Source organism: Salmo trutta, chromosome 23 (genome assembly GCF_901001165.1).
Source record: "Salmo trutta chromosome 23, fSalTru1.1, whole genome shotgun sequence".
Lineage (NCBI taxonomy): Eukaryota > Metazoa > Chordata > Actinopteri > Salmoniformes > Salmonidae > Salmo > Salmo trutta.
In genome coordinates, this window is record NC_042979.1 from 39794279 (window position 1) to 39936881 (window position 142603).

Here is a 142603-nt window from a genome sequence, read left to right on the forward strand (position 1 = left end):
TCTGAAATTTTGGCCAGATTTTTTTTTTACATCCCTTTTTAGTGAACATTTCTCCTTTGCCAAGATAATCCATCCACCTGACAGCTGAGGCATGTCAAGAAACTGATTAACTTTTTAGTACTCGGAAATTCAGATGAATGACGTGCCCAAATTAAACTATCTGCTACTCGGGCCCAGAAGGTAGGATATGCATATTATTAGTAGATTTGGATAGAAAACATTCTGAAGTTTCTAAAACTGTTTCAATGATGTCTGTGAGTATAACAGAACTCATATGGCAGGCAAGAACCTGAGAAAAAAATCCAACCAGGAAGTGGTTTGTAGTTTTTCCAACTGATTGCCTTTCCAAACTACAGTGTCTGTGGGGTCATTTTTGCACTTCCTAAGGCTTCCACTAGATGTCAGCAGTCTTTAGAACCTTGTTTCTTGCTTCTACTGTTACTGGGGAGAGAATAAGAGCTGTCTCAAGCCTGGGACCAGTGAGTTGTTTACTGCGTGGGCACGCAAGTGCGCAGTTCCTTCTTTTTCCTCTGTAATGAATACACTATTGTCCGGTTGGAATATTATCAAAGATTTATGTTAAAAAGACCCTAAGGATTGATTGTAAACATCGTTTGACATGTTTCTACGAACAGTAATGGAACTATTTGACTTTTCGTCTCGGGTTTTGCACTCACGCATTATGCCTTTGGATTAGTGATCTGAACGCGCGAACAAAACGGAGGTATTTGGACATAAATATGGAGTTTATCGAACAAAACAAACATTTCTTGTGGGAGTCCTGGGAGTGCATTCCGACAAAAATCAGCAAAGGTAAGTGAAGATTTATAATACTATTTCTGAGTTTAGTTGACTCCAGAACTTGGCGGGTAACTGTATAGCTTGCTTTGATGGCTGAGCTCTGTACTCAGAATATTGAACAATGTGCTTTCGCCGTAAAGCTATTTTGAAATATGACACAGCGGTTGCATTAAGGAGAAGTGTATCTATAACTCTTTCAATAACTGTTGTGAATTTTATCAACGTTTATGATGAGTATTTTTGTAAATTGATGTGCTCATTCACCGGAAGTTTTGGGAGGCAAAACATTTCTGAACATCACGCGCCAATGTAAAATGGGGTTTATGGATATAAATATGAACTTTATCGAACAAAACATACATGTATTGTGTAACATTGAGACCTGGGAGTGTCATCTGATGAAGATCATCAAAGGTTAGTGATTAATTTTAGCTGTATTTCTGTTTTTTGTGACGCCTCTCCTTGCTTGGAAAATGGCTATGGTTTTTCTTGTTTAGGCGCTGTCCTAACGTAATCTGTTATGCTTTCGCCGTAAAGCCTTTTTGAAATCGGACAATGTGGTTGGATTAACGAGAAGATTCTTTAAAATGGGATATAATAGTTGTATGTTTGAGAAATTTGAATTATGAGATTTTTGTTGTTTTGAATTTGCCGCCCTGCTATTTCACTGGCTGTTGGCAGTGTGTCCCGCGGGTGGGATGCTAGCGTCCCACATGTCCCAGAGAGGTTAAACCGCATGCTCATTACATAGTGCTTGTGCTGGAGATAACAAAAGGCTACTCTAAAATGTGCAGTTTTGTCACACAACACAATGCTACAGTTTTCACAAGTTTTGAGGGAGCGTGCTATTGGCATGCTGACTGCAGGAATATCCACCAAAGCTGTTGCCAGAGAATTGAATGTTAATTTCTCTACCATAAGCTGCCTCCAACTTTGTTTTGGAGAATTTGGCAGTACGTCCAACCGGCCTCACAACCACAGACCATGTGTAACCACGCCAGCCCAGGACCTCCACATCCGGCTTCTTCACCTGCGGGATCGTCTGATACCAGCCACCTGGACAGCTGATGAAACTGAGTGTTTCAGGCTGTAATAAAGCCCTTTTGTGGGGAAAAACTTATTCTGATTGGCTGGGCCTGGCTCCCCAGTGCCCACCCCTGGCTGCACCCCTGCCCAGTCATGTGAAAGCCATAGATTAGGGGCTAATGAATTCATCTCAATTGACTGATTTCCTTATGAACTGTAACACAGTAAAATGTGATATTGTTGCATGTTGTGTTTATTTTTGTTCACTATATAGATATATCTCTTGGCATTAATGCACCTGACTCCCTTTATTTTTTTTACACACTGATGTTCAGTGGCATCACTCACTGTCTTTTGGTGCTTGTGTAACCGATGTGAAATGGCTAGTTAGTTAGCGGTGGTGCGCGCTAATAGCGTTTCAATCAGTGACGTCACTCGCTCTGAGACTTGAAGTAGGGTTTCCCCTTGCTTGTTTAATTTAAATTGGGAATTTGGAATCAACTTGGGAATCCAGGATAATTTTTAAATTCTGACCTCAACAACAACCTTGCATCAGTTCTACTTTTATAATTATTACATTTACAATTAATGCATTTATAATTATTTACAGTACTTGTCAAGTTTGGACACCTACTCATTCCAGGGTTTTTCTTTTATGACTATTTTCTACATTGTAGAATAAAGGTGAAGACATCAAATCTATGAAATAACACATGGAATCATGTAGTAACCAAAAAAATTGTTAAACAAAGAAATATATTTTATATGGCTGCATAAGGATGACGCTAGCTGAAGTGTCTGTTTATTAAAAGTAATTAAACCTACGCTCCGGTTTGCCATTATACAAGGAACAAACAACATGGTGTCAGATTGGTAGTCGCTATGACGAGACAGAAAAGAAAGGAGTCACTGACGTGAGTAGTCGATGCTAGCTAGCAAGAGCGATGCCAAAAGCCACAGCAGAGAGAGCGAGGCTGCATTGGAATTTGTTGACGAGCAAGTTATTGAGCAAACTACTGAAGTAAGAAATCGAAACTACCTGTTCCCCACGTATCCATGACTGGAAACAGGCTTAGTTCTCCTACTCCTGTGCAGTTAATAGGCAATCTAGCCGACAATTGGAAACGTTTCAAGCAGAGATTCAATATCTACCTCGCAGCCAGTGGAGCAGGGGGAGATTTGAAAGCTTCCATTTTTCTGCGTGCTATTGGAGAGGATGCATTGGACATTTTACAGTAGCTTTCAGCTAGACGAGGCAAACTTGACATTGACTGAGCTCATGGCTACATTTGAAAATCTGAAAGACGAACTAATGAAAAAAAGGACAGTGTGGCATGCTTTATAATGGACTCATGTAGCAATTGCTGCGTGAGCAAAATGTAACTTTGGATAAAGCAGTTAATGTGTTGAGCAGCTGAAACCATCAGAGCACAAGCTAAAGAGCTGCGCATGGATGAGACATCAGCGAATGCAATAAAAAGAGAGGTGCACCACACACAACGCCTTACAAAACAAAAACAAGCAAAAGAGAAATCAAAAAACTAACGTGGAAAATGTGGAGTTATCCACAAGCCAAAAAATTGCTCTGCATATGGAAAATCATGTAACAACTGGGGAAAAAATATACTGCTCTAAACAATAAAGGGAACACTTAAACAACACATCCTAGATCTGAATGAAAGAAATAATCTTATTAAATACTTTTTTCTTTACATAGTTGAATGTGCTGACAACAAAATCACACAAAAATAATCAATGGAAATCCAATTTATCAACCCATGGAGGTCTGGATTTGGAGTCACACTCAAAATTAAAGTGGAAAACCACACTACAGGCTGATCCAACTTTGATGTAATGTCCTTAAAACAAGTCAAAATGAGGCTCAGTAGTGTGTGTGGCCTCCACGTGCCTGTATGACCTCCCTACAACGCCTGGGCATGCTCCTGATGAGGTGGCGGATGGTCTCCTGAGGGATCTCCTCCCAGACCTGGACTAAAGCATCCGCCAACTCCTGGACAGTCTGTGGTGCAACGTGGCGTTGGTGGATGGAGCGAGACATGATGTCCCAGATGTGCTCAATTGGATTCAGGTCTGGGGAACGGGCGGGCCAGTCCATAGCATCAATGCCTTCCTCTTGCAGGAACTGCTGACACACTCCAGCCACATGAGGTCTAGCATTGTCTTGCATTAGTAGGAACCCAGGGCCAACCGCACCAGCATATGGTCTCACAAGGGGTCTGAGGATCTCATCTCGGTACCTAATGGCAGTCAGGCTACCTCTGGCGAGCACATGGAGGGCTGTGCGGCCCCCAAAAAATGCCACACCATGACTGACCCACCGCCAAACCGGTTATGCTGGAGGATATTGCAGGCAGCAGAACGTTCTCCACGGCGTCTCCAGAGTCTGTCACGTCTGTCACATGTGCTCAGTGTGAACCTGCTTTCATCTGTGAAGAGCACAGGGCGCCAGTGGCAAATTTGCCAATCTTGGTGTTCTCTGGCAAATGCCAAACGTCCTGCACGGTGTTGGGCTGTAAGCACAAACCCCACCTGTGGACGTCGGGCCCTCATACCACCCTCATGGAGTCTGTTTCTGACCGTTTGAGCAGACACATGCACATTTGTGGCCTGCTGGAGGTCATTTTGCAGGGCTCTGGCAGTGCTTCTCCTGCTCCTCCTTGCACAAAGGTGGAGGTAGCGGTCCTGCTGCTGGGTTGTTGCCCTCCTACGGCCTCCTCCACGTCTCCTGATGTACTGGCCTGTCTCCTGGTAGCGTCTTCATGCTCTGGACACTACGCTGACAGACACAGCAAACCTTCTTGCCACAGCTCGCATTGATGTGCCATCCTGGATGAGCTGCACTACCTGAGCCACTTGTGTGGGTTGTAAACTCCGTCTCATGCTACCACTAGAGTGAAAGCACCGCCAGCATTCAAAAGTGACCAAAACATCAGCCAGGAAGCATAGGAACTGAGAAGTGGTCTGTGGTCCCCACCTGCAGAACCACTCCTTTATTGGGGGTGTCTTGCTAATTGCCTATAATTTCCACCTGTTGTCTATTCCATTTGCAAAACAGCATGTGAAATTTATTGTCAATCAGTGTTGCTTCCTAAGTGGACAGTTTGATTTCACAGAAGTGTGATTGACTTGGAGTTACATTGTGTTGTTTAAGTGTTCCCTTTATTTTTTTGAGCAGTGTATATAATTTCTCAAAATGCTGCAAAGCTGAGGCTACAAAGGAATAGGTTCTGAATAATTATTTGTTGATTCTGTGGAAATATGGAATGCGGTAAAAGGTGAATGGGATTGTGCCATTGACTGTGAATGAAACTATAATACCATTGACTGTGAATTAAACTATAATACTGTCATAACTCTCCTGTGAAGATCTGAAGGATCAGGTTACAGTGGGTCCGTTCTACAGCGCCCTCTCTCCCGCATAGGTGGAGGGCGCCGCTTTATGGCGGTCATAAAATACTCTGCTTCTTGGCTCTGTAGTATTTGAGATTGGAATGTGACTGTGGAACACAGTGAGACACTTGGACATCAAAAGGTTGAATAATTGAACAGTATTTCTGTATTCCAAGCAGTTGGGATGGTCCGTGGACACTTAAGGAACAGTCATGTCAAGTTTGTTTCATTTGATGACCTCACGAAGGACAGGAGACACACTGTTTCTTTGTTTATATACACTTCTCAATTATGGAGTTTGAATGTTGTATAAAATAAATGATTAAGCATAAGAATACTTTTGGAGAGAGAACAATGTGATCTTAGTCTTCTAAATGAGAATGTTTTTTCATAGTAACTTATGATCACTCAGTGGCCACGCCCCTGTGAGCACAGACATTACACGGCATCATGGAACGCCCCCTTTTCTACTCCTGTATAAAACCACCCGTGACAAAATTTAGATTAGACCAGAAAACATGGCAGCTGTCGCTACATGTTGAAATGGTTGGCAACTCTACCAAAAATACAAGACCAGAGAACACAGAGGTCATCCCCACGCTGAAATGGTTAAGAAATCTACAAACTAAAGACCAATTATTCAGGCTGCAGCTGTTTAAGTACTTTAGTCTGGTAAACGCAACCGGTCGAATGACCGAATAGTACGTCTGACATTCATTACAACAGACACTATCCAGAGCCCGCTGAGAGAACTACAACCACAAAAGACTTTGGGACTTCTGGGGAATGCAACCAGAGATTCTATCCAGCAGATGGACCGGTGACTACAGAGAGAGACAACAAAGGCATACACTCATAAATATGTCAATTGTAATTTATTTTCGAATGTTCAAAGTATTAACATTTCCATTAGTAGTCAACTGTATGTATCTGAGTTTCCCGCCCTTGAACTGTCCCCACCCCTTTCCTTTGTCTACCAAGCCGTCATATCGGTTTCGTCCACTAGGGACTTTTCATTTGTATCATGTTAGTAACCAATGTATGACCTATTGTGTGTGTTTATTTTATTTATTTATTTATTTTATTTAACCTTTTTTTTTTAACCAGGTAGGCAAGTTGAGAACAAGTTCTCATTTACAATTGCGATCTGGCCAAGATAAAGCAAAGCAGTTCGACAACATACAAAAACACAGAGTTACACATGGAGTAAAACAACATACAATCAATGATACAGTAGACAAAAATAAGACTATATACAATGTGAGCAAATGATGTGAGATAAGGGAGGTAAAGGCAAAAAAGGCCATGGTGGCAAAGTAAATAAAGTATAGCAAGTAAAACACTGGAATGGTAGAATTATAATTTGAAGAAAGTTCAAAGTTCAAATATAAATAATATGGTGCAAAGGAGCAAAATAATAAATTAAATAAATAAATACAGTAGGGGAAGAGGTAGTAGTTTGGGCTAAATTATAGATGGGCTATGTACAGGTGCAGTGATCTGGGAGCTGCTCTGATAGCTGGTGCTTAAAGCTAGTGAGGGAGATATGTGTTTCCAGTTTCAGAGATTTTTGTAGTTCGTTCCAGTCATTGGCAGCAGAGAACTGGAAGGAGAGACGACCAAAGGAGGAGTTGGCTTTAGGGGTGACCAGAGAGATATATCTGCTGGAGCGCGTGCTACAGGTGGGTGCTGCTATGGTGACCAGTGAGCAGAGATAAGGGGGGACTTTACCTAGCAGGGTCTTGTAGATGACCTGGAGCCAATGTGTTTGGCGACGATTATGAAGCGAAGGCCAGCCAACGAGAGCGTACAGGTCGCAGTGGTGGGTAGTATATGGGGCTTTGGTGACAAAACGGATGGCACTGTGATAGACTGCATCCAGCTTGTTGAGTAGGGTATTGGAGGCTATTTTGTAAATGACATCGCCGAAGTCGAGGATTGGTAGGATGGTCAGTTTTACGAGGGTATGTTTGGCAGCATGAGTGAAGGATGCTTTGTTGTGAAATAGGAAGCCAATTCTAGATTTAACTTTGGATTGGAGATGATTGATGTGAGTCTGGAAGGAGAGTTAACAGTCTAACCAGACACCTAGGTATTTGTAGTTGTCCACAAATTCTAAGTCAGAACCGTCCAGAGAAGTGATGCTGGGCAGGCAGGCAGGTGCAGGCAGCGATCGGTTGAAGAGCATGCATTTAGTTTTACTTGTATTTAGGAGCAGTTGGAGACCACGGAAGGAGAGTTGTATGGCATTGAAGCTCGTCTGGAGGGTTGTTAACACAGTGTCCAAAGAAGGGCCAGAAGTATACAGAATGTATATTTGTAATATATAATATATGTATATATGTAATATATATTTATGTAATTCTGTGATTGATTAGTTGGTTAGTAAATAAATAAGACAATTTTTATATCGCTGGTTCATGATTTATGATGCTCGGGTTTGTGCAGCTATCCAAGGGTTTGCGACATTCAGGAATGAGACTGATGAGGTAATAATACATTAATAGAAGACGTAATCGATAAGATAATAAAATATCTGAAGAGTTATATTCGGGAAATTGCAACTCTATAAACAGCATTTTCCCGTGGTGCCCCGACTTCCTAGTTGATTACTATTCCGTGATTCGTTTAATCACAGAGTAATTACACATAGTGAATTGATTTGATAATATTACAGTCTTCACATTTAATGACAGCAAATGCTATGACAATACCATTGACTGTGAATGAAACTATAATACCATTCAAGCACGATACTGGAGCTCAGGTAAACCTGTTGTCGCTGGATGACTACAAAACACTGAAAGTGAAGAGCAAAACACACCCTGTGCAAATCAAGGTTACTGGTTATACTGGGGAGAATGTCCCAGTCAAAGGAAGCAGCATAGTAACTTTACAGCACAAAGGAAAACAGTTCAAAGCACAGCTGCTGATCGTGCAAAAGAGGGTGCAGCCTATCCTTGGAATCAGTGCATATGAAAAGCTCAATATGGTGAAATGAGTTTATGTAGTTCCATCACAGACTGAAAATGACCAAGAATCACTACTGACTGGGTACGAGGATGTGTTTGAGTGTCTCCGATGTTTACCTGGAGAAGACAAAATATGTACAGATGACAAAATTACTCCAGTTGTGCATGCGTGCAGAAAAGTTCCATTTATACTGAGGAAAAAGCTCAAGCAGGTTTCAGATTTCTTCGTCTACCATATGGGATTCTCTCAGGGCTAGAGGTCTAAAACAAGACAATCCTCATGATCTTTGAGCATATTTCAGGAGTAGAGACCACGATGGACAACATCATTGTCTGGGGGTTCACAAAAGAACACGATGCAAGAGTGAGAGAAGTGCTGGACCTGACACGGAAAGTCAACCTGAAACTAAACAAAGAAAAATGCAAGTTTGGTGTTAAAACACTGACCTTCGTGGGAGACGTATTTTCAGAGGATGGAGTCAAACCAGACCCGAGGAAAACATCAGCCATCAACAACACAGAGCACCCGAAGAACAAGGAAGACGTGAGACGCTTCATGGGCATGATCACGTACCTTGCAAAGCACAGTCCACTCCACTCAGATGTCTTCTGGAACAGAAGACATCTGAGTGGTTCCATGAGCAGGAAAACTGCTCCAAAAATCTGAAGACAATCACAGAAGAGCCTGCGCTCAGGTTCTATGATCCAGAGAAAAGAACAAGGATTTCTGCAGATGCGTCACAGTTTGGCCTGGGAGCAGTTCTTCTGCAACAGCATGACGACACATGGCAACCTGTCGCTTATGTGTCCAGAGCCTTGACAGGCGCAGAAACAAGGTATGCACAAATAGAGAAAGAACTACTGGCGAGCACATACGCGTGTGAAAGGTTACACTCAATACGTCTATGGACAAGCCTTCGAAGTAGAAACTGACCACAAACCATTGGTGTCTATCATGTCTAAGCCACTGCATGATTGTCCAATGAGAATCCAGAAAATGTTGATCAGACTGCAAAATTATGATGTGAAGATGATCTACACCCTGGGAAAGTTCATGTTCACCACTGACACTCTTTCTCGAGCAGTCGACAAAAAAGAGAGCGCCGACACACAGAAACACTGAGATTCAGGCCTACGTCAACATGATCGTAGCATCACTTCCCGTGTCTTCTGAGAGAATGGAGCAGATCAAAAGAGAGACCTCAGCTGACCAAACAATGACAGAGTTGAAAGAAACAATACTGATAGGATGGCCTGCACAGATATCAAATTTGGAGGGGACAATTACATTACATTTTCTCAAGAGCAATTCCTGAGGGGGACACCAAAAGTAGTGCTGTAACACATAGCCTACGTTGTAATATGGTAAATGTATATTGAGGAACCAACGAAATAAGGTGTTTGCCATACTCCTAACTACCGCTACCCAAAACTACACAACTAATCACAACAGCAATACCATTGCCTTTAACAAATCTTAGTTCAGTCACCAGTTTAAGTTGAGAGTGGGGGTATCCATGGCATTTTCCAATTATGTTCCTATTTTACAAGTACAAAAAATTGAGAACCTTTCATAATGTTGCCAAACAAAGACTCAACAAACTTACCTGAGACTCCCTGTCTCTGCCAGTCTGTCCCTGCATATCTGTCCCCAACTCTGCTGTCTGTGTGCCATCTGTTGCCTGCTCTGCCTAATGACATCATTGTGAAACATTCCATTAGCATTTCACTTCTTTCTTATGAACATTTTATCAACTAGTCTGAGATATTAGGCTACTAGGGTTCTTACTTTGCGTTTTGGTGTACTGAAAAATACTCTGATGTCCGTCTTTTTTCTGCCATTTTTCTACCTGGCTGGCTGGCTGGCTACACACACACACAGTATGTAGGTTGTTTACAGTAGGAGATGGGCTTCTATCATCTTATCTTCTATCATTCTATATGGTCTTCGATCTAAAAGGTAGCTAGCAAATGTGAAACGGATTGCAGTGACAAGAGTTGACAGCTGTATGAGTTCACCATTTACACAACATATGCTGCAACCTTTTGTAATTTTAATCGTTTGTTTCATATTGGCTGGCTTCTAACAATAGCTGAATTTGCAAAGCTAGCGAGCACCAATTCAGTGGTGTTTGCTATAATCTTTGCTACCCGGGTTAAATAAAGGTGAAATAAAATATATAAATAAACGTTCCCTTGCGACAATTTAGCTTTTGCAACGAGACCATTTGTCACGTCCTGGCCAGTATAGGGTTAATTAGTATTGTAGTTTGGTCAGGACGTGACAGAGGGTATTTGTTTTATGTGGTTCGGGGTGGTGTGTTTTTTTTAAAGGCATTTGGTTGAAGTATTCCGGGGTTTTTGGGTACTGTTTGGTGTTCTGGTATTCTATGTCTAGTCTAGTATGTCTGTTTCTATGTCTGGTTAATTGGGGTTGGGACTCTCAGTTGAAGGCAGGTGTTGTCTATCTGCCTTTGATTGAGAGTCCCATATATGAGGGTGTGTTTGTGTTTGATGTTGTGGGTGATTGTTCTGTGTTCAGCCCTAGGCTTTGCCAGACTGTTTGTTGGTTGTTCGTGCATTCTCGTGGTTTGTTATTTTGTATTCATTTTGGAAAGTTAATAAATCTCAAAATGAGCATACACGTACCTGCTGCATTTTGGTCCTCATTCACCGACGACAACCGTGACACCATTAAATATATTTAAAACAATGGTAGAAGAGAGTGTAGTTCTGTTCAGTTTATCGCTAACCTTATCACAGGGACTTTGAAGCACTAACTTACATGCATGCTGATCTTGGAATAAATTGACGATAGCAAAGATTCCATCTTTGACGACGCCACATAAATGGAATAGGTACTAGCTAGCATAATAGTTAATATTTGCGCGCTAGCTCTGCATATTCAGCTAGTGTGTGTGCGCAATTGACTGGATTAACCTCACGTCAGTTACGTGCATTGAGTGCCTTTCAGACAGTAGATACGACCTCTACGTTACCTAGCAAGCTAAGGAACTGGCAGTGGATCAAACCATTGTGAGGCAAAGGGTGGGGGGGTTGCAATCTTTTGAAACTTAAAAACGCGCTATTAAGTGTCTATAATCAGCACAATTGCTTTCATTGCGTATTATTAATATTATTTAAATTACATAGTTATGTTTTAGTGATATATTGGGGGGGACAAATCATATTTTTCCCAGGATGGGGGGGTCGTGTCCCCCCCGGGATTTCCGCCCCTGAGCTAGCTAAAGCATTTACTGAAATTGCATACAATTTTGTAAGCTTGCTTTGCTGATACTTGCCATGCAATGCAGCTGAAGGGATATCGGAGAGAGATGTTGGCTAGGCTTATCCTGCAGCTCAGGCGTTTTGAGGAGCGTGTCATCAGTCCAGTGCAACCTGTGCCGGCTCCACGCACCAGGCCTCCAGAGCGCCTCCCCAGCCCGGTACATCCTGTGCCGGCTCCCCGCACTCATCCACCAGTGTGTGTGTACAGTCCGGAGTCTCCAGCGACGGTCTACAGCCCAGAACCTCCAGCAACGGTTCACAATCCAGAGCTTCCAGCGACGGTTCACAGTCCAGAGCTTCCAGCGACAGTTCACAGTCCAGAGCCTCCAGTGACGGTCCACGGCCCAGAGCTTCCAGTGACGGTCCACGACCCGGAGCTTCCAGTGATGGTCCACGGCCCGGAGCTTCCTGCGCCGGTGCCATGGCCGGAGCCTTCCTCTGCGCCGGTGCCCAGTCCAGGCACGGCGTCCAGTCCCGCTCCATGGCCGGAGCCTTCCTCTGAGCCGGTGCTCAGTCCGGGCACGGCGTCCAGTCCCGCTCCATGGCCGGAGCCTTCCTCTGCGCCGGTGCTCAGTCCGGGCACGGCGTCCAGTCCCGCTCCATGGCCGGAGCCTTCCTCTGCGCCGGTGCTCAGTCCGGGCACGGCGTCCAGTCCCGCTCCATGGCCGGAACCTTCCTCTGCGCCGGTGCTCAGTCCGGGGACGGCGTCCAGTCCCGCTCCATGGCCGGAGCCTTCCTCTGCGCCGGTGCTCAGTCCGGGCACGGCGTCCAGTCCCGCTCCATGGCCGGAGCCTTCCTCTGCGCCGGTGCTCAGTCCGGGCACTGCGTCCAGTCCCGCTCCATGGCCGGAGCCTTCCTCTGCGCCGGTGCTCAGTCCGGGCACGGCGTCATACTTAGTGTCCTTTTCCCCACCTGCTATGTGGGATATTGTTTTGGTATGAGTGCCTATGTGTGCTACGTATTTCACGATCGTTATATCTTTGTTGTTTTGGAAGTTTTACTATCAATAAAATGTGGAACTCTACTCACACTGTGCCTTGGTCCAATTATTTATACGACGGTCGTGGCTAGTTGGTACTGGATTAACCTTTTTAAAGACGATGGTTCATGGCAAAGGATGGAAGCGGAATGTCAGAGGTCAGTGCAAAAGAGGTGGTGGATTTATTACCCAAAAAGTTTTTTTTTTCATAATTACGATTAAATGTAACATGAAGAATCCTGGCAGTGGTGGAAACAGTACTCAATTGTCATACTTGAGTAAAAGTAAAGATACTTTAATAGAAAATTACTCAAGTAAAAGTGAAAGTCCAGTAAAATATTACTTGAATAAAAGTCAAAGTATTTTGTTTTGTGTATCAACAGTAAATGTAATTGCTTAAATATACTTAAGTATTTGTGTTGATTTGGCACTCGAGCATCAATACATTACCCATCCCCCAACACTGTCAACCAAGAGTCAAGACTAAACCAATTCACCTTGGTGGTGTGCAGGCTGGTTTTATATTATTCTTAACGATTTCACACAAACCAGAAAAAAAGGCAACATGTCTGTGAAATGGCAGGTAGCCTAGTGGTTAGAGTGTTGGACTAGTAACTGAAAGGTCATGAGATCAAATCCCCAAGCTAACAAGATAAAAATCTGTTGTTCTGCCGCTGAACAAGGCACTGTTCCTAGGCTGTCATTGAAAATAAAAATGTGTTCTTAACTGACTTGCCTAGTTAAAAAAATAACTATATATTCACAGTATTATGAATTGTGGTAGCATTTAGTAGTGTGACTGATTTGACTAATTGCATTAGAACTGTACAAAGTTAGGTGTGCAATTTGATAGATTCCCCTGCTCCCCCTACCTCGGGCTTCCAGTGGGGAGACCCGAGGTCAACCCGCCCCCTCTCCATCTCGTACTTCTGAGTGGGAGACCTTCCCAGGCAGTAGCCTGCCTAGCTCACAAACTAGAGTCAGGGCGCCCACTCCGACAAGGTTAATTTACCCACAGTCCCACACAGTGACATGATATCATTGAGGTGACGTGCAAATGTCACCAATTCCAAATTTTTTGGTGCGGGCACCCGTTCAGGCCCCGGCAAGATGCCGCCCATAGCAGCTGCCCATGTCGTCCATACCTAAATCCGCTACTGAGATGGGGCGAAGGTAGTGGAATAGTGTTGAAGTTTTAATAGTGTAGGGCAATTTAAGGGTGGCAGGTAACCTTGAGGTTAGAGCATTAGGCCAGTGACTGAAAGGTTGTGGTTTGAATTCCAGGGACGGACAAGTTGAGAGAAAAAAAAAATCTGTCTCTGTGCCCTTGAGCAATCCACAACCACAATTGCTCCAGGGGCGATGGGCAATGATGACCCTGGTCGTGATCCCACTCCCTGCAGGTGTCTCATTGGGATTTGGGATATGCAAGGAACACATTTTCATTACACACTTGTGTGTTGTTAGGATAATGGGCATAATGCCAACCCAGAGATGGTGCTAGTGGGGCACCTATCTAGGATATATAAACAGGTGCATTATGAGTGTCTGATTGAAAGGAGATGATCGTGGACTTCAGGAAACAGCAGAGGGAGCAGCCCCCTATCCACATCGACGGGACAGTAGTGGAGAAGGTGGAAAGTTTTAGTTCCTCGGCGTACACATCACGGACAAACTGAAATGATCCACCCACACAGACAGCGTGGTGAAGAAGACACAGCAGCGCCTCTTCAACCTCAGGAGGCTGAAGAAATTCGGCTTGTCACCAAAAACACTCACAAACTTTTACAGATGCACAATCGAGAGCATCCTGTCGGGCTGTATCACCGCCTGGTACGGCAACTGCTCCGCCCACAACCGTAAGGCTCTCCAGAGGGTAGTGAGGTCTGCACAACGCATCACCGGGGGCAAACTACCTGCCCTCCAGGACACCTACAGCACCCAATGTCACAGGAAGGCCAAAAAGATCATCAAGGACAACAACCACCCGAGCCACTGCCTGTTCAGCCCGCTATCATCCAGAAGGCGAGGTCAGTACAGGTGCATCAAAGCGGGGACCGAGAGACTGAAAAACAGCTTCTATCTCAAGGCCATCAGACTGTTAAACAGCCATCACTAACATTGAGTGGCTGCTGCCAACATACGGACTCATCTCTAGACACTTTAATAAGGAAAAATTGATGTAATAAATGTATCACTAGCCACTTTAAACAATGCCACTTTATATAATATTTACATACCCTACATTACTCATCTCATATGTATATACTGTACTCTATACCATCTACTGCATCTTGCTTATGCCGTTCGGCCATCGCTCATTCATATATATTTATGTACATATTCTTATTCATTCCTTTACACTTGTGTGTATAAGGTAGTTGTTGTGAAATTGTTAGGTGAGATTACTTGTTAGATATTACTGCATGGTCGGAACTAGAAGCACAAGCATTTCCCTACACTCTGATTAACATCTGCTAACCATGTGTATGTGACAAATAAAATTTTATTTGATTGGGACGTCATGACCTGTAACATGTTATACCTGAGTAAAGGATTATATTTGAACTTTACCAAACTCTCCGACCTGAGTTATTCACATACACATAAAAACAGGACAAATACAAAGCACCCTCCAAATTATTATAATTTTTGTATTCCCTTTTCCCTATCCCTTTTCTGTCACAAAGTGAAATGAATTCACACTCCAGGACAGTAGGCGGACACAGCCCACACAGTTGGTGGCGGCATGCAGCTCTAACATACTATATGTTTAGAGAACGCCAAAATACCGAAGAAGAAGAACGCATGTTTTCCGGTCTTGTCTAGAATGGAAACAGTTTGTTAATTTAACGTCACATTTTTATGTGCATTTTAGCTAATCCTAACCTAATTCTCCTTATCTGCTGTGTACGTTCTAACATGCTACGTAAAGTCAATTTGGACAAAAGCTGTATCCTTCTAGACAAAACCCTTCCTTCCTGCCTTTGGGACAACAACTCTGTTAGGGCGGAGACATGACCATATCTGACTAGCTTCACATTGCTGGCAGAATGCTAGGTAGCTACAGTATATAGTTAGCTTGGTTATTATTCTATGTGAATGAGTCTGAGGGCAAAATGGCTACATCTTACAATATGTTTCAGTCAGAAACAACATCGATTATGGCCGTTGTCGTCGAGACGGCAATTACAGAAATTTGTCAATTTTTGCGCGTCGTGCCAAACTCGTACAATCCGGAAAGAGAGGTGAGTACGGAGTTGCACAGGCTAACGTTAGTTACCAGTAAATGTTGGTGCAACTTTAGCTAACGTTAGCTGCGATACGTTGTCTAGTAGGTAGATATCCCTTACATCTCTAATGCAATTGGCAAAGTAAGCTAGCCACGTTAGCTTCATGCAATTTGCTTATCAAGCTAGCTAACGTAGCAAGTTAACTACTTACTGCTAGTCCTCAGCTAAGCTTGTTGGCGAACGTTAGCTAGCTTGCTTACTTATTGGTTTCACATCTTTGCTGTAGCACGTATGGCAAACTGGCTACTTAGGTAACGTGTTTTCCCCCCTATTCTTTACACAGCTTTGCACAATTATGCATCTGGTGACGGGAGAGGCTATTCGTAAAATCTACCAACTATTCCTAGTGGCTTCCTCGAGTTTACAAAATGAGAACGTGAAACTGAAGACCAAGGTCGCGCAGATGACCCAGTTGTTTGAAAACAATACACAGCCTGGTAAAAATATGCTTATTTTAACGCTCATGTAAAAATGTATATTGCATTAGGGTTGGGCGATGTCAACCTTTGTCTTATCGTGATGAAGTACCCATAAAACATGAATCACGACAAAATATATTTTGTAGACAACCTATTCCTCTGTTGGAACTGTGGCACGTAAAACGTGTGTGCGCGCGATAATGCAAGTGACAGCCGAGGAGGAGCCTCGCTGGTTGTGCATATTGTCAAGTGTTGTAAAATGCAATTTATGCTTGATCCGAAATGTGGTCGGAGGCGCCCTGGATGGTGGGACGTAATTTCGCAACCCCCGGGGGCACGCAGCGGCCAAATTGAGCTCTGTACCGCATCGCTGGGCGCCTGTAATGTTTTGTAAATTCGGAGGGCTCTATATAGCTCCGGTTGACAGTAGGTGAGGGCGGGAGGTCCTGTATAAACACACTCACTTCCTTGACAACTTCCTTCACAACAGCTCTGCGCTGGGGAAGAGCAAGAAGTATGAATGCCCTGGCTTCTGCAGAGGCCATATCACTGTAAATGCTGCACATCAATACAGATAACGGATTGACCATATAGCGCCTTTTAAATCACCAAGGGGGAAAGGTGGATACCTAGTCAATTGAACAACTGAAATGTCTTCCACATTTAACACAACCCCTCTGAATCAGAGCCCTGCTGCAACTCTGCTGTCCCCAGAACTGGATAATCATTCAATGATTCACATGATTCACATTTTTGCACAATCTTCCTCTTATTAGGCCTAGGCTTCTATACTCCTGTTATCATTGAAAAGGGCCTACACAATTTATTTCAGAAGCTTTGCTCAGCTGTAAGTTCTCATTCAATTTTTCCATTTTGATATTGTTTGCTCAATTTCACTTGTTGCCTCTAATATTTGTCATTCAAAATAAAGCTGTGATAAAGAGTCGCATATAGACAGACTTTCAGTTCTCGTTTGAAAACGGATACTTTAGGACATAACATAATTGTTTATTTGGAAAATACTCTGCATAGCTTTTGATAGGTTATTTTAATTAGTAGGATTTGGCATTTGGTTCCCAAAGGCAAGGAGGGGGATGCATGTGCTTCTTTTAAAGTAGACTAAGCTTTGGTCAACTGTAAGGTTTGTTCAAACTATTGTAAGATGTATCTATTTTCCTATTGTTTGTTCTACCGCTCTCATTATTACCTTAGGCCTATCATGTTTTTGGGTTATTCAAAAACAGAGCCTAGAAGACCGTCAGATAAATTCATGGTTTGATCATGAAGTAGTGTAGTGAGAGAAACTGAAGTCGTATTCATATCATATGGACAGAAAATATACAATTTGGCTTTAAAAACAATTAGACACGAGTGTCCGCTATAAAATAGATAAAAATGTAATCGGATTGGGCTACATGGCCCAGATCATCGAGATAGAAAAAAATATTTTTTGCTGCACCGTTAGCTCTGCTTTGATTAAATCTTAGCTATGTCTACATTCTGTAAATTGTTTATAACATAGTTATTGAAATATGTTATGCAGTCTATAGCAAAATAATAGGCTACTTGGCATGGTCCTGCTGTGGGCAACCCGGTCAGCTCATTACTGCGTGGTGCCAGTCAAGTTGAAATAGGCTATACATCATCTGTCATATCACAATGTCGTCGCCATCGACGATGGCTGTCAATCATCTTCGATATCTGATACGATTTTAATATCGCCCAACCCTAATTGCCATATATTGGTAGACTTATTTGACTAACTAAATTAGACAAGTGTCCTATTCAGCTGGTTTATTTGTACATCAAGATGCCTCATGCTACACAAACAGGAGATCTATAGGCTAATATGTATGTTACTCATATTCCTTTCATCTTTAGGTCCAGCAAATTTTTGCAGTAAACTCACAGAGACATCTTCATTGGAGAATGACTCCTCTCTGGGAGACACAGATGGACTGAATACAGACCCCTCCCCAAGAGACACTGAATCCAACGTTGAGCATATGAGAGCTGCTCTGCCAGGGGACAATGGGAGAGACAGCCATGAAAGACAGAAAAACATCAATACTACTAAAAGGACACGATCCAAAGAAACCAAACGCTTCAAGTGTGATATTTGTGAGAAGACCTTCAGCCAGAACAAACGGCTAATACAACACAAGCTAACTCACACAAGACCCTTCAAGTGTGATGTTTGTGAAAAGACCTTCAGCAGGGAAGGGTCACTGGAATCTCACACGCTAACTCACACAAAACCCTTCAAGTGTGATGATTGTGACAAGACCTTCAGCCGGAATCGCTTGCTGGTACGTCACAAGCTAATTCACACAGGAGAGAGGCCATTCGCTTGTGGTCAATGTGGCAAAACATTCACAATGTCTAAGCAGCTCGAACATCACATGTTGCATCACAGAGAAAAAACGTTCAGTTGCAAAATCTGTGGAAATACATTCTTTACCAAAAAAGATCTGAAACGACATCAGCTTGTTCATGCAGTGGAGAGACCGTTCAAGTGCCTGACTTGTGGAAAGGGTTTTACAAAAAGGAAACTGCTTATCGAGCACGAGAGAATCCACACCGGTGAAAAACCATACAGCTGTTCTGTATGTGGAAAGAGTTACACACAGAGTGGTGGCCTGAGTTATCATATGCGAACACATACAGGTGAACGTCCGCATTCATGCTCAGAGTGTGGTAAGCGCTTTATAACTAAATCCAGCCTTGAAAAGCACAAGGTAATCCATACAGGGCAGAAGCCATTTACATGCGAGACATGTGGAGCTGCTTTCGGCCATAAAGGAAACCTTGTGAGACACCAAGTGCTTCACACAGGGGAGAGACCATACAAATGTAAAGTGTGTGGGAAAAGCTACCTTCAGTCCACCCTCTTAAAAGCTCACATGCATCGTCATGGGGCAACCAAACCATTTATGTGTGACCTATGTGGAAAGACTTTTACGTACAATTTTCTAATGAGACGACACCATCTAAAATGGCACACAGCTGAAGGAGAGAAGCAGAAAGAACGAGAGATAAAAGAGAGAACGAGAGAGCGAACCACCAAGAGACCGGGAACCTCAACAAAGCCATTCAGTTGCGACGTGTGTTTGAATGGCTTCAGCTCCATGCTAACTCTGAAAAACCACCAACGAATTCACACGGGACAAAAGCAATACTCTTGTTCCATTTGTGGAAAGACCTTTGCCTATAAACATACTTTTGACTATCACATGAGACTTCACAGTGGAGTGAAGCCCTACGCTTGTAAATACTGTGAAAAGAAATTTGTTCTTAGGCAAGCTCTAGAAGGACATGAGCGAATCCATACAGGTGAAAAGCCCTTCAAATGCAGTTATTGTGACAAGACATTTGCAGTCAACACCAATCTCAAAAGGCATGAGCGAGTCCACACGGGAGAGAAGCCATTCAAATGTGACGTCTGCGGGAGAGGTTTCGGCCAAGCCAACAACGTCAAAGCCCACATGCAGGTCCACACCGGAGTTAGGCCTTATTATTGCAAGAGATGTGGAAAGGGCTTTTCTGACATAAGACACTACAAAAACCATAGCTGTAATGGTGTGGCAGTGCCACACGATCAGTCGAACAAATCTTCTGACCGCACTTTCAGAAGTAGAAAAGGAGAAATGCGGTAGAGACAGGAGTGCTTGCCTTAATGCTGCTGTGATGTAGACTCAGTGATATAATCTCTATCATTCACAGTGGGGCAACTTCCTGCTTTCAGACATCAGGAACAACAGGGGATGTATTCAGCAGGGTGAAAAGTTCTGGGGTGAGTTTCTGGATTGCCTCAGCTGTCATATTACATTTCACAACCCAGGCACAAGTAAATTTGCTCCTCACAACCCAGAGCCCTTATTTTCTCATCCTAGTTTGCTCTTACTTTGAGGCCTGCTCACATTGGGGAGAGCCTATTTGACTTGTGTTTCATTTCTGTTCAGCTAAACTACAAAGCTTATCTTTTATTTTTGGGGTTTACAGAATCTTTAGGAATTAAGGTTAGCTGTTTAGGAATTGAGGTGTGTGCCTGCGGTAATGCTTGGAGATCCAGGGTTTATGTTAATGAGCCCATTATTTCTGACAGTTTGCTGAATTGTCTGTTTAATATAATTTTTTCCTATTGTGTAAAGATCATTAAAACACATACAAATATCATAACTTTGCAGTTTGTCTATCAGACAGGACAGCTTGGTGACACCTATTCAGGTGATGGTGCAGTAGAGGCGGATGGAAGGAGCTTTAGGAGAACGGGCTCATTGCAATGGCTGGAATGAAATAAATTGAACAGAGTCAAGAGGTTTCCATATGTTTGTTTGACAGCTGTCCATTTATTCCATTCCAGCCAGGTTTGTACTTTCTTCACTGTCAGTGGCACCACCAGTCTTGTAATAAGTAGTATTTTGTGTTTAGTGAAGTTAAATTGGTCAGCCAGACACGACATTGCCAAAAGTTTATGTGGACACCTGCTTGTCAAACATCTCATTCCAGAATCATGGCCATTAATATGGAGTTGATGTTGGGCAATTAGGCCTGGCTTGCAGTCGGCGTTCCAATTCATCCAAAAGGTGTTCGATGGGGTTGAGGTCAAGGCTCTGTGCAGGTCAGTCAAGTTCTTCCACACCAATCTTGACAAACCATTTCTGTATGGACCTCACTTTGTACACAGGGGCATTGTCTTGCTGAAACAGGAAGGTGCCTTCCCTGAATTGTTGTCAAAGTTGGAAGCACAGAATCATCTGGAATGTCATTGTATGCTGTAGCGTTAAGAATTCCCTTCACTGGAACGAAGAGGCCTAGCCCGAACCATGAAAAACAGCCCCAGACCATTATTCCTCCTCCACCGAACTTTACAGTTGGCACTATTGCATTCTGGCAGGTAGCGTTCTCCTGGCATCCGCCAAAGCCAAATTCGTCTGTCGGACTGCCAGATGGTGAAGCGTGATTCATCACTCCAGAGAACGCGTTTCCACTGCTCCAGAGTCCAATGGCGGTGAGCTTTACACCAACTCCAGCTCACACTTGGCTTTGCGCATGGTGATCTTTGGCTTGTGTCCGACTGCTCGGCCATGGAAACCCATTTCATGAAGCTCCCAACCAAACAGTTATTTTGTTGACGTTGCTTCCAGAGGCAGTTTGGAACTCTGTATTGAGTGTTGCAATCGAGGACACGATTTTTATGCTCTTAAGCACTCAGCGGTTCCATTCTGTGAGTTTGTGTGCCTACCACTTCACGGCTGAGCTGTTGTTGCTCCGTTATTGAGCCGTTGTCTCCACCTCACAATAACAGCACTTACAGTTGACCCTTGTTGGAACAGTGGCTTCCTATGACGGGGGCACATTGAGTCACTGAGCTCTTTCGTAAGGACAATGTTTGTTTATGGAGATTGCATGGCTGTGTGCTCTTTTTAATTTGATTTGTATACACCTGTCAGTAACAGCTGTGGCTGAAATAGTCGACTCCACTAATTTGAAGGGTTGTCCACATACTTTAGGCAATGTAGTGTTCTTACCAACTTGGGAATCCAGGGGAAATTGTAAAAAAATTAAAATTGTCAGGTGCCACATGATAGAATTGTCAGGACAAACCAGTTAACATTGGATTTATCATGTGTTAATAGATATTTGGCTGAAGTGTAAAAATATATAGTGAGCAGAACTAAGCCTTCCAATGATCAGCTGTTGATCCTATCATAGCGGGTGGAAAGCACACTTTTTTTCTCTTCATAATTAGACTTGCTGCTTTTCCGTCCTTCTAGTTAAGGTGGCAGTATTGTATCCTGTGAATCCACAATCATAAGGGTAAATTAGAGACGGAAGCGATTCATTTCCCCCCGGTTCAATTAGGTTGTTTTCACTTATTAGCAGCACAGTGGATAATTCTGAATTCAAGTTAAGCAACTTTATAAATAAAACAATACTTTTCGGTTTAGTTGAACATCTTGTTCATGTCAGTATGCGATCACTTTATTGAAATCCTCCATTAATCTTCTTTGTGGGTTGATGCCTTACAGGTGGGTGCCTTCTCCCTTGTTGGTTCAAATGTTTTCAATGAAATTCAATTAACTAAGACCATACCCAGCTGTATTGGTGTCTATGGGAGACCCACCCATTGTGACCTCTTTCCAGTACAAGACGTCCTTAAATCATGCACAGATGCGTGCGACTCTTGGCTGCAGTAAGACATCTGTAACCTAGATTTACGTTAATACTTCTAAACATAATGTTTTGGGTTCTCATACTTAGTGATGTTTTTGTTGCTTGACCAGTCTAAGATTATATTTGGTTGTGATCTTTGCTAAATAACTACTTTGGATGCAGCAGTTCATTACACTCGTTGACAGTCTGTTGCAAAAGCTAACCAAATAACCATTTTACTGGTTGAAGTTCTTATAATACAGTTGCTTTGCCATAGTGACAAACATTATATTAAGCTTTCATACGAGCCTTAAAATTAGAATCCAAAAGTAGTGTGAAATGCACTCATAAGCAACATGTAAATAGAGGCTTTTTTTGCTTGCGTTCTGTAAGAACTTCTTCGTGTTCTGCCACCAACTTGCGGGAAAGCGCGTCCTTAATAGCACCCGGTTAAGGCCTGTGTTGAACTGTGGTCAGTTTTCAAACTGAGGCGCAACATCCCGGGAACGCTTGCGAAAAGACCAGGCCGGGGTTTGAGTAGTCAATGACATAAGTGAAACGTTCTTAATTAGAAGTTCATTTTCTCAATCTAAAGATCCAGCCTAAATTCAAGCAAATGTCATAAGTAGTTGAACATGTTTTTTTTTTAAATCCAATCTCCTGAAAGTGACAAACTGACACGTTTTTGTCGAAAACAACTTTATATCAAAGGAGTGCATTTGATTTGAGAGCTTGCATATGCGCAGTTCAGCACGAGACGACGGATAATATTAAGTGTTTCTGAGCATGAGTTTTAGCTAGCCATGACATCGCCTACAGGTGTGATCGGGGATTTCTGTTGGAGACAAATTGCTTCAATCGTCATACTGTTCTTTCTTTGATATTGTCATTTATCCACGGTCCTTGCCATACGTCCCAAGGATTCCGAATAGCACTAGCCATTTATTCACCATCTGAGTGAAGTTTAATATTTTGACAAAGGTGAAAGAGATTGACCCGGAACAACATAGCTAAGTAGCCGGAAAGAGGTTTACAGAAATAGTAGTTTGCAAAAAGAGGGATGTATCCAGCTAGATTGGACCTGACTAGCTAACGTTGTAAAAGTATTAATCTACGTTTAGGTAAGAAGTATCTCTATGCAAGGTCTTTGGTGCGTGTACTGCTTAGCATTACCTAACCTTTAATTTACAATCTTCGGAAATAAGCAGGTTCCCTCATTCCAGCTAGCTAACGTAATGCAGCTAGCCAGTAAAGCTAACTAACGTTTTTGTTTTCTTCAACTGATAAACGAGTTTTTGACATTTGCTAAGTTGACTTTTCTGACTACGTGTTCTATTGTAAGAGTTTTTGTTTTGTAGAATGACAGTCCAAGAATAAGTTTTTCGTGTCCGCATTGGCTAGCTAGCTTGTGAGCTAGCTAGCATAATACCTCCCACCGATACGGGTTCTACGGGAAATGGTACGTTTTGCTAGCTTTTGTATTGTACTATTTACCAACTAGCAAGGTATATATCACTTAAGTTAGTTTCAGTGGTAAGGTACTTAGCCAAGTTGCTAGCTTTGTACACTAACGTTACTAGCTAGCTTTGCAGATACCTAGTTTACATTCCTTGAATTCTTACCGTTGCCCGTTTAAAGTAATAGCTAACTGGCTAGATAACTTTACTTAGAACATTAGCTTTTCTACTCAATACAACAACAACAAGCAGTCTTGTATCTAACGTTAGCTGAGAACTCATTTCGCCGTAAACATTAATCAAACTAGGCTTAAGTAAATGATTTGGAAGTAGACGTTTACTGGTAGTGTTTTCCAAACTGGCAAAGGTAATTTTAAGTAGATAATGTTATGTAGTTAATTAGCATTACTCCACCCTGAAACCGCAGGTCGACGTTCTCATGTGCCCATGGAGAAGGCGGTCTTTGAGGGGTGGCTGGAGTCAGTCTCCGCCTCTTTCCTCTCGCTTAGTGACCAGCAGCGCAACCAGTCCCTGGACCAGCTCATCTCGCTGAGTAATGCTGTCCAGCTCCGGCACCTGTCCAATGGGCTGGAGGCGCTCCTTAAGAGGGACTTCCTGCGCCTGTTGCCCCTGGAGCTCACTTTCTACCTGTTGCGGTGGCTGGACCCGCAGACCCTGCTTACCTGCTGCCTGGTGTGCAAGCAGTGGAACAAGGTCAGGCTCTGTCATGATGGTTGGCTCTCTGGTGTGTAAGCAGTAGATAGAACCAAGTTCGGAATTCATGTTATATTCTTTTCACACCATCGTGCTGTCTAGCCCAATATTGGACTAAAGGAGCCTAACGTTACTCCTTAGTCCAAGGACTTTACATGTTCAGTTTAATGAATGAATTGGCTCTTGAAGCTAGAACAGCCAAATACTTAATCAAATGTGAATCTGTTCTCAATTGCGGTATGGTTCTAGATATATAAATCCCTCTACATTCATTCATATCATTAAATAATTTCACAAATGCAAAATACACACTTACTCTAAACTGTTTTCATGCAGTTGCATCCAACAGTATTTTTAATTGAAAACACGTTTGTGGCATCTTTCTTCCATTTACTCTCCTGTGTTCGGAGACGCAGATAGCTAATTAGCACAGGTAGTCCATTGTCTTCAGTCTGTTTTCTGTAAACAAGCGCAGTAACATGGAAATATTAGTCTGTGTGGGAACCCTAACCCTACAAAGGTGTTTCAATTGAACCTTTTGGTTCTTTGAAAATGTTTTCTCAATGATATTAAAGATAAGGTCTTTATTTTTCCAAAACCGTACTACAAGCAAAAATATGTTCATGTTCAGACCAAGTGCCACGCTCTTCACAAAACTTCCCCCTACAGAAGACTCCTTCGTCCGTTGACTTTTATGTGTAATGGAACAGAGTGATCAAGGGCTGTGTGCTGAACCGTACTGTGCTGGCTTGGTTGTTTTCTGTTCACTTTCACCTTTCCAGCATGGTTCTAGCAGCTCTTGGTGGGTGTATAATAGAAGCAGGACCAGTGGTTAATTTGTAAATCGGGAGATGCTGGAACAAAAAGTGAACACGAGCGGTGGGTGACCTGGGGAGTTCTGAGGTGCCGGAACACAATTTTATTGTAAATATCATGATGGCATTTGCGTAGTGACAGAGCAGTACAGTGGAGGCACTTAAATAAGTTGAACACATGCGGAACATTTTTAGTAGCCTAGGGTCCTTGAAAAATGTGGCCTTTCATAAATGCAAAAAAACAACATTGTACAAGTATTTTCAGCCCGGGCCTAAGATTCTAAGAGTTGATCCGGATTGGGCCGGCATGAGTTTATGGTTTGGGCAACATGGTAACCAGTTTGAGACCAACGCGTGGCTGTGTGAGAATTGCACCAGTATCTCTCACATAACTAGAATTAGCTAAACGTTCTATGATCTCTCCACCTCTGTTGATAGTTGAGCCTGCAACTCATCTCTCCAACGTTGCACCTCATTTATTTCCTTATAGAAGCGCGAAGGGTTCTGAAGGAAGTGCAGCACCCCTGATAAATTGAAATACATTTGCTAAAATTGTAGAATTACTGCTGTCTGTTAATGAAATAATTCCGAATAGCCTACTACACCATTGGAAAGCCATTAGCTTTCCAACCGGTGTTTTCCCTACATTTTATTTGAAATATTGCGAAAGGCCTGTTTTGTCTGCATGATGTTTTTTCACCGACAGATTTGCCACGCGTTCCCGACTCAAGGCTATTCCTTGTTATTGGGCTACACCAAGGTTTTAAAAAATAAATAAGCTATTGATCCTCTGTGGCTAAATTATAGGCATTCTAATGGTGTAATAGGCTATTCTGAGGGAATTCATTAACAGACAGCAGTAATTCTATAATTTTGGCAAATGTATTTAAATTTATCAGCAGTGCTGCACTTCCTTCAGAACCCTTCGCACAGCTATGCTTCTATGAGGAAATAAAGGATAAAGTGCAACGCTGGAGAGATGAGTTGCAGGCTCATCTCTATCAGAGCAGAGAGAGCGATCATAGAAAGTTAATCTAATTCTAGTTACGTGAGATACTGGTGCGCTTCTCACACAGCCACGGCCTAGTGTTGGTCTCAAACAGGTTACAATGTCGCGCAAACCATAAACCCGGTACGGCCCAACCTGAACTCGTAGAATATTAGGCCCGGGCTGAAAATCTACTTTACTTTTTTTGTGGGGGCAGGAGAATTAACAAAGAGGCAACTCGAATGAACTTTGGTTGCTTTTATTATGATTTTTACATTGAAAAAGTGAATAATTTTTTTCATGCAGAGGTACAGGATCTGGCCAAATAGGTTCCGGAACAAAACAGTCCAACACGGAGAGGTGCCTGATTCTGTTCCGACAGGATCCGTCTCAAATTAAGCACTGAACGGGACCATACCAGTATCGCCCTTCTCATTAGTATCGTGGCAAGGAAACAAGACATGAAGCAGATATAACTTCTTTAGGAAAACTGCCCTAAGGTTGGATGCACATCATGTTGTCATCCAGATTCACATTTATTTTACAAGCTATAGCACACACTATTTGTCATACAGCAGGTTTTTAAACAACAGTTTGGTCTGCTTCGTGTGAACATTTTTCCCATTGAAAAAGTATTGTGATACTGGTTTCGTCACAGCCCTAATGCCTAACCAGACCAGTGGTTTCATTACCACACCATTGTTTATGAAAGGGGTATTTTGTTGCAAGCAATTGAGTAAGGCCAGGGTCTCCCACACGTGACACTGATATTTTTACCCCGTTACTGAGGTTCACTTTGATATTGGCTCTTCACATTTTGTACCTTTTCCCCCTAAGATTTGCCTCTGTTATATTTGGCTTTCTTTGTCCTCTGTGGTTTCGGTTGAACTGTGACATCCTTTCAGGTGATCAGCGCGTGCACAGAGGTGTGGCAGGGCGTGTGTCGGGACCTGGGCTGGCGCATCGACGACTCCATCCAGGATGCGTCCCACTGGAAGGGTGTCTACCTCAAAGCCAAGCTGCGCATGATGCAGCTGAAGAACCAGGAGGCGTTTGAGACGTCGTCGCTCATCGGGCACAGTGCGCGCGTCTACGCCCTCTACTACAAGGATGGCCTTCTCTGCACAGGTAGGTTATAGGCTTATGGTCATTTTGGGGTGTAGTTTTCTTCTGCCATAATGTTGATGAGACAGGCCTCTTAATTTTGTCCTCTTTGGCTTCTTGGGTTGAATTGAAGGTTTTGGTGTAAGCAGCTGAGTGCTAAGTGTTGTTTTTTTTGTGCAAAATGGAATATAACAATCGCTAGTTTGCTAGTGATCTTTTGTAGTCTGATAAAATTATGTTGCTGTTACACTCTGTGTGTAATTCCTTATTGTAAAATTCACCAATTATTTTGAAGGCTCTGATGACCTTTCTGCCAAACTGTGGGACGTACGCACCGGGCAGTGCATCTACGGCATTCAGACGCACACCTGTGCCACGGTGAAGTTTGATGAGCAGAAGCTGGTGACTGGTTCCTTTGACAACACCATCGCCTGTTGGGAGTGGAGCACGGGGGCCAAGATCCAGCAGTTCCGTGGGCACACGGGTGCAGGTCAGGGGACCCCTGGGTCGTCTCGAACCTTCCCATTTGCTGACTTGAGGTGTTTTGCAGATCATGCGTACTGTGTCCAATTCCTGACATGAAGGGATATTCCATAATAGTGGCGTAATGAACAAGCTTTGGGTTTTTACAAAATGTGTCCATATGAACCAACTTGTGAAGAAATATTTAATTCTGAAGTTTTCTGATAAAAGTTATGTTTTGTGGGTGTTGTAGTATTGCAGTCTTTCTCCCATACTCTTATATTGTGCCTGGTGGTTCCTAGAGACAGCTGACGTCTGCTGATCTGTGGGGTTTTGATTGACAGGCAAATATAAACAGATTTTATGCATGAGCTGCCACTCCAAGTAGCCTCTGTTGCAGAGAAATTGTCAGTCTATTTTCAGTATTCTAGCATCAAATGTCTCTTCACCTATCAATCCTTATATTTCTTATGTTACATGGAGAAAATAACTTCTAAGTGTACGAATTATGTGTTGCATAGCCCTTTGGATTGGTGTAGTAACGCCAGGTCTCTCCTTGGCTCGTTCAGTGTTTAGTGTGGACTACAATGATGATCTGGACACACTGGTGAGCGGCTCGGCCGACTTCTCTGTGAAGGTGTGGGCGCTGTCGGCAGGCGCTTGCCTCAACACCCTGACGGGACACACCGAGTGGGTCACCAAGGTAAACCCTACCAATATGTCCCGAATTACATTCAGGATCGCTACTTGGCTGCAGATGGTTTTGAATCAGAAAATTATATCTGCATGTTTGTGGGGGATCCGTTGAGGTCCTGGGGCAGAATAGTGCAGAATTGCAAATCTTGATCACATAATAAGTAGCAATTTTTGGATGCAAGGTGATTTGTTGATCACTGATTGGGAACGTTGTGCGTAATCCTGATTGCAATCTCAAACATGCACATTGTCTTGTGCAAATATCCGCAAAATGGATGAAAGGAGAAGTTTGCACAGTGTTGCATTCCTGAGCAAAGCCCTGTCTAGCACACACTGCTTTTTCTGCTGGTAAATTGTCTAAAAACGGCAAGCTGCCCAGTGTTCAATAGGAATACTAGATGAAGGATCCATACTAAGCTGCCCAGTGTTCAATAGGAATACTAGATGAAGGATCCATACTAAGCTGCCCAGTGTTCAATAGGAATACTAGATGAAGGATCCATACTAAGCTGCCCAGTGTTCAATAGGAATACTAGATGAAGGCTCCATACTAAGCTGCCCAGTGTTCAATAGGAAAACTAAACACAGCAACAACAACAAACTTCCTCTCACTGTCAACTGTTTATTTTCAGCAAACTTGTGTAAATATTTCTATGAACATAAGATTCAACAACTGATTAAGTACTGCAGTGCATTTCCTCCTCATGGACTGCACCAGATTTGCCAGTTCTTGCTGTGAGATGTTACCCCACTCTTCCACCAAGGCACCTGCAAGTTCCCTGACATTTCTGGGGGGAATATCCCTCACCCTCCGATCCAACAGGTCCCAGACGTGCTCAATGGGATTGAGATCTGGGCTCTCGCTGGCCATGGCAGAACACTAACATTCCTGTCTTGCAGGAAATCACGCACAGAACGAGTAGTATGGCATGGCTGGTGGCATTGTCATGCTGGAGGGTCATGTCAGGATGAGCATCACATGAGGGAGGAGGATGTCTTCCCTGTAAAGCACAACGTTGAGATTGTCTGCAATGACAACAAGCTCAGTACGATGATGCTGTGACACACCGCCCCAGACCATGACTGACCCTCCACCTCCAAATCGATCCCCCTCCAGAGTACAGGGCTTGGTGTAACGCTCATACCTTCTACGATCACCGCGAAACCGACTATCACCCCATGTGAGACAAAACCGCGACTCGTCAGTGAAGATCACTTTGACAGTCCTGTCTGGTCCAGCGACGATGGGTTTGTGCCCATCGGCGACGTTGTTGCCGGTGATGTCTGGTGAGGACCTGTCTTACAACAGACCTACAAGCCGTCAGTCCAGCCTCTCTCAGCCTATTGTGGACAGTCTGAGCACTGATGGAGGGATTGTGCGTTCCTGGTGTAACTCTGGCAGTTGTTGTTGCTATCCTGTACCTGTCCCGCAGGTGTGATGTTCGGATGAACCGATCCTGTGCGAGTGTTATTACACGTGGTCTGCTACTGTGAGGACGATCAGCTGTCCATCCTGTCTCCCTGTAGAGCTGTCTTAGGCGTCTCACAGTACGGACATTGCGATGTATTGCCATGGCCACATCTGCAGTCCCCATGCCTCCTTGCAGCATGCCTGAGGCACGTTCACGCAGATGAGCAGGGACCCTGGGCATCTTTCTTTTGGTGTTTTTCAAAGTCAGTAGAAAGCAGGGGACTTTTTTTTTTTGCTGAGTTTAGATGGAGCCAAACTTGAGTCTTAAGACTCAAACCTTTTCCCCTGTGTAGGTGATTCTCCAGAAGAGTGAAGTAGAGTCCATGGTCCACTGTCCTGGCGACTACATCCTGTTGAGTGCTGATAAATTTGAAATAAAGGTAATGTGGTTCATTAATTTCTGCTTCTTTGTATCCAACGCCTCGTCAACTTTCACGCAACGATTGACGCTGTGCTCTGTCTTGTCACTGTAATACTTAAGATGCCCACACAGTGTCCCCCCTCAGCTCCATTTGACCACAGCACTGCGTTATGTCTGCAGACTTGTGTGTGTATATATTTATTCATTTCTATGTATTTCACAGGTTTGGCCTATAGGCAGGGAAATCAACTGCAAGTGCTTGAAGACCCTGTCCGTGTCAGAGGACCGCGGTGTGTGTCTGCAGCCTCGCCTGCAGTTTGATGGCCGCTACATTGTCTGTAGCTCGGATCTGGGGGTCTATCAGTGGGACTTTGCCAGCTTCGATATCCTCAGGTAAAAACTGTCCAGGCCTTGTTTCCTGATTAAACAGAACTTAGCGCTTCATCTTCTATGCTCAGACAGGCCAGGTATGATCGGAAACGCTTACGTGGTCGGCTATTTTTACTGTCTCAAATAGCCAACCAATCAGCCTGTTACCAACCCTTAGTAAACTTATGGAAAAAATGGTGTTTGACCAGATACAAGGCTATTTTACAGTAAATAAATTGATGACAGACTATGAGCACGATTATAGGCAAGGACATTAAACAAGCACAGCACTTAAACAAATGATTGGCTGAAAGAAATTGATGATAAAAAGATTGCGGGGGGGGCTGTTTTGTTAGACTTCAGTGTGGCTTTTGACATTGTTGTTCATAGTCTGCTGCTGGCTTTACACCCCCTGCTATATTGTGGATAAAGAGTTACCTGTCTAACAGAACACAGAGGGTGTTCTTTAATGGAAGCCTCTCCAACATAATCCAGATAGAATCAGGAATTCCCCAGGGCAGCAGTCTAGGCCCCTTACTTTTTTCAATCTACTAACGACATGCCGCTGGCTCTGAGTAAAGCCTGTGTCTATGTATGCAGATGACTCAACACTATGTAAGCTACTACAGCGACTGAAATGACCAACACTTAAAGAGATTCAGTTTCAGAAGGGGTGGCAAGGAATACATTGGTCCTAAATATTTCCAAAACTTAAGGTTTAGTGTATGATTTGTTCCAAATACAATGCTTTAAGTAAATCTTTTAATAAATAATGTGGAAATTGTGCAAGTTGATGTTGCTAAAACTGCTTGGAGTAACCCTGGATTGTAAACTGTCATGGTCAAAACAACATATTGATACAACAGTAGCTAAGATGGGGAGAAGTCTGTCCATAATAAAGCGCTGCTCTACCTTAACTATCAACAAAGCAGGTCCTACAGGCCCTAGTTTGTCACACCTGGACTACTGTTTTCGTACTGTGGTCAGGTGTCACAAAGAGGGACTTAAGAAAATTACAATTGGCTCAGAACCGGGCAGCATGGCTGGCCCTGAAATGTACATGGAGGGCTAACATTAATGACATGCATGTCAATCCCTCATGGCTCAAAGTGGAAGAGATTAACGTCATCACTACTTGTTTTTGTCAGTGTTAACAAGCGGAATGCACCGAGCTCTGTTTTAAACTATTTACACACAGCTCAAACACCCATACCTACCCCACAAGACATTCACAATCCCCAAGTCCAGAACAGATCATGGGAGGTGCAAAGTACCACATTGAGCCATGACTAAATGGAACTCTATTCCACATCAAGCAACTGATGCAAGTAGTAAAATTATATATATATATATATATATATTTTTTTTTTAAGAGGTAAAAATACACCTTATGGAACAGCGGGGACTGTAAAGACACACAAAGGTACATGTGCACACAAGCGCTAGCACATGCACTCTACACACACACACACGCACGTATGGTGGTATTATACATTTTGTAGTGTGTGTAGTTATTCAAATGTAGCAATTATTCTGGTGGTAAAAAAGGCCTCTAAGGGTTTGACATAATGATTTTGATTCCCTCTTGTTTAAATGCCATTCATGGAGCAGTAGATACATTTTACCCTTTAAATATGACCAATAGATGTCAATCTTTACATGATGAGAAGCTGACGGCCTCAGCAGGTCTGTGCAAGTCGCCACTAACCAGGAACAAGTTTTATTAAGACAAAGAACTAGAGACCGCTGCAATCAGAATAAGTATATCAATGACAATATCCGTGGTTGCAAACAAAATGACTTATGTGGGCGTTCATACATAGAATGTAACGGAACTTTACCTGCCAACAATAGAATGTAACCGAACTTTACCTGCCAACAATCAGTTACTCCTTGTGTTTCTTTCCAGGGTCATCAAAACGCAGGAACCTACCAACCTCTCCCTGCTCAGCTTTGGTGAGGTGTTCTCGCTCCTCTTTGACACCGACTTCCTGTATGTCATGGATCTGAGGACAGAAAAAATAACTGGCCGCTGGCCCCTGCCCGCCTACAGGAAGTCCAAACGAGGCTCCAGCTTCCTGCCGGGAGTCACCTCCTGGCTCAATGGGCTGGATGGGAGAAATGACTCTGGCCTCGTGTTCGCCACCAGCATGCCCGACCATAGCATTCACTTGGTTCTGTGGAAGGAAAACACCACTAGAGGTGAAACCTACGATGGCTAGGTGTTCAACTGCCATGTAAACGGGGTGCTCCGACTTGAAACCCATAGCCAAGTTAGATAATGCATGGACCGAAGTCTTAATGTTTTTCTACCTTTTCTTTCTCGACACATGCTCTCATAATCAAACATCATGCCACGTGCTTTCAGAAAGACTATTGGAGATGGTTTCACCAACTGAAACGCTGCTATGAATACAAGGGTATGAAAGGCCCAGTTCAGAGGGCAAAGGCAGCGGTTGGTGTTAGTTCCAACCCTGCCATGGGTTCTCTCTTGAAGGAAATACGACGACGGGGAGGGTGGCTGAATGAAGACAGAACTCTCGAAAAACTGCGTGGTCATGTCCGGCTCTACAGCTGTAGATATTTCCCCTGTATTACTATGTATTGGGACCTTTACACTTTGGACAGGGTTCTTCAAGCAGCTCAGAGACGGGGAGTTGCCTTAACACAGTACTACTTTACAATGAAATGCATTATGACTGTGTCCTAGGTTTTTCATAGACTGTGACCAACTATCCCCATGAGAGTTCCATGTTGACATTTTCAAAGTGGTTTAGTGCATTTTGTACAATGTGAAGCGTTTGTTGGATATTCAGTGTAACTCCATTGTTTGATAATGCTTTTCTTAGTGGTGCTTGTTTTAAAAGTCAACTTGAGAAATTTAGTCGTGCCTTTTTCGTTTGATTTAAATATCCATCTGTGTGATAAGAATTCCATTACCCAGGCACACTGCAATAACATGACTGCGTTGTACATTTTATCTTTCATACTATAACAAACTGTATACAATGTATTTCTAATACCACTATTTACCCTACATGATTCACTTGAATATATTTTGTGAATTACAGTATTGAAGTATAGACCAAGTTCAGTTCCAGGTTATTTTTCTAAAAGGCTTTGAGGTTGGAAGTTTTCACAATGTAGTGATTTCAAAGTGGACAATTCCACTTTGTTACAGCCTGAATTTTAAATGGATTCAATTGATATTTTGTCACCGGCCTACATAATTTCACTTTTACATTATGGGGTATTTTATGTTTACACCACGAAGACCAGGGACCTAGTGGTAGACGTGTTATAAAAAAAAAAATTGACATTGAATTTCTCTAAGAGCATGGTGTAGTTATTAATGACACTTTAGATGGTGTCTCAATACACCCAGTTACTACAAAGATACAGGCGTCCTTCCTGACTCAGTTGCTGGAGAGGAAGGAAACCGCTCAGTGATTTCACCATGAGGCCAATGGTGACTTTTAAAATAGTTACACAGTTGATTGGCTGTGATAGAACACTGAGGATGGATCACCAACATTGTAGTTACTACACCATACTAACCTAATTAACAGAAGGGAAAATAAGGAAGCCTGTACAGAATAAAAATACTCTAAAAACATGCAACATGTTTGCAACAAGGCATTAAATGAATACTGCAAAAAGAATTGGTAAGCAATTCACTTTTTCTCCCAAATATGAAGTTATGTTTGGGACAAATCCAATATCATACATTACTGAGAAGCACCATCCATATTTTCAAGCATAATGATGGCCGCATCATATTATGGGTATGGTTGAAATTGTTAAGGACTGGGGAGTTTCTCAGGATAAAAAATTAACTGAATAGAGCTAAGCACAGGCAAAATCCTAAGGGAAAACTTATTCAGTCTGCTTTCCATCAGATACTGGGAGATTAATTCACCTTTCAGCAACACAATAACCTAAGGCCAAATAGACACTTGAGTTGCTTACCGAGAAGACGCTGAATGTTCCTGAGTGGCCGAGATACAGTTTTGACAAATCTACTTGGAATTCTATGGGAAGACAAGAAAATATTTGTTTAGCAATGATCAACAACCAATTTGACAGAGCTTGAATAATTTTGAATAGAATAATGGGTAAATGTTGCATATTCCAGGTGTGGAAAGCTCTTAGAGACTTACCCAGAAAGACTTACAGCTGTATTCACTGCCAAAGGTGCTTCTACAAAGTATTGACTCAGGGGTGTGAATACTTATTTAAATGAGATTTCAGGATATCATTTTCATTAAATTTGCAAACAATTCAAAAAACATGTTCATGTTTTCACATTATAGGGTACTGTGTGTAGATATATATTTAATCAATTTTGAATTCTGGCTGTAACAGGAAAATATGGAATAAGTCAAGGGGTATGAATACTTTCTGAAAGCACTGCATGTCTTATTGTGACATTAGGTTCAGCAGTGTACTTGGAACTGAGTCACTCATTTCAGAGTTAATCCCAATCCATGCAGTTTTTAAATGCAAAAAAAGAAACGTCCTCTCACTGTGAACTGCATTTATTTTAGCAAAGTTAACGTGTAAATATTTGTATGAACATAACATTCAAAAACGGAGACACAAAATGAACAAGTTCCACAGAAATGTGACTAACAGAAATGGAATAATGTGTCTCTGAACAAAGGGGGGTCAAAATCAAAAGTAACAGTCAGTATCTGGTGTGGCCACCAGCTGCATTAAGTACTGCAGTGCATCTCCTCCTCATGGACTGCACCAGATTTGCCAGTTCTTGCTGTGAGATGTTACCCCACTCTTCCACCAAGGCCCCTGCAAGTTCCCGGACATTTCTGGGGGGGAATGGCCCTAGCCCTCACCCTCCGATCCAACAGGTCCCAGATGTGCTCAATGGGACTGAGATCCGGGCTCTTCGCTTGCCATGGCAGAACACTAACATTCCTGTCTTGCAGGAAATCACGCACAGAACGAGCAGTATGGCTGGTGGCATTGTCATGCTGGAGGGTCATGTCAGGATGAGCCTGCAGGAAGGGTACTACATGAGGGAGGAGAATGTCTTCCCTGTAACGCACAGCGTTGAGATTGCCTGCAATGACAAGCTCAGTCTGATGATGCTGTGACACACCGCCCCAGACCATGACGGACCCTCTGCCTCCAAATCGATCCCGCTCCAGAGTACAGGCCTCGGTGTAACGCTCATTCCTTTGACGATAAACGTGATTCCGACCATCACCCCTGGTGAGACAAAACCGCGACTCGTCAGGGAAGAGCACTTTTTGCCAGTCCTGTGGTCCAGCGACGGTGGGTTTGTGCCCATCGGCAACAGTCTGAGCACTGATGGAGGGATTGTGCGTTCTTGGTATAACTCGGGCAGTTTGTTGCCATCCTGTACCTGTCCCACAGGTGGGATGTGGGATGTTCGGATGTACCGTCTGTAAGCTGTTAGTGTCTTAATGAACATGCACCTGTGGAACGGTCGTTAATTGTTTATGTATCATTGAACAAGCACGGGAAACAGCGTTTCAACCCTTTACAATGAAGATCTGTGAAGTTATTTGGATTTTTACGAATCATCTTTGAAAGACAGGGTCCTGAAAAAGGGACGTTTCTTTTTTTGCTGAGTTTATTTACATATGTGATTTTCTCTAAAGATCACATTTGTTGCTCTGAGTTGAATTTTGCCCAAAGATTGTGTTTCCATACTCTGAAAGAGACTTCAAAGTATCAGGACAGTCTTCCCAGTTTCCATGACGTGACAGGACAGCAGCTCATGAGAGGAAAGATGGCATAGATTTTTCACCATGGCTGTTTCTGCCATTTCATGCTTTGTCTGACCTTGTTTTTTCATTTTCTTGCCCTCCCTCAAATCTCAGGGAGGGACCTAGGATCTTCTCCTCCAATACACTTTGAGAGGTAGGGCAAAGAGTGGAGGAAACAAGGACAGAGGGAGCAAGTATTGAAAGCTAGTAACATTTTCAGACATGGCTAATCCTTCCCTTCTCCCAAGGATTCCCACACTGAAGTTCTGTACCAACGGGTAGCTCTCCTGCCATTCTGTTGATGCCTTACTAAGGAGATGGTAAATTGTCTTGTAAACCTAGACATTTTTTGTGGATAAATCTGTTTCTGAAATAATATATTTCATTGAGTTTGGTTCAAACTATCGTAAGCACTGTACATGCATCGCCTCACTAAACTGTAGTCACACATCCATCCACAATCATGTTCCTTCACAAGCATACATCAATCAGCTTAATTCAGGTCTGTTGGTTGTATAACACTATTGCAGTCTTTAAAACAAATGAAAGTAGCTAACCTTAATGATAGTTACTTTTTTCTTCCCTAAGTGTTTAATGGATAGTTCAGCAAAGTTATATATTTGTTTCCTTACCTTGAAAGTTGTCTATGGACAAGGAGAGACTGCAATCCACAGTTCTTAAATTCCCAAATGGATTGTGTTGCATCTATCCCCAAATATTGGTTAGCTGTCAGCTTGGCTAATCGTACACTGTTGTCTGATTGGTTAAACGGACTAAGATTTGACATGTTGAATATTGGAAACTGAATAAGCCAACATGAGACGTTCTAAAACGAGACCGTTCAGACTGCGTTCATGGTAAACGCTGCATACTGCATGTCGGCTCAATCTGAAATTACCTTTAGATTTTAAACACGGAAGATCTGAGATACGGATTGAATCCAGCCCTTAGTTCTAAAACTCGATAAAACTGTCTCGTCTTTTCTCAGCTGTTAGATCTGCTTATAAAAGTTTACATCTTAGATATTTTTGAAAAACTGAAAGTGCAGATTCTGTCATATGTAAAGCACGCTAAAGCCTCATTTATACCTGGGGCTAACATGCATCCTTTGTCCTGATCTTATCCACATTCTGATTGTAGCCGTTGCATTTACACATGGTAGTAAAATGTCTCTATCCCTCCACTGTGTCCGCATTATGACAAGATATCCTGGTCCCTCCCTGTATGTACATTTTTTATTTAACTAGGCAAGTCAGTTAAGAAACAAATTCTTATTTACAATGACGGCCTACCCCCTAAATTATTTGACATATTTTTTTTAAGACACATATTGATGCCGTAAGTCAATGGTGTCACCGGTCAACGATTTTAGAGGGCAGGATAATGACGGTTTAAATGGTTTCACTGTCCAGATCTGTCACTTGTAACATATCCAGCCACAATGAGGTAGTCAGGAAGATTTGATCATGATCAGATCATGTGTCTTTTAATCATCTACAGCTGTCTAGAAATGTGGCACAATCAGAATGTGGACAAGATCAGGACAAAGACACATGTTAGTATAAACAGGGCTTAATAAGAGAAGATTCCATAGAACTTCATAAGTTCTTTCTGACATGAGGGTAAGGCGCTAGGAAATGGGGGTAGGTTTAAACAATTACTGCAGCGTTTCCAGTGTAGTCAACGTGATTTGTTTCTTGTACTTAAAAACAACTGCATTGGATCTTTATCTCAATATCAAATAATTTCTGGCTAACAATTAAGTACTTTAATGTGATTGTTTTAAATTAAAATGGTAAAAAATGATCAAATAGCTTCTTAGCAAAGATGCATTTTACTTGGACTGTTTGAGGGGAAAACTGAAAACTTGCTGTTATTGGCAGAGGTTTGGAACTCTTTCTTATTTGTCTAACTAATTTACCGGTGATATCACCAGGCAGGCCAAAACTCCATCCAACCAAAACAGGCTGAAATTTGGGGAAAATGCAGTGTACAAAACATTAGGAATACTACCTCTTTCAATGACAGACTGACCAGGTGAAAGCTATGATCCCTTGATGTCAGTTGGCCGCCTGGCCAAACTGAGCAATCAGGGGATAAGGGCCTTTGTTAGGATGGTGACCAAGAACCGGATGATCACTTTGACAGAGCTCCAGAGTTCCTCTGTGGAGATGGGAGAACCTTCCAGAAGGACAACCATCTCTGCAGCACTCCACCTGTTAAATCCACTTCAATCGGTGTAGATGAAGGGGAGGAGACAGGTTAAAGGATGAGTTTTAAGCCTTGAGACAATTGAGACATGGATTGTATACAGTGCATTCAGTATTCATACCACTTCCCTTTTTCCACATTAAGTTACAGCCTTATTCTAAAATTGATAAAATTATTTTTTCCGCCTCATCATTCTACACACAATACCCCATAATGACAAAGCGGAAAACAAGTTAATTTTTTTGTGTGCAAATTTATTAAAAATAAAAACAAATACATTATTTACTTAAGTATTCAGACCCTTTGATATGAGATTCGAAATTGAGCTCAGGTGCATCCTGTTTCCATTGATCATCCTTAAGATGTTTCTACAACTTGATTGCTTTGCTTTGCTTTATATTGGACAGGTCGCAGTTGTATATGAGAACTTGTTCTCAACTAGCCTACCTGATTAAATAAAGTTGAAATTGAAGTTCACCTGTGGTAAATTCAATTGATTGGACATGATTTGGAAAGGCAGACACCTGTCTATATAAGGTCCCACAGTTGACAGTGCATGTCAGAGCAAAAACCAAGCCATGAGGTCGAAGAAATTGTCCGTAGAGCACAGAGACAGGATTGGGTCGAGGCACAGATCTGGGGAAGGGTACCAAAAAATGTATGCAGCATTGAAGGTCCCCAAGAACACAGAGGCCTCCATCATTCTTAAAATGGAACAAGGTTGGAACCACCAAGCCTCTTCCTAGAGCTGTCCGCCTGGCCAAACTGAGCAATCAGGGGATAAGGGCCTTTGTTAGGATGGTGACCAAGAACCGGATGATCACTTTGACAGAGCTCCAGAGTTCCTCTGTGGAGATGGGAGAACCTTCCAGAAGGACAACCATCTCTGCAGCACTCCACCAGCTCTGCAGCACTCCACCAATCAGTGGTAGTGATCAGACAGAAGCCAAAACCCACCTAAAGGACTCTCAGAACATCAAACCCGATTCTCAGTTTGGATGAAACCAAGATTGAACTCTTTGGCTTGAATGCTAAGTGTCACGTCTGGAGGAAACCTGGCACCATCCCTAAGTCGAAGCATGGTGGTGGCAGCATCATGCTGTGTGGATGTTTTTCAGCAGCAGGGACTGGGAGACTAGTCAGGATTGAGGGAAAGATGAATGGAGCAAAGTACAGAGATCCTTGATGAAAACCTGCTCCAGATTGCTCTGAACCTCAGACTGGGGCGAAGGTTCACCTTCCAAAAGCACAACAACCTTAAGCATGTCTCTGAATGTCCTTGAGTGTCCCAGCCAGAGCCCGAAGTTGAACCCAATCAAACATCTCTGGAGAAACCTGAAAATAGCTGTGCAGCAATGCTCCCCAGCCAACCTGACAGAGCTTGAGGATCTGCAGAGCAGAATGGGTGCGAAGCTTGTAGCGTCATACCCAAGAAGACTCAAGGGTGTAATTGCTGCCAAAGGTTCTTCAACAAAGTACTGAGTAAAGGGTCTGAATACTTACGTAAATGTAATCCGTTTTTTTTCTAAAATACATTTACAAAAATGTGTTTTTGCATTATCATTATGGGGTATTGTGCGTAGATTGAGGAGGGGAAAAAAACTTGAATCAATTTTAGAATAAGGCTGTAACGTAACAAAATGTGGAAAAAGTTAAGGGGTCTGAATACTTTCCGAATGCACTGTATGTGCCATTTAGAGGCTGAATGGGCAAGACAAACGATTTAAGTGCCTTTGAACAGGGTATGGTAGTAGGTGCCAGGCGCACACCGGGTTTGAGTGTTTCAAGAACTGCAACGCTACTAGGTATTTCACGCTCATATGTTGTACACTCAATATAAGGCACTGGTCCTTTGTCACCTAGAAATATTAGATAAAAACAGCTGCATTGGACCTTTAATCAAATTTCTAATCAATGAACATTCTAAATGACAAACTTACTGAAAGCTTTTAATAGGTGAAAAAACATGAATGGTGCCCTACCACTTGCTGACATAGTGGAGTAGGCACTGGATTAGGGACCAGGTCACAGGTTAAAATCTTGATGATGCCGTTTCTCAATAAGAAGTATAGCCCTGGTTACACCTTGCATTAACCTGTGGTTTTGTTTTCTAATTCTTAAATCATTAGCCTACTACACAATCACTCAGGGTGGTTTAAAGGTATCGCCAGTTATAGGCTGTCAACTTGGTCTTGAGATCTGCCAGGGGAACTGTTAGTTAGCTGTTGCGTGCTAATCGCTGTGGTCAGAGAAACAATAGCCATTTAATGAGAGGGATAACGCACACAGGCAGCTCGTGACAGAGAGAGGCTTACCAAGGGACAGGGAGCTCAATGGCCAGCTTATACACCATCTTGACAGGCTAGCAAAAGCTACCAGTAATTATCTGTATTAAAGAGTAGGACAAAGCAATTTTTTGACTAAGTGTGGGGAGGGTTACAACTGTTGTCAGACTGTTTGGCAATGTGTTTACACCACAGCACAGTTCAGGCAGGCTGCACAAGTGGAGCCATCGTGCTTGATAAGCTGGTAAATATTCCCATTTTCCTAGAGAAATTGGCAAATTTTATTGCCTGTAAATGGTTGTTCACAAGTAGCCTATATGAAAGCAAATAAGATTAAGAATGTGTGTGTAATTGATTGCTTGAATGGTGGGTGTATTGTACCTAGTAATAGTTTGGAATGTGCTGCTGGTATGTCTTCAAAGTACATTTATCTATTAAGCAATTAAGTATATATTAAGTATCCATTTAGCATAAACTGGGTGGTTCGAGCCCCGAATGCTGATTGGCTGATACCTGTGGTATATGGTTTGATATACCGCGGCTATGACAAAACATTTTCTACTGCACTAATCACATTGGTAACCAGTTTATAATAGTAATAAGGCACCTCTGGGGTTTGTGGTATATGGCCAATATACCACGGCTATAGGCTGTTGCAGCCGTGGTATATTGGCCATATACCACACCCCCTCGTGCCTTATTGCTTAAATAATCCACAAATGTTTTGGGATTGTAAATGTACAGTATTCAACAAGATGGCTTCAATGCATGTCTTGATAACTGACCACTAGATGGTGGTAGAGAGGTGGATTTTCATCAGCTGTACTTCTGCTGTTCAATGACAAATGAACTGAGGACGGCATTCAATCAGTTCTAGATAGTGGATTTCCAAATAGTGATTGCATTTGACTTGCACAGCAGCATCTCCTGAAAGGAGGGAGTTAGACACTTGGTACAGAAATGTTCAGTCTGGCTGCATGCACTGGATTATTTATCAGACAGGTTTTCAAACTGAACAGGTCTCACCCTGGGACTTCTAGTTTCTAACTCCCTCTATTCCAGGAGATATGCCTTTCTGCAAGTGCTACCTTGTTTAAAAACAAACTATAACGGATGAATCCCAGTCAGACCAACTAGCAAATCAATTTCATGCTAGTTATAGGTGGAGAAAGAACCAGAACAAACCTCATTCCAAGAGACATGAAAAAAAAACACCCAGCTACTCTAATAATGATTGATTCATTTCGTTTATTTATTGCAATAGATGTACAAAGTATTGGTAACCTTAAATGTTAAAATGTTAGAAAAAAACCCACGTCTGTGACAGTTAACAGTACAGTATATCAAACATTACTGTTTCAACCAGCTAGGTAGATCACATCTACCCAGATGGAAGAGCAGGAGAAAACATCTTTAAACTGCTTTGTCAACACAACTTTTCATTAAAAGGCATATAAAAGATAGAAATGTCCAGACTGAAAAAGAGAAACTGATTTTTTGTTGTTGTTGATCAAAAACGCAAAAATTAACATGCAAATTAATTTAAAACAAGAAGAAAAGAAAAAAAATTGGAGAATTCTAAACTAAAATAAATATATATCTTTCTCCATATTAACTTGCCATTAATATTCTACTCCCTTAATTTACCTAGTTAATTTACCTAGTTAGACTACGTTATTTACATGTTAGTTTTTCTTTCGAGTTACAGTGTGAACTAATGGTTCTGAGTCATGAGAATTTTTGACCAATGCTTTTCTTCATCCATTGTCATGGCTCACAACAACTCAAGACAGATGGGAGGGGGTGAGGAAGAAGAGGGAGGGGGGGGGGGGGGGGGCTTTGGCTACAAATACAAAGAGGATGAAGACGTCTCAACATGGTGTGGATACCAGTTGCAGGCGACATGTTTTGGTCTCTTGGATAGAGCACAGTAGTGTCAAGTTTCTGCTAAATAATGACATTGAGAGGATGTTACAGTATTACACTCCTCACACATTCTACATCTAAGTATACATCAATAAAAAGAAAAGAACGCACCTTATTTGGTTGTGACATATCAATAGCAAGTTTTTTTGTATTTTTACGTGACATCAACGACAAAGAGCCCCGCCTGGTTGGATTGATACATCTTTTCTTATTCATATATTTAAATATAAAATGTAGAGTAACCCGTGTTTTTGTTTGTAACATTGTCACTTTGTAACAGTAACTGAGGGTTGAGTGCTTTACACACCAGTACACAGAACAGATCTTGGTTAGTAAGATTGTTTCATCTGGTTTCTAAAAAGATTTTACAATCCCCCACCCATTTAAAAAAAAAAGAATGACATGCTTTGCACATTTGAGAGATAATTTATACAGTTGTGTGTGATTTTGTGTATATATATATATCGATAGATATATATATATATATATATATATATATACACACACACACACATACACAGACACACGAGAGAGATTATATATATATATATATATATTCATTCATAATCACATGGCGTAGTCATGGTCTAGATAAAGAACACAGAATGGGGAGATGCAGTCGTGTGGGTGGTAATAGTACAATGAACCTGAAATGCAAAGCACACTGCATGTGGATTTCCATGTGGGACTGAAATCTAAAAAACCTGTAGCTGGTAGCAAAAACTCAACATGGCAGTAGTTGAAAATAAAAGCAACAGCAAGAGACCATCCCTTCAACTCCCACTTTAGTGTTAATCAGATTTACATTCAACTGACCCAAGCCTCCTGCTAAAAAAAAACATGTTTTAATTGCATAAAAGGATGAGAACTAGGTAAGAGCGGGGCATATGACCACAATTTGTACTCTCCCGGAACAACGGCAAAGTGGGCTGACAATAGGTTTGAGGACCAGCCTTAATGGTCCAAAAATGAACTGAGGGACAGTGGAACCTTTCAAATAAACCACATATGGGCTTTAAAACAAGTAATGATTACAGCTCACCTGCATAGAGGCATGTATCAGTTCCCTCTTGAAACATGCTAATCCATAGCTTCTACCTACAATTTCCCCCTCTTTTGAACATGGAACTAACTCAAACTCTGAACAAAGACACTCAGCAAAGTTAAGGCAAAGTCTTAATTCGGTTGTAAGGGCTAGACTGGTTCCTTTGTAGTCACTCCAATGTGGGGGACCTGAGGGGCAGTGTCCTAACTTGAGATATGAATGACCAACTCAGACTTTCAAGACTCCTTTAGACAGCAATACATAAATTCCGCAAAAAGTTTGAGTAAAATTGGAGCGTCTCAAATTAGGATTCAGCCCATAGATTCCACTATGAGGGGAACCTACTCAAATCCAACGGGGACGTGGACTAAGAACTCAGCCGAGGGTTTTGCTGCTTTTGGTTGAAACACTTGTTCGCGTTAGCAGCTTTTGAGAGACAACTGGCATGACGAGGCTAATCCGAAGCTAAACCCACTTCTAGTAATTTCTGACAGAGTGGTAGTAAGACCCCTGGACCTTCCAAGTGTAGACCTGCAGATATCTTCCTGGTAAGAGACCATTCTTAGGCACCAACCAAATCAATTTTCAGAGTTGAAGTTGATTGCATCTACTATAAAGTAAGTAGAGGGTACTGCACTAAGAACAGTGTTTAATTTCCACAGCTTAAAGGAAGACAAATACAAATGTGGAGCAAAATGATATCAGAGGTCAGAAAACAATAGGAAACCGTTTAGGGAGGAGAAATAAACACCAGAAAGCTTTTTGTTCCATCAAGTGGAGACTCTGCTAACCTCCTACAATCCACTCGCATAAAAACATTCCTCAAAAAAACATTTAAAACCCAATAACAAAATAACTTATCCATCCATATTCTTCATACCATTCAATCTGGGTAGAGCAATTCATAATTTAATTCCTTTGATTTCAACCAGAAGGCACATCCGTAAGGCTGTAAAAGGAGTAGCAAAGCATTCGGTATGGTTCTCTCCCAACACAAGAAAAGGAAAAATTAGAGGGTGATTATTGCTGCTTTGAGAAAAGCAAAAATGATCCAACTTAAAAACGTGACATCAAGAAGAATCTGAATAATAACAATAATGATAATAATGTTGTGTGAATCGCATGAACAGATGCTTTCAAGCCAGAGAGGAAATCAACTTTGAGTAAATTAAAATTGTTCACTTCTTTCATGTGCTGTGTACAATTTGAAAAGAGTAGTGTGGACTTCCCCCCCTTTCACATAAGAGGCTGGACCTCCGGAGCAACACCATATCCTTTATTATCATCATCATTATCATCATCATCAATGGCTACGGTTTCTACCTTCATTGGAGTGTGTATGTCTCTCTTAGGGCTGGCACTGGGATAGGAGGTGTGGGCGGTCCCAGAGGCAGTGTGTGTGTGTGTGTGTGATTTTAAGAGTAGAAGGTGAGGACGCTCTGGTGGTTGCCTCGTACCAGGAGGAGGGGAGGCAGGTCCTTGGACAGAGTCTCCAGCCAGGACATGTAGAGAGCACTGGATACTGCTCCCTTTCTGGCCAGGGGCATGCTCCTGGAAGAGAGATATTAAGAAGTCATACAGTGTCCTTGGCAAAAGGCACAAGAGAAAGTATAACCTATTGAGAAAAATACCCGGGGGGGGATTCGGGATTGGGTGCATGTCCACGAAAGCGTAGTTGAAATTCACCCTAGGTGTGATGGACCATCACACTACTGTTACCTCACCGATACAGTCCCACTCCCTGGGTAGTTACATAGAGACATCTTCACATAGGCTGACTGTCAATCATGTGACCAGCCGCACCATCCAGTCCCACTTGGATTTTATTGCATTAGTCTGGGTTTCCCTTCAGATCGCACTATCCATTTCAGACCCTTTCAAAATCTCAACCTCGTGCCCCATCCGTGTATCAGCACAAACTCAATCCCACACGCCTACTTCAATAAAGTGCATTATGACTAACAGACAGCATTGACACATCCTATTCCAAACATCCATTAATGAGACACAAAATGGAGGTTCAGTGACACTGAGGACAATGGGCTCCTTCATTATAGTGGTATCAGTACAGTATCAGTGGTGGAGGGGAGCAGTGGTGCTGTGAATAGAATAGCAGGGACTAAAGCAAAACCTAGACAGTTGTGGAGAGAGAATGCAAAGGCAATTAACCCACAGCCCTACTGAAAGAATGCGCGGACTATCGTCTGTGCGTGCGCGGACTATCGTCTGTGCGTGCGCGGACTATCGTCTGTGCGTGCGCGGACTATCGTCTGTGTGTGCACGTGTGTACTATTGTCTGTGTGTCCATAGGAGAGGGAAGGATTAGTGAGGAAGCAGTGGGAGAATGAAATGAGAGGAAAATGGAGAGGGTAAATATAGCAGAGAAAGAAGAGGATGACGAGTGGATTGAGAAAGAGAGGAGCAACAGGTGGACGTTAAGTGGCAGAGAAGTGGGAAAAATGGAGGTAAGGAGAGAAGGTAAGACCTGGGGGTGGATGACAGAGGAGAATGTTTATGGGAGGGCTGCTGGCGTCTCAGTTTACAGGACAGCCAGCTGATTCACTTAGCGCCCATTATTGACAGACACAAGGCCTCCTCCACATCTTCACACTGCCGGTGGTTGCCAGAGGTCAAAGCCATAATGCCCGCACACAGGCAAGTTGCAACACACATTAATAAATGCGCTTACATGACAATGAGGTTGGCTGTGCTCGAATGCTCCTTCAGCAGTTCATTCAGTCTGATCTGACGATTAGTCTGAGAAGAATCAAAACAAAAATACAAGTTAAGTTGCATACACAGGCATTGGGTTACGAGATTACCATCTAAGACTGCAGCCACACTTGGCTGTAAGATAGGCAGATACAGGAGCCCATTCCTCCCCATATAGCTCGTAAAATACATTGGGCACAATACAAAACTCATCGGCTTAGTTCCATTTCATCTCCTAGCATCCTACAGTTAGCCCCTACCACTCCATGTTCACAGATCTGAAAGGACTTGATAGGAATAAGTGATATGGTGATGGCTAGTGGTTAGACTCACCTTGGCCCTGTAGAGCTCCAGCTCATTGTCTGTGATCCTCCAGGGCTCGCTGGCCTTCAGTGCCTCTGCTGTATCCTGCTCCATGTCGTCCTCCTTCAGCCGGTACGGCTCGATCATCTCCTCAAAGGCAGTCACACTTCAACACCACAGGGGATCAAAGGTTGTTAAACCATTGCACAACACACACAGTCAAAAGTTTAGACACCTACTCCTTCAAGGATTTTTCTTTATTTTGACTATTTTCTCCATTGCAGAGTAATATTAAAGACATCAAAACTATGAAATAACACATGGAATTAAAAAAGTGTTAAATCAAAATATATTTTATATTTGAGATTCTTCAAAGTAGCCGCCCCTTGCCTTGATGAAAGCTTTGCGCACACTTGTCATTCTCTCAACCAGCTTCACCTGGAATGCTTTTCCAACAGTCTTGGAGGAGTTCCCACATATGCTGAGCACTTGTTGGCTGCTTTTCCTTCATTCTGCGGTCCAAATCATCCCAAACTATCTCAAATTGGGTTGAGGTCATCTGATGCAGCTCCATCACTTTCCTTCTTGGTCAAATAGCCCATACACAGCCTGAAGGTGTGTTGGGTCATTGTCCTGTTGAAAAATACATGATAGTCCCACTAAGAGCAAACCAGATGGGATGGCGTATCGCTGCAGAATGCTGTGGTAGCCATGCTGGTTAAGTGTGCTTTGAATTCTGAATAAATCACAGACAGTGTCACCAGCAAAGCACCCCCACACCATCAGACCTCCTTCTCCATGCTTCATATTTGGAACTACACATATTTGGAACTACACAACTACACAATATCATACGTTCACCTACTCTGAGTCTCAAAGACACAGCGGTTGGAACCCAAAATCATAAATTTGGACCAAAAGGGCAGATTTCCACCGGTCTAATGTCCATTGCTCGTGTTTCTTGGTCCAAGCAAGCCTCTCCTCCTTATTGGTGTCCTCTAGTAGTGGTTTCTTTGCAGCAATTCGACCATGAAGGCCTGATTCACGCAGTCTCCTCTGAACAGTTGATGTTGAGATGCGTCTGTTACTTGAACTCTGTGAAGCATTTATTTGGGCTGACATTTCTGAGGCTGGTAACTCTAATGAACTTATCCTCTGTAGCAGAGGTAACTCTGGGTCTTCTCTTGTGGTGGTCCTCATGAGAGCCAGTTTTATCATAGCTCTTGATGGTTTTGGGACTGCACATTTTCTGGATTGACTGACCTTTATATCTTAAAGTAATAATGGACTGTCATTTCTCTTTGTTTATTTGAGCTGTTCCTGCCATAATATGGACTTGGTCTTTTACCAAATAGGGCTTTCTTCTGTATACCACCCTTACCTTTGGCTCAAACGCATTAAGATGGAAAGAAATTCCACAAATGAACTTTTAACAAGGCACACCTGTTAATTGAAATGCATTCCAAAGTTGTCATCAAGGCAAAGGCAGGCTACTTTGAAGAATATAAAATATATTTTGATATGTTTAACACTTTTTTGGTCACTACATGATTACATGTGTTATTTCATAGTTTTGAGGTCTTCACTATTATTCTACAATGTAGAAAATAGTAAAAATAAAGAAAAACCCTTGAATGAGTAGTTGTCAACTTTTGACTGGTACTGTACACACACCACAGTAATAAGTTTCATTCAAAATATGTTTCAATTCAAATTACCGCTACTGTATGTTACTATGCACAATAATCTGTTTTCAACTCGTGGAAAACATTGCGGCTTGCAGTTTACATTTGCAATACGCCACTTGAGTGTCCAAAAGGGAATTATCCTATTATCCATATTTGTGAATGTCAATAAAAGGTTTCCTGTAAGTATTTAAGTGCTTGTAGACTTGTTGACTCCCAGCTCAAAGAACACAGTCTGCTTAGTTACTTCACTTTCTTTTTACATACATTTTACAATGACATTTCAATTGAGAACAAATTTGTCAAATGAAAAACGGTTGCCAACCCCCACCCACCTGACAATCTGAGATCTGTCAAAAGGGAGAGTCAATCATGAGAGAAAAACAACATACTTCTCTTTTTTGGGCTTGGTGTTGATGTCTCCCAGTACATTAATGTCGGAGAAGTCTATCCTGAACTTGCTGAGCAGTGTGGCCATCCTGAGGAGGAACAACAACTGTCTGATCAAACACTGAAAAGCCCCTTACATCCACAAGCTTTAGAGAGACTGCAAACACAAGCCACTGAGGGCACGAAGAAGCCATTTTGAAGTATCACAGCAAACAGGTGCAAGCTGTAGTTTATATTTTGTAGGGGGAAAAGCCGTTGTGGCTGTTGAAAGGCTCTCTTTATGACAGTCATTTCCCTAGGCTTTTTTCTTCAAAGACTGGGATAACGTCTCCTCAAAACATCTTCAGCGTCGGCACACGGCTACTACAAACATGGAATGTCTGCGTGAGAACTGCAACTTTTCTTTTTTTTCTTTGTCAAAGGACTTTCATATCAAAGGATACCGGAATCCTCAATGACATGCGGAGAGTTTGGATGGGATATTATTGCAATAAAGAGGTCCAAGTATTGAACAAATGAAGTTCAAGAAAGATTGCTAGCCAGTAGTGAAACTCTGTTCAAATCAGCAAGGAAATGTCCGGTCCTGGTTTTATCAAATGTCTCGTCCTGGTTTTCAAGTAATAAACACACAAAATAAATGAGTTGTGGCACACGCACACTCTCACACGCTAAGATAAAAGGCTTGGGTTGCCAGGAAGGTGGTAATTTTTGCCAACAAAAGGGAGGCAGCTGTGGGGAGACAATAACAGTGAGGGACAGGACATTTTGGACAATAATACTACTGCCATGTGGATTTGTAATATGCAGAACACAGACAGAGAGACAAGAAGAAAAAGAGACAGAGACCCTAACCTGCTTATGTGAAGCGAATGCCACAGACGACGATAAAGCGTTTATATAAAAAGACATGCAGATTTAATGTGGTGATGCAACAACGTGGGTTTAATCCCATAGGGCTGTGCCCATGCCAGTCAGTGTTTTTGGAAGGCACCATTAACACACTGATATTATTCAGCAGTTTTAGAGTGAGTTTGACAGACAGACTTAAATCTAGGCCATTAAGAGAATAGAAAAATGAATAACAAAACTTCTCCCATTATGCATGTAGCATTAGGTGTGTTTTTAATTATAATTTTTAAAAACTTTTATTTAACTAGTTTTCCTCAGAATTTAAGGTTCTTTGTGTGTTTTGTTGTCATTGCATTTCCGCATTAGCCCATGTCAGCAATCTAGCCATGAAGTTAAATGCGGCATTCAGTTATTTCAAGTACTTTCAACTTTCAACACATTGGCATAGGTAGAATAGATCTACAGCAACTGGGACTATCCACTCACGCTCTGCGGTCGTGGTCGATCCTGTTGATCTTGCCTCCGATGAAGACGCGGATCTTGCAGTCATTCCACTTCTTCTTGTTGGTGAGCAGATAGGGGATGAGCAGGGTGAGGCCTGGAAGAGTCACGAGAAAGACAGTCACTCACCATCTGTTTGTGGGACCATGCTGTGGTTTGTTGTTGCTGATGTGCAGAGTTGGGATATCTCTAGAGTCTAAGGCCTAGGTTTCTAGTGTCCTCAAAGCTGCAATGCCCATTTCTGTCCCCATTTCTCAGCCACAGATTGTTGACAACATGTAAACTATATTTAGTCTCCAATTTTTATTGAAAACATATACATTTGTACAGAGAGCATTTGTTGTCTCTAAAATAGATTGTTACAGTTGTTGGTTAGCTAGCACATTTTTGCCATAATAGCATTGACATGAAATCAGTCAAAACACCACAAAACAAGACATGATTTAAAGAACATGATGAAACGAGCCACCTACGTTTCCCCACATGGCAGTTTCTTGTCATTGTTGCTAGCTATCTGGCCATCCAGAATCATAACACACGGGCTTTTGCCCCATTTAAGCGTGGACATTGTTTTCGTGACGTTGTCAGCTAACCCATCTATAGCCTTAAGTGTCTCCCTGCATCCCAGTTATCTACTCTTTCTCCTGAAGTGTGCCTTTGTAACAGTGTAGGTTCCATCCCTCTCTTCGCCCCAACCTGGGCTTGAACCAGGGACCCTTGCACACATCAACAACTGACACCCACCGAAGCATCGTTACCCATCGCGCCACAAAAGCCGCAGCCCTTGCAACACAAGGGGAAACCCTACTTCAAGTCTCAGAGCGAGTGACGTCACTGATTAAAACGCTATTAGCGCGCACCACCGCTAACTAACTAGCCATTTCATATCGGTTACACGGATGAAACAACACATTCAAAAGCATTGGGTTAGTGTGAGCATGGGCTAGACCAGTGTTTCTCAATCCGGGTCCTGGGGACCCAAAGGGGTGCACATTTAAATTCTTGCCATAGCATTACACACCTAATTGAAATCATCAAAAATGATGAGTTGATCATTTGAATCAGCTGTGTAGTGCTAGGGCAAAATTAAAAATGTGGACCAGGATTGAGAAACACTTGGTTAGACGGTTTCCACCATACTTCTATACAAATCATTATCTTTTAAAGGAGAGGGCAGGGAGTGTTTGTCAACTTAAAACTAGGGTATCGAAGCTGCTCTGTAACAGAAACACTAGGCAGTAAGTAATCATATAGCACCCCCTGGTGTTCTGGAGGACCAGACTGAACTCACCACCGTCGTCAAAGAGCCACCACACGTCCACGGTGCCTTTGCCTTGTTTCCTCTTGAACAGCTGACTGGCGTCCAGTAGCCTCTGGTCGGCCACGTTCAACATCTGGGGGCTTTTCTCTGTGGGGCCCAAAAACTGCTTTGTCAGACACTTAGATCAAGACAGGACAGGAAGCTGTATGCTCACTTAGGGAGATGACTTAGGTAGGAATTCCTCTCTGTGTGTGTGACTCAGACTGGGCCCACAATCATAAAGTCTCTAGGATCAGTTTTGTCTTTCAGATCATAATGAACCAGAATATACAGACAAAAGGGGCCTGATCCTAGATCAGCATTGTCTCCTAGTTCATACTTTTTTTTGCCCTGGTCCCAAATATGTTGTTTGTGTGATCTTGCCAACATCTAAAGGTCATTAGCAAGACCTGGGATCAGGCTGTGTGTGATAGAAATCAAAGGAAGTGGGATTTTATGTGTATTTTATCTAACAGTCACAGTACAATGGAAATCTTCTCTGAAGTGGGCTTAGTGGAATGTAAACGGTGTGCAGTCAGTGAGTGTCTATTGTAACATTCCTTTCTCTGCTCTCTGTCTGTGTCTGTCTGTCTGTCTGGGACTTGAATAAGTAGACAGTGATAAAACATCTGTACCTGAAAGCACATGACAAATACACACAGAGAATAGAGAATAGAGAGGGGTAGAACAGAGAGAGGGGTAGAACAGAGAGAGGGGTAGAACAGAGAGAGGGGTAGAACAGAGAGAGGGGTAGAACAGAGAGAGGGGTAGAACAGAGAGAGGGGTAGAACAGAGAGAGGGGTAGAACAGAGAGAGGGGTAGAACAGAGAGAGGGGTAGAACAGAGAGAGGGGTAGAACAGAGAGAGGGGTAGAACAGAGAGAGGGGTAGAACAGAGAGAGGGGTAGAACAGAGAGAGGGGTAGAACAGAGAGAGGGGTAGAACAGAGAGAGGGGTAGAACAGAGAGAGGGGTAGAACAGAGAGAGGGGTAGAACAGAGAGAGGGGTAGAACAGAGAGAGGGGTAGAACAGAGAGAGGGGTAGAACAGAGAGAGGGGTAGAACAGAGAGAGGGGTAGAACAGAGAGAGGGGTAGAACAGAGAGAATAGAGGGATGAGGTAGAAAAAGGGGGAGAGAAAAGCAGACAAACCCCAACAGCAACAGACATGCCTGCCAGAAAGGAAGGGAGAGAGACAGTGACAAAGTACTGAAGACAGTGTCATCTCCGCAGAAAGAGAAGAAACAGGCACTAAAGACCGACAGGAAGTCCAGCAAAGAAAGGATTTAGAGAAAATACAACGTCAGAGCAGACACACACAACGGCGCTTCAGGGACTGCGCTAGAGCTACAGGAAGCCGGAGTGAGTTAGGAGCGGAAAGACAGGAGAAAATAAACATACAGGTTATTCCTAGAGCAGCTACCCGTAACCCAGAGCCAGGCCGCTAGCCCTAACCCAGAGCCAGGCCGCTAGCCCTAACCCAGAGCCAGGCCGCTAGCCCTAACCCAGAGCCAGGCCGCTAGCCCTAACCCAGAGCCAGGCCGCTAGCCCTAACCCAGAGCCAGGCCGCTAGCCCTAACCCAGAGCCAGGCCGCTAGCCCTAACCCAGAGCCAGGCCGCTAGCCCTAACCCAGAGCCAGGCCGCTAGCCCTAACCCAGAGCCAGGCCGCTAGCCCTAACCCAGAGCCAGGCCGCTAGCCCTAACCCAGAGCCAGGCCGCTAGCCCTAACCCAGAGCCAGGCTGCTAGCCCTAACCCAGACAGCTAGCCAGGCAGGAAAGACTTACTCTAAATGACAGAGGAAGACGGTAACAAAGGGTGACAGAGTTTGCGCATGAGTGTGAGAGCAATAGAAACAGAAAGGAAAACCAAACTCAACCAGGTTCCACGGTTCGAAAGCACATGACTGAGAGTGAGAGTAAGAAAAAGATCATTACAATAAGGCAACATGACAGAAAGACAATGTGTGAGGGAAGGGAAAGGGGGATACAGTCAGTTGTACAACTAAATGCATTCAACTGAAATGTGTCTTCCACATTTAACACAACCCCTCTGAATCAGAGAGTGGGTACGTGTGCTGAGCGCGCGAGTGGGTGCGTGAGTGAGTGGGTGAGTGAGTGGGTGAGTGTGCTGAGCGTGCGAGTGAGTGAGTGAGTGGGTGAGTGAGTGGGTACGTGTGCTGAGCGTGCGAGTGGGTGAGTGAGTGAGTGGGTACGTGTGCTGAGCGTGCGAGTGAGTGAGTGGGTGGGTGAGTGAGTGAGTGGGTGAGTGCCGAGCGCGCGTGAGTGAGTGAGTGGGTGGGTGAGTGAGTGGGTACGTGTGCTGAGCGTGCGAGTGGGTGAGTGAGTGAGTGGGTACGTGTGCTGAGCGTGCGAGTGGGTGAGTGAGTGAGTGGGTACGTGTGCTGAGCGCGCAAGTGAGTGAGTGGGTGAGTGAGTGGGTACGTGTGCTGAGCGTGCGAGTGAGTGAGTGGGTGAGTGAGTGGGTGAGTGAGTGGGTGCGTGTGAGTGAGTGAGTGGGTGAGTGAGTGGGTGCGTGTGAGTGAGTGAGTGCGTGCCGAGCGCGTGAGTGAGTAGGTGCGTGCCGAGCGCGTGAGTGTAGTGAGTAGGTGTGAGAGTACATGTGAAAGCAACAGAAAGAGAGAAAAGGAAAGGTAAAGAAACTCAGTAAGGTGGACTGCCTGCCTTTTCTCAACAGCGGCTTCGTTGCGGCTTTGCGTTCATCATCGTCACCTGGATCATGTAAAAACAAAAAAAGATGGAGGGAGAGAGAAAATGAACAAAAATAAAATACAGAGAGAGAAATATGGAAGGGTTAATGTTTTTGTTGCTGTCGCCATGATGGGAAACCCATGGGTCAACAGCCCCACTACAATGAGGGGATTTTTCTGTGGGGGGGGGGGGGGGGGGGGGGGGGGTGTTGGGTGGGGCGCTAAGTCAGTTAATCCCTGCGGCAAACAAAATGGAATGGGCCCCAATGGAAAAGGCATCAGTGGTAACAAACTGTTGGGGTCTCTCAGGGAAGGAACTTCCAACCACAGCAATGGTTAGAAATCCTGGAGTCAGAAAACTCCACTACTGGCTTAGCACTTTTCAGAGTTTTAAGACATTGGTTTAGATGTTTGACTCCTTTAACAGCTACTGGAATAGTCTAAAGACAGATTTGTGTAATCAGTGTTTCTATCCAGGACCCACTCTTTAGTCTAAATCATTAGGTCTAAATCATTTCATTCTGAAGAATTTTGGAGAGGTTCTCTGGTTGTGTCAAAAGTGTAAACGTAATGTACGCAAGTAATCTGAGAAAAATAATGAAGGTTCCGGCATTAGAATTGCTTACTGCTAAGCCGATTATAGATGTCAGATTAATCTTCAACTAGCTGTTTTCGTCACTTGGCACTAAAAGTTCACCATGTAGTACAAACATGTACCTTAGTTGAAGTAGTCAACCGGCATGCACACTAACACCCTCTCTCTCCATCAAACAAGTGCACACTGAAGTATTCACACACACACACACACACACACACACCAGGGTAACATTATAAAACACACACACGCCAGGGTAACATTATAAAACACACACACACACACACACACACACACACACCAGGGTAACATTATAAAGCACACACACACACACACACACCAGGGTAACATTATAAAACACACACACACACACACACACACACACACACCAGGGTAACATTATAAAGCACACACACACACACACACACACACACACACCAGGGTAACATTATAAAACACACACACACACACACACACACACACACACACACACATCAGGGTAACATTATAAAACACACACACACACACACACACACACACGTCAGGGTAACATTATAAAACACACACACACACACACACACACACACACACACACACACACGCCAGGGTAACATTATAAAACACACACACACAACACACAGCTTCAGATGCTCTTCATTATTGACTGTGGGGGGGAATTGAGTGAATCGTGAGAAATGTCACTTCCTCTGTCACTGCACAGGACCAGGGACATGATATTCCCTATGGGAGAAAATAGAATTAAAGTGAAGTTCCCAGCCTGTCCATGCTGCACTGTGGGAACAGTTTCCCTGTTTGTTTGGGGGAAAACACACACATTTTAGTGAAGCAATGTGTGTGTGTGTATTTGGGTTTGTGTGTGTGCATATGCGTCTAAATGCATGAGACGTGTGTGTGCGTACGCGTGTGTAAACAAACAAGGACAGACACACACACACACACACACACACACACACACTGTAGTGAAGCCATCTGTGGGCTGTGGACTAACAAACTGGGCCCAGTGGGAAGGCTGGGGGTCACGGGGTCAGAGGCCACTTCCTCTCTGAGTAGGGCGACTTACAGGGCCGCCCACTCAGTGTATCCTAGTGACTGGCTGGTGAGATATAAGGGAGGCCTTTGAGAGATCTAGAGGGGATAGGGAGTGTGGCGATAAGAATTCTGAAAGCAGTTTACATCCTGACCTCTTTCTCAAGCACGTTCACATTGTGATTTCACAAGAAACCTAGTTCACTTTGGCACAGTATCAGACCATCGAATGTCATCACAAACGCCAGAGTTTCCATACACGCTGACGTGAAGATATGGACAATTAGGTTGAGTAAGAGGGGTGAACCAACCTTACTGCTCCTGAAGAGCTAGTGTTTTCTTCCTGTCCAGCTCTCAGGACCTCCATTAGCTGAAGCAGGTATGTGCGCAAAACCACTGGTGTAGAATCTAAGTAAAAAGGCACTTGACATGTGTTCCTGTTTATGTGGGATACTTTAGAATGATGCCTGTAATGGGAAATATGATGAATTACTTTCCTGTATTTGAGCCTATAATTATCTGCTGAGACTAACTACCTTTGACCTGCTTAACTGCCAGTATCAAATGTCTGCCAGTGTTGAGCCAAGGACACAGTGACAATGTATCTGTGACACTGATTCTGTAGCAGCTGATGTTGTGACTTCTGTCGGTGCTGTGTGATTAATATCAGAGAAGACTCGTTAGACATTCTCTCTGCTTCTGATCTGGAGGCATCTCCATGTTGCAACTTGTAATAAACCGGATCGATTTTTGATTGACATTATCAACGACTGCGCTCCTTTTGGTTCACCTGGAAATTCCCATTACAACTCCTGACCTTTCTGGATGGCTGGGCTGTTCTGGACGCTGGTGGCTTTGGACGAGGGCTTGGATGAGTCTCCGTCAGAGTCCTTCATGTCGATGGACACCACCACATCCTTCATCCCCGACGTCTTCTCCTGCGACGACAGCAGGTCATCTGCAAAACAACAAAGCTAAACTATTAGCCAACTAAAACTGACGTTACCAGATCATCCTGCAAACATGGTGAACAAATTACCTGCGATGCTAAACTATTAGCATAACGCGAACAGAACATCCTGTTAACATTAAAAATAAATGACCTGCAAAGTAGCACGGGCTGAGGGGAAAACAACTTGAGCAAGACTTCATTTTGTGTCCACTAAACACAGAAGTGGCCAGTAACTTAAAATGTAGGTAATTATCTTGATGATGGGGCTATTTGATGGGTGAAAGGCAAACAGTGTGTTTGAAAATGACCGGCGAGCCATTTGGGCCAATTAAGGTGAATTTGGGTGGACTTTTGGCTGCGTAACAAGCCAAGTCAAGTGACTGGACTGAGGAAGATTAATTCAACTGAAAAGTACACAGTTAGGAACTGCTTGGTAATATGATACAGCCACTTCCCACAAACAAGCAAGAACTTGGGCTTAACTTTTTCCTTTAATGCAATTATCCACATGTACTAAGGTTTATTGGTGAAGGAATGGTGCGCGAGTAACACGCCTACTCTTCAACCAAGACGTCATAGAAAAAAAATGGGTTTCAAATACAGGGGAAAGAAAAAGGTCAACCTTCAGGTGAAGATGAATAAGAAGGTTAACAGGGAGTGATCGCGTGGGCCCCAGATGATGAATAAGAAGGTTAACAGGGAGTGATCGCGTGGGCCCCAGATGATGAATAAGAAGGTTAACAGGGAGTGATCGCGTGGGCCCCAGATGATGAATAAGAAGGTTAACAGGGAGTGATCGCGTGGGCCCCAGATGATGAATAAGAAGGTTAACAGGGAGTGATCGCGTGGGCCCCAGATGATGAATAAGAAGGTTAACAGGGAGTGATCGCGTGGGCCCCAGATGATGAATAAGAAGGTTAACAGGGAGTGATCGCGTGGGCCCCAGATGATGAATAAGAAGGTTAACAGGGAGTGATCGCGTGGGCCCCAGATGATGAATAAGAAGGTTAACAGGGAGTGATCGCGTGGGCCCCAGATGATGAATAAGAAGGTTAACAGGGAGTGATCGCGTGGGCCCCAGATGATGAATAAGAAGGTTAACAGGGAGTGATCGCGTGGGCCCCAGATGATGAATAAGAAGGTTAACAGGGAGTGATCGCGTGGGCCCCAGATGATGAATAAGAAGGTTAACAGGGAGTGATCGCGTGGGCCCCAGATGATGAATAAGAAGGTTAACAGGGAGTGATCGCGTGGGCCCCAGATGATGAATAAGAAGGTTAACAGGGAGTGATCGCGTGGGCCCCAGATGATGAATAAGAAGGTTAACAGGGAGTGATCGCGTGGGCCCCAGATGATGAATAAGAAGGTTAACAGGGAGTGATGCGTGGGCCCCAGATGATGAATAAGAAGGTTAACAGGGAGTGATCGCGTGGGCCCCAGATGATGAATAAGAAGGTTAACAGGGAGTGATCGCGTGGGCCCCAGATGATGAATAAGAAGGTTAACAGGGAGTGATCGCGTGGGCCCCAGATGATGAATAAGAAGGTTAACAGGGAGTGATCGCGTGGGCCCCAGATGATGAATAAGAAGGTTAACAGGGAGTGATCGCGTGGGCCCCAGATGATGAATAAGAAGGTTAACAGGGAGTGATCGCGTGGGCCCCAGATGATGAATAAGAAGGTTAACAGGGAGTGATCGCGTGGGCCCCAGATGATGAATAAGAAGGTTAACAGGGAGTGATCGCGTGGGCCCCAGATGATGAATAAGAAGGTTAACAGGGAGTGATCGCGTGGGCCCCAGATGATGAATAAGAAGGTTAACAGGGAGTGATCGCGTGGGCCCCAGATGATGAATAAGAAGGTTAACAGGGAGTGATCGCGTGGGCCCCAGATGATGAATAAGAAGGTTAACAGGGAGTGATCGCGTGGGCCCCAGATGATGAATAAGAAGGTTAACAGGGAGTGATCGCGTGGGCCCCAGATGATGAATAAGAAGGTTAACAGGGAGTGATCGCGTGGGCCCCAGATGATGAATAAGAAGGTTAACAGGGAGTGATCGCGTGGGCCCCAGATGATGAATAAGAAGGTTAACAGGGAGTGATCGCGTGGGCCCCAGATGATGAATAAGAAGGTTAACAGGGAGTGATCGCGTGGGCCCCAGATGATGAATAAGAAGGTTAACAGGGAGTGATCGCGTGGGCCCCAGATGATGAATAAGAAGGTTAACAGGGAGTGATCGCGTGGGCCCCAGATGATGAATAAGAAGGTTAACAGGGAGTGATCGCGTGGGCCCCAGATGATGAATAAGAAGGTTAACAGGGAGTGATCGCGTGGGCCCCAGATGATGAATAAGAAGGTTAACAGGGAGTGATCGCGTGGGCCCCAGATGATGAATAAGAAGGTTAACAGGGAGTGATCGCGTGGGCCCCAGATGATCTTCTAGAATCTGCAGTTGGACTGTGTTTGGAAAGCCAATGTAATAAAACATCCCTTTGAGTTACTTGTTTAATTAAATCTCTCTCTCCAACTGGCGAGAGCCACATTGAGTTAAAGAATCACACATCATTATTGGTTGCTCTCGATTCCCTGTGTAGTCGCAGAACATATTGACATGACGCAGCAAAGCACTGGTGCTAAATTCATATTCTCAATAATAAAATAACGTTTTATGAGGAAACCAATATGAGACAAGCTGATGAGATTATTCGTTTGGCAAGGGAGTGTTTTAGCATGTGTGTGTGTGTGGGTGGGTAAGAGTATCATGTCATTTGGTACAAAAGTGTTACTGTGTGTGTGTGTGTGTGTGTGTGTGTGTGTGTACACCTTGTTCTGAGATGTGGGACACGTCCAGACCCTCCTTCAGTCTGAGGACCACGGCACCATACTGATAGTCAAAAGCATCACTGAAAAACAAACAGAAAGAAACACGCGCTGTTGGCATTTCACAGGAAGCCGCTTGACACAGAACTGGGCCTGGCTCTGTGTTTACGTGTATAACACACTACATTAAAACCTGTACTTTTCCACTTGGACAAAACACACTAACCAGGCTAACGCAAACAAACAAGCTAAGGACTCAGGCCACAATGAATGGTTTCAAAGGACAAAGCGAAATGCCTTACTGGTAGAGGTGGGAACTCCATGATGATGTGAAAACTGGCAGCCAGACTTCACCCAATTAATAATACTTTGATGTCTATAGGTGAATCTAGCATAAATTGAAAACTAAAGAGCACATTCCTATAAGTATTAGCGTAGCTTTTAATATACTGTGGCTGAACCATCTCTAACTTTCCAATCTAATACAAAAATTCCTCCACTTTACACCAGGAACTAATTCAACCTAAATCCATTGGTTTTAATACCTACGTGACTCTGATTAAGTTGTTAAAGGTTTTCAGAAGTCCAAGCTGTGTGTGTGTGTGAGAGATAGAGAGATATATTATTCTACTCCATATAAGCTACTTTGGTTGCGTGTCAAAGCTTGTCATCTTCACAACCCATCACATGTTCATGTGCTTTAAAACAGCGAGGCCCCCGCTGACTCACTGGATCATCTGGATGTAGGTCTCAACGTTCATCATGTCTCCGTCCTTCCAGTCGTTCTTGAAGCCAATCACCAGAGTGTTGGGCCTCAGACGACCAAGCCCAGCCGCCTTGAGAAAACACAGGTCAGAACAAGCTAAAGAAACCACTAAATAAATCACGGTCAGGAGTTTAACCCTCCTCTTCCCCCCCAAGTGACACTACAGAGCCTGGTTCGTTCCCAGGCTGTGTCACAACCGGCTGTGATCGGGAGTACCATTGGGCGGCGCACAATTCACCCAGCGTCGTCCGGGTTGGGGGGGGGGGCATAGGCCGTCATTGTAACTAAGAATTTGTTCTTAACTGACTTGCCTAGTCAAATAAAATATACATTTCACACAGTGCTGCATCTACCAAAAACCAGGTCACGCAATCGCTTTCAAGCATAAAAAGTCTGGTTGGCAGGCAATCCTATCAAAGAGCACCATCGGCGTCAGGGTCAATTCGATCTCGATCCATGGCCATCATTAATTCTAGTTTTCAGTGTCAATTGACAATTCCATGGAGTTGAACTGGAGTTGACTCCAATGCTCACTACCGTGGGTTTCAATATATTTTCATGCACTTTGACTGAATGTAATTGAACTTTAGGATAAATAATGACAACTTTGTACAAGGTCAAAGGCTTGTGTTTCAAGGGCAACTAGAGTAGGGTGGCAGGTGGCCTAGAGGTTAGAGCGCTGGGCCAGTAACTGAAAGGTTGCCCGTTTGAATCCCCAAACCGACAAGGTGAATTATCTGTCATTCTGCCCTTGAGCAAGGCCGTTAACCACCCACACCTCTGTTTCGGTTGGATCTCGTGTCAAATTGATGATAAAAATACCTTTAATTCAAATAGAACTAAAATAACTTCACAATTTATGTACTTGAAATTACAGCCCACTTAACTTCTATGGCTTGGTCCACTACCAAGAACTAACGTTTGTCTGTTCTCACCTGTAGCAGATACTGGGTGCCCTCCCGAATGTCCTCAGCGAACACGGGTGTGTAGAATGCCTTGGTCTCGTTCTTCATCAGCCAGCGCTGGTAACGTGTCTGGTCATTGGACAGCTCTTTGAAGTTGGGCCTTCTGGAGCCCTGCGAACACAACACAAAGAAAATAGAGTCACGCTAAAGGCTAAGTGTAGTATTTAGTAACTCTAGAACCAGTTCCACCTTGCAGTCAAATCACAGGTGGATATATTTAGGCTACCAATTATCGTTAGAAAAGGTTCTCAAGTTGTCCTGAAAAAAGCACTAATTCAAATAATCACTCTTAAAAACGCCTATCCATGGAGTCTTGCTTATATCTAAAGAGGGGCATCAGCGTAAGAAGCAGCCCTAAGCCAGAAAAGGTACCGCCATTATGAGTGAATGTTTTCACTGTTGGCTGGTGTCGTTGTACTTGCACTTTTTTTGCAATAGAGAGAGTGAGTGTGTGTGTGTGAGAGAGTAAGCAAGCAAGACAAAGAGAGGGCACTATATTCCGCAGTGCGCCCAGTGGACTTGGAGGGATATCCTGCTTATGGAGTGGCACGCCACGTTATTTACAACCGCTAAGCTAAAAACCGCTCCTCGCTCAAAAAAATTTAATAAATGCCCCTCAAATTCACTCCATTCATTAAAATCACCATTTAATCAACACCCATCTATTTTTGTGACTACCTGGACCTACCATTTGGTTTCGAAGTATTGAAACCAAACCACATGATTTGAATGAAAAGTATTTTAATAAACATGAAAAGGTGAATGTCATATTAAACAGCATATAAACACTGTAAATAGGTCAGGAGCCAGACAGGGAGCATAAGGAATGAAAATGAATTATTTAGGCTATATTATTTCAAGGCTATAGCCTACAAAGAAATACATTGTGAAGCATTTTCAAGTGCGACACTAGGCTGGTAGGGAGGGACATAAAGCACTCAGCATTTAAACAACATTTCGTTGTATTAAATCATTAGTCTATAAATTGCACATATAGGCTGTGACTTACTTAGAATGAAATACAAATGAATCTAAAAATGCCTTATTAGGCTTGGTCTGAATATATTTTTAGAAACACCAGTTTGGCCAGAGTCTGTGGCTTCAGGCTCGTGCCTGGAGAGCAGGCCGGCAGCAGAGAATATCCTCTCCCTGCTTGCAGAGCTACTGGGAATGCTGAACAACCTTTAGGCCACTCTTGCCAGGCTGGGCAGAGATGCAGAGTTGTTTTACTTATTTTTTCTCTCTATAGGTAGGCCTAAAAAGTTCAAAACGTAAAGCTCCTTGAAACTGGGAATATGCCGGCCCTATTGAACCAACATCAATTATGGCCTACTGTATAACAAAAATGAACACAACTTAAGAGAGCAGATTTTTTGTTTATAAGTACTTTGCTACAATGACACATTTAGCTAGCTACCCACCTCGTTCCTCTCTGTTAGCATGTGCACCATCATGCTTTCAGGATACAGGTCTTTTCAGATTCTACAATGATTCTTTAGTTGTGGACACTACATCACCACACTCCCTCTCTTGCTCTTGGTCCTCCTCATCTTTGTAAGACACCTTGATTTTTGCACCTGTGTGTTTTATCAGTTTCTTTATGAAAGTATTTAGCAAACTCCATGACAGTAGCTAAAGTAGCTATAGCAGCACAAGTAAACTACAAATGCATGCTGGGCCAGGCATGCTCTGAGCTCGTGAAGTGGGCGCTACTGGAGAGAAGTTGGAGTGGCCAATAAGCCCGACGCTCCAGCCTCTGGGAATCTCGCTCCAGTCAAATTTGGCACGCTCCACTGACACTCTGGTGGAGGCAAATTGATTAAGGCCAGAGACTTTTCGCTGCTATTGACAGTAGAGCGTCAGTAAAGTGCCTTTTCACATTGTGGGCACAGCGCAGGGACGATTACATCAGCCCAGTCGTCACACCGTCTTACTGGACCGGTCATTTTATTGCCCCCAGGTGAGGGATTTAGATTTAAAAAGTAGCTAAAAGTCGTAAATACAAAAAAACTAAATGGGAGCAATGACTCACTCAACAGGAAATGTGGATTTTAAAAGTAAACAGGGGACAAATAAGAGCAACACAGGAGTCCAGAACAACACAGGAGCCACTGTGTTCGGTTTCCTGTAAATCGGTTCTAATGGTCTTCATGGGAGTTAATACAGCACTTAGTTACCTGCAGTCAACAAGAAGTAATTATGACATTGCATTGAGATTGTTCATCTATGGCTCAATGGACCCCATGAGACAAGTGAAAAACTATGAAATGGAGCCCACACTGTGCCATGGTACAGTTATGGGATGGAGCCAAAATGGCCTCCGGTTGGGCGACGTCTCTGGTTACTCACCGTGCGAACATGGCCGCAGATCATCAGGCCCACATTCTTGGTGAAAGCATGGACCAGGTGGAGCAGAGCCGGACGCGAGTTGGGGTAGCCCGTCATCACCAAGCACTGAGGTCTGTTATAAAACAAGATCAAAACGGAGTTAGCATGGATGTTAGCTAAATGCTAACAGTAAGTGGCGCACAAATTAACACAAAGACCTAAGAGTGGTCTTCCGGAGAGCAACTGGCTTTTGGTTCCAAGCCTTTGCTCCAACACTGATTCTACAAGTTCTGAGGAGCAGCGGATCAGGCGTGCTAGAGCAGCGCTGAGACAAAAGCGTGCTCCCAGTAGCTCTCTAGGTGGGTTGACCAACAGCCACCGCTGGCTTAACCCTTTTGACTTTTTTTTTTTGCTAGGTCACATGCACACAGTACTTAATGCTTCATCTCACACCGTGTCTTCTCATGACCTTGAGAGAAGACGTCGTCATATCCTCGATGAGGAATGAAAACAGACCGAGAGCTCCAGAGTAGCGCACATCAAAGCAAATATGTTAAGCACATGGGATTAGGGGAGCCAGGAAGGGGGGGAGAAAAGGCCAGGAGTAACATGTTTGAATTCTGACGACAATGTCAGACACTCCCCAATCCCTCGCCAGCCGGCTAATTGCCATTGGAACGCTTCCAGGGCAAACAGCGCAGTCCGAATAGCATCTGTAGCGCCTCGTACAGTCCACGTGAGAGCGATTGAACAATAAAGCGCAAGATTGTGTTGTGGCTCGGACAACGAACGATTCATCTGGTTTAGCTCTACTGAAGCACTTTTCCTATATCAGTTTCTGAACGAGATCCACTGGGTATGCTTGATTAAACTCCAGGTAAGTTTAATCAAGCATCACTAGAATGACAGTACTAAAGCATCACATATCTAGTTAGCTAGATAAAAAGGCTCAATAAACGTGGAATCATTCTAACAGAGGCCACTGCACAGTAGACCATAGTTGAGAAACGCAGTTCTATACCGATACCCTAATCCCCATGCTCTCTACCGTGGCTAGATAATGACCGATGCTAGGTTTCAGAGAATAGATGGTTTAGTCTAGCTCCTTTGTACTGAAAATAGATGGTTTAGTTTAGCTCCTTTGTCCTGAGGCGAGGGAGTGTGAAGGATGCCAATCATATGCCATTGTTGTCCCAGGTGTGCAGTTACACAACCCTCTCCAGGGGGGTGTGTCGTGCCGAGACCAAGAGAGGGCTCTGGCTGCAGCCTGACTCGACAAACAGCAGTTTCCTCCCCTGCTACCCCGTCTGCAGCCTGAGCTGATCTATAAGTCACAGTGAGCATGCGTTAGGGACGACTCGCTAAGCAGCATCGAACGGTAATTAAGTGAAGGATTCGTCATTAATCAAATTTGCCAATCAGATACTTTTAGAACTAACAGGGCAACAGCCTTTATGACAATGTGAATGATAGAGATTTCCTGAATACGATACATTTTACCCAGTAAATATTTAACAAGTAACATAATGAAACTTAAACACCGGGACGGGCGCTGGTGGTGAAAATTAGGTGGTTTAGTGACTAAAGAATCTAGCCTTTCGGGCTCACGAGTGAAGCAGCGGTCTAAGGCACTGCATCTCAGTACAACAGGTGTCACTGCAGTCCCTGGTTCGAATCCAGGCTGTATCACATCAGGGCGTGATTGGGAGTCCCAAATGGCGGCGCACAATTGGCCCAGCGTTGTCCATGTTTGGCCGGGTTAGGCCATCATTGTAAATAAGAATTTGTTCTTAACTGACTTGCCTAGTTAAATAAAGGTTAAATAAATACGGCGAGCGCATTTTGAAGACGAGACATACCTTTCCTTTGGTCTAAGAAGTGAAAGCGTGTGTATATGGGTTCTGTACAGTACCGGAAGTTCTTGATGTGGTCCTCAACACTGCTGAGATGCAGACTGTGGGTCAGGGCCTGGTGGTATGTCAGAGCCTGAGTGGAAGAGCCCCAGTTCACATCTGGAAGACAGGACAAACAGTCACATTCTGGAGTCAGGACCCTGTATGGGTGGCCATTAAGACGGTCAGGCCACTGGGGCAACTTCCATGCAGTGTGGGACTCAGTAGGGATGCTGTGTACGTGTGTGTGTGTGTGTATAGAGCTGTGTGAAGCTGTGACTCACAGTGTGTAAATCTGTGATGGAGAGCATTTGTGTATTAGAGATGCGTGTCAAACAGTGTGTGAAGCCATGTGTGTATTTGTGGGTTCATACAAAGCCTCTCTGTAGATGTCTATATTGGTGTCTGGTGCTCTGCTGGGGTTTCTAGCGCAGGTCAGGTGTGTTTACCCAGAGGTCCCATATGGGGCCTTCCTATCATCTGGGGACCCAGATAGCCATCTGAGCCCTGTGGGGACCTCCACAGCCAGACCAGAGAGGCTGAGCACCAACACAGGCGAGGGCATGTAACAGCATGTAGCTGGTCCCCCACCTGCTGCACCCTCCCAGCTCTAGACATTTCAAAAAGGCCCCCATTTAATGTCACAGTGCCTTGCGTGGGCGGTAAGCTTAACAGAACGAGCCAGCCCTCTGGCAAATCACCATAGAAACACCGGAGGGAAAGTCTCTTCATGTACTAGATAATGTCATAGAAGGAACAAAAAGTTGTTCCGAAATCCATATGCTAATTAACAGAAAATCTAAGTTTCCCACAAAAACATTTTCTAACCTGCAAATATAGCCACAAGCCACTCTCATATTGTGAATAGCCAGCTCATTTCGGTTGGATTCAGCCAGTTTCCACAACCCTGCGTTTTGCTATAAATACATTTAAACCGTGTTGGCCTGGGCTGCACTGCAGCAGAGGGTGCATAACAAACACCTCATTGTGATGCAAATACTTACCACGTCACCAAAATACATATGTGCATCAGCAATAAAATAACTTGAAATAGCAATATTGGGACCTGATTCACATTGTGTTCAAAGCATCTTTGGGCATCAAGGGACTGACTTCCAGTGCACTGTGCTAATGTGGCTTCATCATAGAGGTTGACATTTCAGCGGAATCAAAAGAACTAGGCAATTATTTACGTTAAGTGGTAAAAGCGTAATTTACATCGATTGACCTTCAATAGGACCCCTTTCGGGAAATATTTTTTGTAGGCTAATTCATAAAGTAAAATAACCGATAATCCACATCAACGATAATCCACATCAAGTTTCACAATGAGCACCTATCTTGGCAAAATAACACTAGTCGCCGTTGAGGCAATCCAAGATGGCCGACTTGGCCTGTTGACAAGTCACTCACCAGGCTTCTTGTAGCTCACGTAGATGTAGAGGCCCATGACAATGACGTTGGTCATCAAGGCTGCCCACCAGTTGATGACGAACATGACCACGCAGCACAGCACGGCTCCGGCCAGGGACACCCACATGTTGTAGTACTTGAAGCTGGGGCGCCATCCTAGGGTTCAGCGAAACGTTAGGTGGACTCCCTTAGAAGGACCCTCATAAAATGCACTTGGGGGGGGGGGGGGTCAGCCATACCAAGGGGTGACAGCATATGACATTTGTCCTTCTTGTAAAAGACAGAGGGGCTGGAATGGGTTATATAACCAAATTTAAGGAAGAAAATGTGAACTTGAACAGAGGTAGAATCCAAAAGGTTAGATCAAATCTGCCCCTCATGTCTATGAAGAGCCAGTGACTATGGCGAGCCGCTTACCATAGCTGAAAGCTCTTGTTCATTTACGACTTGCATTACGTCTTCACATACATGGTTTTAGTGAAATTACTGAATCATTAAAAAAAACAAATGGGAGGCGGCTTAATATGGCAATGTCACTGAATGAATAAAAGCATGGATATGCACTTGGATTAAAAATGGAGTTAAAAATCAGAGTTAGCAACCAGTTAGAATATTGTAAGAGAATGTTACATCCACGGCTACTGGATACCCGTTTATTGGGTACTAAAGACACTAGACCAGTGGGAGTTTAGTAAACTGGAACAATGGGGCACAGTTTGACTGTGTGCACGGTTACACAATGACAAAAACTACAACAAAAACACAGGACCTAAAGGGTACATTGTTTGTGACGTCATTCTTTGCCACATTACTGTTTTTACATGCAGTCATGGGAGAGCGACAACGGGCTAGAGCCAGAAAAGAAGGCATTAGACATTGCCAGTTTGAGAGTTTCCAGAGGTGAGAAGCCAAGTGTCTATTACCTTGCCTTTGGTGAGTCATGTACCCTTTAAGTCTGTGTAATTGAATGGTCTGTGCGGACAATGTCAGAATTAGATATCAACTCTACCTTCTGTTCTCCTAGGGTTTTTTGGTATTAAGGGAAAAACAAACGACACTTTATACAACGACTGCTGAACGATACAACAGGTTAAAAATATCACATTGAAAATGGTTAATCTGTTTCTTCCATCATGACTAAAGCATAAGTGATTTCGACTAGGCATTTCTTGACACCGTTAGACTGACAGTTGAAACTGAGTGGACAGCGTCCATCTTTGACCAAGCGAGTGATAATTAATGACACTGTCCCATTATGCCCAAGCTAGCTTCAGTACTAAACGCCATCCTCTGGAGGTTTGACCTCCACACAAATCAGCTAGCTTCAGTACTAAACCCCATCCTCTGGAGGTTTGACCTCCACACAAATCAATCAGACAAGGGTGAAATCCAAAATACAGAATGTGTTACATTGAATAATAAAGAGCAGCACGTTGCTTTTCAACAGTATTGTTTTTAGCCAAGTACAGTATCAATTGCATAATATTGCGTGTGTATTATGAGTCATTGAGACATTCCCATTTATTCCAAACTACTTTCCTAAGATAAAGATCGCAGTAGCCATTATTTAATAAAACAAGTCGCCGGATATGAAAATGTTCAGATAGCTTAAGTAATGACATGCCTGAGTTATTTGGGAATGGCAAAGATAGATAAGACTCTATGCAACACATACCACTGGTGCCATGCATATTAAACAAGTCCTATTCACTGAGAATCAGAGTTAGGACTACCCCACCTCCCTCCACAATGTCAAAAGAGTCTGCCTTCAAGATGATTTGTCAGTTCCTATACAGGCCGTCATAGAATGGCTGTGCCTAGCTTCTAGGAAGACCGGCCATGGAGTGCTGTGTAAGTGTAAACAAATGTTATTTGTAATTATATAGTTGACATCAGTTTAAAAGGTATTCCTGGATGAGCCATTAAATGTGAACCTAAAAAAAATAAAAAAAACACTCCACTGGGTATGATGTCTTCTCCATGTGGCTAGCCTCTATAGTAAATGGAACGACAACTTGTGAGCCACCATTGCATAACTGCATTGAAGTGGTTTAAAGGGATGACTATTGTATGCCTTGTACTGGAAGTAATTAGTGTGGAAGTCCTATCATTTCCTATTAAATCAAGTATTTAAGCCAAAAGGACTTGTGACCAATGACTTAAGTTAAGACTCATGACTTTACTCTTAAAGAGGAAATCAGCAGTTGAAACATTTAAAGCGTTCTTCCCACCCGTTTCGGTAAAAAGCTGCCCCCCCCAAAAAAAGGATTTAACAACTGCAGATTGCCCCTTTAACTAGCAAATCTAGGAGGTTTCTTCAGCAAAGTACAATATTTGTATTTGTGGCTATAGTCAGGACCTTTGTGGCAGTTTTTTGTCGTATTAAACTTCCGGTCTTCCTGCATATATATAACTTCTCCACAGGAAATGAGGCCTTACCTGGCGAGTTGGCCAGAGAGGCCTTACCTGGCGAGTTGGCCAGAGAGGCCTTACCTGGCGAGTTGGCCAGAGAGGCCTTACCTGGCGAGTTGGCCAGAGAGGCCTTACCTGGCGAGTTGGCCAGAGAGGCCTTACCTGGCGAGTTGGCCAGAGAGGCGTGGAACACAGAGAAGTTGATGAGAGCATAGGAGGCCAGGAAGAAGTTGGAGATGATGGGAGCGATAACGTTCAACTGGGCTAAAATGAAACAAAAACATGGCTGTTTAGATTAGCATTTTATATATGTTCATTGGCAACTGTCCATAGACATTCAATAGTGCTCTTTAGGTAATTGGCAGTCCCAAACAGGACAGAACTATACTACTGAATGTCACACTACAGACACATTCCTGACACACTACAGAATTTTGTATTGTGAATAACAGTGTTGTCATTCGATGCAGAAACCTGGATAGCGTACTACGTACCAATAAGGATGAAGGCTAGAGCGATGCAAAACGTGAGGATGTAGCCGCGGAGGGGCTCGTTGTTCTTGCCGTAGCCCTTGGCAAACATCTCCAGGCCAGGGTAGATGTTGTCTTTGCATAAAGCCTGGAGAAGGAACAAAATCATTGGAATTGGACACTGCTATACTAATCAGCGGATAGGACACTAGATGACGAAGGAACATTGGGATACGAGATCACAATCTTGCCTTTTATCTGCGTCTATGGGACAGTAACTAACATAACAATGTTAGTATTTCATACAGTATGGATAGTATAAGCATAAACTGACTAGCAGGGATAGAGGAGAGAAGTGGTATCTGGGGAGGGTAGTCTAAGGACTTACCTGGAATACTTTGGGGGCGCTGACCAGAGAGGCCAGGGCAGAGGACAGAGTGGCGGAGAAGATCCCGGCGGTGATGATGGGTCCGAAACCAGACACGATGCTCATGACCTGAGGAAAAAGCATGTGAAAGGTTAAATGGCAGAGTTCATACGTTTCTTCAACAGCTTATGTCCCACCCGGGATGAAGAGGACCAAGTACGTTTTTTCAAGTTCCCCTCACTACTGTTGGATTCTGGGATAAACTTGGAAAATTGCTATCCTAGAGACATGATACATCAGAAGTAAAGCTATAGTATCTGAGGGGTGATAGAGACTGGTTTTTACATCAGAAGTTAATGGTTATCTGTAAGAGCCAGATGGCTTTGGAATGTGCTGAGTAGACGGGAGGAAGTCACAAGATTGCTATAGGGGATACGGGTGGAGGTCTTTGGATTAGGCATCAAGGGGGTTGAGGTCAGGTCAGATCCCCTTAAGGGAGAAGGAATGGTTTATTACCCTATCACTTCGTCTTCCTGTCGAACCATGAAAGATGTAAGGATTGGAGAGAAGGAGGAGTGCCTAAATTGGAGTATATATATACACTTGTTGTGGTGGAAACATGTTTTGTCTGAATGCAGCTGTATTGACCCTTTGGGAATAATTAAACTTGGTTAAGCTTCCATAGTGTCCTTAGAGTTTTTTTTACTCTGAGAATGAGAACCTAACACTACTCAACTGTTGATATTGCTACAAAATGGCTGCCGTTCTAGGTGGGACACGGCATACAATCAGACATACCTGGAAGTCGTTCTGGAGTCCATATCTGCAGTTATACAGGCCTTTGTCACTCTTGCAGGAGGAGAAGTCGTAGCCGAACTTGCAGGCGGCGTCGGTGCAGTTGGCCATGATCTGGGCGCTGTGAGTGTCATTGTCGTTTCCTGTTGCGTCTCTCACGATGCATGAGCCTTTAATGAAAAATACAAAATGTCAAACTTTGTCTCTGTAATATTTATTTGGTCTTGTTAGGGGCGAATACCACATACCAGTAGAAATTGCAACACCCAGGTAGACAATACCAGTGATAAGAATGGCCAAGAGTGTTCCTCTTGGGATGGCCAGTTGTGGGTCCTGTGAATATAAATAAATACTTAGTCTCCAACATTGATTTCATATCAAGTCCCACCACACACACACACACACACACACACACACACACACACACGGCTTTTAAATCAAGACAATATAGGAGTTCCATTGATTGTATATGAATTGAGGTTAGTCTTTTGCTTGTTTGTGATTTTGTTTAAACAATGACCTGGGGTTCTTACAGAAAGGTCTCCTGAGATGTTGGCACCGGCCAGAATGCCAGTGGCTGCAGGGAAGAATATGGCAAAGACTGAGAAAAACGATTCTGTGCCCCGGAAGTCCGGACCCATGTTCTCCATCATAATCCCACCTTAGAGCAAGAGGGGGGGGGGGGGGGTTAAGCAAAACTGAGAGAATGCTGACAAAGCAAGCAGTGCGTATGTTAGGACAGTCAGACTCGATCTCAGAGCTGGGAATCAGGCCGCAAAGTCAATTTCAAATAATCCAATTGGTTTGGTTTTGTGATTTCAGAAAAAACATCTCTGGCACAATTTTAGCCAGTGCTCATACAGAGCTCATGACTTCAGAGAAAAATACATTCATTCAGAATTATTATAGGTCCACAATCCAACCGCCGCTAATGTGTCAATCTAATTGTCTTTGACAGTCTTCAATTTTGTTTGACAGTCATGTCAGTTTGTGTTATGTAAAGGGAGAACCAAAGGCGTCGTACTGTCGTAGCCGAAGAAGCCCTGCGACTCCTTGGACTGGAGGGGGATGAAGGAGCCAATGAAGTAGTTAAAGATGGCTGTGATCAGAACGACCAGCAGGAAAATCTGAGCCTGTGGACAGAATGAACATATGGACAGGTTAGCTCGACTTTCACCACACCTCCCAACTACAACTAGCACTAGTCACATGCATTAAATCTAGCCAACTGCACATCAGTCTGCATTCACTCAGTCTGGAAGGAATTCTGCCTACTTGAGGCTCGACATCAGAGACAAGTTGCAGTTCAATATCACCTTATCCTGTTTGGGATAGGGGCAGTATTTTCACGGCCGGATAAAAAACGTACCCGATTTAATCTGGTTACTACTCCTGCCCAGAAACTAGAATATGCATATAATTAGTAGATTTGGAAAAAAAAAACTCTAAAGTTTCTAAAATTGTTTGAATGGTGTCTGAGTATAACAGAACTCATATGGCAGGCCAAAACCTGAGAAGATTCCATACAGGAAGTGCCCTGTCTGACAATTTGTTGTCCTTCTGTAGCATCTCTATCGAAAATACAGCATCTGTGCTGTAACGTGACATTTTCTAAGGCTTCCATTGGCTCTCAGAAGGCGCCAGAAAGTGTAATGGGGTGTCTGCTGTCTCTGGGCGAAGAACAGCAGGATAATTTGTTAGTGGTCAGCCTGGGAACAGTGACACTGGAGATGCGCGTCCATGAGACTACTCCATTTTTTTCTTTCAGCCTTTGAATGAATACATCGCCTGGTTGGAATATTATGGCTATTTTACGAGAAAAATAGCATAAAAATTGATTTTAAACAGCGTTTGACATGCTTCGAAGTACGGTAATGGAATATTTAGAATTTTTTTGTCACGAAATGCGCTCGCGCATCACCCTTCGGATAGTGACTTGAACGCACGAACAGAACGGAGATATTTGAATATAACTATGGATTATTTGGAACCAAAACAACCTTTATGGTTGAAGTAGAAGTCCTGGGAGTGCATTCTGACGAAGAACAGCAAAGGTAATCCAATTTTTGTAATAGTAATTCTGAGTTTAGTGAGCACCAAACTTGGTGGGTGTCAAATTAGCTAGCCTGTGATGGCCGAGCTATCTTCTCAAAATATTGCAAAATGCGCTTTCGCCGAAAAGCTATTTTAAAATCTGACACCGCGATTGCATAAAGGAGTTGTGTTTTTTGTGAACGTCTATCATGAGTAATTTAGTAAATTCACCGGACGTTTGCGGTGGGTATGCTAGTTCTGAACATCACATGCTAATGTAAAAAGCTGGTTTTTGATATAAATGTGAACTTGAACAAAATATGCATGTATTGTATAACAATGTCCTAGGAGAGTCATCTGATGAAGATCATCAAAAGGTTTGTGCTGCATTTAGCTGTGGTTTTGGTTTTTGTGACATATATGCTTGCTTTGAAAATGGCTGTGTGATTATTTTTGGCAGGGTACTCTCCTGACATAATCTAATGTTTTGCTTTCGCTGTAAAGCCTTTTTGAAATCGGACAATGTGGTTAGATTAACGAGAGTCTTGTCTTTAAAATGGTGTAAAATAGTCATATGTTTGAGAAATTGAAGTTATAGCATTTTTGAGGTATTTGTATTTTGCGCCACGCTCTACCATTGGATATTTTTGAGGCATTCCGCTAGCGGAACGTCTGTCCCTAAAAGATTAAGTTCTAGATAGTCGTAGTTTGAGAGCTCTATTCAATCAAACATAGTATGTTATCTTACCTTGGCCTCCCATTCCATTCCTGCCACGGAGATACCCAGGAGAAGGATGACTGTGATGGTTCCGACGATTCGGATGTCATTGATTTCATCAGTCATGATGCAATCCACGCTCTGTGAGAAATTACAGGAGAATATGAACTTCACTGTCAGGCCAAGAGGTAGGAGAAATCCTCAAATTCATCCCTGGCTTTCCGCTGCTCAGATACTTTGCGATAATGGCCATTTGAAAAAGCATTGCAAATATTTTGCTAAAGTTATTTTCAACAGGTTTACAATTTAATACTTAACTCACAAAATAGAATGTACAATGCAACATACAGTAATGCCAAGAGTGTGCAAAGCTGTCATCAAGGCAAAGGGTGGCTACTTTGAAGAATCTCAAATATATTTTGATTTATTTTACACTTTTTTGGTTACTACATGATTCCATGTGTGTTACTTCATAGTTTTGATGTCTTCACTATTATTCCACAATGTAGAAAATAGTAAAAATAAAGAAAAACTCTTGAATAAGTAGGTGTGTCCAAAATGACTGGCACTGTACATTAAGCAACCACTTTTAGAAAGGCCCAAAACATCGGACCTCATTTTATTACAGAGCACCACTAAAACAAATTTAATTCTGATGAACAGAGAACATTAACCTCGAATACATTTCATGCTGCTTAGAACTGACGCCAATGGCATGCTTCAATCAGCAAAGCGCAAAACAACTACCCTTGTCTGTGACTAAGGACTGACCAAATAGGCCATGATTGTACCGCACCAATCCTTGGTTAAACTACTTGAAAGACCTCGGAAGGAGACGAGTCATTATTATGAATTTTGCATGAGCCAAATCTTAAAAATAGCGTGGGTTTTCAGTCGTCCTTGCAAACAACATTGAACAACATCATGAGAACCAAAGCCCAATTAGATTAGGCTTATTGCAGATGTTGAAACACTGTTTCAAATGGTAGACTCGGTCAACATGGACTAAATTAATCAGCAAAACCTTCTGAACCAAAGATGTCCCCAGAAAAAGCAATTAAAAAATGCCTAAAAGAAAGTATTGAAAGAGGGAAAGAAACGTAACCGTCGATGACGACATGGGGAAATATTCAGTGACTTACCACAAGGAGCTCCACGACGGTTTCGGCAAAGCCCACCACGTACATGGCGACGGCCACAGCGTTGGCAAAGGCGAAGATCAAACCGATGGAGCCGCCAAACTCTGGGCCCAAACTTCTTGAGATCAAATAGTACGCCCCTCCTGACAGACAGACAGATGGACATAGCATTTAAAACTGGGTTTCATTTAATGTCTCTCATAAAAAAGGTTAAACACAAATCGTTTAATCAAATAACTGTCATATGTAGGCTAGCCTATTGCATTTTCCTACATTAGTTAAACCTTCGCTGCAGTGCAGCACACTCCTCTCAATGACACGCTTAAACCCACATATCAGCTGAAATGAGAGTGGAGATGGTAGAGTAGCTCCAAGATAGGAGACAAAATTAATTGACACATTTAGCTGCCCGATGAGTTCGTAGTGCGACAGGCTGAGCAGTGTCCCTCGTTGAGCTCTCTTTATGCCACGTCTCTGCTGACAGCTTTGGAGAGCACTTCAGGTGCTCCTACATACACGAGTGAGGGACAAGACAAAGGCAGGAACCAAAACGACTCATCTCTGAGGGCATGAGTAGGTAGAGAAATTCTTGTGGGATCATGCTTGATTTTTTTGCTGGTTCTTTTCGTTCCACTTAAATCAAGTACACTCAAGCATCAAAGTCAAACTACAAAACCATTTTCCAGAGAGCACATTTTGAAAGGGGCATTTTGATATTGAGAGACCATTTGGAGGGAGATGTGGGAATAACTGGAATACTTGGAAAGATTAGTTTGGATGGGATTAGAAACCTACACAGTGCTGTGATTAGGAGTATTACAGTAAACCCTACGAAAGGCATGTGATTTCAATCTACTCTTGACACTCAGTTCACTGCATCATAGTGCACCAACTTCACCCTGCTAAAGCAGGTGCAGTAGCAGCAGGGGGGACGTTCATGTTTGAACACGTTACAGATATTACCAAGGGGAAAAAAAGGTTTTAGCATTCCACCCAAGGGTAATGGATTAGCCTACTTTGAAAGAAATCAATTCAGAGGAGGAGCTGATGGTTACTGTGCTGTTCTAAACAAAAACAGCCACTATGTGGAGCCTCCCTTGCTGCCTGACGCCAAAGACAATCGGGCAGTGGTAGACGTGAAACCTTATGAGAATAAATTGAATACGCAGTCTCCAGGAGGAATACCCCGCTGAAAACACCAATATCCTTTACTACGATATAGTTTCATCTTTTCCTCACTAGGATATTTTAAACAAAATGGAATCCTTGGTTTTGCCTTGCCCTCACAGAGACAGCATCCTAATATCCATTTCAGACCTCCCTGCCAGCTCTCAGTGACTTGAGGGAGAACCACTGATTTAGAAACACACGATTGAATTTCCCCTCATGCTGCGAAAACTGGGAGCAATGTGTGGCCAGTGTTCCCCCCCCCCCATCCTTTCATTCCACTCCAAATGAACCAGGGCACATCTCGTTGAGGTCCTCAGAGAATACAACTTTAGTTCCGTGGATGAGGGAAGTAAACGATAGCCAGGTCCAGCTGGTAAAAATCACACCTGTAGAGGACACCTAATTCCATATCCAAACACAGGAGACTAAGCAAATGTCATGTGAGCCGGCCACTGCTCTGCAGGTTGCATATTTCAATTGATTCCAGAGAGAAGTTCAATGTTAAGTAAGTTTATGGGTAGCGTGGGAAACCTCAGCCCAATTAATCCAAACATGCCAAGAAAAGGGAACAAAACAGCACTGTAAATCAGCATAACGCCACCTTAAGCAACTCTCATCAGTCAATTATTATGAGAGACGAGGGTAGAATTAGGATTGCAAACCTGAGCACTGAGCAGATTGTTGGCGAGCCCTCTCTTGAATGAATATAAATTGAGCTGCAGTATTAATCTGTTGGCGAGAGTCATTTCTATGCACCGGTGGCTAGTGTAGTGTTCAAAAGAGCAGAGGTCAGACGGAGCTGGTAAAAACGGTAAACAAACTGGCTGGACTGTAATAGCAACAATGACAGTCTTGTAGTCTTGGTTTCTAACAACATGCCCTTGAGCTTTTTGATTAAGAGTTTCTGTTTTTTGTTATGGGTTCATAACATTATTATGTCTAAGGGCTCTCTGTTCAAGACAGAACCAACAACAGCTATCAAATGTTTGCTTTGAAGATTAAAGGCAACAACACACCTGCAGCCATCGACACCTGAAGAGCTACTGCGTCACCGGAGATGATCAAAGAAAGACTTGTGACCATTACCACCAGACATTAATTAGGTCTACGCTGATGAACATTGGCCAGGTGGGGTGCCCTTCCCATGACCTCCCAATCAACCCACTGATGAATGTTTGGTGATCTGACCTGATGCCATCTCCGATTACACTAGGCAACACCGGGGCAGAACGTTCCATACTCCCAATTAAAGCCACTCCACCTTTTCTTAATCCTCTATTAATGGTTTCTCAAAGTGAGGAGGAATTCACATGGAGTGGGCTTGGAAAAGAAAAACAACTGTTTCTGTATTTATTTACATTTGACGCATGCTCTGAAACACTCCGGTAGATTTGCATAACTTGACTGAAGGACTATGATATGATTGGACGAGAGAAGTGATTTGCATCAGAATTCTAGCGAAAGAGAAATCAGCAAGTGATCAGGCAAGTCATTATTAAATCTGGCAAAGGCACTCTCAGTCAGGCTCCTGTTGTTTGCAATATCCTGACCTTCCTCAAGGTAAAGAGATTAGAGAGTGGAGGCGATGGCATATCTAGGGCCCGGGGAAGGAGGGAGTTAATTAAAACCCAATGGTTTTGGATGTTAAGAAAAATGTACAGTGAAATTGTCCTTGACTTCCGAGGGGGAGAAATTTGAGCTGATAATTAAAGAGAAAATCAGCTTCCTCACAGAAGGAAAAAAAATTACTGAGATAAGGGATGTAACAAATTGAAGGAAAACAACAACTAACTTCTGGACTTCCATTCACAACTATTACCAGCTATGAAAATTGACCAATACTAACCCAATCACCTATCTGTTGTCTTGACTAAAGCATGTGCTAATGGTGCAGTGGCACACTCGCACGCCACTACTCGTAGTTGTTCGGCTCTTTATTTATTTTACCAGGTAAGTTGACTGAGAACACATTCTCATTTACAGCAACAACCTGGAGAATAGTTACAGGGGAGAGGGGAGATGATTGAGCCAATTGTAAGCTGGGGATGATTAGGTGACCGTGATGGTATGAGGGACAGATTGGGAATTTTGCCAGGACACCAAGGTTAATACCCCTACTCTTACGATAAGCACCATGGGATCTTTAGTGACCACAGAGAGTCAGGACACATGTTTAACGTCCCATCCGAAAGACTGCACCCTACACAGGGCAATGTCCCAATCCCTGCCCTGGGGCATTGGGATATTTTTTTAGACCAGAGGAAAGAGTGCCTCCTACACCACTTCCAGCAGCATCTGGTCTCCCATCTAGGGAGCAACCAGGACCAACCCTGCCTAGCTTCAGAAGCAAGCCAGTAGTGGGATGCAGGGTGGTATGCTGCTGGCTAAACCTCACAGCTGTTTCAGGTGGATATTTAGCTGAGGTAAGATGAATAGCCCAGCTCAACTCACCCCAGGGCACCCCGGACTATACCTGGATGAAAACCTGACTGACTGCATCCTGAAGCCAGATTGAGTTATACTTGCCTGCACTGCAATGACTATACCTGGAGTGTCAGATTTATTACACCATCAGAGAATGAGTCTTCCGTTACACAGGTGCTATAGACAACACTACTTTTCATGATACATTAGCGATCCATGTTAATTTACTCATGCGTTTTATGGTTTCATAGAGGGATGAACATGGCAACTAACTAGTCTTATAGTAGAGACTAGGCTTGGAAGAATTGGGAGTCCTTGGGGGTTCTTTGGTGTTCATACCTCCTCGTACAAAGCCGTTGGTCGCAATCGCTGAGGTCGAAAGGCCGGTGATGGTGGTCACAACTGTTGCCATGAGAACGATCACACAGGAGAGAACTGTGAAAGAAAATGGAGGTCATGATTGATTCAAAAAAATAAAAATATTTGTTAAAAATCAGCATTAACATTTCTAGAAACTTCTAACAGGCAAATAACTGCAATAATGAGCAGCCAATTATCTGCTTGTTGAGGCTCTCCCCTCTCTCGCTCACTCTGCCTCTCCTGGCATTCACACATTCTGAGAAGGCCTGTGAATAGTAGCGGCGTCGCTAGAAAAACAAGCTAGTGCGTGACAGTTGACTGCATATGTCGCCGTGTGGCAACATTTCGCATCTGGACAGTGAATGGTCGAGAGGTGAGGGGAGGGAGGGATGGTCGGGAAGGTGGGGGTGAGGTCGTGTGCTCAACTCCAGGGTGTCGTCTTACCAATTCCCGCCTGGCCCACGATCCATGACATGCGGATGAAGAGCATCACGCCCCAAATGTTCAACATGCAGCGCACCTGCACAGAGGAAGGGGTGGCAGTTAGGACGCATGTCAGGTAACGTGAACACTTCACTCAGCAGAGAGCTTTCCAATAACCTGGTCTTGGAACATTGGCAGTGGGAATCCACTGATTACATGTCCAAGACCTGGGCCCTGCTTTTCAAAAGTTAGAGAATTAAATGCATAGAAATACAATGAAAAGAACGGGAGTACCATTGAAGTCAATGATTTCTATTCATTTAATCCTATCCGAAAGGCAAAATCCAGATAGATAGGCGTAACTTTTGAAAAACTGGGCCCTGATGAGGATTCAATCAAAATTTGAACCGAATGTTAAAGGGCAAAATTCCAAACCTAGTGAAAGTAGCAGTTTCGCCTTGGCATCGACTTGTCTATTCAAAATTGCTACAAGCACCAAGATTGCAACTTAAGGTCAGAAGAACGGTTCAAACAGGGATTAAAGTCCTGATATAAATTGGAAAACTTTGGACAACAATGAAATACATGATATTAAAATGTTGATATCCGTGTATGACATGCTAAAATAAATGTTGGCTGCCCGACTAAGCCTGGCCAAGGCTGATGTAAGTAAAAAATAAAATAATAATAACTAGCCTATTCAAATCACTGTCAACCTCTAAGAACATTCATTAATATCTACCAAAGTTTTATCCATTTCAAGTGCATAAAAATCATTGACCACGTTTCCATCCACAGTAAAGACCCAATAAAAAAAAATGATGACAGCAGTGATGGAAACAGGAAGTTTTGTGTACTTTTATAAATGTCGAACAATTTGTTTGTTCGACATTGTGGGATCTTTTTGTGTCTGTAAAATTAATTATGCGGGAAATGGCAGTGGAAAAGTCATTTATGTGTAAATATTGATATAACTGTTATTTCGGAGTACACTTGGAGTCATGCAGTGACATGGTGTGTGGTCCTCCCACTACTACCCGGGAAAGCATGCAGTTCATTAGCCTACAGATTAAATATATTATGACGAATGTCACAGGGTGGTGAAAGTGCATGGTGATGAGCTTGATGCTGCTTTCCAATAAATAATCGAGGGTCTAACATGATGATCGATGCTTGAGGGTCTAACTCCGGCGACATGATGATCGATGCTTGACAAATAAAAATATCATATCCATAACAAACTCATCATGTAGACTAGCCACCCCAACAGCCTAGCCGCACTGTCTGCAAGCTGTTGGCTAGAGCGCAGGTGCCAAGACCAGAGTAGGCACATTTGCTATTTAACTCAACAGTCTGTGACAAAACTATCAGTAGAGTTGAAAATTGAGGATGCAGTTAAAAGTACTGTACATTTTGAGAACTATGCACTGTGTGACAAGTAGCTAAAACAATCTTTCCCCAAACTCGGTCCTGGGGACCCCAGAAGTGCACGTTTAGTTTTTTCCCCCTAACACTACAAAGCTAATTCAAATAATGAACTAATCATCAAGGTTTAATTCTTTGAATCAGCTGAGCAAGGGCAAAACAAACAAAAAAACAAAATGTCCACCCTTGGGGTTCCGAGGACCAAGTTTGGGAAACACTGTGCTACAACCATGGCAGATGCTCACACAAGAGCAGGGCTGTCAAACTAATTCCATGGAGGGCCTAGTGTTTGCTGGGTTTTCTTTTTTCCATTTCAATTAAACGCTAGACAACCATGGTGAGGAGAGTTCCTTACTAATTAGTGACTTTAATTCATCAAATCAAGTACAAGGGAGGAGCGAAAAACTGCAAACACTCGACCCTCTTTGGAATGGGTTTGACACATGTGCACTAGAGTCTCAGAAACATGCTATGGCCTGGACAGACCTGGAAGGATTAAATCAGCAAAAGCAATTCTTGCTAGAATCCTGTAGAGTGTGATCGACACACACCTCAATTTGTTTGGTGACATGCTGATGTAATCTACCACTTGAGGTTCCTCTTTAACTGGAACTAATAAAAATATGCAAAAAAAAAGGGGAAAAAAAGAGAAGAAAAAAAAGGGCAGCCACGGGACTCTTAGTCCAATGATAATACGTGCATATTGATATTTGAATTCCAAATCAAGTTTAAGTAACCACCTGGGAACTTTATACTACAGAGCCTAATTGTGGGAGTCTGAAGGAATTTTCTGTACTTTGAATGAGGGGGGCTTCTTGCGGTCAATTTGCAGTCTAGAAATGATTAGCATTTATGTTCCGCCCCCACCCCCCGCAACCATTCGCTCAACAAAAACATTGTCCCGCGGCTGAATCTAGATGATCCCTGGTCTATGCCATTGAACACTGTGTTCAAGAATAACTTGAGGACACTGCATTCCCTACAATGTCAGGACTAAAAAAAAAAGTGCTTATGCAGTACCAATTGTAGAGGCAGAAATTTCACATTGGTCCTCTGTAGCTCAATTGCTATAGCATGGCTCTTGCAACACCAGGATAGTGGGTACAATTCCAGGGACCACCCAGGCGTAAAACATTTATGCAAGCATTACTGTAAGTCACTTTGAATGAAAATGTCTGCTAAATGAGAGACACACACAGATAGTGTCACATAACAATAAGGTAACCAGGAGGCCAACGCTCTCAAGATGTCAAAAATGTCCGACCAGAGTGTCGGTTGACTACTCACCAGCACCCCTTTGATCCATCCGAACTTGACTGCTCCCTTGGGCTCGGACGCCTCCTTGGCTGCGGCCTCCTCAGCCGGGGTGAGCTCATCCCCGTTGGCGAAGCCATCCTCAAACGGCTCCTGCAAACAGAACAAGACAGACAGGCTATGGTCAGCACACAATAGAAAAAGACCCTTATTAAAGGAATGTGCAGTTCACACATCTGAATACTATCATCTCTGAATTAAACTGTTGTTCACCCATGTTCATTCATTTCTATGAACAATCTACAAGATCTTAATTTGATCTTTATCCGACAGAGAAAACTCCCTAGCTTCCACACAGACACCTATTCATCTGTGGTTGTATTGGCTGGAGAAGGTCAAACACAGGAAGCATCCCTGCTGTGCAGAGAATGCCGTGAAGTGGGTGGCTACCCCACTGGGTTGGTCTCTGTGCCCACCGCCCCATGCTGTTCCATCTATGTGGCGCAGGACGCCCCCAGTCTGCAGTCCCACCCAGCCCACCCTCACCAGGGACAGCACAGGAGAGGAAGCCACGCATTCCTGTACGCTCCTCGTTGGTTGGCCCTCGCTTCATACTCGTTGCCAAACCCACTGGCTACAGCTTATCTACAAGTCTCTGCTAGGTAAAGCCCCGCCTTATCTCAGCTCACTGGTCACCATAGCAGCACCCACTCGTAGCATGCGTTCCAGCAGGTATATCTCACTGGTCACCCCCAAAGCCAATTCCTCCTTTGGTCACCTTTCCTTCATGTTCTCTGCTGCCAATGACTGGAACGAACTGCAAAAATCACTGAAGCTTGAGACTCATATCTCCCTCACTAGCTTTAAGCCCCAGCTGTCAGAGCAGCTCACAGAACACTGCACATAGCCCATCTGTAAACAGCCCATCTACCTCATTCCCATACTGTATTTATTTATCTTGCTCCTTTGCACCCCAGTATCTATACTTGCACATTCATCTTCTGCACATCCACTATTCCAGTGCTTAATTGCTATATTGTAATTACTTCACCACCATGGCCTATTTATTGCCTTAACTCCCTTATCTTACCTCATTTGCACTAACTGTATATAGACTTTTCCCCCCTACTGTATTATTGACTGCATGTTTTGTTTATTCCATGTGTAACTCTGTTGTATGTGTCAAATTGCTTTGCTTTATCTTGGCCAGGTCGCAGTTGCAAATGAGAACTTGTTCTCAACTAGCCTACTTGGTTAAATAAAGGTGAAAAAAATATTACAAAATATTTAAATTCAAAGGCCTTCACAACATACCGTTCCTGGTACTCCCCACCTATTAAGGCAGAAATAAGGCCCAGAAAAAGAGGAAGCTTGAAGACAGGATCTTAAAATTAGCCTAGACTTCCTGCTTTACAGGCACTGAACCAAAGGCTGACCCCAAACGACATTTACACATGTATAGTGATTAACCCAATCGCCACTGGCAGTGTGGAAAAATAAGTAACCATCGACTGCATGCAAACATCCACCCAGCTGCGCGCTCGAAAGGGTATTGATGTTCTGCCAGCGTTCGATACACCACTCAGGCCCAGAGAGGGCCAGATACGGGTCCGCAGTCTTCATTTCAGGAAGATTGACACAGGAATAGGAGATAAGGTCTGGCCAACGTGACAATACAGGGCTTGTTCTCGTCCACGATCCTTCATTTACCTAGGATTGGCATTCCAAGGCCCACGACGCCACAAAGTCAGTTGACGTACTGTGCCCTCAGGCACATTAGAGGGTGATGAGAGACGACGTGGAGAGTGTTCATTGAATGTATGGATGACCTTGGGTTTATTGATAGCCCCAGTCCATAGGGTGACCGTGTTACATTACAAAACAGATACAGGCTGGCTGATACAGCAGGGGCATTGCCCTCAGTGTTCAGTGATAAGGACAGTCATGTTCACCCCGCTCCAGGCACTAGGAGACGGACTCATCATGCTAGCTATCGGATGGGCAAATTTATTGGCCAGCGTTATCGAGTTGCCGAATAAAGCGCCACCATTCCACGATCATTTATTTAATTTGTTTCAACTTTCATTCTGCCCATCATGTACATAGTGACTCACTTAACTGTACGCTACTGTAGCTACTGATCGACCAATGCAGAATGACTTTGCACTATTTTCTACCTGTAAAGATCAATAGATCATGAGAGAGTCATAAAAATGAGTTGATGCTAGATGGTCTCTACATGAGTCACTCTCAGCTCTCAGGACAAGTGTCTCTAGAGAGAAAATGTGAAGAGTGGAGTTTCTCCTCCTCCTCACACCCTTCCTCTTCCTCAGCATTATGCGCTCCTCCTTCAAGGACGACCCCCCCCATCCCCTTTCACTCATCTTAGCAACCACCGGCTGATGCCTGAAGTAACGCAGTGCTACACTCAGCCACTTAACAGAATAGCCTACCAAGTGTTTGTGTATTATCTGATGGTAAAGAGGATTCTGTTGGGAAGCTCTGACACCATCAAACAAAACGTAATCCTCGCTTTGGGTTTTATGTATACAGGAGATTAAACGGGTTCATGGAAGGATGAAACCTATGGGGGGAAACGTCACCATCTACTCTAGCATGTCGGGTAGGTAAATTGATCGGAGGTGTGGTTCCATTACAATAGATGTATAAATAGGTGTGTAAATTATAAAAGAGCACGGTGCCTCTGGCATGTACCCCAGCATGTGACGGGGATGGGCTGTGTAGAGGGAAGGGTGCTCAGCTTTGCCTCGCCAAGGCCATCTGTCAACAAGAGCTCCCTGCCTGCGTCCCCTAACAATGACTCAGCAGCTTTGCTGGGGTCTGGTAGTGGCAGGTACACTGGGCTATTGAGGGAGGTGATGGGAGATTCTAGGAAATTAAAAAAAGGGACGGTATTGTCGGTTAGGGTTGTCAACGCTCCTCAGTGGGGGACCTGTGAGTCACTGCCAGGGGCCAGGTGAGAGGGGGGGCATGTGGGGACAAGCATCGGGAGGGTGGGATGAACAGCAAACACATTGAGCTAGGAAATGGGTCTCTACTACTGCCTCAATAGGTCTGTCTAGTCAGACCACTAAGTAACCAACCTCTTCTCAAACAAACTAGCGCTTATCAGCTATGATAGCAGCGAGACTCAAATTTGACAGTCCCAATTCCCAGCTCACAAGGAAGAAATCTTCATGAAAAGCAGACAAACTAAAATTCTTGTCATTTGCTCTCAACACAGGAGGAAGGGAAGATCTGGAAAACAACCAATAGTATTAGGTCATGGATAGACCAACAATAGATTAGCTGCTAGTGAGGGGCCAGACCCAGAGCCTCAGGAAGTGAGTCATGCATCCCATCTAACTCTGTCTCTTTGTTAGTCAGCAGCCCTCAGGGCGTCTCGGAGAGTTGATTGGGACACAGGAATCCTCTGAAAGTCGTTGAGCAGGTAGGCATGACATCAGCCACTGTTGGAGAGGAGCCCTGAGCCCTGATGCTAGCTAGGTCGGTCTGGAATATCTTAAGCAGATCAGCAGTTTAAAAGAATACCCATGTTGAGACATGTCAGGCTCATGTCAGCAAACTACTTACTCTGCCTTCTAGTGAGTCTAAAAAAAATCTAAAATCACTACAATCTACAGGGGGTTTTAAAAGCAGGGGAAAAATTCACACATCTAGAACACGTCCTCTAATCACTTTTGGCATGCTCACGTCCTGAGCCCGAGAGATTACTAGCACAATGTTGACCAGGAGTACAGTCTTTAGAGCTAAAAATGACCTTGTCAGTCATAAGTATGTGTTGAATGTTAACAACTAGTCAATTACTCAGTGCTTTAAAATTAATAGCAAATGATGATATCTTGGTAGAGCAGGTGGTCAGTGTTAGTTACAAAGATGCTCGCTTTTTCCCTGAGCACATTATAGGCTATTTCTGTCCTAATTGAGCATTTCATGTGAACAGTCTTCCCATATGATTAGGGCTGACCCCATTTAGTCGACTGGTCGATAGGCTATTAGTCGACCGAGATTTCTTTAGTCGAGCAGTAGCAAATACATTTTTAAAATCCTGGTGTACAAGACACCTGTCTGATTCTCACCTGTCTGAGTGGACTGATCCATTGTGGAGGCGGTGGGGATGGCACAGGCCATCACTCTAAGACATGTGGTACTGAAAATGTATATGGTTATATTATGTAAGAACAATGGTGCAACACTAATACAAATATTATTTCATAAGAAACGCGCTTTGGATTGCGGTCGTTGTCCACTGTTCTGAAACACATCAGTACACTGTTGAATTGTCTCCTTTTCCTAGACCAGGTATTCCCAAACTGGATGCCGCCGGGGGTACGCCAAATAAAAAAGTAATTCACATTTCTTTCCCTTCACATTTTCAGACAGTCCATTTATATTTTCCAACTGGGCTATACATTTGGGTGAGTCCCCCCTCCCCTCACCTGAGTAGCCTTGTTTCACTGCCAAAAATAAAACCATCTAGTGTTCAGCAAAATAACAACCCAATGTCAAATACAGGTAGCCTAGTCAAATAATTAACATCCAATCACATTAACTGTTACTCTCTCGCGGGAAGACCACTAACGGTCCGTATGTAGCCAAACGTAGCTGCTGCTCATGTTGGTATCTGTACTGATGACGCAAAAGCCATGACAGGGAGTGGTGTGGTAACACGTGTGCAACAGTTGCTCCCGACGCCACTTGTGTACACTGCAGCATCAACCGAGAGGCTTTTTATGCCAAGAGAATGCCTGACGTTTTGGACACTACAGTGAAAATGGTTAACTTTGTTAAAGCAAGGCCCCTGAACTCTCGTGTAAAGTTGAATTCGGAAGTTTACATACACTTAGGTTGGAGTCAATAAAACTCGTTTTTCAACCACTCCACAAATTTCTTGTTAACTATAGTTTTGGCAAGTCGGTTAGGACATCTACTTTGTGCATGACACAAGTGATTTTTTTCTACAACTGTTTAGACAGATTATTTCACATCATTCACTGTATCACAATTCCAGTGGGTCAGAAGTTTACATACACTAAGTTGACTGTGCCTTTTAACAGCTTGGACAATTCACGAAAATGTCATGACTTTAGAAGCTTCTGATAGGCTAATTGACGTCATTTGAGTCAATTGGAGGTGTACCTGTAGATGTATTTCAAGGTCTACCTTCAAACTCAGTGCCTCTTTGCTTGACATCATGGGAAATTAAAAAGAAAAAAATCAGCCACCTCCACAAGTCTAGTTCATCCTTGTGAGCAATTTCCAAAACGCCTGAAGGTACCACGTTCATCTGTACAAACAATAGTACGCAAGTATAAACACCATGGGACCACTCAGCCATCACACCGCTCAGGAAGGAGACGCGTTCTGTCGCCTAGAGATTAAAGTACTTTGGTGCGAAAAGTGCAAATCAATCCCAGAATAACGGCAAAGGACCTTGTGAAGATGCTGGAAGAACCCGGTAAAAAAAAGTATCTATATCCACAGTAAAACGAGTCCTGTATCAACATAACCTGAAAGGCCGCTCAGCAAGGAAGAAGCCACTGCTCCAAAACCACCATAAAAAAGCCAGACTACGGTTTGCAACTGCACATGGGGACAAAGATCGTACCTTTTGGATAAACAAACTGTTTGGCCATAATGACCATTGTTATGTTTTCAGGAAAAGGGGGGATGCTCGCAAGCCAGAGAACACCATCCCAACCATGAAGCAGGGGGTGGCAGCATCATGTTGTGGGGTGCTTTGCTGCAGGAGGGTCTGGTGCACTTCACAAAATAGATGGCAGCATGAGGCAGGAAAATTATGTGGATATATTGAAGCAACATCTCAAGACATCAGTCAGGAAGTAAAAGCTTGGTCGCAAATGGGTCTTCCAAATGGACAATGACCCCAAGCGGACTTCCAAAGTTGCGGCAAAATGGCTTAAGGACAACAAAGTCAAGGTATTGGAGTGGCCATCATAAAGCCCTGACCTCAATCCTATAGAACATCTGTGGGCAGAACTGAAAAAGTATGAGAGCAAGGAGTCCTACAAACCTGACTCAGTTACACCAGCTCTGTCAGGAGGAATGGGCCAAAATTCACCCAACTTGTGGGAAGCTTGTGGAAGGCTACCCGAAATGTTTGACCCAAGTCAAACAATTTAACCTGTTGGGGCTAGGGGGCAGTATTTGCACAGCCGGATAAAAAAACGTACCCGATTTAATCTGGTTACTACTCCTGCCCAGTAACTAGAATATGCATATAATTAGTAGATTTGGATAGAAAACACTCTAAAGTTTCTAAAACTGTTTGAAATGGTGTCTGAGTATAACAGAACTCATATGGCAGGCCAAAATCTGAGAAGATTCCATGCAGGAAGTGGAAATCTGATTTGTGGAATCACCTTCAACACTTTGCCTATGAAACACACCGTGAGTTAGGATTAATTTAGCACTTCCTAAGGCTTCCACTAGATGTCAACAGTCTTTACAAAGTGGTTTGAGTCTTGTTCGGTCAGTTTTTACCGGAGGAGAGGCCTGGAAAGTTGGTCATAGGGGGAGAGCCATTACTACTATGACGCGGGCGCCCATGGGTACCCTTTCATTCCGAAAAGTTTAGTAAGACAATGCAATCGTCCGCTTTGAATATTATTGAAGCTCTGATTGAAAAAGGCCCTAAAGATTTATGTTATACACCGTTTGACATGATTGAACGAACGTAAATATATATTTTTTGCACATGCGCCTCGTACATTATGAGTAGCCTTCGGAACGCGCTAACAAGAAGGAGCTAATGGGACATAAATTATTAACTTTTTCGAACAAAACTACATTTGTTGTGGACCTGGGATTCCTGGAAGTGCCTTCTGATGAAGATAATCAAAGGGAATATTTACAATAGTATTTGATTTTAGATGGTTCCAAGATGGCGCTAACCTGTATCGCCTAGCCTATTTTTCTGAGCATAGCACCTCGTTTATTGCAAAGTGTGATTTCCCAGTAAAGTTATTTTTAAATCTGGCAATGCGGTTGCATTCACGAGATGTTCATCTATAATTCTTTGAATGACAATATTAAATTTTAACAATGTTTTCGAATAGTAATTTTGTAAATTGTAGCGCTGATTCACCGGAAGCATTTGAGGGAAAATAATTTCTGAACGTCACGCGCCGATGTAAAATGCTGTTTTTATATATAAATATGAACTTTATCGAACAACAAATGCATGTATTGTGTAACATGATGTCCTAGGAGTGTCATCTGATGAAGATTGTCAAAGGTTAGTGCTGCATTTAACTGTGTTTTGGGTATTTGTGATGCATGCTAGTTGCTTTGAAAATGGCAGTGTGATTATTTTGGGCTGGGTACTCTAACGTTTTGCTTTTGCTGTAAAGCCTTTTTGAAATCGGACAACATGGTTCGATTCAGGAGAGGTGTATCTATAAAATGGTGTAAAATAGTCATATGTTTGAGAAATTGAAGTTATAGCATTTATGAGGTATTTGTATTTCGCGCGACGCGATTCCACTGGCTGTTGACTAGGTGGGACGCAAGGTTCCCAGGTTCCCAGACAGGTTAAAGGCAATGCTACCAAATACTAGTTGAGCGTATGTAAACTTCTGACCCACTGGGAATGTGAAGAAATAAATCACTATTATTCTGACATTTCACATTCTTAAAATAAAGTGGTGATCCTAACTAACCTAAGACGGGGAATTTTTACTAGGATTAAATGTCAGGAATTGTGATGTTTTTTTCCTCGCATGAATGATCTGAATCTAGGATTACAGAGACTCTTCGCAACTACAGTAAGGGAAAAAAGTATTTGATCCCCTGCTGATTTTGTATGTTTGCCCACTGACAAAGAAATGATCAGTCTATAATTTTAATGGTAGGTTTATTTGAACAGTGAGAGACAGAATAACAACAAAAGAATCCAGAAAAACGCATGTAAAAAATGTGAAGAGGAATCTTAACACTACAGAATACAACGGCATTCTAGACGATTCTGTGCTTCCAACATTGTGGCAACAGTTAGTGGAAGGCCCTTTCCTGTTTCAGCATGGCAATGCCCCATGCACAAAGCGAGGTCCATATATAAATGGTCTGTCGAGATCAGTGTGGGAGAACTGACCTGCACAGAGCACTGACCTCAACCCCATCGAACACCTTTCGGATGAATTGGAACACAGACTGCGAGCCAGGCCTAATTGCCCAACATCAGTGCCCGACCTCACTAATGCTTGTGGCTGAATGGAAGCAAGTCCCAGCAGCAATGTTCCAACATCTAGTGGAAAGCCTTCCCAGAAGAGTGGAGGCTGTTATAGCAGCAAAGGGGGGACCAACACCATATTAAATGACCATGATTTTGGAATGAGAGGTTCGACGAGCAGGTGTCCCCATACTTTTGGTCATCAAATCAAATCCAATGTTTGTCACGTGCACTGAATACAACAGGTGTAGACCTTACAGTGAAATGCTTACGTACAGGCTCTAACCAATAGTGCAAAAAAGGTATTAGATGAACAATAGGTAAGTAAAGAAATAAAACAGTAAAAAGACAGTAGCGAGGCTACATGCAGACACCAGTTAGTCAGGCTGATTGAGGTAGTATGTACATGTAGATATGGTTAAAGTGATGATATACATATACATATGAACAGAGAGTAGCAGTAGTGTACAATTGGGGTTGGCGGGTGGTGGGGACACAACGCAGATAGCCCGGTTAGCCAATGTTCGGGAGCACTGGTTGGTCAGCCCAATTGAGGTAGTATGTACATGAATGTGTCGTTAAAGTGACTATGCATATATGATAAACAGAGAATAGCAGCAGCGTAAAAAGAGGAGTTGTGGGGGGGGGGGCACACAATGCAAATAGTCCGGGTAGCCATTTGATTACCTGTTCAGGAGTCTTATGGCATGGGGGTAAAAACTGTTGAGAAGCCTTTGTAGTGCCTTGCGGTCAGAGGCCGAGCAATTGCCGTACCAGGCAGTGATGCAACCAGTCAGGATGCTCTCGATGTTGCAGCAGTAGAACCTTTTTGAGGATCTCAGGACCCATGCCAAATCTTTTTCGTTTCCTGAGGGTGAATAGGCTTTGTCATGCCCTCTTCACGACTGTCTTGGTGTGTGTTTGGACCATTCTAGTTTGTTGTTGTGGACACCAAGGAACTTGAAGCTCTCAACCTGCTCCACTACAGCCCGTAGATGAGAATGGGGGCGTGCTCGGTCCTTTTCCTGTAGTCCACAATCATCTCCTTAGTCTTGGTTACGTTGAGGGATAGGTTGTTATTCTGGCACCACCCGGCCAGATCTCTGACCTCCCTATAGGCTGTCTCGCCGTTGATCAGGCCTACCACTGTTGTGTCGTCTGCAAACTTAATGATGGTGTTAGAGTCGTGCCTGGCCATGCAGTTGTGGGTGAACAGGGAGTACAGGAGGGGACTGAGCACGCACCCCTGGGGAGCTCCAGTGTTGAGGATCAGCGTGGCAGATGTGTTGCTACCTACCCTCACCACCTGGGGGCGGCCCGTCAGAAAGTCCAGGAGCCAGTTGCATAGGGAGGTGTTTAGTCCCAGGATCCTTAGCTTAGTGATGAACGCTGAGCTGAAGTCAATGACTAGCATTCTCACATAAGTGTTCCTTTTGTCCAGGTGGGAAAGGGCAGTGTGGAGTGCAATAGAGATGGCATCATCTGTGGATCTGTTTGGGTGGTATGCAAATTGGAGTGGGTCTAGGGTTTCTGGGATAATGGTGTTGATGTGAGCCATTACCAACCTTTCAAAGCACTTTATGGCTAAGGATGTGAGTGCTACGGGTCTGTAGTCATTTACGCAGGTTGCCTTTGTGTTCTTGGGCACAGGGACTATGGCGGTCTGCTTGAAACATGTTGGTATTACAGACTCAATCAGGGACATGCTGAAAATGTCAGTGAAGACACCTGCCAGTTGTTCAGCACATGCCTGGAGCACAAGTCCTGCTAATCCATCTGGCCCCGCAGCCTTGTGTATGTTGACCTGTTTAAAGGTCTTACTCATGTCAGCTACGGAGAGCGTGATCACACAGTCGTCCGGAACAGCTGATGCGCTCATGTATGCCTCAGTTTTGCTTGCCTCGAAGCGAGCATAGAAGTGATTTAGCTCGTCTGGTAGGCTTGTGTCACTGGGCAGCTCGCAGCTGTGCTTCCCTTTGTAGTCTGTCATAGTTTGCAAGCCCTGCCACATAAGACGAGCATTGGAGCCGGTGTAGTATGATTCAATCTTAACCCTGTATTGACGCTTTGCCTGTTTGATGGTTCGTTGCAGGGCATAGCAGGATTTCTTGTAAGCTTCCGGGTTAGAGTCCCGCACCTTGAAAGCAGCAGCCCTACCCTTTAGCTCAGTGCGAATGTTGCCTGTAATCCATGGCTTCTGGTTGGGGTATGTACGTACAGTCACTGTGGGGACGACATCCTCGATGCACTTATTGATAAAGCCAGTGACTGATGTGGTGTACTCCTCAATGCCATCGGAAGAATCCCGGAACAGTCCTTTAGTTTAGCATATGCTTCATCTGACCCCTTTTTTATAGACGGAGTCAGTGGTGCTTCCTGCTTTAATTTTTGCTTGTACGCAGGAATCAGCAGGATAGAGTTGTAGTCGGATTTACCAAATGGAGGGCAAGGGAGAGATTTGTACGCGTCTCTGTGTGTGGAGTACTGGTGATCTAGAATTGTTTTCCCTCTGGTTGCACATTTAACCTGTTAGGGCTAGGGGGCAGTATTTACACGGCCGGATAAAAAAACGTACCCGATTTAATCTGGTTACTACTCCTACCCAGTAACTAGAATATGCATTGGCTTTGGATAGAAAACACCCTAAAGTTTCTAAAACTGTTTGAATGGTGTCTGTGAGTATAACAGAACTCATATGGCAGGCAAAAACCTGAGAAGATTCCTTACAGGAAGTGCCCTCTCTGACAAGATCTTGTTCTTCTTGTCTCTGTTTATTGAAGATTGAGGATCTTTGCTGTAACGTGACACTTCCTACGGCTCCCATAGGCTCTCAGAGCCCGGGAAAAAGCTGAATGATATCGAGGCAGCCCCAGGCTGAAACACATTTGCGCTTTTGGCAAGTGGCCGATCAGAGGATAATGGGCTTAGGCGCGTGCACGAGTCGACCCCGTGCTTTATTTTCTTTCGTCTATTTACCTAAACGCAGATTCCCGGGCGGAATTTTATCGCTTTTTTACGAGAAAAATGGCATAAAAATTTATTTTAACATGTTGATAGAAATTTGGTAGAACTGATTTAAGTTTGCCTGCATTAAAGTCTCCGGCCACTAGGAGCGCCACCTCTGGGCGAGTGGTTTCCTGTTTGCTTATTTCCTTATACAGCTGACTGAGTGCGGTCTTAGTGCCAGCATCTGTCTGTGGTGGTAAATAAACAGCCACCAAAAGTATATCTAAAAACTCTAGGCAAGTAGTGTGGCCTGCAATTTATCAAAATATACTCTACTTCAGGCGAGCAAAATCTAGAGACTTCCTTAGATTTTGTGCACCAGATGTTTACAATATGTACAGACCGCCCCCCTTGTCTTACCGGAGTGTGATGTTTACAATATGTACAGACCGCCCCCCTTGTCTTACCGGAGTGTGCTGTTCTATCTTGCCGGTGCAGCGTATATCCCGCTAGCTGAATATCCATGTCGTCATTCAGCCACGATTCCGTGAAAAATAGGATATTACAGTTTTTGATGTCCCGTTGGCAGGATATTCGTGATCGTACCTCGTCTAATTTATTGTCCAATGATTGCACGTTGGTGAGTAATATTGACGGTAACGGCAGCTTTCCCACTCGCCTTTTCCGGGTCCTGACCAGGCATCCGGTTCTTTGTCCTCTGTACCTGCATCGCTTCCTCTTGCAAATAACAGGGATGTTGGCCCTATCGGGTGTTTGGAGAATGTCCTGTGTCTTGCGTGTTGTAGAAAAAAATCTTTGTCTAATCCGAGGTGAGTGATCGCTGTCCTGATATCCAGAAGCTCTTTTTTTTCATAATATACGATTGTAGAAACATTATGTACAAAATAAGTTACAAATAACGCCAAAAAAAACCCCCACATAATAGCACAATTGGTTGGGCACCCGTAAAACTGCTGCCATTTCTTCCGGCGCCATTCATGTAGTGTGTATATACAGGAATAAGAAAGATCCTGCTTCTGTTGCCTGTTTGAGTGTTTGTTTAATAACCTACGGATTCCGTGAGCACCAAGCTTCACATAACCATGTTAGATAAACAATAACAAATTTGGCAGTTTTTAAATATTTGCTATGCTGTAATAAAGGTTTGACAGAACACTGTTCCAAATTGTTTGAAAATAATTATAACCTTTTTTCTTTGATCATCATTACTTATTTATTATAATGTCATTATCATTAGTGAGCTTATATTACAGCCTTGTATAACCACCATCGAGCTGTAGGCCTAAGAGCACGTCCTGTTTAGTCTTCACACTAACTTACTGTACTTAGGCCTATATTATTTCAACATATAGGCTACTGTATCAATTATTCATGTCATCACACGAGTCATTCATGATTTGAAATGCAAATTAATTTTAACAAATAAAATAAAGCAACCCTTGAATAATTAGCATAAACAATAAATAAACCTTTCAATTTCGGGAATTGCATTCACAAATGAATGGGTCTGTTTTTAGTCTTTGCTGTAATAAAGGCTTTACGGGAAGAAAAAAAACATTACAGAATCTTATAATTTATTTAGTGTTGTTTACATTGTTCCAAACAGTCAGGAAAATATTGTAATCTAACAGCACCTGTTTGGCACACATAATATGCATGCAGCGCCTTAGCTTTTTCTTGAGCTCCAGTATTTTCCAAAACTAGTCAAATGTATTCCACAAATCTGACTTCCCCTTACCTCCTGAGCAACCGTTAAAACATTCCCACGTTTCTAGTTCAGTTTATTTTGCACGTCCTCTGCATCCATTTTGCTGTCACGTGTTACGGTGTTTGGAGTTTCTTATCAATAAATTGGTTATGCGATATAATGATATGCTATAGGTCAGGCTCTATTGGTCACATGCATGCGATGCATACATGTCACGTAAAGAGAGCAAGAGTTGAGGGAATGTTTTTCTTAAATTAGGGATTTCGGTAACAGAACTTTTCAGTCAGAAATGGCTGTAATTATGTTGCAGGTTTAGCAACACGGACAGCGCGATAAACACTGACGTTCTGTGGTGGTCGCTGCAGCAGGGAGAGCGAGCGAGACAACGGGTGGTAGTCATAGTCACTGGCTGTCTATTATTATTATTACATTTTTTAACACAGAGCAGCAAGTCTGAGCCCGGCCCTACACAATCAAATGAATTGCGGTCGTACTCCCTCTAGTCATGTGTGTGCAATGTTCCCTCTAAGCTGCACACTAGCATGCCAAGACTGCCGCGCAGCTCCCCCTGGGACACGCAGAAGAAATATCAGCGCACGAGATTGAACTTACCTCTAGAAAGTTGAGTGTTCACTGTTAGTTGACAATCAACGTTTCCATTTACAGTGGCAATTGTGATCGAATCAACGCAGTATTATCCTTTGCTAGTTAGTGAGTTATTAGCCCAGTTATAGATCATTTGTAGCCCAGTTATAGATCATTTGTAGCCCAGTTATAGATCATTTGTAGCCCAGTTATAGATCATTTGTAGCCCAGTTATAGATCATTTGTAGCCCAGTTATAGATCATTTGTAGCCCAGTTATAGATCATTTGTAGCCCAGTTATAGATCATTTGTAGCCCAGTTATAGATCATTTGTAGCCCAGTTATAGATCATTTGTAGTCAGTAATAGGGGAGTGATCGCATCTTAGAAGAGCACAAAGCGTGTACATTTCTAGACATCTTTGAAAAGCAAGTCAGGTAAAGAGCTTCTTTTTTTTCTTCTTAAAGGGGCAGTGTTGCATTTTGAGACATGTTTGAATAAGCTAAGTAGTCAGTAGGCAGAATGTAGCATAATTTGTCTGATTCTTTGTAATAATGGTATGGATATAATAAGGCATTTTATATAGCGGTTTCTTGCATCAAACAACATTTTCAGTCACCTCCTTGTCTGAAGGACAAGTGGATAAACAGGTTAATGTCAAGCCCTACATGTTTCCCCCCCCCCCCCAAAGGTCTCATGGAATGTAGGCCTACATTGAACACCACAAATTGACTGCTACTGTAGGCTGAATGATAGAACAGCTCTTTCATGTTAAAATGCTATGGGAGGCATTTTCTTCATTGTTTTTGATGGTAGGCCTACATTATGATCAAATGGCCACAGTAGCCTACTTGGCCACTTAAAACTAACTTAAAGCAGGTACAGCCTCAATGTTCACAGTAAACGTGTGCTGGAAGTTGCACAGAATTTTCACAACGTTCAAGTTTGCGCTCAGCAGACCTGAAATTTGCTCAGTGCCGAACAAAATGAGGGAACATTGACAAAATAATTAAGGCACACAAGCAAACAGTGCGCTTAAAGCATCCGACAAGCTCCGTGCATATAGTTGCTATGACTGAAAACATACAGGATGTCTATATATGGAAAAATACAAACATTTTTACAAATCGATTAGTCGAACCAATCATTTATTTTTTGGGGTCGGGGACAGCCCTACATATTTAATTTATTCCTCTTTACTGGTTTATCGCATAAAGCTGTTTAGGGTAAGGCTTCTTGTTTTACATTCCCCCAAGAGCGTGTCAAAAACCACTGGCAAAGTGATAGCCTGGTCCCAGATCTGTTGACAACAGAAACAGATCTGGAACCAGGCTAGCAAAGTAATACTGTATCACTGGAATCACCCAGGGGTTTTGACTCCCTTGTAGAAACAAAGCTGGGTCAAAAGGAAGTCATCAGATAGCCTAATAGCAACAGAATACAACAACAGAATACAACAGTGTATCAACACTAGAGTTGTACCGTGAAAGCAACAGATATATGGTGAACGGATTGTAGTCTAGACTAGAGACATTTATATTTGTATAGATTGGCGGGGTATGCCTATTTATAGAAACCAGATTGACGGTGAAAATGTACTGAATTAATCAGTGTTTGTGAATCTGAACTCTGACTCCTTAAACCTTCAATACATGTTTCATTCCCATGGCAGACTGGGTAAGCTTGTTCTGTGCTCTCATTCGCTTCCTCCCTCCCCATTTCCCCTTGAGTATTTATGGAGAAACAGAGGAAAATCTAATTCCTTCACACATGGCCGTTTTTTTTTTTTTTTTTTTTTAAATGGGCAAGCTCTCCCATGGGTGCTCTGATATAAACAGCATGTTTTTCCTGGTATTCTTACTACAGTGCGTGTTTGTGTATGCTGCGGACTTATTTTGGTAGCTAGCTAGTTACCAAGGGAAGAAAATATCAAGGGATTAAGGCACATGATCGCTGGGTCAAGGAGATTGAAGCTATAACAGCCTAAAAATCTAAAATAAAAGAGAGGACCGTCAGGTCAAAGCAACCATTTCCCCACAATCAAGTGCTGCTCGATGATAGAGGTGTGAAAAGGTTGTAAATAGCAACATTAAAACTGAATGTTCTCATCTAAGGAAAAGCAGCAAGCACATTTAAAAGGATAGCTTTCTGGCCAGGCCAAAGACCTAGCCAAGGAGTGATATTTAAACAAACGTATATGCCTAAAGGATGGTGCATTACCATGTTGCTTGGAAACCAGAGGTAGCAGCATCCATTTGCATGTCACAGTGATGCCCATGCCTGCCCAGTAATGAAAGATAAACAGTAATCTGTTTTTTGGCATCAGTGGCATGAACAGCTGGGTGACGGACAGTGTTCATTAAAAAAAGGGGTTGTGTTATTGGGGCCATTAGGCAACATAGTAATCAAGATCTGCTGCTCTTGCGTAACTCCAGGGAGTGGCTCAGCTAGGCTACTTTTTGAAGGGTGAATTTGACAGTAACTTCATCCTGCCGAGAGAACAGAAAATACTAACCCCTGTCCCACCACAAATGAGCTAGTTGACCTCTCAGGTCTGGGGCACCACAGGAGGCCCTTTCTCACGTGACCATAGGGCCACACATACCTCCCTATGCAGAGCTCAACGCTGAAATGTTTTACAACAAGCATATGTGCACCTAAATTGAAAAATGTAGGAGCAAAGTATTTTAGGAGCACAATGGAAAAAAAAAAAAGAATTGGCACGATTACAAAATACAGGGTAAAAGGTACACCAGAAAAAAATATTTTTAAGATGTAGCCTACATTGGGCCTATATGAATCCTAGCTACTTTTGAAGCGCATCTCCTGAAGAAGCTCTCCCTTTTCCTTTCCTTCTGTTCCACTAAATCTTATCATCTTGGTGATTATTTTTTCTAGGGAGCACTGGTGCTTCCAAATTAAAATTCCAGGTAGCACAGCAAAATATTTAGGAGCATATGCGACCAAAATGGTAGCACTGTAGAGCCCTGCCATGACTCAACCACTGATAACCAAGTATTCAAGAGTACACCTCAGATGGGATGCTCTTCCATGGGACTGAAGGGGATAAATTATATTCTCTCCGAAAGCAAACCAACAATAGTAATGCCATCGAGACCATGAATCTTAACTCTAGACAAGCGGATTGAGCGTCAAACAAATACAATCTTGGTAGTAGTATGTTCATGGCGTAAACCCTCTTGGTCTTGTCAAATTCCCTGCCCTGATCTATTTTTAAGCCCAGTGGCTTGAGATGTACGGGCACGCCTTACAAGCTGACCACACTGCCCATGTGTGCACGAGCGTTGCAAAATAAAATGTATTACAAACATGTTAATCATTTTATCCAAACTGCTCACGAGCGTCTGTATAGCCAGGTGCTAAAATTGAACTTGGTTCTATCTTGGACGCTTAACATGCTGCAAGTCCCGCCTCTCCCATCTCCTCATTGGTTGTTAGAAGCATATACCATCGTGGGTGATTGTGGACCTCAGTTCATCTTTCACTCCAGTCGGTGGCAGTAATGCACCTTAAAAGTTGGTTGCTAACCACCATAAAGTCCACAGAAGAAGAGTAGAGGAGGAGTGATTACTAGAAACTAACTAGGTTTCCCAATTCATCTGTGGATTAATTGTCAGAGTAGAGATCACACAATTGATCAAAATTCTACAAAGATCCAGAAAAAGGACCTTGTGCATTTCAGGTAAAATAACTCAGTGTTTATATCCCAGAACAAATTAGCTAACAATGGCAAGTTTTGACCTGTCCCCAAATTAATATAGTTGGTTCAGAGTTCATTTTGATATTTTAACCTGAGTGTCCTTAAATCACGTCTGGTGTGGAGAAATAAAAATCAAACATACGCGCGATGAGCGGATGCACTCGCGTGCCCGGTCTAGTCAGCATGTTAGGCCAATTTCCTCATTCCACAGTGCAACATGTACGGTGCCTTCAGAAAGTATTCATACCCCATGACTTAATCCACAATTTGTTGTGTTAGTTTAAATTCAAAATGGAATACAGAGTGACGTAGAGTATCTAGGTGACAACCACATATCACAGTTGTAGCAAGTATAATTTCCATCAAAGTAGTTACCAGAAAATTCAGTGGTAGTAAGAAAAGACAAGTGTATTTATAATTTACATTTGCTCTTTCTACTATTTTACGAGGTAATTAATTTCAGTCATCCATGTACAGTAGTATTCAATCACTATGATGAGCCAACTGCTTTGATGAATGTCAAGCACACGGCCTGTGGTGTGACACTATGGACACAGTGTTTTCGTGACTTGGAATTGTGACACGATAAAAGCTCAGAGTCCAAGCTTGGCCAAACCAGTTCCACTTCGACTGTTTTGGTAGGGAAGATTGAGGTCATCGGAGGCATAATGTTCCCCCCTCCAGTTGACAGATAAGGAGCTTGGATCTTGTAATAAGCCGCCCTTTGGTTTACTTCATTAGTTGTTTGTTTGATGTCCACTCAAAAAGGTTAATCTATACGGTCTGGAACAGTCACACCAATGGCGGATTAAAAGGATAGTCAGTCACCGGGCCTCCCGAGTGCCGCAGCGGTCTAAGGCATAGCAGTGTTGCGGCGTCACTACAGCCTAGGGTTTGATCCCATAGAGTGGCGCACAATTGGCCCAGCGTCATCCAGGTTAGGGGAGTTTGGCCGGGGGGAAATGTACTTGGCTCATCATGCTCTAGCGACTCGTGGCTGGCCGGGCGCCTACAGGCTGACTCCGGTCGTCAGTTAAACGTTGTTGCTTCCCCCGACACATTGGTGCGGGTGGCTTCCGGGTTAAGCGGGCGGGTGTTAAGAAGTGTGTTTTGGCGGGGCATGATTCAAAGGACGCATGACTTGACCTTTGCATCTCCCGAGCTGGTTGGGAAGTTGCAGCGATGAGACAAGATCGTAATCACGAAAAATTGGGGAGAAAAAGGGGGGTACATTTTTATTTTATAACAAATAAACAGAGTCACCCGCAGTCAGGTATCAAGGGAAGTATGAGGGTCCAAAAGGTAGGGCTGCACAATTAATGCAATTCACAATATTGACATGAGCAATATCCATATTGCAAGAGATCCATATTGCATGGAATATCTTGAAACACTCAGCCATGTGTAACAACCGTTATGGTTTGCTCCTTCTCCCCCCTCCCAAGCCCCACCCCCTGTCACTCAAGCAGTTCCTCCTCCTCTGTTAGATGTTGTTCTGTTAGGTCAAACGCTTTCCACTTTGCTTCTTAATATAAAATCCTTCTATGATTCCAACAGTTCATCTAGAAATCGTTTTTTTTGCCCATATCGTGTAGCCCTAACCAAAAGGCAATAAAAAGTGATCTAGGGACCCATGGCCCTAAAATTGTTTGTGGAAAACCATGCTTTCCATCTTTCATTTAGCATTGTCTAGTTATATGCTTACTTCCAAGTGAAACATTACCTACATAAAACATTAGGGATGAAGTTAACAATTGCATTTGACTACAAACGGTGTCTAGATATGTTTTTGTCTACCCATTTGTATTGCTCTGGCTTGAGAACAGAGATCTGATGTCAACAGTGAATTACACAAAGTAGAGGCAATTTGGACCAACTACAGAGACAAAACAAAAACGTGTGTGTAGATGGACTGAATAGGAATTTTTATTACACCACATTTTGCTCTCTGGCAGGGACACCAGACTCTGCTTCGATTTAAAGAGAGAGACCAGGGTAGCTCATATACTGCCTGAGGAGAGGCTGAGAACTGATATTGTACTGCCGACAATCTCCTCCAAAAACATACATCAAAAGCGCTTTACTTCTTCCCCGGGGCTATGACTATCACCTTGTTACCGGTGGCATCTTCAAGCCAGTAGCCCACTGGCAGCGTATGTGAGCGTCAGTCAGCTGACATGCTCGGACTTCTGTGTACCTGGTAGTACGACCTGATGGTGTACAGACGAGCTGTTCATGTCTATAGAGGAAATGCTGGGATGGAAGAGACCTGGGTACTAAGAGTTAAAACATGGACCAGCTTCTGTTCCCATGTCGCTTCTGTACCCCATCTGTTATTTATTCATTCAAAATCATATAAAGAGATTCAAATGTTCCCGTTAAACAAGCATTAAGTCTTGGCACATTTTGAGCGGTAATAAAATAAGTGGGCAAGGCAGTATTGAATTCTACAAAATCTGCTTGGTGTGCCAGCGAGAGCCAACGCTTCCGAAACTCACACCACTGGAGAGCAGACGGCACAGAACGAGTCAGAGAACATTATCTACATGGGTGAAGTAACACAAAGAGCAGAGATCCACAACAATGCCAAAGCATTAGCTAGGCAGAGGAAACTGTAGTTGGATCAGCCAAGGAGAAGATGGCCTCCAAAAAAATAAATTATGACGAGAGCGATCCGATTTCACACCAAGCAAAATTGACCTCAGGAAAAGGAAAGACTCGAATAACGATGAATGAAAATAAAATCAATAGAGAACAATTGTGTGTGCAAACAGCCAACACAATAGGATACAGGGCTAGGCCTTATAGACATATGAATCCACAAACGAATCTGGCAATAGAACATGTTTTATAATAAACGCTGTTCTCTCCTGTGGGTTAGCATGTTTCCAAGAATTGACGCAACACCTTTAATCAAAAAACAAATAACACTCCAATTAATATCAGTATTCTTGGAACAGCCCGTTCCCCCCGCTGCAATCCCAAATGGCATCACGGAACAAAATAGTGACTGCCTGCATCACAACCCAGGTTCCAATTTGGCTCTGCTAAAGAGGCAGCTTTGTTGGGTTGCGTTTTATAGGTGACCCTTATGCAAGGGTGAGCTCATTTCTAAACAGGAAATGAGCACCTTTCCTCTCATACCTGCCCAATAATGAAAATGAAACCTGTCCAAACCCCTGTAACTGGGCCACTCATAAGGTTTCACCTTGAGCTGGGGTTAAGATCACCCGCCATCTTTCCGCCCATTCATAATAAGACCTTTGTCTATAGAATGCAATTAGCAGTCGGCGTACCACAGGTACATACGGCTGTTGACAAGTGCACTTTTTTTCAGAATTAAAAGATCTAGATAACTAGACGCTCAGAAGTCAGTGAATGTCGAGTTGTAACGGTGGCCGCTGCCTATATAGTCTCCCCACAGAGGGAGAAAGCCAGGATCATCAAAGCAGTATAATTGATGACCAGCAGGACACTGGAGCTCTTCAAGGGGCTCTGGGAGCATCCTGGATCCATTAGGATCGATGACGTCACCAAACTCAGGCCCCTCCATGTTGTGACCCAGTGACAGACAGCGTTGATTAAAATAGGCAGGCTTCCTGTTCATGTTTATTTGCACCCTTCCACGTGAGTGTACACACACACGGGATCTGGCTTATTTGTGCCCATGTACAGCATCAAATTGTACTAGACTACCCATATATGGTTGCACGGCCCAAATACATCCCAGCTGCATTGCCGAAAGAAACACTGATGAAATCAATGGAAACCATATGTAATATGTGCACCCACTTACAGCGACTGAATGACGCATGCAGACAAAAGTGTTGAGACAAACTGCAAGCAGCCAATGTAGACAATTCACACTAACACTCTTCTATACAAGCTTTTATCTGAAGTTCCACCATCTTCCCATATAGTCGCCATCATTTTAGAGGTCTGGGACCACTGATGGCTCCAGGGCAATTCCACCATCTTCCCATATAGTCACCATCATTTTAGAGGTCTGGGACCACTGATGGCTCCAGGGCAATTCCACCATCTTCCCATATAGTCGCCATCATTTTAGAGGTCTGGGACCACTGATGGCTCCAGGGCAATTCCACCATCTTCCCATATAGTCACCATCATTTTAGAGGTCTGGGACCACTGATGGCTCCAGGGCAATTCCACCATCTTCCCATATAGTCGCCATCATTTTAGAGGTCTGGGACCACTGATGGTTCCAGGGCAATTCCACCATCTTCCCATATAGTCGCCATCATTTTAGAGGTCTGGGACCACTGATGGTTCCAGGGCAATTCCACCATCTTCCCATATAGTCACCATCATTTTAGAGGTCTGGGACCACTGATGGCTCCAGGGTAATTCCACCATCTTCCCATATAGTCACCATCATTTTAGAGGTCTGGGACCACTGATGGTTCCAGGGCAATTCCACCATCTTCCCATATAGTCGCCATCATTTTAGAGGTCTGGGACCACTGATGGTTCCAGGGCAATTCCACCATCTTCCCATTTAGTCACCATCATTTTAGAGGTCTGGGACCACTGATGGTTCCAGGGCAATTCCACCATCTTCCCATATAGTCGCCATCATTTTAGAGGTCTGGGACCACTGATGGCTCCAGGGCAATTCCACCATCTTCCCATATAGTCGCCATCATTTTAGAGGTCTGGGACCACTGATGGCTCCAGGGTAATTCCACCATCTTCCCATATAGTCACCATCATTTTAGAGGTCTGGGACCACTGATGGTTCCAGGGCAATTCCACCATCTTCCCATATAGTCGCCATCATTTTAGAGGTCTGGGACCACTGATGGCTCCAGGGCAATTCCACCATCTTCCCATATAGTCACCATCATTTTAGAGGTCTGGGACCACTGATGGTTCCAGGGCAATTCCACCATCTTCCCATATAGTCGCCATCATTTTAGAGGTCTGGGACCACTGATGGTTCCAGGGCAATTCCACCATCTTCCCATTTAGTCACCATCATTTTAGAGGTCTGGGACCACTGATGGCTCCAGGGTAATTCCACCATCTTCCCATATAGTCACCATCATTTTAGAGGTCTGGGACCACTGATGGCTCCAGGGCAATTCCACCATCTTCCCATATAGTCGCCATCATTTTAGAGGTCTGGGACCACTGATGGCTCCAGGGCAATTCCACCATCTTCCCATATAGTCGCCATCATTTTAGAGGTCTGGGACCACTGATGGCTCCAGGGCAATTCCACCATCTTCCCATATAGTCGCCATCATTTTAGAGGTCTGGGACCACTGATGGCTCCAGGGCAATTCCACCATAACAGAATTACACTAAGATTCCGATTGATTTAAAAAAGTTTAACACACAAAATCTCCACACAATGACTACTTTATTTATTTACTGTGTAAATTATTCAAACATTTACTAGAAAAAATGCATATGCAAAGTTTGATAATGAATTTTATTCTGTTACAAAACTTTGTATCTGCAGTTCTTATGAAATTCTAAATTGTTAAGTAGTCCTTGTTCATAGAGTTCTATGGTTTGTTAAACTTAGAAATCAATGTTTTTTGTTTGCTATACATTTTAAAGTGAAAAATCTGAGTCGCAGTGTAATTCCGTTACAGTGGAATTGCCCTCCAATCAAACCACGATGGGAGGAGGGTACTCATGACTGGCCAGTGGTTAACCCAAGAGGCAAGGAGAAAGACCAGTTGACATGCAATGCAAAGGGGAGTGAAGGAGTGAAAGCCTGTAGCAGCACACAAACATATAGTTACTAAACTGGCCACAGTTGGTGAACCACACACTGAGGCAGCACTCCCACACACGGAGCTGCTAGTACAATCCAGCAGTGGTCTATGGGAGTGTGAATAAAAAAAAGGGACCAAACAGGGTTGGGATGGAAAGAAAGGAGACCATGTTTACTAGCAGTGGCAGGCTGCAGCTGATTGTCATGTGGACTCTGTCTGTCTATCAGCCAGCTGTGCATTTATGATAAGATCATTGTTGCTTTGCGGGGTCACATGCTGTTCATTTGAGCAGTGAGGGGAGGGGTGACATACAAATACACGTGGCAGGTACCATGGGCTTGGTTGAGGTTTGTAGCGTGTCGGAAAGTTAGTCTAAGAACAAACGGAGGTCAAAAGAAGATGTTCTTTCGTACCTGGCGAAAAGTTTGCTGGTTGTTTTGGAGGCTGTAACAGCCATAACAAAAATCAAGGTAAAAAAATAAAAATAAAAAACTGCAGGTTTAAGTTGTTTGCAATATCTGACCGATAGCTTTATTCTTCAAAACAATATACACATATTTCATGAGATTAGCTTGTTTTTTTTATTTAATCAAATCCGCCAAACGAGAACGCCTGAGCCAGTCTTTCATTTCTACTGATGGGACTACCTCGCTTAACAACAAAGCCCCTCATTGTTGTGGGGGACTCACTCGTCACCGGTTTCACTGTGGTGATCCAAGCGGTAATTCAACACAATTCAAAAGGCAACAGCAACACAAGGCAGGCCATTGCAGTTCCATTAGTACGACACACTAAGCGCCCTGGGTTCGACTCCCAGAGAGTTTGAACATGGGAGATGAATAATGAATGAAGTGGATGTGGGGGGGGGGGGGGGGGGGGGGTACTCCATGGCATCTAAAATGGTTCTCAGAAACCCAGAGAAAGCGAGACAAAGGGCAAAAAAAGATATCCTAAAAAGCCATTACTGTTAGCCTAATAGCTGAAGAAATGTTCCAACTTTAGAGTTCAACGTGCAAAAAAAATAAACCTGTTATGTTGGCCTAAGGACGGTCGGTCATGAGAGACGGACTTCTTGAAGATGCAGCATGAAGGGAAAAGGTTGTGTACCATTCAAAAGTCATCAATACTGGTGATGATAGCATGTGGCCACGACAAGCAGCGAATCAGTCAGTCATCGCTTCTGATGCTGTATGCAATAGCAGGCGACAGGAAATATGTTTACGTGAAAGTGTTTTGTCCCCAAGGAAATGTTCTGAGAAGCCATGTGATAAGAATGAATCAGTGGTCATGTCATGGGCTACTATTCAGCAAATAGGAACTAGCCACAAGTCTTCTATTAAAGATAGCGCAAATATTTTACACTCACCAACAAGGTTTCCATCCAAACTTTTTATGCAAGTAAAGTACATGTCGATAAAGGTCACGACAGGCCTGATAGAAACACCAAACTTGTCTGGAAATTTTCCAAATGTTAACAAAATACACTAGACGAGGTGGATCATTGTTGTGTCTGTCAAATGTATTATGAGAGAGTGGCAGCAGAAACACCTTTATGAGCAAATATTTCTATATTAAAATCATCATATGGAAGTAAACTTAGAGTAACGTGATGATATGTAGCGTGGTCCTTCCACTACGACTTGGGAAAGCATGCAGTCTATTAGGCTACAGAGGAAATCAAGTTATGAACTTTACAAGGTGGTGAAAGTGCAGTGATGAGCTTGATGCTCCTTTCCAATAAATACAGAGTCTTATTTTGGTGACATGAAGATCAATGCTTGGCTGCAGTTTGACAAATTAAAATGATCTTACTGATTTGTACATAATATCCTGTATTAGCAAGCTGTTGGACAGAGCGCATGTTCCAAGACCAGAGCGGGCACAATTGCTATATAAACACAAAATGTTTTGACAAAACCATCAGTAGAGTTGAAAATGCAATGGAAACCCACTTCACTTTTTTTTAAATGTTTTTTTATATAATTAAAAGTTATGTGCACTACGTCATCACCCACAGCCTTTTATCCGCAAGTCAGTTCGATGGAAATATTGTCTATGCAGATTTTAGAATACTCACATGAAAAGCTGTCGCCAATTGGATGGAAACCTAGCCATAGAAATACCAGTTGTCAGTATGGAAGTATTTAGTCCATAAAAGGAGTGAATACATTGCTCCATCTGTGACTGTAGCAGTGCCATCTTATGTCCTTCACAGAGAGTAGGCCTACTCCAAGAAGGGATAGTAAATAGTCATTTCTGACATTCACACTGACACTAATAGATATGACCGTGGGCAAGAGAGAAACCATACGCATACAAGAACATTCGCACAAGCACTTACAAGTGGCTGACAAATGGCGTGTATACATTACACAAGCTGCAGGCCCACAACACAGTCTAGAACTGAATAAAGGCCTCCATCTCCATTCACAGGCCAGACCAGAAGCCTGCTCCTTCTCCTGCTTCTGACACTGCATACAATCTTCAGCAGAGGCAGAGAGAGAGAGAGGCAGAGAGAGAGAGAGAGAGGCAGAGAGAGAGAGAGAGACGCAGAGAGAGAGAGACGCAGAGAGAGGCAGAGAGAGAGGCAGAGAGAGGGGCAGAGAGAATAAACAAGTCCACGTGGAGTGGTTCCTAGCCAGGCCACTGCACAGAGCCTCCCTTGTGCAAGCTAGTTAAAAGGGGACGCTGTCATGAGATTAACTGCGACAAACAATGCAACAAAGTCTTACCTCAGACCTTGTTTACTTGCAAAGAAACTAACTAGGCTACAGGTAGCCTGGCTACAAAACAACATTCAACTATTAATCCCGCTTGACACTCCTGTAAAGGAAGGGTTGATACAGTGGTTGGCGATACAAAGACTATCCATTTTGTTTTATCAACAAAAAAAATACATGCTTAGACTGGTGAGACCGGACTGTGTAATGAACTAATAACAATGGAATGTACCAGAACAAAAACGATGGGGGTTAATGGGGTGCAGTTTTAATATTTGGACAGGGACACGGGATCCAAATGTAACACAACATTGGACATGTTATGGTTACAGTAGAAGTCAGACATAACTCAGGCCTATTCAATTTGAAGGGTGCACCCCCCCCCCCCAATATTTGCAGTAAACCCGTGGTGACAGATGGACTTTTTACACAAGTCACCACAAGACAGACAGACAGTGACAGACAGACCTCTGCCATTGCAGGCGGAGGCTCCCAGCGTTGATGCTCAGTTGTGATAGAGCTCCAATCACATGGGACCAGAAGCTACAACTGATATCCGGTTATTAATAATGAAAAGACGTCAACAAAGAGGGCTTATCTGGATACATGTGATCTAGCCTAGATCTAAGAAAGAAGTGACATTGCACACAGGAAATGGCAACTGAGGTGAAATCTTCATCGGAACACAACTTCCGCTTTTGAACAACAGAATGGGCGTAAGTGTGAGAGATTGAAGGTGAATATCGAGGGCAAAGCCTAGCTGTGGATTGCATGCTGAGTACATTGTCACTTCCAGCTCAATCAGTTAATTAGACCTAGCCTGATCTCCAGGCCTCCTGCTCTGAAAAGGGCCACAAGAGACAACCTGTTGACAGCAAGCCCTGCCCACAGGACTGGCATCACCATGGAGACCAAGGGCATGAGTGCTAGGAGACGGGGGCTTTGTGATGCCTGACCTGGTGGGAAACATCTGCCATGCAAAGCCCTTTAATTCAGCCCCAAATGACCAGTTGTGTTTTCACTGCATCCAATAGAAAATGTCCCTAACAAGGAAGTAACGTTAGCTGGAGATCCTTCAAAGCAGTACAACAGAAGTGTAATAACAAGGGAACATGTTCCCCTTCTCAACATGAGTTCACTGGAGAAGCGCAACTAAACTAGTTTGTGCTATGGCGAGATACTGTAATTTCAGCAGACTGTTCATGTCAAAATGTAAGAGTATCCAATCATTCAGTATAGGATTCATGTTTAAAGGATACCTATCATACATTTAAATAAAAGAGTGGGGTGTCACATTTCCCCAGCACCAGGGCTTCCTATTTGAGTTGGTTGACTGGGCTAAGCCAGTGAAAAGCACAACAATGTCTATAGGGAGGAACACCGGTCTCTTAATAATTCTCTATTAATATGGCCTCTTGTTATTGAGAAGTCCTGCCTACCCAACACTCCACAGAGAAAGAGAGAGTGGGTCAAGACTTCACACTACGCTTGCTAGTCTGCCAGAGAGGAAGGGATTGGTCAGCGTGTAGCGACACGAGCCAATAGGAACACCGTAAAATAATGCCACTAGGCATCACCATCCAAAGAATGTAGGAGAACAAAAGCAACATGCGGACATATGTTTGTCATTGTCCTGTAACAGATAGCAATGGCATAGGCAGCAAAACACTTTGTAGTGAACCCAACTTGAACTCCTTGGTTTTTGGTAACACACAACAAGTAGCAATGGGAGCAATAAGGGCATTGCATCAAAAGGCATTACACTGACAAAAGGTTAGCTAATATAAAAGGCTTACTGTGAGCTGTGCTCACTTTTTTACTGGGTCTCATGTTCAAATTGCATTAAAAATATAATTAGGCTTTACAGGCAGACATGTCTGCTCCCCATCACTAAGGCCAAGAAGGCACACAGTACTACCGACTCATACTAGAGTTGGAAGTTAGCTGGCCTGTTCGTCGACTTTGTGCCCTCACTGTAGTGGCAGTGCGAAGACATCAATATTTCAGTACAATCTGCTTGGCTGCCCGGCGCAGAATAAATCTGTCCTGTCAGGGTTTCCCCTCTGGCTGGTCAATATAACGGGTCTCATGCGGCTTTTGCTGCTACTGCCGGGTAACGGGTTCAGGGCCCAATGAGAACACAGTAAAATGCTGCCCCTTTTTATTTTATTTGAATGGAATTCGCATCTGCCGTTGGTTTCGTAACAGAGTTTGTGTGTGGAACGGAGCCAGGGTGCCCAGCAATGGCCAGGTAACTTTAGCAGGCTATCACTCAAGTCCACTTTTATCAGCACTAACAATGGCTATTTGGTTGACTCATTGATTTAGGTGCAGGTCCACAGGCACAGGTCGATTAGCTACAATGGAATTTCCATTTGGCGTTTTCCATCGTTAGTTCGCTCTACTGATAAAAGGGGGGAAAAAACAAATATGTAAAAAACTATGCCATGTTAGTTGAGATCTTGAAGCAACTAGAATGAACAGACAGCATTTGAAAGCTTCCTCTGTGGCATAGAGCAAAAAAAAGTATCTAAAGTTGAGGATGAAGGTTTATTGATTTGATTATTCTCTTTTAGTCCTCATTTGGACTAATCTTCCAGGACTCCTTAAAACCCAATCAGATATAACACGCTGTTACAGACAGACATAATACACTGACATTGACTGACTAGAACATATAGCATATGTGGGCAACTACCAACTACAGCAAATGTCCTCATGTTTTGAACCATGTGTATCAGTTAACGCCACGAGCACAAGTCATTCTAAGGTGATGAAATAACGTTTAATAGTGCCTGACTTGTCCTAAAATGCATTCAATAGGGCTGCTCTGCCAACTACATGACCTTGGACCAATAGGACGCTACTTTTCATTAAAACCTTGGATGTCTGGACAACGTGTCACCCTCTTGATCGCCATCGATAGCTAAGAGCCTAGGGTTTTGGATTTACTTTATGCCATTTTTCTACATGACAGTGGATGCTATGCTTCAGCATTCTGTACATGCATGCATACAAAAAAAAAGTGACATCTATATTTATTGTCATAGCAAAACAAGATGCGTCACAGTATATTTTACCAGTGTCCAGTTACTGACAGCTGCCGGTGTACAGCTGCTCGTGTACAAAGGCAAGCATGTGGCCAAAAATGGCACATGTTCAACTGATGCATCCAGGACAAAAATGGTGACATCTAAAACAAAATGTGCTGACTAAGGACCTGTTTGGAACAGGGGAAAAAAAAACGCAGTCTTCCTTGCTTTCTTGAAGTAAACACAGATTAGGAAAGAGTTGGCTGGGCGAAAGCAGTACAGAGCAATCCTTAATCTACTTTAAGGAAGGAAAGAAGAATCATAAAAAATAAAATAAAAATCAGCATTTCACCAAATACATTTGCATGTACAGGAATTTGACTGAAACGTTGCTGCCATGATAAAACAGGACACAGAAAACCGGATAAGCGGACAAAATATACAGTGTATTTCGGGCCTCTTGACCTTTCCCACATTTTGTTACATTACAGCCTTATTCTAAAATGTATTACAATTCTTCCCCCCAATCTACACACAAACCCCCATAATGACAAAGCAAAAAAACTGGTTTAGAAATCTTTGCTAGTACTTTGCTGAAGCACCTTGGCAGCGATTACATCCTCGAGTCTTCTTGGGTATGACGCGACAAGCTTGGCACATGTGTATTTGGAGAATTTCTCCCATTCTTCTCTGCAGATCTTCTCAAGCGCTGTCATGTTGGATGGGGAGCGTCACTGCACAGCCATTTTCAGGTCTCTCCAGAGCTGTTTGAGTGGGTTCAAGTCCAGGTTCTGGTTGGGACACTCAAGGACATTGAGACTTGTCCCGAAGCCACTCCTGCATTGTCTTGGCTGTGTGCTTAGGGTTGTTGTCCTGTTGGAAGGTGAACCTTCACCCCAGTCTGGAGGTCCTGAGCGCTCTGGAGCAGGTTTTCATCAAGAATCTCTGTACTTTGCTCCTTTCATCTTACCCTCGATCCTGACTAGTCTCCCAGTCCCTGCCGCTGAAAAACATCCCCACAGCATGATGCTGCCACCACAATGCGTCACCGTAGGTATGGTGCCAGGTTTCCTCCAGGTGTGACACTTGGCATTCAGGCCAAAGAGTTCAATCTTGGTTTCATTAGACCAGAGAATCTCCAAGCAGGCTGTCAAGTGCCTTTTACGGAGGAGTGGCTTTCAGCTGGCCACTAGCATAAAAGGCCTGATTGGTGGAGTGCTGCAGAGATGGTTGTCCCATCTACACAGACGAACTCTGGAGCTCTGTCAGAGTGACCATTGGGGTCTTGGTCACCTCCCAGACCAAGGCCCTTCTCCCCCGATTGCTCAGTTTGGCCAGGTAGCCAGCACCCGGAAGAGTCTTGGTGGTTCCAAACTTCTATTTAAGAATGATTGAGGCCACTGTGTTCTTTGAGACCTTCAATGCTGTAGAAATGTGTTGGTACCCTTAACCAAAACTGTGCTTCGACACAATCCTGTCTCGGAATTCCACTGACAACTCCTTCAAGCTCATGGCTTGGTTTTTGCTCCGACATGCATTTTCAACTGTGGGATCTTACAGTTGAAGTCGGAAGTTTACATACACCTTAGCCAAATACATTTAAACTCAGTTTTCCACAATTCCTGACATTTTATCAGAGTAAAAATTCCCTGTCTTAGATCAGTTAAGATCACCACTTTATTTTAAGAATGTGAAATGTCAATAATAGTAGAGAGAATGATTTATTGCAGCTTTTATTTCTTTCATCACATTCCCAGTGGATCAGAAGTTTACATACACTCAATTAGTATTTGGTAGCATTGCCTTTAAAATTGTTGAACTTGGGTCAAACGTTTTGTGTAGCCTTCCACAAGCTTCCCACAATAAGTTGGGTGAATATTGGCCCATTCCTCCTGACAGAGCTGGTGAAACTGAGTCAGGGTTGTAGGCCTCCTTGCTCGCACATGGTTTTTCAGTTCTGCCCACACATTTTCTATAGGATTGAGGTCAGGGCTTTGTGACGGCCACTCCAATACCTTGCCTTTGTTGTCATTAAGCCATTTTGACAACTTTATGAAGTCCGCTTGGGGTCATTGTCCATTTGGAAGACCCAAGCTTTTACTTCCTGACTGATGTCTTGAGATGTTGCTTCAATATATCCACATCATTTTCCTGCCTCATGATGCCATCTATTTTGTGAAGAGCACCAGACCGTCCTACAGCAAAGTACCCCCACAACATGATGCTGCCACCCTCGTGCTTCACGGTTGGGATGGTGTTCTTCGGCTTGCAAGCCTCCCCCCTTTTCCTCAAACATAACAATGGTCATTATGGCCAAACCGCTCTGATTTTGTTTCATCAGACCAGAGGACATTTCACCAAAAAGTACGATCTTCGTCCCCATGTCCAGTTGCAAACTGTAGTCTGGCTTTTTTATGGCGGTTTTGGAGCAGCGGCTTCTTCCTTGCCGAGCGGCCTTTCAGGTTATGTCGAGATAGGACTCGTTTTATTGTGGATATAGATACTTCTGTACCCGTTTCCTCCAGCATCTTCACAAACGTCCTTTGCTGTTGTTCTGGGATTGATTTGCACTTTTCGCACCAAAGTACGTTAATCTAGAACGCGTCTCCTTCCTGAGCGGTATGACGGCTGCATGGTCCCATGGTGTTTATACTTGCGTACTATTGTTTTTACAGATGAACGTGATACCTTCAGGCATTTGGAAATTGCTCCCAAGGATGAACCAGACTTGTGGAGGTCTACAATTTGTTTTCTGAGGTCTTGGCTGATTTCTTTTGATTTTCCCATGATGTCAAGCAAAGAGGCACTAAATTTGAAGGTAGGCCTTGAAATACATCCACACCTCCAATTGACTCAAATGATGTCAATTTGCCTATCAGAGGCTTCTAAAGCCATGACATCATTTTATGGAATTTTCCAAGCTGTTTAAAGGCACAGTCAACTTAGTGTATGTAAACTTCTGACCCACTGGAATTGTGATACAGTGAATTTTAAGTGAAATAATCTGTCTGTAAACAATTGTTGGAAAAATTATTTGTGTCGTGCACAAAGTAGATGTCCTAACCGACTTGCCAAAACTATAGTTTGTTAACAAGACATTTGTGGAGTGGTTGAAAAACAAGTTAATGACTCCAACCTAAATGTATGTAAACTTCCGACTTCAACTGTATATAGACAAGTGTGTGCTTTTCCAAATCATGTCCAATCAATTGAATTTACCACAGCTGGACTCCAATCAAGTTGTAGAAACATCTCAAGGATGATCAATGGAAACAGGATGCACCTGACCTCCATTTTGTGTCTCATAGCAAAGGGTATGAACACTTATGTAAATTAGGTATCTGTTTTTAATTAATTTGCAAAAAAATCTAAACCCATTTTCACTTTGTCATTATGGGGTATTGTGTTTAGATTGATGAGGGGAAAACAATGTATTTAAATCAACTTTAGGATGAGGCTGTAACGTAACAAAATGTGGAAAAGGAGAAGAGGTCTGAATACTTTCCAAATGCATGTAGAATTTACACAATCCACATACAGTATGTACACAAGGCTAAAAACTAGACTACACTATAAAACATGAGCTACACTGGCCAAAAATATAAAATGCAACAATTAAAGATTTTACTGAGTTACAGTTCATATAAGGAAATCAGTCAATTGAAATAAATTAGGCCCTAATCTATGAATTTCAAGACTGGGAATACAGATATGCATATGTTGGTCAAAGATACTTCAGGAAAAAAAGTAGGGGCGTGGATCAGAAAACCAGTCAGTATCTGGTGTGACCACCATTTGCCCCATGCAATGCGACGTCTCATTCGCATAGAGTTGATCAGCCTGTTGATTGTGGCCTGTGGAATGTTGTCCCACTCCTCCTCAATGGCTGTGTGAAGTTGCTGGATATTGGCATAAACTGGAACACTGTCGTACACATCGATCCAGAGCATCCCACACATGCTCAATGGGTGAGACGTCTGGTCATGGAAGAACTGGAGCATTTTCAGCTTCCAGGAATTGTGTACAGATACATGCGACATGGGGTTGTGCATTATGTCGAAACATGAGGTGATGGCGGTGGATGAATGGCACAACAATGGGCCTCAGGATCTCGTCACGCATCTCTGTGCATTCAAATTGCCATCGATAAAAGGCAGTTGTGCTTGTTGGCCGTAGCTTATGCTTCCCCATATCATAACCCCACCACGGGGCGCTCTGTTCACAACAAATCGATTGCCTACACAACAGCATACACTGTCTGCCATCTGCCCGTTACAGTTGAAACCGGGATTAATCTGTGAAAAGCACAATTCTCCAGCGTGCCAGTGGCCATCAAAAGTGAGAATTTGCCCCCAGAAGTCAGTCACGATGCCAAACTGCAGTCAGGTCAAGACAATGAGCACGCAGATGAGCTTCCCTGAGACTGTTTCTGACAGTTTGTGCAGAAATTATTTGGTTGTGCAAACCCAGTTTCATCAGCTGTCCGGGTGGCTGGTCTCAGACGATCCCGCAAATGAAGAAGCCGGATGTGGAGGTCCTGGGCTGGCGTGGTTACACGTGGTCTGCGGTTGTGAGAACGGTTGGATGTACTGCCAAATTCTCTAAAATGATGTTGAGGCGGCTTATGGTAGAGAAATGAACATTACATTTTCTGGCAACAGCTCTGGTGGACATTCCTGCAGTCAGCATGCCAATTGCACACTCCCTCAACTCTGTGGCATTGTGTTGTGACAAAACTGCATACATGACACACCTGTCAAGGATGCATTATCTTTGCAAAGGAAAAATACTCACTAGCAGGGATGTAAAGAAATTAGTGCAAAGAAATTAAGAAATAAGCTTTTTATGCATATGGAAAATGTATTTCCGCTCATGAAACATGGGACATACACTTTACATGTTGTGTTATATTTTTGTTCAGTGTACATTATAACTAATGCATACCTTTAATATGTATTCAAACAGGGCCTGTCTGGATCTCAAAATGTCTCTGGCAATGTGTTGTGCTGCTGAGATAAATTCTGGGATAAGGAGACAACCGCAGATCTATAGTAGGAAACTGAAGCGGCGGTTGTAACAAGACTAGAAAATATTCTCAGTCTGAGTATGAATGAACCATTATTCATTGTGTAGCCTATATTAGGCCACAAGAGCATGGCACACAAATGCCCTCAAGGACATACAGTATGTCAAAGTTAACATGTAGAGCACGTGTCACTCATTCCACAGATGGTAGAGTGTCTGCAGGTTTTTCACACCTCTCTTGTACTTGATTGATGAATTAAGGTCACTAATTAGTAAGGAACTCCCCTCACCTGGTTGTCTAGGGCTTAATTGAAAATAGAAAATAAAAACCAGCAGACACTAGACCCTCCATGGAATTAGTTTGACAGCCCTGATGTAGAGGGTTGTCGCTTCATGAGTTCATCATGCCAAATATATTAGCCCACATGCCTTATCAATATCATAACCATGTTTTCTACATACAAGCTGTAAGGCGTGTGGTTATAAAAGCCATATGGGAACGGTCTCCATACTTACTGGCAGCTCGAATGACACCACATGAACACTACAAAAAAAAGACTCAAAATAAATGTAGGTATTGAGAAGACATGGGTGAAAAGTGGAAATTCATATCTGGAAATATGGAGCCTAGAAAAGGCTAATGGATAAAGGGAGGGGTCATGCTGCCAGTTAACCTTGAGCGTCCTCCATGTGTCAGTCAGGAACGCCCCCTCCTGCTTACCAGTCTCCAAGACATAATGGCCCATGGAATGTCAACATGGCACACGGCCTTCAGTTGTTTTTCTTTCATCCGCCAATAAGTTTTACAGAACGATATGAAGAGCACAGGACTGGCATGCCATCTCAATGCCAGGGACATGTGTCAATGCTTAGCAGTAATGCTCTGGGATTGAGAGCTACGTTTGGGTTATTAGTTTTAAATAAAGCAGGATTTACATAGATTTGCTGACCAAATATAAGGGCTGAGATTGTGGACAATGGCCAGTGTGCTTGGGATAGATTTGTCATGGTCAAGTGTAAAAGATTACATCAGTACTTAGATAAACCCATAAGCTACTAGACACTGAAATTGTATTACTTAGTTGTAACCAATATTATCAGGTAAGTTCATTTAAATTAGGACAGGATGAACTATTTGACTACTAGGTCAGAAAACTTCTCATATTACACAGCAGGAAGTCCGGGTGTCTACAGACCCCATCAAAAGCCAAGTAAAATGTATCCAAGCAAATATACATCAACAACCTATCGTGTGAATACAACTGCATAACAAACGCCAATAGAATACTTCAATAATAGCTCTACCAGAATGACTGATTATAAGTAGGCCTAGTTAGATACAGTGTAACCGATAACTGAGCTGCGAGATAAATGTTGTTTTCATCCTAGTGGGGGTCTCACGTGCGCACAATTGTTGGACATATTCGGGAAATACTAGCTACTCTAATATATTATTCCGTTGGGAACTATCAAAATCCACCTAAATATCGATGACTTGCCATAGCTTGGTAAACAAATGTGTTTTTTTGCTAAGTAAAACATTATTTTGGTCAATTCCTGATTCCAATTTCCTACTTTGTGACAATAGCTTTCATTCTTGTGAGCCGAAACCATGCATTCTATGCGCTACGTAAAACTGACAAATACTGTGTGACGACATGATTCAAGTACAACGACTACGTGGTGGAGCCTATCCACATGCGTTTCTATTGAAGAAAGCGCACAGTTCCTCCGTTCCACACCGACATCCCAACAACGTTGCTAATGACAGGCATGTAGCTAGCCATCCTTTTTTACCAAGTACAATAAACGAGCATGAGACTGTAAAATGAGCCACTGACCACAACGTGGTCTAAATACAGAAACTAAAGCTAACAAATGTACGCCCCACAAGCTTGGGACGTTGTTGCAGCAGTGTTGCCCCATGTGTGCTCTGTCCTAGCACGCGCTAGCATCCGCGTCAAAGCCATGAGTTTGCTTACTTTGTCTAGCTCGTCGTGCAGCTCCGAAAGGGTGGGTCTTATCAGCTTGTCCCCCAGAGGCGCAGCAGTTTGCCGGTAGAAATCGATGTTCGGCACGGCATCGATGGTGTTGTGACCAAAAGTCCTTAGGTAATAGGTGTTTGTATGGGTGTCGTAATGGTAGTGATGTTGGCCTCCTGTCGAAGAATGTAGGCTGCCCTCACTCATCACGGTGTCTCCATTCTGGAAACCTTCAGCGGGCACTGCTTCTGGTGGGCTTGCTCCACTCGGATCCACAAAGTTCACCACCCGGAACCGACCCTTTGCCTCCTCGCCACCCGCCGCTGGCTCCGAACCCTCCGGGGCGGGAGCGTCTTTATCGCCAGAGGCGAGCGTTTTATCAGCGGCACCGGCTGCTTCAGCCACCAGGTCAACCTGGAACCGACTCGAGCTGGGTGTCGGGCCGGCGGGCTTCAAACCTGTATCCACGGCCAGACCCTCATTTTCTGCCACGGGGTTCTCTCCCTGGGCGGGAGGCAAGGAGGATGGCGCCGACATTGCAAATATTACCGGTGAATGAAGGACCTTTAAGGGGGAAAAAACCCTAGCTAAATGTCCGGCACAACTCGTGTGCAATAGCAAAACTACACTGCTTCTAAACCCCGGTTCTTTCCGACATAAGCAGTCAGCTCACACTCCTGGTACCGCCCAAGTGGTGGAAGACCGTCTGGATAGTTGCTCCCAGAGAAACGCGGTGCTTTCGAATTCAGAAAGAGCCGAATGCCACTTCTGCCTCTCAAAAGGTAGCACAACCACAAAACATGCAGAGCTACAAATGGAGAAGGATGGCTTGCTAGCTGTCTCACTATACGCTCTCAGAGATGAAAAAAAAGGCATCAACTTTCAGCCCTAGCCAACGCTACTCATCAAGATATTAAATCTCCGAGTAGCCTCTCGGTCCTCTAGCTTTCCTCACACTTGTACGAAAGTGAATAAAATCCGCGGTGTGATGTTTTTTTAAGAGTAGGATGCTCTATCGACCTTGCCGCAACTCTTCCGAGATTCCCAAAACAACCCTCGCCTCGCTCATATATACACACTGCAGTAAGGCAACGCTTTAGGGTGGGTTCCAAACGGGAGGTAGAGCTCGCGAGATTTCAGCGCAGTGTGTTTTTTTGCACTGAGGTATGTTTTTTGTTTTTTTACGTAATACAAAGGATGTTCCAGAGTCTGTAGGTAGAGAAAAAAGTACAATCATTATAGTAACACCACTTATAGATATGCAAAAATGTGGGTAACTTTCGTGCAATTGCGTTTGCGTGTATGGTAAGTAGTGTATACATCATCCCAAACCACAGAGAAGGAATATGATAATGAAATTAAAGTTGCCTCACACACGTTCTAATCATAGAAAATATATTACACACACATTCAAATAATATAAAATATATTACACATTCTGATCATAAAAATTATATTACAATTTTGAAGTACTAAGTGTCAATTCATAGTGTCACTTGCAGGTCCAGACAAAACCAAGGATTCGGTTTGAGTTTATCGCAATTTAATTCAATCATTTTTGTAATTTCAAAGTTACAAGTGAGTTATGTGTCCAACATATAATGCTTTTTGGATTGGTCCACTAGCCCACACATTATGGTCATGTACGGTATGTTAAAACATTTTTTACGGTTTACACTATACCAAACAGTAATTGGTCTGTGTTTGGAGGTTGACCGGGTCAAATGCACCGGCTGTTGTAATTTTTGTTTATCACATGCTCAATTAGGGCCACCCTAAACTTGTTGTAAATGTTGGTATTCATTGTTACTTTTGTCCAGCAGAAAACGATCCATTAGGGAGGGCCGAGTGTCTGCAGGGTTTTTGGTCATTCCTTTTGATTAAGACCTAAACAACTAGGTGAGGGGAGTTCCTTACTAATTAGTTACCTTAACTTATCAATCAAGTACAAGGGTGGACTGAAAACTCGCAAACACTCGGCCCTCCGTGGAATGAGTTTGACACATACATTAAAGGCATATCTAATCTGTGTTGTCGTTTATAGTCTGGATTAAATACAGAAGAAACAAAGACATCGCATTGCATGGGTTTGTAGTATTTTTTTTGCAGGCTACCTTTCTGAGGCGTAATAAGGACCTTGGATGTCTGTCTGGAGAAGAGCTGTGTCCAGTGCACAATGCTGTGGGTTTGTTTACTGTTACATCCACATGCATACCGATAGATCATACTCATATCAATGGATCGTCAGCAATGTGACACCACACCCCTAATTCCTGACCCTTCCCACCCAACAACCCTATCTACCCTCTCCAAGTCAACCAATGTCCTTGTTATCAAAACAGTTGGGGCTTAAAGTTGGGAATATGGGATATTAATATTGGAAATGTGGAATATGGTCCCACTGGTTATTGGCAATAGAGGGGATTTTAATGGTAATGTATAATAGAACATTACATCCGCACCACATGAAGACATCATCATGATTGATTATGAAATTTTAATGAATGACAAGTGCATTTAGAACAATTCATTATTAATCAGAGCCCTATGATTGTCTGTTGAATTTTTTCCATTAATCCCATAGCTTTCTTTCCTCACTGCATAATACACTACTGTCCACTGTCCATCATTTGGTTGCAACTTATAAGATTTCCACTTCAATGGTCTGTAGGTCTGCCTGTAGTGTGGAAGTTGGAGATCTTGCTGCTTCAGTGTGCACTGCAGCTCTTTGCTCTTGGCACCGCAACATCTTTGCCCAGCAGTGTTCTAAGGCCAGAGGTCAGACCCATCAGAAAGTTTCTTCTCCTCATTACCTAGCTCCTCTCTAATCCTGTTAATACAATTCTCTACAGCCCAGGAGCTCATTACAGTGAGCCAGTCAGCCAGGCCAGGCAATGCCAGCCACCCACTCAGTCTGTCTGCTAGCTAGCTCACTAGCTCAGACACTCACAACACAGTCAAATAAGTGTGCTGGTCACATAATTGAATTATAAAAAAACGAGCTTTGGAAAGGTTGAGGGTAAGTAAATGTATAAGATCCTTGCCTGTCAAATGGTCCTTATGAAAAGCAGAGAGTTTAGGATGGGGCATAGTGGCCAGGGGATGAAATGTGGAAAGGCCAGACTTTTTCAGAAGAGGAGGAATGCTTCTTATGCATACGTACACTACCAGCATCAACACATGATTGCCCAGAGTGGCAAATGTGGAAGACTCCATTGCATGCACTGGTGGGCAATAGGCATCAGCCCATTGGTTGTTGTGAAATGATTTCATTATTTGTGCAGGTCTTTTCATTTGAAGGTCATCTGTTATTTGAAATGAAATGGTTGCAGTGTATTTGTGAAAGTAAAAGAGCAACATGGCGGAAATAATGGATAGATGATGGCCTTTAAAACAAAAGTATACAACTGTCCATGACCGTAATCAGCTGAATTAGTCTGGTTATGGCCAGGCAACTCCCCAGGACCTTGATCAGCTGAATTAGATGGCTCCCGAGTTGTGCAGTGGTCTAAGGCACTGCATCTTAGTGCTAGAGGTGTCACTACTAGAGGTATCACAACTGGCCGTGATTGGGAGTCCCATAGGGCGGCGCACAATTGGCCCAGCATCGTATGGGTTAGGGGAGGGTTTGGCCGGCCAGCTCTAGGAAGAGTCTTGGTGGTTACAAACTTCTTCCATTTAAGAATGATGGAGGCCACTGTGTTCTTGGGGACCTTCAATGCTGCAGACATTTTTTGGTACCCTTCCCCAGATCTGTGCCTCGACACAATCCTGTCTTGGAGCTCTACGGACAATTCCTTCGACCTCATGGCTTGGTTTTTGCTCTGACATGCACTGTCAACTGTGGGACCTTATACAGACTGGTGTGTGCCTTTTCAAATCAGTTTCAATCAATTGAATTTACCATAGGTGGACTCCAATCAAGTTGTAGAAACATCTCAAGGATGTTCAATGGAAACAGGATGAGCTGAGCTCAATTTCATGTCTCATAGCAAAGGGTGTGAACACTTATGTAAATAAGGTATTTCTGTTTTTTATTTTGAATACATTTGCAAAGATTTTTTTTAAAAAACTGTTTTCGCTTTGTCATTATGGGGTATTGTGTGTAGATTGCTGAGTTTCTTTTTTATTTAATACATTTTAGAATAAGCCTGTAACGTAACAAAATGTGGAAAAAGTCAAGGGGTCTGAATACTTTCCGAAGGCACTGTAAGTGAATGTAGGAATTTTGTGTGAATGAATGAAAGAAGTGCTTTTTTCATAAAAGTGAATAATTCAGGGCAATAATCTGATTGCTGGGAGGAGGAGTGGGAGGGTAGATGGAAAAGCATCCTTGATTGCCAAGCAACCTTGGATGTTTAAGTGGGTGGGGGGGGGGGGGGGGGACTTAGGGGTGGGGGTGAGAGAAATAACTACATTTATTATTACTTTTGAACTCTGTAATATGATAAAAAGGATCAATACTTTGTATTTATGTACCTTTTTTATGTTTATTTTTGATTGGCAGCCCACATATAAATGCGAAATCAACTGAATATGAAGTTATATGAATTTGTGTATTGTACCTGTAACCCCTGCAATGAAAGAAATTACAAAAAATGTAATAAAATTGGTCACACAAAAAAAAGTTCATTATTCATCAAATTTAAATGAGTCATTGAAGGAGAAAAATTCCACTCTGGCTTTTTGTCTCTCTGTCTCTCCCCTTTCTCCCAGTCTTCCCCTCTCTCCCCATCTCTCTCTTTTCTCTCTCTGTCTTCTGTTTTCCTTCCCTTTCTCTCTCTCTTCTGTTACGGTGACACCCCACACCTCCCTCTTTATCGTTCCTCTGTCACTTTCTCTGAAAATCATTTTCACCTCTTGGTCAGGAATCACAGCTTGTCTCTAAAACCACAGGAGACAAAGTTTCATCCCACTTGAATGTCTACACCTCTATCTAGTTTTGCAATCCATTTTGGAGTGTTCACACTTACCTTGGTGAAGACTGTTTGACTTTCCCTAGTAGGTGTAGCCACTTGCAATAACACTCCATTTTCCAACAATAACATGATATTAAATGTTGGAAATAGTGATTACTACCATACCCTTTAGGTTATAGCAGTATACTCTGTTATTCTCATTGAACATTGAATTCTGAATGTGTACCGGGCCTACTAGTTAAACTCTTGTGAATTGTACATTTTGCTGTATGATATTGTATTAAGGCATGTCAGAAGTGTGTAGCCTAGTAGTTACACTCCTTTTGAGTGAATTATAGTAAGGGTTCTCTCACAGACAGCCAGTTGTTCTGAGCCTCCACACTAACAGGAAGGCTCCTTTGACAGAGTCACTAAAGAGGAGCGCAGGGGTGTCGTAACCGGTCCCATTTGGAAGATGGATAAGGGGATTGTTCACAAAGCCTCGCCGTTGGGACTTCACAGGTCATCGCTTGTCTCTTCCAGTCTTTTCCCACAATTACCCCCTTTCTTTCTGGAGCCACAGAGAATCACAGAGATTATCTCTCTGTGTCCTCCTGGCTGAAAAAAAAATAAAAAATCCCACCTGGGCTGAGGGCTGAAGGCTTCTTGTAGCTGAAAGGGAGGGAATCCACCTGGCAACAAAGCAGGGGTGCCTGGGAGGTTTGGGGTTAGGTGAAACAGGTCTTGTGGAGATTCTAATGGTTTTATAAAGGGTCATTTACACTTTATCTTATGTTTTTAAAGTATAGTCCATACTAGTCCATTTGACGAAAAAATGTACCTACATGTTATCAGGGTGAACAACTAGTGGTATGCCACATTATTATTTATTTTTGTTCAAATCTGACCTAAAACTGTCAATGACTGAGATCTGTTTTACACCTCTGATTAGGTTGAAATAGACTTGCATTTTTGTCTTTTGCTGAACACAGTCTCCCACATGAGTTCTCACTGATACACTACTCAAATGTCAACCAATTCTGTTCATTATGTCATTCGATTATGAACAGAATTGGTATTATGTAAGATGTATCCTTTTTAACTAGGAAATGTATTCTAAATGTACACCAGTCCGATTTCAGACTAGGTACCACCATCTCTGCTGCTTCTTTGGATTTAAATGATGTTCTTAACTGGTTGGATAAGAAGAAACACAGCCCTTTTTATTGACCTGCCTAAAGCAATGGTTCCCAAACTTTTTATAGTCCTTCAAACATTCAGCCTCCAGCCTTTATTTAACTAGGCAAGTCAGTTAAGAACAGATTCTTATTTACAATGAGGGCCTACCCCGGCCAAACCCGGACAACGCTGGGCCAATTGTGCGCCGCCCTATGGGACTCCCAATCACGGCCGGTTGCGATACAGCCTGGATTCAGGCGGAAGTTAAAGGGCCTTTTTACTGAAGTGTTTTGCTTTCATTGTTTTCTGTTTTTATGTATTGTGTAATTGATGTGTATGTAGATATGTATAGTGTAGTTTTTGTGTTTAAGCACGGCTCATCTGCAAAAGAGATCGTGGTCTCAGCGTGACTCCCTGCTTAAATAAAGGTTCAATAATAGTATGGCATTTATGAACGGTCGGTCACAAACTCCTTACCCACAGACTTCCATGTTTTATTGATGGTTATTCCAATTTCAATTATTTTCTCATGAAAGTGTTTTTACAGAGCACTCAGTGATGTCACTGGTGTAAATAATCCTTACATTTGCATGTTTCTCGTTCTTCAGTCATCTCTCCAACAGCCTTTTTTTTCGAACAAGCCATACTATGTTGATTACATTGTTAAGCCTAAATACAGGAACCATTTGTTTCACATGAGCGCACTTAAGTGCTCTTTAAAGACCAGTGTGATTGGTGAGAAACTTGTGTCATATGAACCATGACAGTTAAACACCCAATTCATGACTCTTATATTCGTAGTAGTGATTTAAGGTTAGAGAATAACTTGACTCCACTAAGATCCAATAAACATCAATCAGTAATGATAATATGACACCTAATGATGCTTTTCTCAAAGGTCCTAATTGTATTTCATTCAAAACTACTGTATATAAGCTAAATAAACGTTTAGATAAATACTGGTAGCTACTTGTCACAGTTAATTAAGTGTTCTCAGAAGATTTTAAAAAATGCATATTTGTATTCCTTGTATTGTGTTCCATTCATAGTGAACCTCCCTGAAAAAATGTGTGGGAAATTAGAATTGTGGGAAAACGATATAGTTAAACCGAAAGTACATACTTTGATAGAAGCCTACTTCGATAGAAGGTAATAATGACATAAGTTATACATTGGTAGTTACCTTGGTTTAACGCCTAATAGAAAATGTGACCAATGCCGCCCCTACTTCCTGTAACTCACCAAAACCTCTACTATGACATCTATTAGGACACTCACTGCAAAGTCAAGGGAATGTGTCATATCTGCAGGTCAGCTTCAGTGATGGTTTGACGCCCTTGGAGCCAATTGAGCGACCAAGCGGGCTTGCATCTCGTACATGGAGGTGAATTTTGAGGAGAGCCGGGAGGACACAGGCAGTGTTGAATTTGTAAATGGAGGAGAGAGCCGAGAGGAGAGTTTTGGGTAGAGATCCTGGAGAACACAGGCAGTGTTGAATTTGTAAATGGAGGTGAGTTTTAGGGAGAGAGCCGAGAGGAGAGTTTTGGGTAGAGATCCTGGAGGACACAGGCAGTGTTGAATTTGTAAATGGAGGTGAGTTTTAGGGAGAGAGCCGAGAGGAGAGTTTTGGGTAGAGATCCTGGAGGACACAGGCAGTGTTGAATTTGTAAATGGAGGTGAGTTTTAGGGAGAGAGCCGAGAGGAGAGTTTTGGGTAGAGATCCGGGAGGACACGGGCAGTGTTGAATTTGTAAATTGAGGTGAGTTTTAGGGAGAGAGCCGAGAGGAGAGTTTTGGGTAGAGATCCGGGAGGACACGGGCAGTGTTGAATTTGTAAATTGAGGTGAGTTTTAGGGAGAGAGCCGAGAGGAGAGTTTTGGGTAGAGAGCCGAGAGGAGAGTTTTGGGTAGAGATCCGAGAGGAGAGTTTTGGGTAGAGATCCGAGAGTACACAGGCAGTGGTGGCATTCTAGGATGACAGAGGCCTCTGAGGTGTCAGGTGTCAGAACATGACACTAGATTGTTGTTAAAAAGTGTCAGCCAAAATGTTCGTGATCTAACTGTTGTATGCATGTCCATTTGGTAGTTCTCAGTACTGACTGAACAAATATTGTGTCCATTCCTTTTCAAAGGATATGATCCAGATTTCTAAATGTAGTCTACTGCTCACACTGAAACCGACAGACTCATTAATCTCAAGATTATCAGTACCCAAAAAATAAACCACACAACCCATTTTAATTGCTTTTTCAAGATAAGTGTCTATGTGCAGCCCCATTAGATGTAACATTTAGCCATGCAGGCTGCTGGTAGCCTAAACCTGCAGCCAGTGAGCAAGACGGAGCCACTGCACACAAACAAAGGCTGCATGACGCAGGTCCCCTGAGAGTCCCCCGAGAGGGTGACGCAATGAGAGACGAGCAGGCTCGATAACGAACAGCAGGCTCGATCGACTATGAACGTATGGCGTCATATGCTGCGTTCAAAACAACTGGGAACTGGGAATCTCCGACTTCCGACTTCAGTGCTTTCAAGACAACTGAGAACTGGAAAAATAGTTTTGAAAGGTTATCCAACTCGGAATTCCAAGTCGGAAACTCAAGTATCTTTCTAGAGCTCCGACTTTCCGACCTGAAGATCATTGAAGTCATGATTTGACCTTGTTTTTGTTGGAGTTCCCAGTCCTCTTGAAAGCACCAATAAGTGCACAACAGAGCCTGGAACCACCACAACACATCATTAACTTGATTGGGTCACAGAACCAGCAGGATGTGTAGTCAAATGCAACAACTCAAATGCGTAGGCATGGCTTAGGCTTTTTCAATGATCAAATCAAATCAAATCACATTTTATTAGTCACATGTGCCGAATACAACAGGTATTCCTTATAGTGAAATGCTTACTTACGAGCCTTTAACCGACAATACAGTTTAAAAAACATACGGATGAGAATAGAACTACCCACTGTAGTGCCTTGCGGTCAGAGGCCGAGCAGTTGCCATACCAGGCAGTGATGCAACCAGTCAGGATGCTCTCGATGGTGCAGCTGTAGAAACTTTTGAGGATCTGAGGACCCATGCCAAATCTTTTCAGTCTTCTGAGGGGGAATAGGCTTTGTTGTGCTCTCTTCACAACTGACTTGGTCTGCTTGGACCATGTTAGTTTGTTGGTGATGTGGACACCAAGGAACTTGAAGCTCTCAACCTGCTCCAATGAAGCCCCCTCAATGAGAATGGGGTGTGCTCGGTCCTCTTTTTCCTGTAGTCCACAATCATCTCCTTTGTCTTGATCACGTTGAGGGAGAGGTTGATGTCCTGGCACCACATGGCCAGGTCTCGTCGTTGTCGGTGATCAGGCCTACCACTGTTGTGTCATCGGCAATGATCTCATTAATTCAGTGCTAGGATCATTGACTTCCTTTATGTGTAGCCTATTATTAGAACTTCAATATTGCTTTAAAATTCTTTATAGCAGCTATATTACTCACATCCTGTTTCATAGCCAATAATATCAGGAGTTGAGATTTTTCCAGGAAAACTGGAAGCCAAATGGAGCCAGAAAAGTAATGTTTGTGGTCTGATATAATGATGTGAGAAGTGAGAAAGTTTTTCCATTCTCTCTTCCAAATTGAAACCAGTTCAGTCATTGATCCGATTCCCGACATGGAAAACCCAGTATAGGATGATTTTAGTTCCTCTCAGTAAAATAGAAATTGCTTACATAATTCTTCAATGGTACCGATTGGTGGCTCTGCACAATGTACACACGACTGGTTTACAGATTGATTAGTTTAGGACACATCTGTCCTAGAAGTAAAGGTCGTTGAAAGGTCAACGTTGTAATACAGGATTAGCTGTATCAAATGGATGCCATGACGACTAACAATGTCATTTGAAACATAGTTATGCCTTGACATTTCAACCTTATACTGGGCGATACACGAGGCGATTGATGTTCAGTTGTCAAATCGTTCCAAACCTAATTTTGGCCCATTAAGATATAACTATTGTCTCCAATTAACCATCTGGACTATATTATGACTCAGTAGGGGGATGATGAGCATATGTCCCATAAGTCAATCAAACTGATACTCCCTTAATGTACCAGTGCAATTGACACTTACAGTTGGCCACCTAACATTTCAATATAATATAACATAGCCACTTTGGAAGACATCCAATGTGCTGCTCCCAGCTCTTAGTTGCTAAACTTAATTTTTAAGCCCATGTTTTATCATAATTATTTATAAAAAGATCTGTATGCTCTATTTTGCAGATGGGGCTAGATGACTGAACCAGGCAAGGCATGTCAACACTTCTTACAAAAACAAGTAATGATGAAGTCAATCTCTCCTCCCCTTTGAGCCATGAGAGATTTACATGCCAGCAGCATACCACCAGCAGCATACCACCCTGCACCCCACTACCTGCTGGCTGCTTCTGAAGCTAAGCAAGGTTGGTCCTGGTCAGTCCCTGGACAGGAGACCAGATGCTGCTAGAAGTGGTGTTGGAGGGTGAATAGGAGGCACCCTTTCCTCTGGTCTAAAATAAAATATCCCAATTCCCCAGGGCATTGCCCTGTGTAGGGTGCTGTCTTTCGGATGGGACGTTAAACGGGTGTCCTGACTCTCTGTGGTCATTAAAAGATCCCATGGCACTTATCCTAAGAGTAGGGGTGTGCTAGGGTCCTGGTTAAATTCCCAATCAGGCCCTCATACCATCATGGTCACCTAATCATCTCAAGTTTACAAATGGCTCAATCATCTCCCATGTAACTATTCCCCAGATCAATGCTGTGAATGTGTTCTCAGTCAATTTACCTGGTAAAATAAGGGTTAAATTAATAAAATAAACATGTATATTATTAACGTTAGCTCTCCGTGTACATTTAAGGGCCAGCTGTGCTGCCCTGTTCTGAGCCAATTGTAATTTTCCGAGGTCCCTCTTTGTAGCACTTGACCACAAAACTAGGGCCTGTAGGACTTGCCTTGTTGATAGTGTTGTTAAGAAGGTAGAGCAACGCTTTATTATGAACAGACTTCTCCCCATCTTATCTACTGTTGTATCAACATGGTTTGACCATGACAGTTTACAATCCAGGGGTACTCCAAGCTGTTTAGTCACATCAACTTGCTCAATTCCCACATGATTTATTACAAGATCCAGTTGAGGTTTAGGGTTTAGTGAAGGATTTGTCCCAAATACAGTGCTCCAAGTTTTTTACATATTTAGGACACATGTATTCCTTGCTACCCATTCTGAAACTAACTGCATCTCTTTGTTAGGTGTGGCAGTGATTTCACTTGCTGTAGTAGCTGACGTCTATAGTGTTGCGTCATCCGCATACATAGCCACACTGACTTTACTTACTGAGGGCACACACTTTCTAGTAGGCTTTGATTGAAGATATGCCAAATAGGAGTGGCAATATCGTCCGCTATTATCCTCAGTAATTTTCCATCCAAGTCGTCAGACCCGGGTGGCTTGTCATTGTTGATGGACAACAATAATTTTTCACATCTTCCACACTCACTTTATGGAATTCTAAATTACAATGATTGTCTTTCATCATTTATTTATAAAAAGAGAAAAGATATGCTAGGCAGGAAGCTAGATACTCTAGTGCGTGTGTAGTACGTGGGGATGTGTGAAACTTCTACCTCCATGCGACGTGACTGATAAGACTTTTTGTGAGGGTGGTCACGTGTGCTAGCAAAGCAGAGGCCCTGGGTTCGAGCCTCAGTGTGAGCCGAACCAGGAGGAAGTGGTACTCGCTAAGCAAGCAGCGTGACGTCTACCACCAGGAGGAAGTGGTACCTAGTGGCTGGGATCTCAGCCAGGGCGGGCCTCAGCGGGCCAGGAGGTACGTTAGGGCGGGCCTAGACAATGTATCTGATGATGTTTGGACCAAAAGAGTATGGTATGACATTGTCTTTTTTGCCAGACCGCATCAGATACGATGGGCTATATATTGTAATCTCTGTTGTAATGGGGCTCCATCCGATCGCTATTCCAGTCAATCGGATGCTAACGTGCGAAGGTAACCTATGTTTGGAAGTGATTTGTTTTACAATCAGATGAAAACACCATGACTGGTTGTGTTCATGCCACATTATTTTTTTTATACATACAGTTGAAGTCAGAAGTTTACATACACTTAGGTTGGAGTGATTAAAACTCGTTTTTCAACCACTCCACAAATGTCTTGTTAACAAACTATAGTTTTGGCAAGTCGGTTGGGACATCTACTTTGTGCATGACACAAGTAATTTTTCCAACAACTGTGTACAGACAGATTATTTCACTTATAATTCACTGTATCACAATTCCAGTGGGTCAGAAGTTTACATACACTAAGTTGACTGTGCCTTTAAACAGCTCGGAAAAATCCAGAAAATTATTTCAGGACTTTAGAAGCTTCTGATAGGCTAATTGACATCCTTTGAGTCAATTGGAGGTGTACCTGTGGATGTATTTCAAGGCTTACCTTCAAACTAAGTCCCTCAGTGCTTGACATCATGGGAAAATCAAAAGAAATCAAAAAAGTCCTCAGAAAAAAAATTGTAGACCTCCACAAGTCTGGTTCATCCTTGGGAGCAATTTCCAAATGCCTGAAGGTACCACATTCATCTGCACAAGCAATAGTAGGCAAGTATAAACACCATGGGACCACGCAGCCGTCATACCGCTCAGGAAGGAGACGCATTCTGTCTCCTAGAGATGAACATACTTTGGTGCAAAAAAGTGCAAATCAATCCCAGAACAACAGCAAAGGACCTTGTGAAGATGCTGGAGGAAACAGGTACAAAAGTATCTATATCCACAGTAAAGTCCTATATCAACATAACCTGAAAGGCCCTCAGCAAGGAAGAAGCCACTGCTCCAAAAACCGCCATAAAAAAGCCAGACTACGGTTTGCAACTGGACATGGGGACAAAGATCGTACATTTTGGAGAAATGTCCCCTGGTCTGATGAAACAAAAATAGAACTGTTTGGCCATAATGACCATTGTTATGTTTGGAGGAAAAAGGGGGAGGCTTGCAAGCCGAACACCATCTCAACCGTGAAGCATGGGGTGGCAGCATCATGTTGTGGGGGTGCTTTGCTGCAGGAGGGACTGGTGCACTTCACAAAATAGATGGCATCATGAGGCAGAAAAATTCTGTGATATATTGAAGCAACATCTCAAGACATCAGTCAGGACGTTAAAGCTTGGTCGCAAATGGGTCTTCTAAATGGACAATGACCCCAAGCATACTTAGAAAGTTGTGGCAAAATGGCTTAAGGTCATCACAAAGCCCTGACCTCAATCCCATAGAAAATTTGTGCGCAGAACTGAAAAAGTGTGCGCGAGCAATGAGGCCTACAAACCTGACTCAGATACACCAGCTCTGTTAGGAGGAATGGGCCAAAATTCATCCAACTTATTGTGGGAAGCTTGTGGAAGGCTACCCGAACCGTTTGACCCATGTTCAACAATTTAAAGGCAATTCTCCCAAATACTAATTGAATGTATGTAAACTTCTGACCCATTGGTAATGTGATGAAAGAAATAAAAGCTGAAATAAATCATTCTCTCTATTATTCTATTACTCTATCATTCTATTACTCTATCATTCTCTCTATTTCACATTCTTAAAATAAAGTGGTGATCCTAACTGATCTAAGACAGGGAATTTTTACTCGGATTAAATATCAGGAATTGTGAAAAACTGAGTTTTTAAATGTATTTGGCTGAGGTGTATGCAAACTTCCAACTTCAACTGTACAATATATCCACATAGGAGGTCCCGTGAAAAAAATGTGCCCCCCTATGGAAATCAAATGCCTGTCCAAAGGATTAGTTCTGGCGACGGCCCTGCGCTCAGCTCAATGCTGGAGCACAAGCATTTCGTTTCACCCGCAATAACATCTGCTAATCACGTGTATGTGACCAATAAAATGTGATTTGATTTGATTTGGAGTCGAAGTAGAGTAAGTTTGAGGGGTGTATGTAGCACATGGGAATGTGTGAAACTTACTCCTCAGCCTGAAGTGTCCCCACTTGCGCCATCAAACAGCTAGCTTTTCAAGTGGCGCATACTGGTAAGACGTTTCAGTAGGACAGTCACATGTACCAGCAAGGCACAGGTCCTGACTTCGAGCCTGGGTATTAGTGGAATCAGGAGGAAGTGGTACTCGCTAAGCAAGAAGCGTGACATCCTTTACATGTGCATATAATATAGCCAGTGGAGGAGAGAGAGCGTAGTGTGACACACACAGCGTTTGATTTGATTGTAGCTGCTGATGATGGCCAGAATTTGCAGGAAGTATGTTTGTAAATATATTTCATCAAGCTATGTAGCATATTGATTCCTTCTTGATGAATAAATAAAACAAAAATATTTTGTTGTGTCTCTGTAACGCTAGCCACCTAGCAATTTTATTAATTTGGCTTTAGTTAGGCAGCTAAATAGGTTACCCATCTCCCAACCTCATAACTAGCTAGAGTAGCTTGTCTAAGTATTTTAGCTGGCATGCCTGCTGGCAAGGTTTCTAAACTAGAAAAGCAATCAATTACTAAATGTACTGAATAAGAATCAAATTATTTTCAATATTTTGAAAGGTGCAGAGAAGCTTAATTAGTTTCTTTAAAAAAAACACCAGTTAGGAGGATACAGATCAAGAGGTATGCTTAGACATGCAGAAAAAACTTGGTTAAAATGTAAATTGGCACCTTATGATAATATCATGATATTTATGTTTTAAATTATGATGCCATGATATGTGCCTGTATTGATGATCAAATCAAATCAAATCGAATCAAATTTATTTGTAAAGCCTTTCTTACATCAGCAGATGTCACATAGTGTTGTATAGAATCCCAGCCTAAAACCCCAAACAGCAAGCAATTCAGGTGTAGAAGCACGGTGGCTAGGAAAAACTCCCTAGAAAGGCCAGAACCTAGGAAGAAACCTAGAGAGGAACCAGGCTATGAGGGGTGGCCAGTCCTCTTTTGGCTGTGCCGGGTGGAGATTATAACAGAACATGGCCAAGATGTTCAAATGTTCATAGATGACCAGCAGGATCAAATAATAATAATCACAGTGATTGTAACAGGTCAGCACCTCAGGAGTAAATGTCAGTTGGCTTTTCAAAGCCGATCATTCAGAGTATCTCTACCGCTCCTGATGTCTCTAGAGAGTTGAAAACAGCAGGTCTGGGACAGGTAGCACGTCCGGTGAACAGGTCAGGGTTCCATAGCCGCAGGCAGAACAGTTGAAACTGGAGCAGCAGCACGGCCAGGTGGACTGGGGACAGCAAGGAGTCATCAGGCCAGGTAGTTCTGAAGCATGGTCCTAGGGCCCAGGTCCTCCGAGAGAGAGAGAGAAAGAAAGAAAGAAAGAAAGAAAGAAAGAAAGAAAGAGAGAGAGAGAGAAAGAGAGAAAAAGAGAAAAAGAGAAAGAGAGAGAGAATTAGAGAGAGCATACTTAAATTCACACAGGACACCGGATAAGACAGGAGAAATACTCCAGATATAACAGACTGACCCTAGCCCCCCGACACATAAACTGCTGCAGCATAAATACTGGAGGCTGAGACAGGAGGGGTCGGGAGACACTGTGGGCCCCACCCGACGATACACCCGGACAGGGCCAAACAGGCAGGATATAACCCCACCCACTTTGTCAAAGCACAGCCCCCACACCACTAGAGGGATATCTTCAACCACCAACTTACCATCCTGAGACAAGGCCAAGTATAGCTCCGCCAAGGCACAACCCAAGGGAGGGCGTCAACCTGGACAGGAAGACCACGTCAGTGACTCAACCCACTCAAACGACGCACCCCTCCTAGGGACGGCATGGAAGAGCACCAGTAAGCCAGTGACTCAGCCCCTGTAATAGGGTTAGAGGCAAAGAATCCCAGTGGAGAGAGGGGAACCGGCCAGGCAGAGACAGCAAGGGCGATTTGTTGCTCCAGTGCCTTTCCATTCACCTTCACACTCCTGGGCCAGACTACACTCAATCATAGGACCTACTGAAGAGATGAGTCTTCAATAAAGACTTAAAGGTTGAGACCGAGTCTGCGTCTCTCACATGGGTAGGCAGACCATTCCATAAAATGTAGCTTTATAGGTGAAAGCCCTGCCTCCAGCTGTTTGCTTTGAAATTCTAGGGACAGTAAGGAGGCCTGCGTCTTGTGACCGTAGTGTACGTGTAGGTATATACGGCAGGACCTAATCGGAAATAGGTAGGAGCAAGCCCATGTAATGCTTTGTAGGTTAGCAGTAAAACCTTGAAATCAGCCCTTGTCTTAACAGGAACCCAGTGTAGAGAGGCTAGCACTGGAGTAATATGATCAAATTTTTTGGTTCTAGTCAAGATTCTAGCAGCTGTGTTTAGCACTAACTGAAGTGTATTTAGTGCTTTATCCAGGTAGCTGGAAAGTAGAACACTGCAGTAGTCCAACTTAGAAGTGACAAAAGCATGGATACATTTTTTTGCATCATTTTTGGACAGAAAGTTTCTGATTTTTGCAATGTTATGTAGATGGAAAAAAGCTGTCCTTGAAACAGTCTTGATATGTTCGTCAAAAGAGAGATCAGGGTCCAGAGTAATGCCGAGGTCCTTCACAGTTTTATTTGAGACGACTGTACAGCCATCAAGATTAATTGTCAGATTCAACAGAAAATCTCTTTGTTTCTTGGGACCTAGAACAAGCATCTCTGTTTTGTCCGAGTTTAAAAGTAGAACATGTGCAGCCATCCACTTCCTTATGTCTGAAACACAGGCTTCCAGGGTGGGCAATTTTGGGGCTTCACCATGTTTCATCGAAATGTGCAGCTGTGTGTCATCCGCATAGCAGTGAAAGTTAACATTATGTTTCCGAATGACATCACCAAGAGGTAAAATATATGAAAACAATAGTAGTCCTAAAACGAAACCTTGAGGAACACTAAAATTTACAGTTGATTTGTCAGAGGAAAAACCATCCACAGAGACAAACTGATATGTTTCCGACAGATATGTTTCCCACGGGGGGCCAGCACAGAAAAAAATGTATGATATGTATGAAATTGTATGAAATGTATGCATTCACTACTGTAAGTCGCTCTGGATAAGAGCGTCTGCTAAATGACTAGAATGTAAATGAATGAATGTAAGATCTAAACCAGGCCAGAACTTGTCCGTGTACACCAATTTGGGTTTCCAATCTCTCCAAAAGAATGTGGTGATTGATGGTATCAAAAGCAGCACTAAGGTCATGGAGCACAAGGACAGATGCAGAGCCTCGGTCTGACGCCATTAAATGGTAATTTACTACCTTCACAAGTGCAGTCTCAGTGCTATGATGGGGTCTAAACCAGACTGAAGCATTTCGTATACATTGTTTGTCTTCAGGAAGGCAGTGAGTTGCTGCGCAACTGCTTTTTCAAACATTTTTGAGAGGAATGGGAGATTCGATATAGGCCGATAGTTTTTTATATTTTCTGGGTCAAGGTTGGCTTTTTCAAGAGAGGCTTTATTACTGCCACTTTTAGTGAGTTTGGTACACATCCGGTGGATAGAGAGCCGTTTATTATGTTCAACATAGGAGGGCCAAGCACAGGAAGCAGCTCTTTCAGTAGTTTAGTTGGAATAGGGTCCAGTATGCAGCTTGAAGGTTTAGAGGCCATGATTATTTTCATCAATGTGTCAAGAGATATAATACTAAAAAACTTGAGTGTCTCCCTTGATCCTAGGCCCTGGCAGAGTTGTGGAGACTCAGGACAACTGAGCTTTGGAGGAATACGCAGATTTAAAGAGGAGTCCGTAATTTGCTTTCTAATGATCATGATCTTTTCCTCAAAGAAGTTCATGAATTTATCACTGCTGAAATGAAAGCCATCCTCTCTTGGGGAATGCTGCTTTTTAGTTAGCTTTGCTACAGTATCAAACATACATTTAGGATTGTTCTTATTTTCCTCAATTAAGTTGGAAAAATAGGATGGTTGAGCAGCATTGAGGGCTCTTCAATACTGCACGGTACTGTCTTGATGTGTGTTATGATCCCATGTACTGTGTTGTAATATGTATGTAATATCCTAGTCATGTTAGTGCAGTATATTGAGATGTGTGATTTACAACAGTTAACCTCATTAAAATTACAATTGAGCAGGTAAAGAGGTATGCTTAGACAAAAATATACATATTTTTTACATAGAATTGGGCATAAATTATTATGGCTCTAGATTGCAGGAAAAAAGCTGTTCCAGGTGTTTGAAAAATGCACAATTATCCATAATAATGGGTGCATGACACCCCTGGGTACTATGAGCGCAAAACAACATTTTAAGGGAAATAGATAAAGAAATCTATATTGACACGAGGTGTCAGTATGAAGTACAACCATCCTCAATCAAAGATTTAGGCCAAAGCAAAAAGTGGTGCACCTGTATCTGTGTTTTGAAAAGTGACACTGCATTAGGATTGCATTAGGCCTCATCCAGCATGCAGTAATACAATCCAAGTTTGTGCGGACAGGGGTACGTGTCCAGTTGAGATTATTTGTCAACACAGCCTGGTTTGTCGGGGCATATTTCTGGCCTTTCAGTCAAAAGGGATCCAAGACTTTGACGAGAGAATTTCCTGCTAAACCACGCTAAGGTCTGTGTTAATAACTGTCACTGAGCATCATGGGAAGACTTTCAACAGTAGCAGGCAGAGATGTGGGATTGTAGAGTGTTAGGACAGCTAGTTTCCGACCTCCTCTAAGGTACACTGAACTTAGGAGGCTACTGATTCTCACCCCCTTCCATAGACAGTAATTATTATTATTATTTTGTACTTTTACCTCTTTTTCTCCCCAATTGGTAGTTACAGTCTTGTCCCATCGCTGCAACTCCCGTACGGACTCGGGTGAGGCAAAGGTCGAGAGCCATTCGTCCTCCAAAACATGACCCTGCTAAGCTGCACTGCTTGCTTAACCTGGAAGCCAGCTGCACTAATGTGTCAGAGGAAACACCACCAAGTCAGCTTGCAGGCACCTGGCTCGCCACAAGGAGTCGCTAGAGCGCGATGGTACAAGGAAATCCCGGCCGGCCAATTGCGCACCGCCTCGTGGGTCTCCCGGTCATGGCCAGCTGTTACACAGCCTGGGATCGAACTCGGGTCTGTAGTGACACCTCAAACACTGTGATGCAGTGCCTTAGACCACTGCGCCACTCGAGAGGCCCTTACACAGTAATTATGACAACTTCCTCCAACCTATCAGAGCTCTTGCAGTGTGAACTGACATGTTGTCCTTCCAGGATCAGAGAAGGAATCTAGTCTGAAAGCATAAGCTACAGCTAGCTAGCCCTGCAGTTCATAAAATGTAGTGAGTAGTTGACTCAGAGAGAGAAAGACAATAGTTAAAAGTTTTGAACACATTTAATCATTTAAAAAGGAAGGAGAAACAAGATAGATAGAGTGAAATAAAGAGAGTGAGAGACAGAGAGAGAGATATATTTAGTTGTATTTTTTTTCCCTTTCACTTAGCTAGTGAAACTATTTAGCTAGTTCAGCCTACTCAAATACCTGGCTCCAACAGAAAGGGATGCTAGGGTAGCTAGCTGGCTATGGCTATCCAACACTGGAACTCTTCTAAGTCAAGGCTTTTGGTTTTATTAATTTATTTCCACCGGGGCCCGCGGGTGTAACTGCTAAACTGCTTGCTGACTGTACGCTGCACTGCATGACTGTAGCAGGTTTACTAACATGTTAGTTGTAGTAGCTATGTTGACTATGACGTTAGCTAATATAGTTACAGCAATGTAGGCTGTGTGTAGAGGTTAGCAGTTATGATATGAAGGTTTGGCCTAGAAAGTTTTTTTTGCCTGGTCACAGACAGCTGATGTGTTGTGCACTGAAGTCCACAAGCAAAGGGAAAAGGTGAGAGGAGGAGAGCGTGTAGATGCGAGAAGGAACTATACAATGATCAAAATGTTCATGCTGTTTGTATGTGGCTGGTATAAAAGTTAACTGTGTTTTCGTGTGATCATGGGTATAATCATACCGCCGATTCTATAGACAAAACGCTTCTTAAATGGAAGCAAACGTAACGAAACGGGCATAAACATACCTGAATTTGTCCAATAAAAACTCTTGTTTGCATCTGTTGGACTAATGATTACACCCCAGATTAGCTAGATGCAGGGAAGGGTGTGCAAGGCGGTATTGAATGTGTCACTGTCTGTCACCTTGATTACTCACATTTTTCCCTCGACCTGTGCGCTGCAACCTTTCATTCCAAGGCTAGGTTGTAGCAACCTCATGATGGGTATAGGGAAATTAGAGTATCATGTATTAGCCTAAACCGATCGATGTTACATTGAGCTGAGGGAATGGAATATAAAATGGCAGTCATCCAATATGCTGTCATAGAAATAAGAATAGAAATGATCGTCCTCCCTCATCCTAAACGTCACCAACGGCCACTGGTACTGATGTTTCTACCTTTAACCAGTTTAACTGCCTGCATCAAATGTCTGCCAGTGTTGAATGGTTAAAGTTTGACGCCAGGCTGAACCGAAGACACACTGACAATGTAAAAATCAAATCAAATTTTATTGGTCACGTACACATGCTTAGCAGATGTTATTGCGGGTGTAGCAAAATGCTTGTGTTTCTGTGACACTGTGTGATTCTGTATCAGCTGATGTGACTTCCTACAAGCCTCTCGGGCTGGTGTTTACAGAACCGTCGGTGCTGTGTATTTACTTTATAAGGGCCTTCGCAGAGAAGGCCTGTTAGACATTTCCTCTGCTTTTTATCTGGATTTGTCTCCCTGTTGCAACTTGTAATAAACAGAATAGATTTTTGACTGACATTATCAACGACTGCTCTCCTTTCTGTTTACTTGGAAATTCCCTTTACAATAAGAGAGAAGTTAAAGGGCATTAGATTAGTATTAGCTCTCTTCCAATGAGGAGAAAATATACTGTATTGCCAAACACAACACCGCAAGAGGGTTTCCATTACAGATAGGATGCAGGTGAAAATATTTATACTCAAGGAAGAGGCTCTGTGGATTTGCCGGCTAAAGAAATTTAACTTTAGTGTATGGATAGAACTTCAAAATTGGATGAATCCTACAATGACTAGCGTAAGTTCAAACTGCAACTAACAGTAATGTGATTCAAATCCATTGGGCGACCGTTTGTGACCAACCCCAATACCAATGGGAAAAAATTGCTATTGTTCAACTGTTGTGCTTCAGTTCTGATTTCTGAATTACTGTATTATGTGTGTGCCCTTACTCTCACAAAGTGATGAGCAGTGTGCGAATTACGGAGAGTTCCTCTGTCCAGTGTCTGTGTTCTTTTGCCCATCTTAATCTTTTCTTTTTATTGGCGGGTCTGAGATATGGCTTTTTCTTTGCAACTCTGCTTAGAATGCCAGCATCCCCGAGTTGCCTCTTCACTGTTGACGTTGAGACTGGTGTTTTGCGGGTACTATTTAATGAAGCTGCCAGTTGAGGACTTGTGAGGCATCTGTTTCTCAAACTAGACACTCTAATGTACTTGTCCTCTTGCTCAATTGTGCACCGGGGCCTCCCACTCCTTTTTCTCTTCTGGTTAGAGCCAGTTTACGCTGTTCTGTGAAGGGAGTAGTACACGGCGTTGTACAAGATCTTCAGTTTCTTGGCAATTTCTCACATGGAATAGCCTTCATCTCTCAGAACAAGAATAGACTGATGAGTTTCAGCAGAAAGGTCTTTGTTTCTGGCCATTTTGAGCCTGTAATCGAACCCACAAATGTTGATCCTCCAGATACTCAACTAGTCTAAAGAAGGCCAGTTTTATTGTTTCTTTAATCAGCACAACAGTTTTCAGCTGTGCTAACATAATTACAAAAGGGTTTTCTAATGATCAATTAGACTTTTAAAATGATAAACTTGGATTAGCTAACAGAATGTGCCATTGGAACACAGGAGCGATGGTTGCTGATAATGGGCCTCCGTACGCCTATGTAGATATTCCATAAAAAAATCAGTCATTTCCAGCTATAATAGTCATTTACAATATTAACAATGTCTACACTGTATTTCTAATCAATTTGATGTAATTTTAATGGAAAAAAATGTGCTTTTCTTTCAAAAACAAGGACATTTCTACGTGACCCCAAACTTTTGAATGGTAGTGTACAGTTGAAGTCGTAAGTTTACATACACTTAGGTTGGAGTCATTAAAACTTGTTTTTCAACCACTCCACAAATTTCTTGTTAACAAACTATAGTTTTGGCAAGTCGGTTGGGACATCTATTTGGTGCTTGACACAAGTCATTTTTCTAATAATTGTTTACAGATTATTGCACTTATAATTCACTGTATCACAATTCCAGTGGGTCAGAAGTTTACATACACTAAGTTGACTGTGCCTTTAAACAGCTTGGAAAATTCCAGAAAATGATGTCATGGCTTTAGAAGCTTCTGATAGGCTAATTGACATCATTTGAGTCAATTGGAGGTGTACCTGTGGATGTATTTCGAGGCCTACCTTCAAACTCAGTGCCTCTTTGCTTGACATCATGGGAAAATCAAAATAAATCAGCCAAGACCTCCACAAGTCTGGTTCATCCTTGGGGACAGTTTCCAAACACCTGAAGGTACTACGTTCATTTGTACAAACAATAGTAGGCAAGTATAAACACCATGGGACCACGCAGCCGTCATACCTCTCAGGAAGGAGATGCATTCTGTCTCCTAGAGATGAACGTACTTTGTTACGAAAAGCACAAATCAATCCCAGAACAACAGCAAAGGACCTTGTGAAGATGCTGGAGGAAACAGGTACAAAAGTATCTATATCCAAAGTAAAGTCCTATGTCGGCATAACCTGAAAGGCCGCTCAGCAAGGAAGAAGCCCCTGCTCCTAAACCGCCATAAAAAAAAGCCAGACTATGGTTTGCAACTGCACATGGGGACAAAGATCGTACTTTTTGGAGAAATGTCCTCTGGTCTGATAAAACAAAAATAGAACTGTTTGGCCATAATGACCATTGTTATGTTTGGAGGAAAAAGGGGGAGGCTTGCAAGCCAAAGAACACCATCCCAACCGTGAAGCATGGGGGTGGTAGCATCATGTTGTGGGGGTGCTTTCCTGTAGGAGGGACTGGTGCACTTCACAAACTAGATGACATCATGAGGAAGAAAAATAATGTGGATATATTGAAGCAACATCTCAAGACATCAGTCAGGAAGTTTAAGCTTAGTCGCAAATGGGTCTTCCAAATGGACAATGACCCCAAGCATACTTCCAAGTGACCTCAATACCATAGAACATTTGTGGGCAGAACTGAAAAAGCGTGTGTGAGCAAGGATGCCTACAAACCTGATTCATTTACACCAGCTCTGTCAGGAGGAATGGGCCAATATTCACCCAACTTACTGTGGGAAGGTTGTGGAGGTAGCCACCTGCAACGTTTGACCCAAGTTAAACAATTTAAACGCAATGCTACCAAATACTAATTGAGTGTATGTAAACGTCTGACCCACTGGGAATGTGATGAAAGAAATACAAGCTGAAATAAATCATTCTCTCTACTATTATTCTGACATTTCCCATTCTTAAAATAAAGTGGTGATCCTAACTGACCTAAGACAGGGAATTATTATTAGGATTAAATGTCAGGAATTGTGAAAATCTGAGTTTAATGTATTTAGCTAAGGTATATGTTATCTTCCGACTTCAACTGTATATATAAAAATAGTTTTTTATTTACATTTTTAAAGCCCAGCTCATGAGGCCCCTTGATGATGTGAGGGCTGAGGCCTATTCTATCTAATAGTGAGTCTGCCAGTGTAAGGGGTGCGTACTGATGGCAGAGAAGTCAGGCGCAGGAGAGCAAAAACTGATTTATAACGATGCAGATTAATAAATAAAACCACCGTTAACAGTACAATAAATCCATGGGTACAAAATCCGTCACACACCAGCATAACGTGCACAAGCACTACAATAAACAATTCTGGACAAGGACATGGGGAGGGAACAGAGGGTTAAATATACAACATGTAATGATGGAATTGAAACCAGGTGTGTGGGAAGACAAGACAAAACAAATGGAAAAGTAGATCGATGATGGCTAGAAGACCGGCGACGCCGACCGCCGACCGCCGCCCGAACAAGGAGAGGCATCGACTTTTGGCGGAAGTCGTGACAGTACTTCCCTCTTGACGCGCGGCTCCAGCAGCACGCCGACACCGGCCTCGGGGACGACCCGGAGGGCGAGGCGCAGGGCGACCCGGATGGAGACGGTGGAACTCCCGCAGCAGTGAAGGGTCCAACACGTCCTCCACCGGAACCCAGCATCTCTCCTCCGGACCACACCCCTCCCAGTCCACAAGGTACTGAAGGCCCCTCGTCCGACGCCTCGAATCCAGTATGGAACGAACGGAGTACGCCGGGGTCCCCTCGATGTCCAGAGGGGGCGGAGGAACCTCCTGCACCTCAGACTCCTGGAGCGGGCCAGACACCACCGGCCTGAGGAGAGACACATTGAACAAGGTGTTAATACGGTAATCGGGGGGAAGCTGTAACCTGTAACCCACCTTGTTCAGTCTCCTCAGGACTTTAAATGGCCCCACAAACCGCGGACCCAGCTTC

The 142603-nt window shown here is 43.1% G+C and overlaps 2 protein-coding genes across 10 annotated transcripts; one reads left to right on the forward strand and one right to left on the reverse strand.

Annotated features, from left to right (window-relative positions):
* Nucleotides 1-15249: 15249 nt before the first annotated feature.
* LOC115160036 (F-box/WD repeat-containing protein 2) lies at nt 15250-33865 on the forward strand. Of its 8 annotated transcripts, none has more exons than XM_029710282.1 (9): nt 22421-23466; nt 23688-23804; nt 24230-24516; nt 27225-27447; nt 27719-27913; nt 28455-28588; nt 30346-30432; nt 30637-30806; nt 32692-33865. In XM_029710282.1, the coding sequence occupies exons 3-9, from the start codon at nt 24250-24252 to the stop codon at nt 33002-33004; spliced, it is 1389 nt and encodes a 462-aa protein (XP_029566142.1). In that variant the 5' UTR covers nt 22421-23466; nt 23688-23804; nt 24230-24249; the 3' UTR covers nt 33005-33865. The 8 variants fall into 8 exon arrangements, 6 of the variants coding, with proteins under 6 accessions (XP_029566139.1, XP_029566140.1, XP_029566142.1 ...); XM_029710283.1 differs by having other exon boundaries at nt 23704-23804; XM_029710280.1 differs by lacking the exons at nt 22421-23466; nt 23688-23804 and adding an exon at nt 22370-22385.
* An 8394-nt stretch (nt 33866-42259) lies between these two features.
* On the reverse strand, nt 42260-119015 carry slc12a2 (solute carrier family 12 member 2). Of its 2 annotated transcripts, XM_029710291.1 has the most exons (27): nt 117918-119014; nt 82250-82369; nt 79559-79634; nt 79094-79189; nt 75164-75303; nt 74052-74162; nt 72294-72402; nt 71803-71930; nt 71518-71602; nt 71273-71439; nt 70496-70603; nt 70132-70255; nt 69800-69901; nt 67226-67381; nt 65833-65932; nt 63942-64053; nt 61563-61703; nt 60591-60697; nt 59865-59944; nt 56908-57048; nt 54423-54470; nt 51734-51850; nt 50428-50539; nt 49095-49181; nt 47048-47183; nt 46692-46759; nt 42260-45553 (listed from the first exon to the last, which is right to left on the reverse strand). In XM_029710291.1, the coding sequence occupies exons 1-27, from the start codon at nt 118452-118454 to the stop codon at nt 45418-45420; spliced, it is 3444 nt and encodes a 1147-aa protein (XP_029566151.1). In that variant the 5' UTR covers nt 118455-119014; the 3' UTR covers nt 42260-45417. The 2 variants fall into 2 exon arrangements, with proteins under 2 accessions (XP_029566151.1, XP_029566152.1); XM_029710292.1 differs by lacking the exon at nt 54423-54470 and having other exon boundaries at nt 117918-119015.
* Nucleotides 119016-142603: the final 23588 nt, after the last annotated feature.

Coding starts and splice junctions, on each gene's coding strand:
- slc12a2 (XM_029710291.1), bottom strand. CDS start 118,454: ATGTCGGCGCCATCCTCCTTGCCTCCCGCCCAGGGAGAGAACCCCGTG. Junction 49,182..50,427: donor ATCGACCACGACCGCAGAGC/GTGAGTGGATAG, acceptor GTTCCTCCTCAG/GATGGCCACACTGCTCAGCA. Junction 46,760..47,047: donor TGGAGCTCTACAGGGCCAAG/GTGAGTCTAACC, acceptor GATTCTTCTCAG/ACTAATCGTCAGATCAGACT.
- LOC115160036 (XM_029710279.1), top strand. CDS start 16,066: ATGCATCTGGTGACGGGAGAGGCTATTCGTAAAATCTACCAACTATTC. Junction 16,208..18,070: donor TGAAAACAATACACAGCCTG/GTAAAAATATGC, acceptor TTTCATCTTTAG/GTCCAGCAAATTTTTGCAGT.